Source organism: Trichomycterus rosablanca, chromosome 18 (assembly GCF_030014385.1).
Source record: "Trichomycterus rosablanca isolate fTriRos1 chromosome 18, fTriRos1.hap1, whole genome shotgun sequence".
NCBI classification, from domain to species: domain Eukaryota; kingdom Metazoa; phylum Chordata; class Actinopteri; order Siluriformes; family Trichomycteridae; genus Trichomycterus; species Trichomycterus rosablanca.
In genome coordinates, this window is record NC_086005.1 from 15,440,908 (window position 1) to 15,579,322 (window position 138,415).

General features: G+C 40.7%; 2 protein-coding genes across 2 annotated transcripts; one reads left to right on the forward strand and one right to left on the reverse strand.

The window, feature by feature from the left end:
* Positions 1-20,663: 20,663 nt before the first annotated feature.
* LOC134332806 (protein FAM222A) lies at positions 20,664-86,328 on the reverse strand. The gene is made up of 3 exons (XM_063014618.1): positions 86,289-86,328; positions 48,705-48,839; positions 20,664-21,931 (listed from the first exon to the last, which is right to left on the reverse strand). Exons 2-3 carry the CDS (start codon positions 48,793-48,795, stop codon positions 20,664-20,666), a joined length of 1,359 nt encoding a protein of 452 aa, XP_062870688.1. The 5' UTR covers positions 48,796-48,839; positions 86,289-86,328.
* A 22,553-nt stretch (positions 86,329-108,881) lies between these two features.
* Positions 108,882-130,980, forward strand: LOC134332363 (ankyrin repeat and LEM domain-containing protein 2). The gene is made up of 13 exons (XM_063013986.1): positions 108,882-108,994; positions 113,570-113,935; positions 115,520-115,699; positions 117,631-117,818; positions 117,912-118,100; positions 118,179-118,301; positions 119,519-119,582; positions 119,667-119,848; positions 119,930-120,036; positions 121,970-122,151; positions 125,306-125,786; positions 126,542-126,673; positions 129,679-130,980. Exons 2-13 carry the CDS (start codon positions 113,581-113,583, stop codon positions 129,803-129,805), a joined length of 2,310 nt encoding a protein of 769 aa, XP_062870056.1. The 5' UTR covers positions 108,882-108,994; positions 113,570-113,580; the 3' UTR covers positions 129,806-130,980.
* The last annotated feature ends 7,435 nt before the right edge of the window (positions 130,981-138,415 follow it).

Below are 138,415 nucleotides of genomic sequence, written 5' to 3' on the forward strand. Positions count from 1 at the left end.
GCACAGAATAAATAAATAATCGGAGATAGCTACATGAGCAATTAAATTTCCAAAACCTTTCGGGTGTTATTGTCCCCAATCACCACTAGGTGGGAGCAGAGCCTCGTAGCAGCGGAAAAAAAGCTTAAGATTCACACTGATTTTTTATTCTATTGTTATTCTATTTTAAGTCCCCCATCGCCGCCGGTCCATAAAATTATATCTTATATGAAATCAGTCCAGGGTGCAAAAAGGATTGGGGACCGCTGTTCTAGAACCTCTACCTGTACCAGGTTAAAAAATGAAAAAAGTTTATTTTGGATAAGAACGTTTGTTAAATGTAAATAACAAAGCACAACTGCGCTGGATGTTGACTTCTGAAGGGACATCACACTGATACACTACTCATCTAGATTTACAACCCCAAATCAGAAAAAGTTGGGACAGCATGAAAAATGCAAATAATAAAAAACATTACAGTTTCTTACATTTACAGCCCCATACCATGACAGACCCAAAAAGACCTTTCCAAAAAAAGACCTGGAATGCTGATTCATCTGACCACAATACACGTTTCCACTGTGTGATGGTCCATCCTAGATGTCTCCGAGCCCAGAGAAGTCGACACCACTTCTGGATATGGTTAATATAAGGCTTCTTTTTTGCACAGTAAGGTTTTAAGTGGCATTTGTGCATGTAACTCTGTATTGTAGTGCTTGACAAAGGTTTGCCAAAGTAATCCCTCACCCATGTGGTTACAGTATATCAGCTATTGTTGAGTGGAGGTTCTTGATTCTGTGCCGTCTGAGGGATCGAAGATCACGGGCATTCAGCTTAAGCTTGCACCCTTGGCCTTTATGTACTGAAATTCCTCCCGATTTTTTGAATGGTTTAATGATATTATTCACTGTATCCCTTTTAATCTTTTTTTGAGGTACATTGTTTTTAAACATTTCAATCATTTTCTTACACATTTGTTGACAAACTGGAGATCCTCTGATTATCTTTGCTCATCAAAGACTCAGCCTTTCCTGGATTTTGCTTTTGTTTGGAATCACATAATTATTTACAGTAGTTTTTTCACCTCATTACTAGCCCTAAATTGCCCCGTCCCAACTTTTTTTTGGAATGTGTTGCAGGCCTGAAATGCAGGAATGGAGGTATATTAACAAATGAAATGAAGTTGAGCAGATAAAACATGAAATATCTTGGGTTCAAACTGTCTGCAATCAAATAAAAGTCAAAGTAAATGTAAGGAACACTGCATTTTTATTTTATTTGCATTTTCCATACTGTCCCAACTTTTTTGATGTAATTATTCAGTAAAAATGTAGTAAGGCTTTGCAGTCAGTTAGATGGCTGATTAATTAGGTGTTTTTTCTATTATAGCAGTCAACTAGATTTCCTAAAAAAAAAAAAAAAAGTATACAAAAATGTACATGCAGGACCTTATTTGGTCCTCAGTTTAATTTCCAATTACATCCTGCAAAATCATTTTTGCCAAACATCTTCCAGTTGGCATGTCCATGCCCACTTTAACCCTTAAGAGATCCTTTAATATTCTGACGCATTTGTCCCTAAGGACAAAAAATGGCCACTTCTCAAAAACTGCTGTAAACATATCATACATTAATATTTTTTTCCACTTTAAACGAGTCAGACTTTTAAATCTACTTCTGCCTGAAACATACATTATATTATATTAATAATATTAATGATATTTTTGGAATTTTAACCCTTTACAGGCCAGTTTGTTTACATAGCACCACTGTTTTTTTTATATAAAAAAAAAAAAAAAAAAAACTAAAATAATTTCCATAAAATGCATTTCAAGGAGCATTTGATTCTTATTGTTATTAGGCCCTGATGTGGGTCAATGATTGGCAGCAACACTGATTTTGGTGCATTTTAATTTTTTTTTGCAGTGTCAGATTTAAAGAAAAACTCACACTCGAGGTCCTAAGGACAAAAAATGGCCACTTACCCAAAACTGCTGTAAAAATATCATACATTAAATTTTTTTTCCACTTTAAATGAGTCAAACTTTTACATCTACTTCTGCCTGAAACATACATATAAAATATTTATGATATGTTTGGATTTTTTAACCCTTTACAGGCCAGTTTGTTTACATAGCACCACTGTTTTTCATCAAAAAAAAAAAAAAAAAACTAAAATAATTTCCATAAAATACATTTCAAGGAGCATTTGATTCTTATTGTTATTAGGCCCTGAGGTGGGTCAATGATTGGCAGCAACATTGATTTTGTTGCCTTTTTTTTTTTTTTTTTTTTTTTTTTTTTGCTGTGTCAGATTAAAAGAAAAACTCACACTCGTGGCCCTAAGAACAAAAAATGGCCTCTTCCCAAAAAATATATTTTTTAATTTAAATAAGTAAACCAAAAAGGGGGAGAGGGCAAAAGAGAGAGAGAGAGCAAGTAAGAGAAAGAGGGAGACACAAAGAGGGTGAGAGAGAGAGACAGACAGACATACAGAGAGTATGTCTGAGTGTGAAAGTCCAGCTCAGGTGGCGCTGAGGCTGCAAACGGACAGAATGTAGTCCTTGCATGTGAATATTCCAAGTGTACAGCAGGTGCTCCCAACTCTTCTCTTTCTGTCTGTGCAAAAGTGGAACTGCTTCCTGCCCTTATATTTACGAATGAGAGAGGGGCCTGCAGCAGCACCCTTCATATCTGCACCTATTCCTGCAGCAGCTGATGAGTGGGGAAGATGCCCCCTCTTTTTGATGTGTGGGGCATTTCTCCCACCTCTTGCGGTGTTTCGTGCTTAGGAGCAGCACATTCTTGCCTCGTCAAGGGATGTAAGAGACCAGTGTGTGGGTCTTCGTAAAAGCAAAGGTGGAGGAGAAGACCGCTCTCGCTCTTGCCTGGAGCAATTGAGGGGAAGCTGAGGCTTGTTTCGGTGAATTGTGCCAACCAGGGCCAGTTTCCTTCTGAGCAGCTCCTCTGCCAGTGCGAAGGAGGTGAGAAAATTGTCACAGGTAATGATGTGTCCCTGAAGCCCCTCTGTCATCTCCAGGACCACCCTCATCCCCTGGTTGACTTCAGTTGGATTGCCAGAGGCTAAGGGTGGATTTATTTTTTGACCTGTGAACACCGGCCGAAATGAGCAGCCCTACATAAGCCTACAGTTCCTCTGTGTCCACATCTCACCAGTCTGTGATTAAACGTTTCCCATGACGGTGTGTCATGGCCACAATATGCTGCAGGATTTCACTTGTCAGCAGCAGTAAAAAGCTGGACGTCAAGTCACTGATCCGGACAGCGGCATAGTGTGTGGGTCCCAGGATCAAACCTGGCTTCTGGGATGTAATGGAGCGCCTCAGTGTTTGAGGGAGACCAAAATATTTTGCCATTTTTTGAAGTACATTCCACCACTGCTTCGTCCATGTCCTCTCTGCTGTCATCTTCAGATAGTTGGAGTTGGACTCCAGCTGGTCATTTTCTACCTCTGAGGCCTCCTCCCCATCCGACTCAGAGTCTTTGGAGGAGGTTGAGGAGCCATTCTCGCACTCCGAGTGCATGATCAATCCCAGCGCCTCCTGGGTGCTGTAATGACTTGCCATCTCCAAAATGACCACTCCTGCACTACTGCTTATACTTATACCCATGGCTGCAGTACACCTACATAAACAACCTGAGCGAGAGCCCAAACAAAGTCCTATTTTGTTTTGGTTCTCTCTACTCATCGGTTTTATTATTGAATTAGTTTATAATGCAGAGTGTGGTCTTCAAAGAGAAAAGATTTATGAAGTTGGACACACACACACACACACACACACACACACACCGTTATCCAACATCAATAGTGATACACACTTTTTAAGACACTTATTTTATTTATTTTACACACACACACACTATTATCGAACATCAGTAGCCACACACACCTATCAAGGCACCCTTTTAGAAAACAGTAAAAATTGTGAAATTTTGCTACATGCTTTAAAAGGGAAAAAGTAGTGCCAACTGTTAGAAAAATATATAAATTAAAAGTTGAAAGCTAGTAGTTCAAAATTAAATCTTAACCTAAATGAAAGCATTAGTTTATGTTCAGATAAAGGTGGGTTAAAAAATAGCATTTTCAATGGTTTTCAATGGGACATTTTTTGTCCTTAGGAACAAATGTGTCAGTTTTTGTGTAGCTTAGCCATTTTAGGCTAATTTAAGGAATTGACATAATAATTCTAAAATTTTTTTAAAATGAATATCCTCTGGCAAATATGAGGTGTATTTATTCAACACAGCCAAAATGGTTTGAAAATAAAAAAATAAATGGCACGAAATGTCCCTAGGATCTCTTAAGGGTTAAAATATATTTTCAAAGTTAACAATTTCTTTTACCTCAAGGTGGCGCTACTACGCTACTAGGAACTAGTACCTCCACACCACACTGCAACGCCACACTGATCAGATAACTATAACTACAACTGAGCAAAATCTCACCTTAGAGCTGCATTTAATTACGTCATGATATTTATAACATGGTATGTAAAAATAAATGTAGCTTACAGAAGGTTGGGATGTACAGTGTATCACAAAAGTGAGTACACCCCTCACATTTCTGCAAATATTTCATTATATCTTTTCATGGGACAACACTATAGACATGAAACTTGGATATAACTTAGAGTAGTCAGTGTACAACTTGTATAGCAGTGTAGATTTACTGTCTTCTGAAAATAACTCAACACACAGCCATTAATGTCTAAATAGCTGGCAACATAAGTGAGTACACCCCACAGTGAACATGTCCAAATTGTGCCCAAATGTGTCGTTGTCCCTCCCTGGTGTCATGTGTCAAGGTCCCAGGTGTAAATGGGGAGCAGGGCTGTTAAATTTGGTGTTTTGGGTACAATTCTCTCATACTGGCCACTGGATATTCAACATGGCACCTCATGGCAAAGAACTCTCTGAGGATGTGAGAAATAGAATTGTTGCTCTCCACAAAGATGGCCTGGGCTATAAGAAGATTGCTAACACCCTGAAACTGAGCTACAGCATGGTGGCCAAGGTCATACAGCGGTTTTCCAGGACAGGTTCCACTCGGAACAGGCTTCGCCAGGGTCGACCAAAGAAGTTGAGTCCACGTGTTCGGCGTCATATCCAGAGGTTGGCTTTAAAAAATAGACACATGAGTGCTGCCAGCATTGCTGCAGAGGTTGAAGACGTGGGAGGTCAGCCTGTCAGTGCTCAGACCAAACGCCGCACACTGCATCAACTCGGTCTGCATGGTCGTCATCCCAGAAGGAAGCTGACGCACAAGAAAGCCCGCAAACAGTTTGCTGAAGACAAGCAGTCCAAGAACATGGATTACTGGAATGCCCTGTGGTCTGACGAGACCAAGATAAACTTGTTTGGCTCAGATGGTGTCCAGCATGTGTGGCGGCGCCCTGGTGAGGAGTACCAAGACAACTGTATCTTGCCTACAGTCAAGCATGGTGGTGGTAGCATCATGGTCTTGGGCTGCATGAGTGTTGCTGGCACTGGGGAGCTGCAGTTCATTGAGGGAAACATGAATTCCAACATGTACTGTGACATTCTGAAACAGAGCATGATCCCCTCCCTTCGAAAACTGGGCCTCATGGCAGTTTTCCAACAGGATAACGACCCCAAACACAACCTCCAAGATGACAACTGCCTTGCTGAGGAAGCTGAAGGTAAAGGTGATGGACTAAACCCAATTGAGCACCTGTGGCGCATCCTCAAGTGGAAGGTGGAGGAGTTCAAGGTGTCTAACATCCACCAGCTCCGTGATGTCATCATGGAGGAGTGGAAGAGGATTCCAGTAGCAACCTGTGCAGCTCTGGTGAATTCCATGCCCAGGAGGGTTAAGGCAGTGCTGGATAATAATGGTGGTCACACAAAATATTGACACTTTGGGCACAATTTGGACATGTTCACTGTGGGGTGTACTCACTTATGTTGCCAGCCATTTAGACATTAATGGCTGTGTGTTGAGTTATTTTCAGAAGACAGTAAATCTACACTGCTATACAAGTTGTACACTGACTACTCTAAGTTATATCCAAGTTTTATTTCTATAGTGTTGTCCCATGAAAAGATATAATAAAATATTTGCAGAAATGTGAGGGGTGTACTCACTTTTGTGATACACTGTATTTTCAGTTTTATTCTTGGACTGTTTTGAAGAGAATGTTTTATATTTAAATGTTAACAGATAAAGATTTTTAACACCATTTTTATGTCTTTTGTGTCTGTTTATTGCTTTAAATGAAAAGTTTTGTCTATTTCTTTTTTAAAGAAATCCACTTTTACACATACCATTGCACAGGATTTTAAAAAAAGATGCTGTATATTTTACATACAGTTGCTGTTTTATACCAGAATATTTAACCATAAAAAGTTTTTAAACTGATTAAAAAATTTCTACATTTGGGGCACATCTAATATCTTCTGGCAGTCTCTTCCAGTTGTATGCAGCATAACAGCTAAATGCTGCTTCACCATGTTTAGTTTGGACTCTTGGCTCGACTAGCTGACCTGAGTCCATGGATCTAAGAGATCTACTGGGTTTATATTCTCTAAACATATCTGTGATATATTCTGGGCCGAATCCGTTCAGTGATTTATAGACTAATAGCAGCACTTTAAACTCTATTCTGTAACTAACCAGAAGCCAGTGTAGAGATTTTAGAACTGGAGTGATGTGCTCTGTTCTCTTCGTCTTGGTTAAAAATCTAGCAGCAGCGTTCTGAATGAGCTGTAACTGTTTTGTGGTCTTTTTGGGAAGTCCAGTTAAGAAACTATTACAATAGTCCACCCTACTGAAAATAAAGCATGGATGAGCTTATCTAGATCTTGTTGGAACACCAGACCCTTGATTCTGGATGTATTTTTAAGATGATAGAAGGCTGTTTTGGTTTTGGTATTTGAACACCTGACCATAACCTTGTTTGACATTCCATTCCAAAATCACAGCCAATAATATGCAGTTGCCAATCCAAAATTACATATCCGGGGCGCCCAGGTGGCGCAGCGGGATATTCCGCTTGCACACCAGCATCGAGTTTCGAACCGGGGAAAGGGACATTGAGTGTAGAAACAAGGAGGTGGTTTTAATAGAGGTGGAAACAATGAGGTTGTTTTAATGTTATGATTGATCAGTGTATGTATACAATACATACAGTAGTGTTCAAAAAAATAGCAGTGACTTTAAAAAAGTGAATAAAGCACAAAATCATTATAATAACTTTTATTTCCATAAATGCAAATGCACTGAAAATACTACACTTTCAATTCTAAATCAAAACATTAACTAAATGTAGCCAGTTTGTGTTAATCCTTTACAGAAAGTTAAGAAAAATGAATATTAGGCTGTTCAAAATAATAGCAGTGCCAGCATTTTTATTTAAAAACTAAAAAAATGTATCTATAACATGAAAAAATGTTTGAGGTTTTACTTTACTTTAAATTACTGAACTAATATTCAGTGGCAGAACAATTGTTTCCGAGATCTGTGTTGTATGGAGTCGACCAACTTCTGGCACCTCTGAACAGGTATTCCAGTCCAGGATGATTAGACTACATTCCACAGTTCTTCTGCATTTTTGGGTTTTGCCTCAAAAAAACGTGTTTGATCGTATGAGATAAATAGACATAACACCATGGTATGAGAAACATCCCCATATCATCATTTTGTACCACCATGCTTTACTGTCTTCACAGTGTACTGTGGCTTGAATTCAGTGCTCGAGGGTCCTCTGACATACTGTCTACGGCCACTAGACCCAAAAAGAACAATTTTGCTTTCATCAGTCCACAAATGTTGAGCCATTTCTCTTTGGACCAGTCAATGTGTTCCTTGGCAAATTTGAACCCATTCACGACACGTCTTTTTCTTAACAACGGGACTTTGCAGGAGTTCTTGCTGGTAAATTGGCTTCACTTAATCTTCTTCTGTACTCACTGATAACTTCAGATGTTCCTTGATCTTTCTGGTGGTGATCATTGGCTGAGCCTTTGCCATTCTGGCTATTCTTCGACGTCTTTCAGGTTTTGGTTGTCACTTTAAGGCATTTTAGCTGAGCAGCCAATAATTTGCTGCACTTCTCTGTATGTTTTTTCCCTCTACAATCAACTTTTTAATCAAAGTATGCTGTTCATCAGAACAATGTCTGGAACAACCCATTTTACCCAATATTTCAAAAGGAAATGAGCTATGACCAACCTGTGCAACATTTGCCACCCTCCTAAATTAAATAAGGGCCAAAATTGACACCCGTTCCTCTGCAGAATAAATGACTTCACCAATTGAACTCCTCACTGCTATTATTTTGAACAACCCCCTTTCAATCAATGCTTCAATTACTCAGAATGAGTGGGATGCATGTCCTAATTGTTGGGTTTGTTTTGTTTTCATTACTCTACTACACTTTCAAGTGAATTCTTTGCTATGTAGAAATATCACTTCTACTAAAAACAGTGATTTATCAAGTTAATGGTGTTGGACTGCTATTTTTTTGAACACTACTGTAAAACAGTGGTCTTACTGCCAAGGTCAGAAAAAGCAAACAAACTGTCCTTGTTTGGATGGTCAGATATAGGAACCACCAGTCAGGTCTGCAATTCTTTTCTGCAAGAACACAGATGTCACTGTCCTCATGACACCAAAGGCTGCTGTGCAAAAAAGGCCTTGGCTTGAAAATCACCACCTTAATGCTTGACAGAATTTTGTTGCTGACCACATGGTCCAAAATGTCTTTTAAAAGAGGTTTGTAGTCAGATCTCACAATGACCAGATATATGTTTGGAGAGAAAAAAAAGACATTTACACCCAGCAACAGTGTACTTACGGTCAAGCAAGGTGAAGGTGGTATTATGGTCTGGAGCTGTTTTGTTGCCATTTAAACTTTGTTCATTTTATCAGGTCAATGACCCAAGATACATATTTAAACTGGTTTTGTAGTGGCTTAATCAGGCTAATGTGAAGCTTTAGAATGCCCCCCCAAAGCTTCATTTTAGCCTGATTTTGCCATGACCTCAACCCTCTTAGAAATATGGACTGTACTTAAAAATCTAGTCTATGCATGAAAACCTACAAATTTGGTTAAACTCATTTTGCCAAATACGGTGGTCAAATACACAACAAAATTGTGCTAGAGCTAAGTGACAAAAACCCAAATATTAGTTTTATATTCAGAAGGTTGTTTTTATAGAAAACCCAAAATCTCATAAAGTAACGTACATTCTTGGTAACAAAATTTAAAAAAATGATTCCATTGAAATCCGTTGTTTGTGTTGTCTGATTTTAAACTTATGAAGAATTGGATTTTAGTGGTACAGTGATTCATGTACAACCCCAAATCAGAAAAAGTTGGGACAGTATGGAAAATGCAAATAAAATAAGAATGCAGTGTTCCTTACATTTACTTTGACTTCTATTTGACTGCAGACAGGATGAAGTTGGGTTCCCAGGATATTTCATGTTTTATCTGCTCAACTTCATTTCATTTGTTAATATACCTCTATTCCTGCATTTCAGGCCTGCAACACATTGGTTGGGACAGGCGCAATTTAGGGCTAGTAATGAGGTGAAAAAACTAAATAATGATGTTATTCCAAACAGGTGATGTAAACAGGTGATTGTAATCATGGTTTGGTACAAAAGCAGCATCCAGGAAAGGCAGAAGAGGACGGTACGGGTACTGGACTGGCCTGCCTGCATTCCTGACCTGTCCCCAATAGAGAATGTGTGGAAAATTCTAAAATGAAAAATGCGACAACGACGATCCAGTACTGTTGCACATCTTAAGACGTGTTTGCAGGAAGAATGGGACAAAATAAAAGCTGAAACACTAAATCACTTTGTATCCTTGGTGCCAAAACGTCTTTTAAGTGTGGTGAAAAGGAATGGCAACATTACAAAGTGGTAAATGCTTTACTGTCCCAACTTTTTTTGGAATGTGTTGCAGGCCTGAATTGCAGAAATGGGTGTTTATTAATAAATGAAATATCTCAGGTTCATCCTGTCTGCAATAAAAAAAAACAGTCAAAGTAAATGTAAGGAACGCTGTGTTTTTATTATTATTATTATTTGCATTTTCCATGCTGTCCCAACTTTTTCTGATTTGGGGTTGTATTAAAAGCTGTTTTTTAATAAAACGTGCAGTCTTGAGCAATTTATCTGCAGCTGCTGGTGATCAATAATGTCAATAATGTTTTACGTTTCTGCTAATGTTGCATTGCTTAGCATTGACAGTTTTACAAAGGTGTAGTTTCCTGATGAAACACTAGTGGGCGACAGGAAACTACTTATTCATTTTAGTGGCGTCCACGTATACATGTTATTTAAAGTACAGTATTCATTTGTCTTCAGTAATCGCTTCATCCTGATAAGGGTCGCGGTAACTCCGGAGACTTCTCACTCCAGACTCGGTGAAAAAGGCAGACATATCTATTGAACAGGGTGCCATTCAATCTGGGCATAAATGGCTCACCAATTGGCTAAGCTGTTTACAACTGAAGGCAGTTTAGAGCAGCAAGTCCAGTTGTTGGTATGTTTTTTAAGAGGTAAGATCATGCCAACTGACTAGTTTGTTTAGCTCCTTTCACACTAATGAAACTGCAGATTATTTTAAAAGTACATGCCTTTTTGCAAATATCTCTGGCTGCCCCTGATTGGATAGATGCAATGCAGCTGCCACACTAATTTACATTAACAGTTTTATGCAAATGTATGGGCACCCTTGATAGCTACTTGGATTATTCAGTTGGTGGTGTAGAAAGTCCTATAATGCCATTAAAACTGTGTGGCATTGCTGTCTAATTTCTTATTACGTATATTATTATGATAATAATACTTTCCTATAGCTGTTTAATTATCTGTGCCTACATACACAAGACTAGTTTGACTGCCTCACTTAAAAGTACATGAACAGTCGTCTTTCGCCAAGGTATGGCAAGCAAACTGTCACCTTATGCTTATGCTAAATTAGTCAGATGTGTCTGGCAGTGTCCTCTTCCAATCTTCCCTGAGAGTTTTCTAAGCTTTCTCATCAGTGGATTCCATTTTTAAATGTCGTTTTTAGTCTTTAGAGAAAATGGGTTTTCAGTTTCCAGTCAAATCGATGCAAATTTCAGGATAAAACAATCATATGCAGAAAAGATTGGGGGTTAGGAGTAGGGTAATACTGAACCTCTTTTGTGTAGTATGTACAAAGATCACCTAAATGCAAAACAATCGAACAGCTCCATGTTTACGTGTGTTCTGGTTAGATTCTGCGAGAACAGCGTCTGTAATTGCATTATATGTTTGCGAGCCAGAAATAAGGAGCGACCCTACAGCGATTTGCATATCCAGGATAAAATCTGAAGATAAGTGGCCTGTCACGTTGTGCTGGGCCGTCTAGTCCACCATAAGCGCACAATAGGCTTTATTAAAAGTAATATATTCTGAGACATTTAACCTGAGAGGACTGCACATTTTTCATACACAAATATAACACTACGGGCGAATAAAAAAGGAGAACCTTATGGAGTCCTATTTCCATATATATGACTTTCTAAGACGGTACTGGAAAAAAAAACTCTTGTGCTTCTCCAGCATTCAATAGAGAGGAGAAGATTAAAAAAACACACACACACGATACGATGCTCATATTCTCAATAATGAAATCTACACAACATGTGCGTACAGCGTTTATGCAGATGTGCTTCCCCTCTCACCCCTTACCATACAGGGGAAACTAAGGTGAACCAATCTGAAACCATTTTGCTGTTTTAACTTTTACAGGGTTTTTTCTTATCCAGACAATGCATCATCATAACACATTAAAACGACTGCGTGACAAGGTGTAGCAGCTGGGAGAGTTGGTGATGCTCAGAAATATGGAACCTAAGGACCTGGATTTGGTGTTTATGTGTTTGTATAGGCTTCCTGCATGGGTATATGTTTTTGCTCCATGATGGATTAAGTGATGGTCTAAGTGTTAAAACTAAGACTAAGTTCTGGGTGTATTTCTGCCTTTGTGCCTAGTGTTTCTGGGTAATGCTGGACCCACAACAACCTAGATCACGATGGAGTGGTTAGTAAAAATATATTCACTTACACATTTTTAAAAATGTTATGAATGTTTTATTATAATCGAACAGATATGTTTATATTATTTCATAAAAACAGCTATTTATAACAGCTGCAAAAATGCTAGTACACTCTTTGTAATTATTTGGGCTTTTAATTACAATTAAAATTGGACAATTGGAATTTTAATTACAAATCATTGGAATTATTTGCATTATATAATATATTCACCAAGATGTTAGCAGCAGATCCTATAACTCCTGTAAGTTGTGAGGTGGGGCCTCCATGGATCGGACTTGTTTGTTCAACACATCCCACAGATGCTCGATTGGATTGAGATCTGGGGAATTTAGAGGCCACCTCAACACCTCAAACTCATTATTGTGCTCCTCAAACCATTCCTAAATCATTTTCTTCCCATTTTCTTAGTGCATCCTGGTGCCATGTGTTCATAGGTAAGCGACACACATGCACACACCCGACCATCTACGTGATTTAAAAGAAAACATGATTCATCAGACCAGACCACTTTCTTCCATTGCTCCGTGGTCCAGTTCCGATGCTCACATGCCCATTGTTGGCACTTTCGACGGTGGACAGGGGTTATCATGAGCCCCCTGATTGGTCTGCGACTATGCAGCCCCATACACAACAAACTGGATGCTCTGTGTATTCTGACACCTTTCTATCAGAACCAGCATTAACTTCTTCAGCATTTTGAACTACAGTAGCTCGTCTGTTGGATCGAACCTCATGGGCCAGCCTTCGCTCCACATGTGACCCTGTTGCCAGTTTACCACTGTTCCTTCCTTGGACCACCTTTGATAGATACTGACCACTGCAGACCGGGAACACCCCACAAGAGCTGCAGTTTTGGAGATGCTCTGACACAGTCGTCTAGCCATCACAATTTGGCCCTTGTCAAACTCACTCAAATCCTTTGGGCAACACACTTGCCCATTTTTCCTGCTTCTAACACATCAACTTTGAGGATAAAATGTTCACTTGCTGCCTAATATATCCCACCCACTAACAGGTGCCGTGATGAAGAGATAATCAGTGTTATTCACTTCACCTGTCAGTGGTCATAATGTTATGCCTAGTCGGTGTATATAACCTTATATAAAATAATCCTGTTGTTTGTTATTGTCCAACAATAGCAGACAACAATAACAGGAATGTTTATCGCTGTTAAATCACCATTTTTTGTAAAAAATACTGTTTCAAATAGGCAATACAGGTCTTGCATATCCTTTTTTATTTCTTTAATAAACAAAATAATCAATTAAAGACAGTGTTTTGTGTCCTTTGTCTTATATTAGTATGTTTATTAGACTTTAAGACAAGCGTGTCATAAAAAAAGGGCTAATTAGAAGGAGCAGATTTGTTTTCACTGCATCGTACTTGCATCAGCAACACACTAAAAATGCAGTGTGGTTAAATTGTCAGACTTTTGGGCAAAACGTCTGCCTTGTGAGTCAGTAACCACATTGACTTACCCTTGTACGTATATACAGTTAAGGTAAACTAGTAATGTGATACAGCTGAAGTTTGCTGGGAGGATGAAAGCAGTGCTGCGTGAAATGGAACAGCCTGCACGTCACCCGAGCTTAATCCAATCAACCTGCTCAGGGTAAAATCTAAAGCTTTGAGTGTCCAACTGGCTCAACAAACCACAGAGAATTCCCTGCAGGAGACAAGGGAGAGAACATTTGAGGAATGCCTGGAAAGACCGAGTGCTCAGATGAAGAAAGTGTGCACAGCTGGGGTGTTTTTTTAATAAGCTTGTGTAATTGTTTCTATAGTTATTCTCACAAATCTGTAATTGTGTAATATTGTTTTTCTGATGATAAGCCGGGTTAGTGTTTATTGCAAGCAAACAAAGAAGGTGCAAATTTATTAAAAACACAGTGGATTTAAATAGTAGAATATATATTGCACAGTTAAAACCAAAAGTTTGCATTTCTCTTATGCCACTGCTTAGGGTTTCATTTTATGCAACTGTTCTTTTTTAGTGACTGAATGATAACACATACATTGTTTAAACCTTCAGAAATTTGAGTTTTCTCCATACATTTATTGTTGTTCTGCTAAAAACCAGAAATATAAAACCATTACCTTAGAACAGGGGTGTCAAACTCATTTTCACCGAGGGCCACATCTGCATTATGGTGGCCCTCAGGGTCGATTGTAACGTATCCTGCTATGATTGCAGTCTGCCTTTTAAATCTTGGACAATTTGTTGTTTTTCTTGGAGGCTAAATTCAGTTTGGTGTCAAAATGCCAAATTTATACTGTATATTTATAATGTATATCTACATTTATATTGTACTCCTTTACCACAGACAAGGCCTCATAACACAAGAGACGTACCGGGTTTTCTTCTTGAAGCACAAACTTGTATTCACTTTCCCATCTTCCTTCTGCTTAAATTTTCTCTTCTTGTACATTTTGGGATTATTTGTAAATATTTCTCATCACTTGTTGGAAAACTGCCTCAGTTAAATGCTGATGTGGAAACACTGCCATCTAGTGACGAGATGCGGTCACTTTGCGGGTCACCAAATCGGCATGCATTGTGGGAGATGCAGTTTATGTACGATTTTACAGTGTATTTTAAGACAATCATACGTCTTTTGTGAATGACGTGGCGGGCCGGATTTGGCCTACGGGCCTTGAGTTTGACACGTGCCTTAGAAGTTTCAACTCCACCAATAATCTGTGTAATTTAACTTGGTGGCATGGCTTTGTAATTCCTTGTTTGTGATTATAATTGACTTTCATTGGTAGCTTCTCATATGGTGCCCATATAAACAGGGTTAGTTTGACTGTACCTTGAATACAGAACCTGGAACAGTCAGTCTATAAACTGAAACTGTCACCTAATGCTGCTTCTGCTTTTCCTCATCATTCATTTATTCATTCGTTAATTGACTGTTTTACCACAGCTTTATCCTATTCAGAGTCGCGGTGGGTCCAAATCACCGGGCGAAAGGCAGGAAACAGAGAGGACAGGTTGCCAGTCTATCACAGGACAAACACACACACTCATACCTTAGGTGACTTTAATTATCTCCAATTCACATGACCGCATGTCTTTGAGCTGTGGGAGGAAACTGGAGCACCCAGAGGAAACCCATGCAGATGTGGGGAGAATATACAAACTTCATACAGAAAGTACCCAGACTGCTCCACCTAAGAATCAAACCCATGACCTTCTTGCTGTGAGACGACAGTGCCACCCACCGAGCCACTCTACCACTCATTTTCTTGTGTCATGTGATCAGCAATTAAATTTAGTTGAATTGAAGAGGTGGCAGTTTCAGAGCATTGCAGCCTACTGTATAAGCCCATGGTAATGTAAAAATCACTTGATTTTGGACAGTATTACCCAGCTTCTAATTGATGGCAGACCTGGTTCACATGGTTTTTGGATTTGGTCTAAACCATCCAGACAAATCATGCCATTTACCAGTGTATGCAAGAGTTTGTAAATATGCATATTAAGAAGCTAAGCTCTGGTTTCAGCATTAATTTGATCATACTCATGCAGAAAAGCAGCTCTAAGGCAGAAACACTAAAAGATCAGGACAGTGGCAGTAATTATACCTGGTAACAAGATCTGCATGCAGTGGCGTGCAATTTGAATGGTGTGCTGGCCCTGCCATTGTTCCATCTACCACTCAGTTGCTGGAACTAATGGCAGCCTCCCGGCCTGGTTTCCGTCAGCACCTCGCTTTCTCTCTGTTTGTTCTCGATGCCCTTGAAGAGCTGATAAAAGAGGCTGAGGATATGTGTGCTAGCTCAGGTCACACTGAAAGCTGATTAGCCCCTGTCCCGGGGGTGGATAAAGCCAGAGCAACGTCAATGCCCTGCCCTCAGAGGGTATCACTGCTCTGCTTCTTTTCTGCCCGAAGGCCCAAACTGCCACTCGGATGACAGACCTCGGAGCCAAACAGAATCAGAACCCCGGCTTAAATCGACAATTTTTCTCACAGTGTTTGAAAGCAATAGGCTAAATTGGTTTGCACATTATAAATGACTCTTGTAGTGCACTCATTATGCTCTATTTATGCTAAGATAAGCGCTATTCCTGCTTTGATTTCATAGCCAGTTCAGCGTGTAGGATTTATTTCTCCAAGGAAGAAGCATCCTTGCTGTCATTCATCATTGGAAAAAAGGCAAACGAGCAGGTTTAAAAAAAAAACATCCCTAAATTAGATTTATTTGACAATCTTAATCGTAGAGGAGGTTTCAGACAGTCATACATACAGTACAGTAGTAAATAGTCGAAGCATAATATATGGAAAGGGCTTATCTGCCAACATTATAATTGCACTTTTTAAAACATCTAGCCCATTATGTGCCATTAAATCCAAACACTTCTTTAAGCTAGTCCACTTTGAACAAGAACAGGAATAGAAACAAATCAAATAACAGAAAAAAAACAACTTCAGATACCCTGATAGTACCTTCTATAGAACTCAAACATCAATAAATAATAATGAATAAAATATGCAGAACACTGATGATAAATCCAGTTGAAACTCTTTTAAGACATAGTCACAGTAACTTCTTTTAGCATCACATCAGGTCCATGATGGAGCCAGATCAGTAGTGTACGCTTCCCAGTCTGCAGATCATTCTCAGACGCCGTTAAACATAGAACCGGCTACAGCAGACGATAATCAACTAGTAATCGCAGGTGAGAATTCAGATAAAATAACCTTTAACATGAAAACCATTGGTCACAATCAAATAAAACAACTAGAATAAAGAAGATCATAAATATGCCTGTTTACTAGTGGACACAAACAATACAGAAAAAAATTCAAGTTTTTGTTTTTTTTATTAATCAAATGTTTCTAGACGAAACCCATGCCAGAGTATTTTTCTAACAGTGCAATTGCAAAAATCATAACTATTATGATGACTTCGTACTAATAGGGCTATATCAATTAATGCCATCAAGATTACTAATCGTTTTATACAGTTACGGTTTGTAAACAGACCTGAAGTTTTCACAATGGCCTGCAGATCAGACACTACAGAAGGAGTCCGTACATGGCAATACACAACATGGTCAAAAGTATCTGGACACCTGATCATGAGCTGGTTGGACATCGTATTCCAAAACCATGAGCATATTTAACTTGAGTCAAACTGTTGCCACAAATTTGGAGGCATATAATGTATATTACATGATTGATTTTATATGCCAGTTAGCAAAGGTTGTGGCTAAACTACCTGAGCTCAGTAATTAAAAAGGGTGTCCATATAGTTTTGGCCATATAGTGTAAGAGTGGCTGTGAGTGGGCAAAAGACCCTATATGGGTAAGCATGTCTCTGAGAACATATGTGTTTAAACTACACTTCAAAACCATGGTTGTATGTGTCATATTTGGCCGAAGGGCATTTATTTTATTGGGATTCAAACAAATAAGCAATTTGGCAATGGCAACTTTTGGTATAAATGAATGTCACCGAAGAACCTGGGATAAATTGTGAACATAGTTTACATTTGAATTTGTATTAGTGGGCAACTATTGGTTTTCTGTTTTGACGTGATACACTTTTTATTAAAAACTTGATGGATTCAAATGTGTAAATGTGTTTTATGGTAGTATTTTTATTTGTTTGAGGGGGCAAAGTTGGCTTAACTTGCTAACAGTGAGCAGTGTATTCCTAAATTACAAATTAAAATGCTAAGTCAGACTGGGCAGTTCTAAATGAGAGCGATTATTTTCCTTTACGTTGCTCGTTGATGTGGATGAATTAATCTCTGATTTCTTTTGGTCAATGTTTCTGAATAGCTCAAATAAACGTCTTTATAATTGTAGCACAACAGCACGTATGATTTATCTGAACCCAAATCCATTAGATCTGTAAATACAGCATATAAAACGTGTGAAAATGTGCTAGCACTAGTCAGCTGGCTAACATAAGCTAGCCTGACAGGATTTTTAAAAGGAATTGTGAGGCATGTTTTAAAATGTGAATCATTTTTATTCTAACACTTGCTAGCTAGCATATATGAGCTTACAACTTCATTTTAAAGAGGATTTGTTAGCCATTTTTATTTTTTTAACTGTCCATGCTAATGGTAGATAATGTTTAAAATCCTGTATTTTTAACACTAGCCAGCTATCTTACACAAGCTTATCTGACATTACTTCTGAGGATATTTTAGCCATGTTATTAGTAGTTAAAAAACGTCATTGCTAACACTAGCCTGTGACTGGATTTTATTTTGATCCTTATTTCTACAAATTAGCAAACTAGCTAAACTGACAAAATTTCTGAGAGCAATAATTTATTTATTTATTTGAGTTTTAGCTCCATCTTTAACACATATGTGTCAATTAATGGCAAAAAATAGGTAACATGTTACTGTCTGTTTATTTTATCTTGTCTTTATATTTTTGTCCATTTTAGATTTTTATTTTTTATTTTTATGGCTGCAAGATAGATAAAAACAACTGTTCTAGTGTTGTCCTTGTGTACAAGTTTCTTTTATGGTTTCTCTGAGAGGAATAAAGCCATAAATTCAGGGTTAATAATCTTTGTTGCTTTAGGTAGCTAGCTCAGACAAGCTAACATAACTGGATTTCTGAGAATATATTAGCCTTGTTTATTTAGCCTTTGAGCCTGGATGAAGTAGTCTCGGATCTCTGATCCACCTAAAGTTGTGGTTTTAGGTTCACTTCAAGTAACAATATAATCCTGAGAGGTACATATTAGTAAACACGCTAAACTTGACAGGATTTTTGAGAGGATTTATTTTTAGATTTATTTTTTGAGAGGACATATTTTTAAGGTTCCTAAACATGAGGTAACCTTACAATTTTTGGCATTAAAAAAAAAATTATATTCATAACTGTTTGTACGCTTTAAAGCTAATGCTAGCAATAAAGAATAGTATATAAAACGTGTGAAAATGTGCTAGCACTAGCCAGCTAGCAAACATGACCTAGCCTGACAGGATTTTTTAAAGGAATTGTGAGGCATGTTTTAAAATGCGAATCATTTTTACTGCTAACACTAGTTAGCTAGCAAATATGAGCTGACAACTTAAGTTTAGAGAGGATTTGTTAGCTATGTTAGTATGTTTAAAATCCTGTATTTTTAACACTAGCCAAACATCCTACACAAGCTTATCTCACATTATTTCTGAGGCGATTTCAGCAATGTTATTAGTAGTTATAACACTAGTCAGTGACTGGATTTTATGTTGATCCTTACTGCTACAAATTAGCAATCTAGCTAAACTTGACAAGATTAAGCCATATATTTCAAGTTTATAATCTTTATATTTTAGTCAGCTAGCTTAGACAAGCTAACATAACTGGATTTCTAAGAATATTTTAGCCATGTTTTTAAATGTTTATTATATTTTCTGCTCATACAGTGGGAGCAGCTTTTGAGCCTGAGTGAAGTCTCAGATCTCTAAAACTGGTCCACCTTAAATTGTGGTTTTAGGTTCATTACAAGTAACAACATAATTCTGACTGGTAAAAACTTGACATGATTTCTGAGAGGATTTACGACATTTATTTATTTATTTATTTTTGCATTTTCTCCCCTTTTTCTCCACCTTTAGTGCGTCCAACTGTCCAATTTGCATCGTGCTTCCTCTCTGTTTATGCCGAACCCTGCCCTGACCAAGGAGATCGAAGCTAACCCACATCCCCTCCGACATATGAGCAGCAAGCCGGATGCATTTTTGCCACCCACATATTGATGAGTATTGTGCCACCTAGCACTGCATGCGGAGAGACACACCCTAAGGGCACTCTTTCCTCATCTCTGTGCAGGCGCCTCTAATCAGCCGGCAGAGGTCGTAATCGCATTCTGACTGAGAGAGACCCACATCCAGCTCACATCCCCCCCCCCCCAACAGAACAACCGGCCAATCGTTGCTCATACAGTCACTCATCCTCGAGCCGGCAAGGCAGAGCTGGATTCGATACGACGTACTCAAAATCCAGCTCTGGTTGCAGCATGTGTTTACCGCTGCGCCACCTGAGCGGCTTTACGACATATTTTTAAGGTTCCTGAACATGAGCTAACCTGACATTTTTAAAAATATATATATTCATAACTGTTTGTACGATATAAAGCTAATGCTAGCACTAAGATAATTTACACTTTTGATTGTCAAGGTTTTTTTATGTTAACGATCTTGTATGTTTTGAACTTTACATATGGTCTCAGAGTTAGGCTTATATGTACCACTCAAAGGCCTGCCCACCAGTTTGCAGTCCACAGACAGACCCTTCTTCAATGTCCTGCAGCTATGGGGCAGTTAATGACTTTTTCATGTATTTGGCAGCTAATCTGAGAAGTTTTGTTCAGATTATTCGAGTAAGAAGTAATCATGTGATACCACAAAATCCCTGTTTCTGCGAACAGTATTAGAGCATATCTCAGTATTTCCTAAAATCAGTCTAGTTCACATGGAACTGCAACTCCTTTTGCAAGGATTCAGGATCATTGTTACCCTTGACAAAGACCCACCAGACATTTTATCACTAACATACATCCACTAAATAGTATGTCTTATAGCAAATCTATACCTTGTCACTCAATCCCACTATCTAAATCAGATCACTGGTTGCTCCCTATCTGAACACAGGCAACTGGATGTGCGTGGGCTGAATGATTTCATATCCACGACCCAGCATACGCTCCTTGATGCAAGGTGGGTGAATCTCGCTGATCAGGCACTCCAGAGACTGTAGGCTGCTGCTAAGCAGTGATGCCTGGCACAGACAGCGGCCAGGCAGCCCACAGCACAGGCCCAGGTCCGGGTACTGCTGCGGCACACAGTGGGTTTGGCGCTGAGGGCGTGCATGGCTGTGACCAAGCCCCATCGAGCCAGGCGGCAGCTCCTGCGGATTGTAACAGTCACTGTTGGGGGTGGTAAGCGTGCTATTCCAGGGAGGCATGAAGAACTGGCCAGTTGAAAACTCTCCATGTGTGGGAGCGCAGTTCAAAGGTGACGAACCTACCCGGTCCAGCGTGCCACCTGCTATGCATGTGCTAAGTGCATGGGACCTGTAGGGGATCTGAGTGGTAGTCGGGGGCAAGCACACTTCTGGAGACCTGCTAATGGTGCCTCTGCTGCTTCCACTGGTACTGTACCTGTGTAGTGGAACCTGCTGATAGTGCTGCTTCTGTTGTTGTTGATGTCTTTGCTGCTTGGATTGCCAGATCGCATATTCCATAGTGTCAACGTAGCCCGCGGTCTTGGCCATGTCCATGCTGAAGCTAGAATCTAAGCAGGCTGTGGCTGCTTGGTGGGATGGGCTGGAATGTTCGTCCCCGGATGCCCGAATACCCTGAGCATTGGCTGTTCTGGCCATGTGTCTCACCATGCCTAGGGATGTGTGGTCAGCATGAGGAGCCAAAGCTAAGCTTTGCCCACTTGAGAGTGATGTAGCAGAAGCAGGCACCCCTATATTGGGTGGTACTGGTACATTGTGCACCTCTGGAGGCTTACAGAGCTCCATATTGTACGGTCTGTGCCTGTGCCTGTGGGCCAAGCCGCTGCTGCTGGGCGGTGCATAAGGTGCCACCGCCATTTGGATGGGCGACAGTTTAGTCCTCTTGCCTTCTGAGCTTTTTACTATGCCTTTGGTCACAGTGGGAGCTCTGACGATGGTCAACAAGCCCTGGTAACCTCCGGTATAGGGCTGAGAATAGTGACTGTAGCGTTGGCCTGTCGTGTCCAACCCGTTTACAGTCCGTCCAATCTGTTTGTGCTGAGGAACCCTGATGTTGGAGGGGAAGATCTTGATGGAAAGTGGACTGTCTGCCGTCTTTTGTGCATAGGCATCCAGATCAGCAGCTGAGGGGTACCGTGGGGACTCCATTGCGCTTAGATCACCTACAAGCAGATAGAAAATTTGTAAGATGAGAAATTGAATTGAGTAAGTACTGAAAGTAAATGTACCGAAATTCTACGCCTGTTTTTACATATGCTAGCATACTTAGTGGTCATTTGAAAAATGGGCAAAGAAAATTAGTTTACAATGCCCTCCTATTAGCTCCTATTGCCTAGTTGATGATCCATAAACTCGCACAAGCAATATGAACGAAAACAAATATGCCCAATTTGGGTTTTGCTGTCTGACAAAGCAGATTGTGCTGCGCTTCAGCAATAAACACAGAAAAGTGATGAATACCAGATGAGTAAAAATGATCAAGGAGCAGTCACAGGAAAGAAAAATTGTCCAATAAAAATGGAGATACTGGAGCGTCTGCTAGGACCCATTTTTACCCCCACACTCACTTCCTCTGCCTCATTTCCTCTTGTGGATGTTCATCCTTAGACATCTGCATCTTTCTAAAAACTCATTTGGAAGAGGGAGACACCCCGGGCAATGTTTGATCAGTGCATTATAAAATTAATTTGATCTTTCTTCAGGACTAAATTGGATTACCTTGGGAAATCAAGAAAGAGATGACGGGAAGGGGGGGGGGGAGCTAATTTTGTTTCACTGGCTTGAGTGGAATTCATTTCATGGCATTTGGCTACGCAGCCCACTTAAATACTAGCACAAGTAAGTGCTCGAGACCTAAAGAAGAAAAACTGCTAGACTCAATCAACTTGAGATATAAAGAAGTATAACAATTCATCGAGATATATGAGACCGAGATATGACTCTTGAGATGAAACAGAGGCAGATAAACACTCATAGCAGATTATGATCCAGGCTCCACCATGCAGCCACAGTTGTGCCCCTGACCAAGATCCTTAACCCCCTCGGCTCCAGGGCATTCTGATCCCAGATATGACAAATAAAGACATTCCATCTGCTCTACATTATAAAAGATTATAATCATAGGTTATATGCTTTTCTGACTTCCATAGGCAATTGTAAATATGAAAAGGCTCACATTAGGAATTTCATTGAGCAATAACGATCTGGAACCTCCACAGAGAAAGAAGAATACATTACAAGGCCATACAGCAATTTCTGCAATGGTCCTGGTCTAATAATTGAACGTCTCCCGGGAAGACATACATTCAATGGCATACGGTAAAGCTAAAAGGACAAAGTGGGATTGGATTTAAAACCCATTATTCAGGCAATTTCATAGCTATTTAGACTAGCTCATCTATAGAAAGGCAGAAAAAACTGCTTTATCCCGAGCTATGAATTCACCGGCACAAATAATAGCCCCATCTCAGCGTGACACCTTTATGGAATTTCTGACATGAAAAAGCAAAAAAGCTGAAATGAAACTAAATCACTTAGCAGTCAAAACCTCCCAAACAAAACAACTTTTTTTGCGCGATTATTCGTCAGTGAGTCTACTTGTACCTGTTCAGGATTGATTTAGGAGTTTCATTCATTTCTAAGCCCACAATGTGTTGTGAAAATGATTCAATCTACCAGATTTCTCATAAAAGAAATAAATTGGATGTTTAAAATAGAGAAGCTAACAGTTCTGGCTATCCATCTCACTGCGCTGCACATTGCCCGCAGTCACACAGTGCTCACCTTGGCCCTTCTTACCAATAAAACACCAGAATTAGACAACTAAGCAAGAATTTATAGCTTAGGAATCAGCACAAAAGCAGGAGTGGTAACGATTCATGAGCTGAACTTTAAATGAATGCTTAAGATATCAGCAAGAATGACTCTGCACTACTGCTTTGATCTGGCCTCAGGTTGGACAGCTGTCTGGGAAACATCTTCAACTGTACATATGTTGATGTCTTCAAAGGCTTTTGCACCTGGTAAATTAAAGGATCAGTAAAGAGTTCAGGCTCTTTCCCACCCCTGTGATATTCCTTTAACACTTCATTTAAAATATCTCCAGTTCTCCAGCAGAACAATCCCCTGGAAGCTGAAAAAGAAATTACAGACAGCGAGAAATGGGGATTTCAATCTTCCAGAGACTGTAAGTTAATTCTCTGATGATGCCATAAATAACCATGGCCAGATGTCCTATAGCAACACTTGTCAATCTCAGACATCTCAATTAAAGTCCTTGTAATGCACATTGACCTTGCTCATGCCATTCAGTAAGCTAGCTACAGTTTAAAGAGATGATGGCTGGCTTTAAATAGCTAAAAAAAAATGATACATTGGGTCTGTTCGAAAACCTAGTGAGCCTGCCTTGCTGTCTTACTGCCTACATAGGCTGCTGCCTAAGTAGAGAGGGTTCTAAATCATTGACTTATAGGGCATGTTATTCGAACGCGCTATTTAGACAGCGATTCCATCAGTTTTCGCTAACTAAGCTAACACAGTCAGCCTCATGCCATTCAAACCAATGGGATGAAGTGGCACAACGTGCTGGCATGTCAACTAACATCTCCCTTCGTGTACCAAAAATGGTTAAATTCGCTGACAAGGCCGAATTGGCAAATAAATGACACTTGTGCAAGTTTATACAAATTAAAAATCTATAATAATTTATTTACGTTTAAAAATAACTCTGCACCGTCCGCCATATTTTTTTTTCCTGTGAGAAAAGTTGTTCCGCACTGAATGCTGGGATTGCCTGCACCGCTAAGGCAGCATCGGATGCTCACTCGTTCTTGAGTCAAAATACAGTTGAAATTTTAAGATACCTTACTAGTGAGCATATTAAGGCATCTAGGATTTCGAACAGCCTACTTCTCGGGAGCGTGCGTAGGATGATGTAAAATGCTGTCTATGTAGAGAGCCCACTAGGTTTTTGAACACACCCATTGTTCCAGATTGGTAGCTGCTGACATACAATGATATAATAAGACTCAGCTAGTCAGTGCCAATTCGCAAAAACTGAACTGGAAAAAAATGGGTAAAACACTTGGACCCCAACACAGTGGCAACCTAGCAGTGGTGGGGTTTGAACCAGCAACCTTCTGATTACTACTCCATTACCTTAACCACTAGGCTACACCTGCCCTTCTTGGAGTTTTTGATTTTGAGTACTGTATTTGCTACGACTGCTTGTCGCATAAACACACACACAATCAGTGTGCATAAGCTAGTTCGCAATTTTAGATACACAGTGGAACCTTGGTTCTCAAACGTGTCCTATATTAACCAATTGTGTTCTCAACCATATTTTTTGTGAATAATAAAAGTCTCGGCTCTCGTCTGGTTTCGATTGGCCAGTTTGTCTGTGTCTGTCGATCAATGCACACTTCCACTAAAATTTGCTATGTAAATGTGCTCGTTAAGACATCATGGGACCAAAAAAAGGAATAGCAGCAAATCTAGAAGAAAAGTTGTAAGAATGAAAAATGAACAAAATACAAAAGTGGCGATGCGATTGTGATATTGCTGTGCAGTTCAGAATGGCAACATTTACAATCAGCACCGTACTAAAAAATAAAGGGATTATCAAAGAAGCTGATGTTGCAAAAGGTGTGAAAGTGCTCATAAAACAAAGATAACAGACAACTGAAGAAGTCGAGAGATTGTTAATGATTTGGATAAAGAAAAAACAGCTCGTAAATCACTTTCCTTATCACCTAACACACCTAACAGCCATTTAAAGGTAAAGGTAATTTTCATTTTGTAGCCTAGTGGGTAGAGCTTTGGGCTATCAATCAGAAGATTGTCAGTTCAAATATAGGCTCTGCTATGCAGCCACTGTTGGACCCTTGAGCAAGGCTTTTAACCCTGTCTGCTTCAGGGGTTCTGACCCCAGCTTCCAAACAAGCTGGGATATGTGGAAAAACAATTTTGTTGTACTGTACTTGTGTATGTGTATATATGGCAGATAAAGGCTTTCTTCTCTAAACTGATGAATAAAGCAATAAATGGAATTCATCCAATTTAAATTGATTCCTCTGGGAAAAATTTATTCAGTTCTCAAACCAAATTTGTTTTCAACCAACCTTCTGGAACGGATTAAGATGGAGAACCAAAGTTGTACTGGATTGAGTCTGTAAGACAGTACCAAAGCTATATACTTCAGTATCTTACTTTTGCTAATGGGGGGAATGGAAAATGTGTGGGTTTATTATTTTAATCTAGCTGACAGTTGTTTTATTATTATTATTATTAGGGATGTAACGATACACTCTACCCACTATTCACGATACTGGGTACACAATACTGGGTTCACAATACAAAAAAATAAAGGGATTATTAAAGAAGCTGATGTTGCAAAAGGTGTGAAAGTGCTTATGAAACAAAGATAACAGACAACTGAAGAAGTCGAGAGATTGTTAATGATTTGGATAAAGAAAAAACAGCTCGTAAATCCCTTTCCTTATCACCTAACACACCTGGTAGTCTAGTGGGTAGAGCTTTGGGCTATCAATCGGAAGATTGTCAGTTCAAATCCAGGCTCTGCTATGCAGCCACTGTTGGACCCTTGAGCAAGGCACTTAACCCTGTCTGCTCTAGGGGCTCCGACCCCAGCGTCCAAACAAGCTGGGATAAAAACAATGGAAAAACTATTTTGTTGTACTGCACTTGTTCATATGTATATATGACAAATAAAGGCTTTCCTCTCCAAACTGATAAATAAAATAATAAAATGCTTTATAATTTTGGGGGTCTGGATTGGATTAATTCTATTTACATTGATTTCTCTGGGAAAAATAGATTTTTTCCAGATTGGTTTTTAACCAATGTTCTGGAACAGATTAAGCTGGAGAACCGAGGTTCTACTGGATTGAATCTGTAAGACTGTGTACCAAAGCTATTTACTTTAGTACCTCACTTTTGCTAATAGGGGGAATGGAAAATGTGTGGGTTTATTTTTTAAATCTAGCTTACAGTTATTTTATTATTATTATTATTATTATTATTATTATTATTATTATTATTATTAGGGATGTAACGATACACTCTACCCACGATGCGATGCGAGTCACGATACTGGGTTTACGATACTGGGTTCATGATACAATTTTTTCCTGTTTTTTAAACAAAATAAAATTGAAGACAAATTATGACAAAGTTTCCTTTTATTATTTCTCTTTAAAAAAATAAAATTGCCGCTCAGGTGGCGCAGCGGTAAAAACACATGCTGTTCACCAGAGCTGAGATCTCAAATACATCGTATTGAATCTCGGCTCTGCCTGCCGGCTGAGGCTGAGCGGCCACATGAACAACGATTGTTTAGATAGGGGAGGGATTAAGCCGGATGGGGACTCTCTCTTAGACTATTGAGAGATGGAAAAGGAGTGCGGTAGAGGGTGTGGCTCTCCGTACACAGCGCTGTACTGCACTGCACTCGTCAAGTGTAGGTGATAAGATGTTTGATTGCTGTGCACGTGTCGGAGGGGGCGTGGAGCAGCCTCGTCCTCCCCAATCAGGAGCAGGGACCAGCATTAGTGAGAGGATGATTGACGGGCAGAAATTGGATGCGCTAAAGTGGGAGAAAAAGGGGAAAAAAATAAATAAAAAAATAAAATAAAGTACTGTATTTGTGCTTATCTTTTATTTATCTAAATAATGAATGTTCTTTTATTTATGAGGTAGGTACAAACTATGTAAAACAATGCTGCACATTTCTCTTTTTGTGTAAAAAAAAAAAAATACTGAAATTAAAATGTAAAACAAATCGCACATTAAATAAATAAATAATACAAATAAAGAAAGTATCCTCACATAAACAAATTTGGCTGGAAAATTTCGAACCTGGCAACCCTGTAGTGACATCAACCAGGCGAGGTGAATAGTGCCAGTGCCCTCTGCTGTTTAAAGTGAATATTGATTCATTATACATGTAAACCGATTTGAATCGTTACACATGTGAATCGATTTTTAACTGCCTTGTGGTGCATCGTTACATCACAATTAATTATTATTATTATTACTATTATTAGACTTGCTGTTAACTATGCAACTGCATATTTACAGATAAATATAAAATGATTCATATTCCATGGTTTGTATACGATTACTGGGTCTGCTCAGTGGCTCAACTAGTATAGTGGATGAACCACAACAACTAATCAATTAATCAAATAAATTGATAATTGACAGTCAATTTTTTAACCAATAGTTAGTTAAAGCCCTAAAATGAAGGTCCAGTTTTGGAAGTGGTTAGATCGTAGCCATAGAGCGTGACAGAGGGAGACAATTAGCATCCTGACCCTAAGCACTTAATCGCATAGAACAGACCAACTGCTAACCTCTTTGAGTGCAGTGCTGTCAAGGTCTACTCCAAGACTACGTCCGAATTTAGCATCCCATCTGCTCGAAACCACTCAAGCAGACACATTTCTAAATCCGAACTGTTATTTGCCATGCCTGCCTTACCCAGGGGCATCTCAGAGTGCTTACCAATTTACACTCTCTAAGTCTTTTAAGTGGCTTTCCTCCCTCTCTTACTTTAGGACTGCCTGAGGTGGGACACATGGGATTCAAACACGAGTGCTCGAACGCATGCAAGGCCATTACCTGCAGCTCCCAGCGCTGCTGCGGAAAAAACCCCAGAAATCAAACACATGCTGCTCAAACGCTCAGCCTGGGGAGGCAAGGTCAACCCTTCGATCAAACAAAGCTCTCAAAAGTGACTTTTATTACATTAGGTCGGCCCTGAAGGGATGAAGGGAGGGAAGAGCACCTCTGAAATCTCAATTAACGCTCAGCTAATTAACTCCATGCACCATGTGATACAGGACAAACTCTAAACTAGGACAATGACGAGAACAGATATGAGGAATGTTTAGAGGATTGGAAGCGCAAGAAAATGCAGGAATGTGAGCGTTCAGGCACCGAAACGCTAACAAACACGGTGGGAAAATGTGGTTAAGCGGTTTTGCTTCCATTTCCTCTGAACACACACAAAGCTTTCAGCTTCAGTAAGCTGCCTAATCTTTGTTCCAATGCTTACACTTAAAGTAGCTGGCCTGGATCAGAGGCAAAACCTTATTGTTTTCTGGCTGTTTGAGTTAATCAGTGAACAGCTGAGGCTAAAAAAGAGATTGCTGCCTTCCTACATTTCCACCCCGCTTTGTTTTTACAACACAGGCCTTACAATAAAAGACAGTTGCTTTGGTTTGTAATCAGGCTGGTGGTTTGTTGCAAATGTTCTGTTAAAGCTATCAGCCTGAACTACTGAGGTAAAAAAACAAAAACAAACGATTACTAAAGAGTTATGCAAATGGGGACACCATGTGCTTGTGGTAATCGTGAATATCCTGAATAATGCAATGGCTAGAAACCCTGGCTTTAGAGGCCATTTAAGCCTGAGAATCAATCTGCATTAGCTAGTTAGCCAGATTAAATGTAGTGAGTCTGTCAGACTGTACTGCAGATATTTACTTTGAGTACTTCCAAAAAGTAACATTTTAGGATGACATGACACTTTATATTGAGGCTGAGATAAACAACAAAATATAAAATGACTCAAATTCCGTGTGTACATAAGATTACTGGGACTGCTTGGTGATGTAGATGCTTCAAAGCAAGATGGGACCTGAGGATTTTTACCACCCTCCCAATCATTTATTTATTTATTTATTTATTAGGATTTTAAGGTCATGTTTTACACTTTGGTTACATTCATGACAGAAACAGTAGTTACTGCTTACACAAGATTAATCAGTTCACAAGTTTAATGTCAAACACAGTCGTGGACAATTTTGTATCTCCAATTCACCTCTCATTTGCATGTCTTTGGAGTGTGGGAGGAAACTGGAGTTCACATAGGAAACCCACGCAGACATGGGGAGAACATGCAAACTCCACACAGAAAGGACCCAGACCACCCCACCTAGGGATCCAACCCAGGACCTTCTTGCTGTGAGGCAACAGTGCTACCCACTGAGCCACCGTGCCGCCCCACTTTCCCAATAAACATGCAAAATGTGATGATGTGAGTATGAGTGTAGCTGAACAGTAGAAGGTTGTTGTTTCAAGGCCCACCGCTGCCAGGTAGCTGCTCCTGTTGGGCCCTTTAACAACCCTTAATTGGCAGTTGTAGCCTAGTAGTTAAGGTACTAGATTAGTAATTGAAAGGTTGTTGTTTCAAGCCCCATCACTGCCAGGTAGCTGCTGCTGTTGGGCCCTTGAGCAAGGACCTTAGCCCTCAATTGCTTCGACAATATACTATCACAGTACTGTAAGTAGCTTTGGATAAAAAGCATCTGCTATTGCCAAAAATGTCAGTTGCTTTTTCAAGCCCCACCACTGCCAGGTAGCTGCTCCTGTTGGGCCCTTAAACAACCCTTAATTGGCAGTGGTAGCCTAGTGGTTAAGGTACTGGACTAGTAATCAAAAGGTCGCTGGTTTATGCCCCACCACTGCCAGGTTGCCAGGTTAAGCAAGGCCCTTAGCCCTCAATTGCTTAGACAATATACTGTCACAGTACTGTAAGTTGCTTTGGATAAAAAGCATCTGCTAAATGCCAAAAATGTCACTGTGTTGGCAGTGGTAGCCTAGTGGTTAAGGTACTGGACTAGTAATCAAAAGGTCGCTGGTTTATGCCCCACCACTGCCAGGTTGCCACGGTTGGCCCCTTAAGCAAGGCCCTTTGCCCTCAATTGCTTATACGATATAGTGTCACAGTACTGTAAGTTGCTTTGGATAGTAGGCTTTTGCTAAATGCCAAAAATGTAAATGTTTGGACTGGATCCTTGGATAATGGTGTTAAATGCCAAATGTTCACTTATGTTAACTTCTGTTTTCCCACCGCTTTATACTATTAAGGGTTTCCATGGGTACAATTCTTAGGGTGAAAGGTAGGAAACACCCCAGCCAGGAAGCCTGTCCTACAGGGCAAACACACTCCCACACATTCACACACACAATTACATCTAGGACAATTTTAGCAGCTCCAATTGGGTTGTGGGAGGAAACCAGAGCACTGGGAGAACATGCAAAGTTCCACCTGGGAATCAAACCCAGGACCTTCTTGCGGTGAGGCGACAGTGCTACCCACCAAGCCAATGTGTCGCCTATGCCTAAGCCAATGCTAAATGTTGTAAATGTAAAATGAGGAAGGTGAATGTAACAAGATGATTCAATTCAATTCCTGTCAATAGTAATTTCTAAAACACATTTCTACGTATGTTCATAGAGCTGGAAAAAAAACACAGCAATGCTCATTTGGGGAAGGTTCAGCGGGTGTGTTTTTGCAGCTGAAAGGCAGTAAAGTACAAGAGGTCACAGCCAAACAGAAGTTCTGTTAAATTTTGCTCTCTCAGTGCATTTGTTGAGCGATTCAACCGGTCCATTAGCACCAGAAAAGCTCAGTTGAGTGGTTAAAAAGCTCCAGTTAAATCAGGTGAGTAGGAGGCAGTTATGCTCTTCAGCACAATTACATCACTTAAAACACAGCAGCCCAAAATGCTGCATGTCGATTTGAAGTGAGCCCTGGATAGAAAGGGTGTCTTTTAAAACGAACACCTCTATCAACACTATGCTTTTACTATGCCAAACAGTTACAGAGTCCGCAGGGCCGTGAACGACTCCCCCAGGAGAGTCATGCCCTTCTTAAATGCTCCCAAACTGGCATCAAATAAATGCTGCAAGCTCCATAGTTATTCATAAAAACAAACGTTAATATTAACACAAATGTAAAAGCAGGAATCCATGTGTGAAGGTGGAATAGGACAGTCACAGGGTGCTGGGATGTAAACACACACCCTTCATACACTTCATACAATTTTTACTTAATTTCTGGTGTACAGATTTAAAACATGGACAATATACAGTGTGTATATACTGTATATACACTCCTTGTTTCTACACTCACTGTCCATTTTATCAGCTCCACTTACCATTTGGAAGCACTTTGTGGTTCTACAATTACTGACTGTAGTCCATCTGTTTCTCTGCATGCTTTGTTAGCCCCCTTCCATGCTGTTCTTCAATGGTCTGGACTCTCCCAGGACCACCACAGAGTCGGTATTATTTGGGTGGTGGATCATTCCCAGCACTACAGTGAGTGTGTTAGAGTATGTTGTGCTGGTATGAGTGGATCAGACACAGCAGCGCTGCTGGAGTTTTTAAATACCGTGTCCACTCACTGTCCACTTTATTAGACACTCCTACCTAGTTGGTTCACCTTGTAGATGTAAAGTCAGAGACGATCGCTCAACTATTGCTGCTGTTTGCTGCTGTTTGAGTTGGTCATCTTCTAGACCTTCATCAGTGGTCACATGACGCTGCCCACAGGGCACTGTTGGCTGGATATATTTTTGGTTGGTGAACTATTCTTAGTCCAGCAGTGACAGTGAGGTGTTTAAAAACTCCAGCAGTGCTGCTGTGTCTTATCCACTCATACCAGCACAACACACACTAACACACCACCACCATGTCAGTGTCACTGCAGTGCTATCCACCACCCAAATAATACCTGCTCTGTGGGGGTCCTGACCATTGAAGAACAGCATGAAAGAGGGCTAACAAAGCATGCAGAGAAACAGATGGACTACAGTCAGTAATTGTAGAACTACAAAGTGCTTCTATATGGTAAGTGGAGCTGATAAAATGGACAGTGAGTGTAGAAACAAGGAGGTGGTTTTAATGTTATGGCTGTTGGAATTCTTAGATAGCTTAAAATGCTGCCTACTAAGGTGCCTTTTTGGATGCAATAAACTGACTGAATAATGAGGGAGCATCCAATGCTATCTTAGCGGTAAAGGCAATGCCAGCATTCAGTGCAGCACAACTTTTCTCGCCAAAGATTTCAAATATGGCGGACGAATGTGGAACAACAAATGAAGTTTTTTTAAATTTATTTAAATTCTCATGAATTTTTCATTTGTATAAAAGTGTACAAGTGTGATTTATTTACAATTTTGGGTTTGTCAATGACAACGTAACTGCTTTCGGTACACAGAGCGAGATGTTAGCTGGCATGTTAGCGAGTTGTGTCGCCTCAGCCCATTGGTTAGAATGGCCTGAGGCTAACTGTGTTAGCTTAGTAAGCAAAAACTGCGATGACGTAATCGTCATAATCGCTGTCTAAGTAGTGCGACTAAATAATCTGCCTTATTAGTTTGATGTCTTATTAAAATCCTCTCTACTTAGGCAGCTGTCTCGGTAGGCAGTAGGCAGCAAGGCAGCTCCCTAGGGTTTCGGACAGACCCATGGAGTTCCATAAGGACATACTTTGACAAATTTGGTGTAAAGGAACTCCAGTGGCCTGGACAGAGCCCTGACCTCAATACTAATAAACACATCTGGGATAAATTGGGAAGTAAAGTGCAAACTAGGCCTTCTCATGTAACATCTGATCTAGAATCTATGAATGCTCTTTAGACTGCCTGGGCACACATTTCTTCAGATATCTGAAAAGCTTATGGTCTGATGTCTTTGTCTTATGTTCTGCGGTCTTTGTTTTACCACCTCTTTATCCTATTTAGGGGTAATGGGTACATTTCACTGGGTGAAAGGTAGGAAACACTTCCGACAGGTCACCAGTCCACCACAAAGCGCACACACACACACACACACAACAACAACAAATTTGCATACAGCAGATTGGATGAATAATTCATTGGTGAAGAAAGCTCTACAGTGTCATTTAATTTCGCGATATGGCCAGTGGTCAATTGTTAGTGATTGATTGAGTGACTACAGCTGGCAAATGCTCTTTGTGGGTGGGTGTGATTATTTAACAGTGCTTCGAGTCAGGCGGATAGCACTTTACACATTTATCTCAGCACTCGTTTCACTCGTCTCTGGATTCTTTTAACGGCTGACTGTGTGAAGTGTTCTATATAAGTGTGATTTAACCACAATCTGGACTAACATGTCTGATTTAGGTCACAGACAGATTGCTTCAAGATTTTTTAAGATCTTTAGTAACATCTGGGGTCTTGCTGTTACTAAGCTGTTGTAAAACTTTTAGCAGGTCATTCCTTGATAGATTCACCACTGTTCCAAGTCATTTTAGTTTGGAGATAATGGCTCTCACTGTGGTTTTGAGGTGTCTTGAACTTTTACAAATAGCTTTCTAACTTTTTTCAGATTCAGCTTAATGTCTTTTTTTTTGCATTTTCCCCCAATTTTCTTCCCAATCTAGTCGTATCCAATTACCCGATTGCATTACACTTCATCTCTACTGATGCTGACCTCCACTCTGACCGAGGAGAGCCATGACTAACACAGCCCCCTCCGACTGCATCTGTTCACCTGTACAGGGAGAGTTCATGTGTGGATCAGCTTTGTGTATGGAGAGACACACCATGGACACCCTTGAACAACAAGCCAATCGTCGTTCGTGTAGGTGCCCAGCCTGCCGGTAGCAGAGCTGAGATTCAAACCAACAATTTCGAGATCGACTCAACTCTGGTGTGCTAGTGTGATTTACCGCTGCGCCACCTGAGCACCCCAGCGTATTGTCTTTAATCACTTCAAAGTTTTGGTTGGTTGTCACATATACACGGAGAAGTTAACACCAAGCCAAATCTTTGTGGACACCCCTGTAATGATTGAATTCAAGTGTTTCAGCTATGTTTATTTTAAACAGGAGTATCAAGGCAATTATATAAAACAAATGCTTCCTATCTGTTTAGTTTAGAAAAGGCTTTTCTCTTCCAGGATGATAAGCAGGGTCCAAGACATGACAAGTTTGGTAAGGAGGAAATCCAAAAGAGTGAAGGCTGCATATAGCAGAATCTGTGCATATAGCAGAACACTTGGAATAGGAGGGCCAGCTAGCACATAGGTAGCTGTCAGTATTAATTTAACTATATGACACACCATATAACCAAAACCACAATATAAGCACACTCGCTTGCTTCTCGCTACTCATGCATCAAGAAATAACATTGCAATAAACTACAAAACAGATACAAACTGTTTTTACAAATATTTATGACAGACTATAGGAATCCTACTTTTAATAATCCATTTTGTGTTTGTGCTCAACAGAATTGTATTCTTTTATCTAAAAAAACAAAATCCAAAGCAGAAGACATGCTAAGTCAAGCAATCAGCAGAGATTTGCCAAATCTTCAGTACAATTTTGTCACATTTCAAGCCAGTGTCATTTTGATTTGTCTCCAGGGACAGCCATGTTGGAAGCTCTGTTCCGTCTAGGGAAAGCTGCACTTTAAAAGAAGTGACAGGATGTACCGAGGGACAAAGCAATCATCGCATGATTGCCTAATCATCTGATTCTTTTGGATGACTGACCATCTTGTTCAATCTTCCAAAAAAGGTGAGCAGAAGCTGGTAAATTGTACCCAAACTGAAGCTTTTTACTGTCTTGCTTTTTCATAGGAGACAATAATGTCATGCATTTTAAAGTAAAATGACAAAGAGGTGCGCTATGGAAAGAGTCCAACGACTCTGATGAGGCATCCATGCAGACCCCAGAGATTGTGGAGTGTGGAGGAAATGGGTGACAGGAGAGTGGTGGTGGAGGGGGGAATGTCTGAACCTGACAGACACCCATCATTTTGACTTATCTACATACTGGGGAAATGACCGAAGAGATGATTTAGATATACGTGGGTGACAAATTAAAGGAAAAAGTGCTAAATCATCAGGCACCTGTTCTATGTTTCCAGAAGGGTGAACCTGTTCCCTCAAATGGAAGGGTCACAGCTGATCTGTACTGATTGATCACCTGATCTATATCATTTGTATCCAGTTAACAGTGGTTTCATTCCAAGTAGACAGTGCCACCCAACTACAGGGCACAAAGGGGTCAGTGAACGTCCTGATGTAGATGAAAATGCTGTACGTCTTTTGCTATGGCCTTCAGGGTTACCAGATATTAACCCAGTTAAACATCTATGGGAGATGAACTGGGGAAAATGGGGTTCTATCCTATCACTGCAGTTTCATAGACTGTTCTTCACTTAAACTGTCCTTTTAATTTGCCCACTTCTTTTTAACCAGCCAGCGGTGGATTCTTACAACAAGGCTTTGCGACCTGACACTAGGGGTGTTTTCGAAAACCTAGGGAGCTGCCTTGCTGTCTTACTGTCTACATAGGCAGCTGACTTAGTAGAAAGGATTCTAATAAGTCAGTGACTTATAAGTCAGGTTATTCGAACGCACTACTTAGACAGCGATTCCATCGGGTTTCGCATTTCGCGTTTAGCATCTTGCCATTAAAACCAATAAACTGAGGTAGCACAGCACGCTAACGTCAATATAACATCTTCCTTCATGTACCGATAACGGTTACATTTCCTGACAAGCCCGAACTTGCAAATAAAAACACTCGGTACAAGTTTATACAAGTTAAAAATCAGTAATATTTTATTTACGTTTGAAAAGAACTCCATTTGTTTCTCCGCCCCATCAGCCATGTTTATTTTTCTGTGAGAGAAGAATTCTGGGATTGCCTTGATCACTAAGGCAGCGTCGGATGCTCACTCGTTCTTGAGCCAAAATAACATTGAAATATTAAGATACCTCAGAAGTGAGGATTTTAAGGCATCTAGGATTTCGAACAGCCTCATTCTCGGGAGCACGCACAGGATGATGTAAAATGCTGTCTATGTAGAGAGCTCCCTAGCTTTTCGAACACACCCTAGGTGTTACTGTGACAAGGAAGCTATATCCCATCTTGCCTATATCCTATCTCCCATCCCTCAGACACACACAAGAGTGACTTGATTCTATTGAGCTACTGACCAGGTTGGTGGCATTATAAGACTTGAATTTGAGACTTTAGAGAGCTGGTGCAGTAGATTGCTACACCCTTTAAACGTCCCACACCAGCAAACGTCTGTAACATTTTTAATGTAAAACAGTATCACATGGAGGTCCAATGCTGGGAGTCACACTGAAAAACCTAAAACAATAATAGTTAATAATTAAAAATAATTTAGCTTGATCTGGTTAAATGATTTTATTATTTTAAATATTTTAATATAAGAAATTCTTTAGTGAAAGTTGCTGGCAATAACATTTCAATGGGTCAGATCCCCAAAGCCCCAAAATTTTATGTATGCCAGCTTTAAATAAAACACCAAATGTATTTAAACTAGGGCTGGCTCGATACCGCTTTTTTTTTTTGTCCAATACCGATACCAATACTGCAAATTGAGTATCTGCCGATCCCAATCCGATACCGTCATTTCTCCTCTCAAACAACTAAGCAGTAATAATACATGTCTCAATGCACCATGGTTAAACTAGCTATCTAAATAACAATGCTCAGACTGTGAAACAAATAATCTAAAGGAATAAATACAGAACCTACATCATCACACTTACACAAAACTGCTGTTTTTATTTTAACTTTTACACACAGAACATTTAGCAGTATTTTTGGTTTCACTTACGTTCGAGCTGTTGTTCACGTGACACATCTCGCTTTATGGCGTGTCGTCCAAAGTGTCTACAATTGAAAGATGTGAATGTCAATCAAACGCGATGGACCAATTAGAATTGACGCAGAGTTGAGATTTTCCTTTAAAGTTCTGTCATGTTTTTAGATTATTAAAAAACCCTGCTGGATTTTGAAGAGGACATCTGTGTCTAAACAGGAAATAGTGTGGTTTGTTTTCTTTCATAACACTAATGGATTAATCGTTGAGGATGTGAGAGATCTCCAAGCCGGGACAAGATAGATTTTCTTTATCTCGGGTGAGCGATTTATCATTTATAAGGCGTTTTTTATTGTGTTTAAACAGTGTATTTAGATGTGGCAGTAGTAGATGATTTTTTTTAATGCTAAAAGTTTGGGCCAATATCGGAACGATACCGATACAGAGTATCGGATCGGTGCCAGCCCTAATTTTAACATTATTTGCTTTATTAAATCTACTCAAAAAAGCAGCATTTTTTTTTCTTTTGCAATAACTGCCATTAAAATTAGGCATCAACACAACCTTAATAACTGTGGCAGATCTAAAGGCAAACCCTGAATTCAGTCTGGCAGATGTGATGCCAACAGTCACAACAAGTTGCCAGGAATGTGGCTGACTGATAAATCCTCCAGGGCTAAACACGGTCGGTGAGTTGCTGAGGCAGACATATGCAGTGTATATTCCTCACAGGCCAACCGTGGGCTCTGTTCCAGAATAACAAACATGGCACATGCCTCTGGGCATCTGCAGCTCCAACACTTCATCAGTATTTCATTCCATCCATTAACCCCCTTTTCTAATGGGAAACGGGGGAGGATAATAGTGCTTTGTACCTCAGTCATGGATTGACCGTTGGGTAAATATCATCTAAACCCCAATATGGCTAAGCCTAGACATGTTAGGCATGCTGAGGATTGAAGTGAGGGCTGAGTTGCATGGGCTCTGGCTGTCAGCGTACATCAGGCTCTGAGTGCTACTGAAGCCTGGACTCAATGAGAGGCTGAAAGAAGGAAGGCGAGTAAAAGAGAATACAGGGGAGTGAGAAAGAGAGATAAAAAGCTTTTTTTGGATAAGGTCCTTGCTTGGCACCTTTTACACAAGCAGGTTTCACACTGCACTTTACATACCATGTGACCAAAAAACCCTACACAACATAGATAGTTGGGCCATGTAAAACTCTATTGAATTCAAAATAGACAACAAAAAACACCTATCAGAGGATGAACTAGGCATTCATAAATCATGATCAGCCATAACATTAAAACCACCTCCTTGTTTCTACACTCACTGTCCAGCTCCACTTACCATATAGAAGCACTTTGTAGTTCTACAATTATTGACTGTTTCTCTGCATGTTTTTTTTAGCCTGCTTTCACCCTGTTCTTCAATGGACAGGACCCTCACAGAACCACCACAGAGCAGGTATTATTTGGGTGGTGGATGATTTTCAGCACTGCAGTAACACTGACATGGTGGTGGTGTGTTAGTGTGTGTTGTGCTGGTATGAGTGGATAAGACACAGCAGTGCTGCTGGAGTTTTTAAATACCGTGTCCACTCACTGTCCACTCTTTTAGACACTCCTACCTAGTTGGTCCACCTTGTAGATGTAAAGTCAGAGACGATCTCTCATCTATTGCTGCTGTTTGAGTTGATCATCTTCTAGACCTTCATCAGTGGTCACAGGGCACTGCCCACAGGGCGCTGTTGGATAGATATTTTTGGTTGGTGGACTATTCTCAGTCCAGCAGTGACAGTGAGGTGTTTAAAAACTCCATCAGCGTTGCAGTGTCTGATCCACTCATACCAGCACAACACACACTAACACACCACCACCATGTCAGTGTCACTGCAGTGCCGAGAATGATCCACCACCCAAGTAATACCTACTCTGTAGTTGTCCTGGGAGAGTCCTGACCACTGAAGAACAGCATGAAACGGGGCTAACAAAGCATGCAGAGAAACAGATGAACTACAGTCAGTAATTGTAGAACTACAAAGTGCTCCTATATGGTAAATGGAGCTGATAAAATGGACAGTGAGTGTAGAAACAAGGAGGTGGTTTTAATGGTATGGCTGATCAGTGTATGTAGCTATGTATTAATATATGCTTGACCAAGAGGATAATATTTTAGGTATCCATGTAGCCAAACAGTTCAATTTTGATTCATCACTTCACAGAACTGTGTCCCAGAGCTCTGCAGGTCTATCTAAACTCTTTCTGGCATTCTCCAGTCCAGCTTTCTTGTGCCTTCTGGACAAGAGTAGTGCAGGTCATGGAGTATGGAAACCCTTGGTTGTTAAGTGATCTTCTTATGGTTGCCACTGACACACTGGTCACAGCTGTTATCAGGTCATCCTGTAAATCTTTTGCAGTAACACTGGGGTTTTTCTTCACTGTCCTGATGAAATTAGAAAGCTTTCTCCCACAGCCAAAACAAGACTCGCAATGGTGTCTCTAGGAATGCTCAAGGAAATCTATTAAATCTTATTATTTTTTAGATACATTAAATACAATCCATTGCTCAGCTTGGTTGCAACACACCTGGAACACTTGAATCTCTGGGTTGTGTTTATGTAACACATCAAAACTGAAGCAAATAGATGTTTGATTGGTTATTATGTTCCCAATGGTTTAGTCATAATGTAACCCAACTTAAGGTCATACAGACTAGCAGCAGGTTCAGCAATATTATGTTACATTAAATACATTACATTTCTTTGCTCATTTGTTATAGTCTAGCAGTTAAGGTATTGGACTAGTAATCAAAAGATTGCTGGTTCAAGGCCCACCACTGCCAGGTTGCCACTGTTGGGCCCTTGAGCAAGGCTCTTAACCCTCAATTGCTTGGACTGTATACTGTCACAGTACTATAAGTCGCTTTGGATAAAAGCGTCTGCTAAATGCTAAGAATGTAAATGATAAAAATGTAATTTTAAGCAGAAATGTTTAGAATGATAAATTCTTATTTCCTTGGACGGTTGAATATTTTCGATAGCTACTATACATAGCACATAGGATGAAGCTTGGAATGCATCCAGAAAATTAATTGTGCCGGGTTAACAATGCCCTCCACACATAACCCAGGATGTAAGCTGGCTTGACTAAATATTACCAGATTTCATGTAGAGCATAAGCAGTTTGTAAAAATCTGAATGCGGTGTAGAATTGGAACTCTTGTACAGGGGTTAAAGAGAGTAGTGGTGCATTGGAGGTGCATTAAAGGTGTGCGGTCACTCATTAAAAAAGACGCAGTAAAGTGCACCAATGCAGTGGAACACATCCGAGAGAACTGAATCAAACAGTAAGCCTATTTCTGAAACAGGCAGATTATCTTTTTTGCATTTTACTCCTTTTTCTCAAAATTTTAGTGTAGCCAATCTGCTGATGGGGACCCCAATGGTGTCCAAGGAGGGTGTGTATTGACTGACACACACCCCCTTTGATATGTGTGCGAAGTCCTACCAATCCCATTTGGATTTGTGAGTGAGGTCGGCTTCATGTACAAAGAGCCACACCCCGATTTCTGCGCTCCTCCACTTCTGTACAGGCACCCTGGGCAGACAAGGTCCTTACACAGCGTTGATAAACCCACCCCTTAGTTCTGTCTTTTCCCACATAGCAGACTGGAGGCCAATTTTGTCTGCTGCAGGCATTAGCCAATAATGCCTGCTAGAGGGCGCCCAGCCGACCGATAGCAGAGCCAGGATTCGAACCCAGGAGCTCATAATCTCAGTGCTGGTGTATTAGTAGATTGTTATTATTATTATTATTATTATTATGAAAGTTTTGACTTTTGCACGTATTACTCCATCCTTGCAGGTTTCAGAAAAAGTATGTGGCGCTTCTTTAATGCTGTTCATAGCAAACTTTTGCAACATGATGCCCCAGATTTAAAAATGTGTTACACATCACAAATTTTCATACCCGTGAAACTGTGAGTAAATACCCAGATAACCATGCAGTACAGAGAGAGCTAGAAAATAAGCGAAAGAGAAAAGAGAGAGTCCAAGAGCAAGAGAGAAAAAGAGAGAGTGAGCAGAAGATGCCCGAGGCTCCGCCTGTAGCAAACCAGGGCCCTTCTGTTCCAGCATTTAGCAGACAAGCGCTCCACTGATTCCAAATTAATATTTAATAACATGGCAGACAATAAGGTTTTTTTTACCCCAGCTGGATTGAAGGACTCGAGGGGCATTAGGATCTGCTCACACAGCAAGAAAATCAAAGGTTTATGCAGAGTACACGTGATGCATTAGAGACAATACCGATACAGTATTTACTGATAAAAGGCTCGCTCCTAGCCTGCAGTCCTTTTTATATTCACTGCTTATCATCCAGTTCTGCTTAGCCCAAACCTTTCATTATAGAAGCTGCTTACGTTCGGGCCTGATCGAGCTGAACTGACTGGGTTTATCTAGTCCCCAATCAAACTAAATTAAGCTCATAATCCTCCAGAGAGATGCAGGAGATCAATTAAGCGAATGCGAGTAATAATCAATGTTCTCCGGTTCCACGACTTAACAGGACGCCAAAATGCACTCTTGTTAATTGTAAGCGTAATGTGTGCTGACACTAATGATAATAACTCTGAAAGCCATGTTTGGAACTGCACTTTGAATTGCATTTATAAACTAGGACAGTGTAGATTAGAGATGGCAGAGTTAACAATGTACTACAGTATAGTAATAACATAAATTTTGCATGCGCTTGCATGATGCACCAGTAAAATACGCTATACGCTATATCCTATAACCGCTGAGACTGAATCACTAGTGGTGCTATCGGCTGGTCGAGCGTCTACGTACGAGCATGGCTGGTTATGTCTGAATAGCCGAGACCCCGCGATAGATTGGTGCTATTCATTTATTTATTAGGATTTTAATGTCATGCTGTACACTCTTTGGTTACATTTATGACAGGACAGGTAGCTACTGGTAATACAAGATTTACCAGATTAAGTCTTTAATTGGATCACCACTGCTCTATCCTGGTCAGTGTTACAGTGAGTCCAGTTTCCCAAGTTTGACATTAAAGATCTATCCATCCATCCATCCATCCATCTATCTATAATGTCAAACACAGTCATGGACACTTTAGTATCTCCAATTAACCTGAATGCATTTCTTTGGACTGTGGGAGGAAACCAGAGCTCCCAGAGGAAACCCACACAGACACGGGGAGAACATGCAAACTCCACACAGAAAGGACCTGGACCGCTTCACCTTGCCACCGTGCCGCCTCCTGTGTGTGTTACTGCATTACACACAGTGATTTCTGAAAAAATGGACTCACTGGGACCCTGACCAGGATAGAGCGGTTGTAAAACATGAAAAATGATGATGATGATGATAAACTGTTTAAAAGAATGACCTTTTTTGTCATTTGCTGCATCCCAACTCACATAATATCCACTAATTCTTAAAGAGAGACCTTATGAGTCTATGAGTACTCAATTGCTCAAAAACGAATAATTCTTTCATCCTGGTCAGGGTCATTGTGAGTCCTGTGCCATCCAGAAACACATAAAGAAAGAAACACACCCTGGACTGGGTGCCAATTCTTTCATTTACTTAAACACTAAGTAATTAAGAGTAGCATATCTATCTTTTACACAGACTGTGTGTGGTGTTGGGGTGGGCTGTACTTGTCATGGCGCTCTCAGCCCCGGGTAAAATAAGAAGGGTTGCATCAAGAATGCAAACCAGAGTGATCCACTTAGGTCAGGTTTTAAAAACTAAATAAACTTGTACACAACTCACCCTTGAGAGGCTTTACATTACATCTTGTAAACCACAGTGAGACCAGATTGCAATGATTTTTATTAAATATATTTTGGTTTGTGTTTTGTTTTGATGCATTGTTTGTGTAGCCTGGGTCATGGCAAAAATCATAGACAAAATGTGAGTCGATTAGGTGAGCCCTAAAAATTATTGGGGAGGTGATAGGAGAAAAATCCTATCCCGTTTTGGGAGGGGGTTGTTTGGCAGGACATTTGGGATGAATTGGAAAATGGGTTGCAAGCCAGACCTTCCCATCCAAAAACAGTGCCTGAAATGGGTTTTAAATGGCCACAAATTGCCACAGACACACTCCAAAATCAAATTAGAGGTTGATATGCAAGATGGGGTCAAATCCCTATTATTGCTAATGGTTTTGTACATACATACAGCCATAACATTAAAACCACCTCCTTGTTTCTACACTCACTGTCCATTTTATCAACTCCACTTACCATATAGAAGCACTTTGTACTGTAGTTCTACAATTACTGACTGTAGTCCATCTGTTTTTCTGCATGCTTTGTTAGCCCCCTTTCATGCTGTTCTTCAATGGTCAGGACCCTCTCAGGACCACTGTAGAGCAGGTATTATTTGGGTGGTGGATCATTCTCAGCACTGCAGTGACACTGACATGGTGGTGGTGTGTTAGTGTGTGTTGTGCTGGTATGAGTGGAAAAGACACAGCAGCGCTGATGGAGTTTTTAAACACCTCACTGTTACTGCTGGACTGAGAATAGTCCACCAACCAAAAACATCCAGCCAACAGCGCCCCATGGGCAGCGTCCTGTGACCACTGATGAAGGTCTAGAGGATGACCAACTCAAACAGCAGCAATAGATGAGCGATTGTCTCTGACTTTACATCTACAAGGTGAACCAACTAGGTAGGAGTGTCTAAAAGAGTGGACAGTGAGTGGACATGGTATTTAAAAACTCCAGCAGCACTGCTGTGTCTTTCCACTCATACCAGCACAACACACACTAACACACCACCACCATGTCAGTGTCACTGCAGGGCTGAGAATGATCCACCACCTAAATAATACCTGCACTGTGGTGGTCCTGTGGTGGTCCTGACTATTGAAGAACAGGGTGAAAGCAGGTTAAAAAGTATGTAGAGAAACAGATGGACTACAGTCAGTAATTGTAGAACTTTAAAGTGCTTCTATATGGTAAGTGGAGCTGATAAAATGGACAGTGAGTGTAGAAACAAGGAGGTGATTTTAATGTTATGGCTGATATATACATTTAAATAAAGGAGTATAAGTGTTGTTTGTGTTGCACAATGTTACTGAGATTCTCCATGGTGGAGAAATTAGATAGTCGTGAAAGTCCACCCGAGTTGCCCTTAGTGACGGCGTGAAACTCTCAATTACAGAAAGGTCAGAAAGGATTCTATAACATTTGGAAACACGTCCGTCTCCGCCTCTACCTCCTTTAAAGCCCTTCCCTCCATACACAACCCAGCATGAAGCGAATCCCCACAGCCCCCCTGTTTATACAGTCTGATCAGCGCAAAGCCGATCTGCAATGCAGACCCGGCAGATCTAATCACGTTTCCCTCCTCAAGCACACTTTTAGACTTTGTCACTTCAAAGTGACCGGTGCTGCTCCTCCGACGGCTCTCCTCTTGGGAACGGACCCACCGTCTGTGATGACAGGCGCCCTTGTGGCTGGGAAGGCACGACAGCCTGTGTAGCACTGATCAATGCCCTCATGAATTAAATTAAAGACCGGCTGATCGCTGTCACCGATAAGAAATCCGAAGTGATCTGCACCGACGATAAACTAGGAACTCTGGGAATTGAGAGATGAAGGTGAACTCGGCTCTCTCTTATCTAACCTTCCACTTCAGCCTGCTATTCTTCACCGTAGCTGGAGAGGCCTAATTAAGGCAAATTAATTCTGGCAAATAGGCTAATTCATTAAGCCGCGTTTTGCATCAGAGAGTCCTCGTTTTTTTTTTAAAAGCCCGGCATACAAGCACGAAGCGTCGCTTAATTCAGTGAGCCGCAAATCCAGCTCGCGTATGAGCGTAGCTGGGTTATTTATATAGGTTACTCTAAGTGGTCTTTTCAGAGAGGGCTACTACAAAGTGGCAGAATGAAAACGTACCCACAGCTCTCAGTTCTAATGGACGATAATCCATTGTCTGGATAGACGAGCCATCTTCCACTCAAAAAGCTTAAACCATAAAAATCAAAGGTTAGGTTACCTTAGAAAATTGAATTTAGTGCTGGATTTTTTTTGGTATCTGTGTGCCTCGCTCCCGCAAGCCTTTTTTTTCCTCCCCCTCTATATTTCTTTCTCCACCTCGTTCATAAAAGCGTCCCCTGCTACAAAGACATTCACGTCCAGGCCAGGTCTGGAGAGGCTGTTCCATCGCCTCTGGAAAAACAGCTAAGCTCCATTTCAAATCAGGTGTTATTGCAGCCAGAAGGGCTTCTGGTCGTCTAGATGTAGGAGTGACAGACTGAGCTTTCACCTTCTAACATCAGACACCTTGGGCTAATTGCACGAACGTATAGAGAACAAAGTCTCACAGCGAGACACAATTTCCTGTCTGATGGGGGGGTATACCATAAAATTGTAAAATGTTACGCTAACTGTTATTTATGATGCTAACAGTCAGGGTCAAACACATACACTTGTCAAGGAGTATGTACAGTTTTTCGTGGTTTAATTCTGCAAATTTACTTTTTCTGTGACTTAGTGATTGAAACACACTTCATTTCTGGGACTGAAATAAGCACGTCTTAGCCAAAAGTATGTAAACAACCCTTCTTAATGATCGAGTTTAATTGCTGCAGCCACAGCTATCAGAGTTGGAGACTCAAGTCTGCGAGTCTGCATTTCTTAAAAAATTCGTGAAATCTGTTATTTTTGAAAAACAAGGTCTGTAAAATTAAGCTCAATTTACGGTGAATTTAGTAGGGCCGTGGTTAATGATAATCCACACCTTTTTATTCAAACTACTCCAAAATTCTACATAAAGCCTTTCAAAAGAAGTAGAGGCAGAGATGGGGACTCCAAGTCGCATGTAAGTTGCACACACAGCGACTTCAGACTCGTCTCGGACTCGTTTCAAATGACTTGCAAAAAATGACTTGTGGACAACAAAAGTCAGCAACATTAGTTACGTGTTACAATTATATGTATATATAATATGTATATATATATATAAATATATATATATATATATATATATATATATATACTGTCCGACATCATTCTGATCGTGTCATTTTCTGCTCTCTAATAACGCTCCAGCCGTCTTAACCTGCAACGCACGCAATGGCTAAATGTTCCAGCCAGCCTCCGGCGTAGTGATGAAGCGTCGCTCCCTACTCCCTACTCTGAATTCGAATCTCACTTAAAATGTTGAAATACGTAGTGCACTTTACAGTAACAGGTAATGTGAATGGAACGCTCCTACAGAATTGGCGCTAATGATTGAAAGAAACGCTTTCTGAACCAATCAGACCTTCTGATTTTAATTTTTAATAAGAAATGCTCTTATTTGCATGTATTTAGATTGCAGCGTCTAGGGGTGGGCGATATATTATCGTTCACGATAATACCGGTATAGTTGTAAACTCGAAATGATTTTTGCCATATCGCGATATTGTTAGCAAACATGCGTCACTCACTCTCAAGCGCATAACAGTGAAATAATGGCCAATGCAGAAAGTAGTACCGGAGTTAGCACTGAGGATGAACTAGTCCCTAAAAGGGGAGCTACATCACTAGTGTGGAAGGTTTTCGGATACAGAAGGTCAGACTCCAAACAAACGACTGTAACTTGCAAAACGTACAAAAATACGATGACGACAAACAGTGGCAACATCACATTTATTTCAGCACATAAAGCAAAAGCACCCGCATGAGTACGAGGAGTGTCGGTCACTGTGTGAGTCCGAGAATGATGTGAGAACAAAAACTGTCAGTGAACAAACAGAATACACAGGTTAACATCTGAGAACGTTTAAAACCCAAAAGCGCTAAGCTTTCCTTCACATATGAGCATGGAAACTGAATCACTGAGTCAATGAGTCAGAAACGACTCTCTTCAGACAACTCTGATTCAGATGTATGAACCAATCAGAACTGCGAATTTAGCTCTCTCTTCATTGTTTGTTGTATAATTGACAGACACGCTTTCATTATGCAATGATAGCAAATCATGATCAAATATTAAACGTTTTCGGGATTTTTTCATGCTCATTTATTTGAAGTAAAACGGACAGTATAAAGGTGATCGTGAGATTCTGCTGGTTTGTTTAATATAAATGTTGTCAATATTAATACAAACACAGCCTGTAATAATACAAAATATAAACACTGTAATGAGTCAGAATTGATCAGAACTACAATGTTTTGTGTTTTTAAGAGAACTTATAAACAATATACGGTAAAATACAGGCAGTGACCTGCCGTTGTACTTTAAGTTTACATTATATTGTATCGTATATCACCACTTCTCAAAAGCATATGGAGATATAAAGTTTTTTAGCCATAATGCACAGCCCTACTGGAAGTGATGCTTAATTTAATGTACATTTAGTAACTTTTTAAAAAAGTGTTCTTATATATCGCGAGTGAATATCGTTATCGCAAAAATATCCCAAAATATCGTGATATTATTTAAAGGCCATATCGCCCACCCCTAGCAGCGTCATACAGATGATTGTCAATGAAACGCTCGATAGACTTTTAACGAGTTCGTGTCTAACCTCACAACCAGGAAAAGTTTGGAGGTTTTTAATTATAAGCACATTTACAAAATAACGGATTATATTCCTAATGGGACACACGGTTATAAATTTAATAGCATCTGGAACAACATAAGCTAAGGTAAGCAGTGGTTATGGATTTTTTGCTGTGTTTTGGATTTTGGCCATAATTTGCAATGAAAACAAAACGTCAGTTTAAGCTTTTAACTGGTACCTAGGAAAGTAAAGGCACTAAGTAAAACGGCAAAATACAGTTGCTAATCTGTTGTTGTTTTTTATCTGAACTTACATATTATTTATAATATATGTTTTGTGTATATTATATTGACTCGTGACTTGACTCGGACTATTCTGTGACTTGTGAACATCTCTGAGTAGAGGCTGTTAGAGCTGCAAAGAAGTGGCAGGTCCATAATAATGCTCATGAATTTAAAATGGGATGTTCAACATGCTCATGGTACTTTTGACCTTATAGTGTACATTAAGGGAATTGAAATGGGTGGACTTCAGTTTCCTTGTGGGTGATTATGACTGGCTAATGCTGGTGACTTTTCTGCATGGACGAAATGACCATGGAGAAAAGTGTCAGGAGAGCAAAACCCAAATGGTCAAATTATTCTTGGAAGAAACCAAAAAAACCACATCTGCCATGAATTAAAATCTAATGGAAGATGTGTACATGTAGTAGCTGTTTTCATCCAAAGCAAATTAAAATCCAAATAATCAAGAACTAAAGGTTTTGCTCAAAGGTCTAACATTTACTGTCAGTGGGGAGTAAACCAGCGACCTTCCGATTACTAGTACATAAATTGTTTAGCTACCATGGGCTTACAGACTGCTGCAGTTATGAAGCTTTGTGCTGGTTGTCACTGGAACTAATCATACAACAATACCTCATGCCACATTTCGATAATTCCATCTCTAATGATCAAATGAAGCTTAAACTCTCTTACTTTTCTGGCTGACAGGAATGTCCAGGATTTTGGCAGCACATGCCGTGTGAGGGGTGGGTTGGTTCTGTCTTCTCGGCAGGCAGGCCAGCATGATGCAGCTTTTTGGCTCTACAGCTGGAAGAAGCCTTGAGGAATCTGCAGGATAAAAAAAACGGAGACTGAACGTCTGACTTGTGTCACATCGCATTAACGAGGCGTCCGTCTTATTAGAACGTATTGGAACTGTATCCAGACGATCTATACGCTTCTACGCATCAGATTAGTGTCAGTTCACTTACGCAGCACAGGGTGCATTTGCAATATTGATTCTGACGGGCTTTGTTATTATAGTGTGTATTCAATATAAGCATGATTATTTAAATATCTGGGGTCATCCTGGAATTCATCTAAGTATTAATCTGGAATTTAAATAATAAATTTTGTCCATTTCTTTTATCCAATAACAGGTCGTCATTAGTTAACATCCACCAACAAGCTTTTAGAGTCCCATTAAAATCTAAAACTGCTCAAGGTCATGAACTTAACACTAATGTGTTAACTATTGTGTAAATATAAACAGCAAGACTAGAACTAGTTCAGTGTTCATACTGTGTATTTCAGACAAATATATGTACCTGATTCTAAGTCCATTACAAGATGTAAACATGCTAACCAAAGAATATTGTTATAGTCGGTAACTTAAAGCTCTTATGACAACATTAGTGTTCTTAATATAAGATCAGCCCTCGGTATGCACATTTTGCCAATTCCTTTTAAAATCATAACAAAATGCCGCTCAGGTGGCGCAGCAGTAAAAACACACGCTGGAACCAGAGCTGAGATCTCGAATATATCGTATCGAATCTCAGCTCTGCCTGCCGGCTAGAACAACGATTGGCCTGTTGTTCAAATATGGGTGGGATTAAGCCGGATATGGTCTCTCTCTCATAACTAATGCAATTACGACCTCTGCTGGCTGATTGATGGCACCTGCACAGAGATGAGAAAAGAGTGCTCTCAGCTCTCCGTACACAGTGCTCGGCTGCACTGCACTTGTCAAAGTGTAGGTGATAAGATGCATACGGCATTCTGCCCACATGTTGGAGGGGGTGTGGGTTAGCTTCGTTCTCCTCAATAAAATTTAAATAACAAAAAATTTATTATTATAAATTAGAATAATAATCAATAATAATAAATTATATTTTATATATTATTATATGATATATTATTTTTATAATATTGTAGTAGGCCGTGACGGTTCCCTTCTACTTAACAATGTAATTTTATTTTCATATATTTAGATGTTACCAATGAAGCAAAAAAAAAAAAAAACCTAGACTGAACCATGCAATAAGACAGTAAAAACCCAGTGACCCCAATCTTTGCATATGTCAAACCTACAGTTTAAAACTTCTATCCATTAGGTACACACAAACAAAGGAGATGGTAATGACTCAGCAAGCGTTTGTCTTTCAGGGGGATTCAGAGGGCCTAAGGTGCATGCTGAGCTGATGACGGCTCCAATCAATCTCCCAGCAGGCCATAAATCTCACCTCCCTCTGTTCTTGGCTGCTAAGCTATATAAAGAGATACATCCATGGGCTACACTGACAGGGATAACAACACAATGCTACTATAGGATTAGCATCCCGACCAACTGGGACGGCCCGGCTTTATCTCTCTCTCTGAGGCTTTCCCATTGAAAGCATCTATCCTGATCTCACCTCCAATCCAATTGTCATCTTTTTCTTTTCCAGTAATCCTTTAATTTAGTTGTTTGACAGGTGGTCCAAATGACTGATTGAAATTTAACCCGAGGAGCCAAAACAAAGTAATTAAAAAGTACATCTAAAAGGATTTTGACCTTAAAAGAGAGGAGTTTGAACCTACTGCTGATTGATTAAATGCAAGGATAATTTGGGGGCACAGTAACATTTCAAAGTGCAGTAGTAGGATAAAAGCATTAACACTGGCCTGCTGGTACGGCATACGATCAAAGTTTTTTTTTTTAACCATTTCTGCTAAAACCATCTTTGAGAAATGAATTGGGTTGATTTTTGCGGTTACACTTTGTCCTTTTCGACCAAAATAACTCTGGATCTTGAACTGTTCAGGCTTCGGGTTTCTTAAAACATTGGCACTATTAATGTTTTGGGTACGCTGTGCGCTTGTGTTGCTGCCGCTCCATTTTCGGTTTCTCATAGCTGGATTTTCTTTTCTTTTCTTTTCTTTTTTTTTCTTTTTTTCACTCTTTTTCGGATATTTCTCAGTTTTTTTTGCTGTTTTTCATGTAGCTTGGTACTTAACGGCGATACCGCTGTGATACCGCTGCCGCTACTGTTTGTTTACGTGGGCATGCTGCTATTTCGTGCGGCTGAAGTAGCGGCTGAAGTAGCAGTTCTACCAGTTTTACCAGCTATAGCCCTTTTATTTTTCATCTCTGCTGCAACTGACATCATCTGATGACCACTGCTACCTGCTGAGTAGCCAGCTGCTGCGCTTCCTCTCAGTTAACCTCGCCGGTGACTGTGCTTGGCTGTCTGGCTGCGAGCCTTCTCCTAGGACGTCCTGCATAAGCCTCAACTGTGGTGAGTGGGTCATCTCTCGTTCACTCGTTTGTGTGCTGTCAGCTTTCCCTCAGTTATATCGCTAGCTGAGCGACTGTTTGATTGTATGTGGGTACTTGCCACTAGGTCGGCTAACGTAGTTTTTCCAGATTTTGCCATCAGCTACTTTCACCTGTGTAGTGTGACTGTGAGGTTGTGCTGCTGCTGCAGACTCTTTTTTGCTTGATTTCTGTTTTGAACTGTTATTTTGGCTACTGACCTTTCATATATGGTGCATTATGCCATCTGCTGGCTTTATGCTCTTCGCCATCTCCGTTTTTTCATTGTTTGGTCACTCCATTGCAATTCTTGGAATCCCAGACTGCATTACAGACTGCAATAACTACGCTGCTTCCTCCGATGGCTACTTCCATGTTTATTCTTCAACTGAACTTCTTCACCTACGATCCTGCTATCACCTTGATTCTGCAACTTATAGCTTCTGCCGTAGTATTGGAATTCTACGGCGCCCACGCTATATTCATCGCGGCCGTAGGAGGCATCACTCTCAACGTGCGACCCTGTTTCACAGCTATCAATCTTCTGTCTCGGCTATTCCAGTCATCTGGTCCACGGTTCGCCGGCCTAAGAAGAGCTCCAAGTGGTCATCGCAGCGTGCGGCTCCGAGGGTCCTTCGCGAGTTTCCTCGATCTGCCACATCCTCGTCACCGCATATACCCTCCCAGTCCACAACATCCCAAAATAGACTGTTTACCCTCGCACTTTTCAACTGTCGATCACTTTCGGACAAAGCTGCCTTAATCTGTGATCGCATTGCTCATTACCATGTTGATCTCCTGTTCCTCACCGAGACTTGGCAATTGCCAGACGAATACTTTCATCTGAACATTGCTACACCATCTGGTTTTAGACATTTCTCGTCACCAAGATTAACTGGTAGGGGGGGAGGTCTAGCTGTGTTTTTTCCTAACAGTGTCAATGTAAGGCTATGCGAGTCCCAGTTGGTCTCGTCTTTCGAGTACATGATCGTTAAGATCCTCGGTCGTATCACAACATATATAGTATTGGTATACCGTCCTCCCAAGAACTCTATCTCTGTATTTATGTCTGAGCTGGCTGAAGTTCTAAATTTCATCAGTGCAACCTCTACTTCCATAGTCCTGTTGGGTGACTTTAACATACATCTCGACGTTAACTCTTCCCCCGCTGCAGACTTTTTGTCACTGTTGAATTGTTTTGATCTCCAGCAGTATGTAACTTTTCCAACACATAAACAAGGCCACATTTTAGATCTCATATGTGCAACTGGCAATGTTGTCAGTAATGTGTCTGGACATATTACTGGTGTTTCTGACCATCTCTTCATTACTTTCTGTCTCTCTCTTCCTATTAACAAATCCTCTCCGAAGACATTAATTTCCTATCGAAATTATTCTGCTATCAGTCCTCAATCCCTCATGGCTACTCTGGAACACTCAAACTTTACCAGTATTACTTCTGTATGCTTACTGGTGGAGGCTGTCTCACTTTACCATCAATCGATCGCATCTGCCATTGAGGTCCTAGCTCCGGTGAAAACCAGGTATGTTCCACGGTCCCACTCCTCTCCCTGGTTCTCCCCGGAACTACGTGTATTAAAAACTACTGGTAGACGGTTAGAGCGTCTATACAGGAAAACCAGGTCATCCGTGCATTCCATTGCTTTTTCTGCTCACCTAGACAAATATAAAGCGGCACTTAATGCTGCTCGAACTACTTACCTTACTGATAAATTTAAGATAGCAGGACAAGACCCCTCTCACTTATTTTCTACTGTCAAGAGGCTACTGCATCCCCCATCTGACTCTTCTCCCGCTTCACGGGAGCTTTGTAATTCTTTTTTGACATTTTTTGAGGATAAGGTCTCTACTATTTATAAGACTTTATCAAATTCTACAAATCAAACTCCGTTTACTGTTCCTTCACTCTCTTCTCCTAGTTCTCTGTCATCTTTCACTGCTGTCGATTCTTCTGCTATTTTAAAGATCTTGGCCGCTTCAAAGCCCACTACCTCATTTCTTGACCCCGCTCCTACTTATCTTCTGAAATCCTGTGACTCGCTCTTAGCTGCTCCTATCTGTCATCTTGTCAATCTCTCACTCTCTTCTGGTTCTGTCCCTTCTGATCTTAAAACTGCCGCTGTCACTCCCATCCTAAAGAAACCGGGTCTGGACAGATCTGTGTTAAACAACTTCAGACCAATCTCGAATCCTCCATTCCTTTCTAAGGTTCTCGAAAAAGTCGTAGCTTCTCAGCTTCTTGACTTTATGAGCACAAATAATCTGTTTGAAACTTTCCAGTCAGGTTTTCGTTCCCAACACAGTTCTGAGACTGCTCTACTCTATGTGCTGAACGATCTAATACGTTCCTCGGACTCTGGTTTTGTCTCGTCTCTTCTTCTTCTAGATCTCTCTGCTGCCTTCGATACGGTTAACCACAACATCCTTCTGTCTCGTCTGTCTGATATTGGGATTTCTGGCATTGTACTCTCCTGGTTCAAATCCTATCTATCTGACAGGCATTTTTTCATTCGCTTGGGTAATCATGTTTCCGACACTGCTTTGGTGAAACAAGGGGTACCGCAAGGCTCTGTACTGGGGCCTCTTCTTTTCATTATTTATATCATTCCACTTGGTTCCATCATACGCAGACATGGTCTTAACTTTCACTGCTACGCAGACGATACCCAACTCTACCTTGCCTTCAAACCATCCATCTCTTTTCCTCCCGCCTCGCTCACCTTATGTATCCAGGAACTTCAATCCTGGCTGCATTCAAATTTCTTGCTGCTTAATCCCCTTAAGACTGAGCTTCTTTACGTGGGCACTAAAACTTCACTTTCCTCTTTCACAAACTCTCCCCTCCTCATTGGGAATGTTTCCATCACACCTTCCAGCTGTGTACGCAATCTTGGTGTTCTGTTTGACCCTCTGCTTTCATTCGGTCCTCATGTGAAATCACTATCCAAATCAGCCTTCCTTCAGCTTCGCAATATTACTCGTCTCCGTCCATATCTTTCATTTGAGGTGGCGGAAACACTGATACACGTTTTTGTCACCAGCCGTTTGGACTACTGCAATTCTTTATTGCACGGACTTCCCGCCAAAACCCTCCGTCCCCTGCAAACCATACAAAATGCAGCTGCTCGGGTCCTGACATTTACCCGAAAGTTTGACCACATCACCCCTGTTTTGGAAGAACTACATTGGCTGCCAATTTCCATGCGCATTAAATATAAAATTCTGGTCATGACTTTTAAAGCACTTCATGGTCTCGCTCCCGCCTATCTTACTAAACTCCTCACACGCCACACACCATCACGCAGACTAAGGTCATCAGACAAAAATCAGCTCTCTGTTCCTAGATTTAGGATGTCCACTATGGGTGGCAGGTCCTTCAGCGTTGCCGCCCCAACACTCTGGAACTCTCTGCCCTCGACTCTTCGCTCTATTTCTTCTCTTTCTGCTTTCAAGGTGTCTCTAAAAACTCATCTCTTCTCACAACATTTTCATTCTACTTCTTGAACTTATATCTCTAACCTATCCTTACACACTGTTGAATTGTTTTTGTTTTGTTTTTGTTTTGTCTTGTTTTGCGTGTTGTCGTTTGTTTTCACTTTTTATACTGTACAGCGACCTTGAGCTTGGTGAAAGGCGCTATATAAGTTGAACTTATTATTATTATTATTATTATTAAGAAAAACACTATTGGCACTATTAAAAAAAGCATTTGCAGCAGTTTTTCTTGGAACCAAGGATGTGCCAACAACAGAAGGCATTGCACAATGCACAAATTAAGTAAACAATAGTATAGAGTAGTAAGGTAGTAATCTGTAGTTACAGATGTTTGTTAATATCCAAAAAGCAAGCAAGGCTCAACTATTAGCAATAAGATTTTTTATCTCCTCTACAACTTGACACATTCATGGATATTGTTTAATCTGTGCTGAACAACCTATGATATATAGAAGAACACCCACCTGGAAAGAGTTAAGCATCATGATATGCAGGTGATTTTCATTCAAAGAAGATTGACAAATTAATCATGTGCTCCTCCATGCCCCTTCTGCCAGCCAAAAATGGCAACACAGGGCCGCTCAGGTGGCGCAAAGGTAAAAACACACGCTAGGGCACCAGAGCTGGGAATTCGAATACATCGTATCGAATCTCAGCTCTGCCATCAGCTGGGCTGATCGGTCACATGAACATCGATTGGCCTGTTGTTCATATAGGGGTGGGGTATCAAGCCGGATAGGGACTCCTCGTAACTGATGCACTACAACCTCTGCTGGCTGATTACTGGCGCCTGCACAGAGGCGGGGAAAGAGTGCGGATCAGGGTGTGTCTCTTTGTACACAAAAGGTGATTTGCATTTATGCACTTGCCTAGTGTAAGTGACAAAATGCATACGGCTGCCGCCCACGTGTCAAAGGTGGCGTGGGTTAGCTTCGTTCTCCTCAAGTGGAGAGAAAGTGTGACGCAATTGGGCAATTGGACGCGCTAAAAAGTCGGAAGAAAAAGGGGAGAAAATGCATAAAAGAAAAAACATACAGAGAAGTGCAGCAAATTATTGGCTGCTCAGCTAAAATGATCTCAAATGCCTTGAAGTGACAACCAAAACCTGAAAGACGCGGAAGGAAGCGTGGAACTACTGTTCGAAAGGATCAAAGAATAGCCAAAATGGCAAATACTCAGCCAATGATCACCTCCAGAAAGATCAAGGAACATCTGAAGTTCCCAGTGAGTACAGAAGATGATTAAGTGAAGCCAATTTACCAGCAAGAACTCCTGCAAAGTCCCGTTATTAAGAAAAAGACGTGTCCTGAATGGGTTCAAATTTGCCAAGGAACACATTGACTGGTCCAAAGTGAAATGGCTCAACATTTTGTGCACTGGTGAAAGCAAAATTGTTCTTTTTGGGTCTAGTGGCCGTATGTCAGACGACCCTCGAGCACTGAATTCAAGCCAAAGTACACTGTGAAGACAGTAAAGCATGGTGGTACAAAATGATGATATGGGGATGTTTTTCATACCATGGTGTTATGTCTATTTATCTCATACGAGGGATCATGGATCAGTTTAAATATATCAGAATACTTGAGGAGATCATGTTGCCCTATGTCGAAAAAGAAATGTCCTTAAAATGGGTGTTTCAACATGACAATGACCCAAAACATCTTGGTTAAAGACAAACAAGATTGAGGTAATAGAGTGGCCAGCCCAATCCCCTGACTTCAGTCCCAGAGAGAACTTGTGTTCTGATATCTGAAATGCGTTCTTTTGAGGCAAAACCCAAAATTGCAGAAGAAATGTGGAATGTCGTCTAATCATCCTGGACTGGAATACCTGTTCAGAGGAGCCAGAAGTTGGTCGACTCCATACAACACAGATCTCAGAAACAATTGTTATGCCACTAAATATTAGTTCAGTAATTTAATTTAAAGTGAAACCTCAAACATTTTTTTCAGTTTATACTTACATTTTTGGAATTTTTAAATAAAAATGCTGGCACTGCTATTTGTTTGAACAGCCTAATATTCATTTTTCGTAACTTTCTGTAAAGGATTGACACAAACTGGCTAAATTTTGTTAATGTTTTGATTTAGAATTAAAAGTGTAGTATTTTCAGTGCATTTGCATTTATGGAAATAAAAGTTATTATATTGATTTTGTGCTTTATTCGCTTTTTTAAAATCACTGCTATTTTTTTTAACACTATATATATACAGTATATACACAGTGTATCACAAAAGTGAGTACACCCCTCACATTTCTGCAGATATTTAAGTATATCTTTTCATGGGACAACACTGACAAAATGACACTTTGACACAATGAAAAGTAGTCTGTGTGCAGCTTATATAACAGTGTAAATTTATTCTTCCCTCAAAATAACTCAATATACAGCCATTAATGTCTAAACCACCGGCAACAAAAGTGAGTACACCCCTAAGAGACTACACCCCTAAATGTCCAAATTGAGCACTGCGTGTAATTTTCCCTCCAAAATGTCATGTGATTTGTTAGTGTTACTAGGTCTCAGGTGTGCATAGGGAGCAGGTGTGTTCAATTTAGTAGTACAGCTCTCACACTCTCTCATACTGGTCACTGAAAGTTCCAACATGGCACCTCATGGCAAAGAACTCTCTGAGGATCTTAAAAGACGAATTGTTGCGCTACAAGAAGATTGCCAACACCCTGAAACTGAGCTGCAGCACAGTGGCCAAGATCATCCAGCGTTTTAAAAGAGCAGGGTCCACTCAGAACAGACCTCGCGTTGGTCGTCCAAAGAAGCTGAGTGCACGTGCTCAGCATCACATCCAACTGCTGTCTTTGAAAGATAGGCGCAGGAGTGCTGTCAGCATTGCTGCAGAGATTGAAAAGGTGGGGGGTCAGCCTGTCAGTGCTCAGACCATACGCCGCACACTACATCAAATTGGTCTGCATGGCTGTCACCCCAGAAGGAAGCCTCTTCTGAAGTCTCTACACAAGAAAGCCCGCAAACAGTTTGCTGAAGACATGTCAACAAAGGACATGGATTTCTGGAACCATGTCCTATGGTCTGATGAGACCAAGATTAATTTGTTTGGTTCAGATGGTCTCAAGCATGTGTGGCGGCAATCAGGTGAGGAGTACAAAGATAAGTGTGTCATGCCTACAGTCAAGCATGGTGGTGGGAATGCCATGGTCTGGGGCTGCATGAGTGCAGCAGGTGTTGGGGAGTTACATTTCATTGAGGGACACATGAACTCCAATATGTACTGTGAAATACTGAAGCAGAGCATGATCCCCTCCCTCCGGAAACTGGGTCGCAGGGCAGTGTTCCAGCATGATAATGACCCCAAACACATCTCTAAGACGACCACTGCTTTATTGAAGAGGCTGAGGGTAAAGGTGATGGACTGGCCAAGCATGTCTCCAGACCTAAACCCAATAGAACATCTTTGGGGCATCCTCAAGCGGAAGGTGGAGGAGCGCAAAGTCTCGAATATCCGCCAGCTCCGTGATGTCGTCATGGAGGAGTGGAAAAGCATTCCAGTGGCAACCTGTGAAGCTCTGGTAAACTCCATGCCCAGGAGAGTTAAGGCAGTTCTGGGAAATAATGGTGGCCACACAAAATATTGACACTTCAGGAACTTTCACTAAGGGGTGTACTCACTTTTGTTGCCGGTGGTTTAGACATTAATGGCTGTATATTGAGTTATTTTGAGGGAAGAATACATTTACACTGTTATATAAGCTGCACACAGACTACTTTTCATTGTGTCAAAGTGTCATTTTGTCAGTGTTGTCCCATGAAAAGATATACTTAAATATCTGCAGAAATGTGAGCGGTGTACTCACTTTTGTGATACACTGTATATATATATATATACAGTGTATCACAAAAGTGAGTACACCCCTCACATTTCTGCAAATATTTCATTATATATTTTCATGGGACAACACTATAGACATGAAACTTGGATATAACTTAGAGTAGTCAGTGTACAGCTTGTATAGCAGTGTAGATTTACTGTCTTCTGAAAATAACTCAACACACAGCCATTAATGTCTAAATAGCTGGCAACATAAGTGAGTACACCCCACAGTGAACATGTCCAAATTGTGCCCAAATGTGTCGTTGTCCCTCCCTGGTGTCATGTGTCAAGGTCCCAGGTGTAAATGGGGAGCAGGGCTGTTAAATTTGGTGTTTTGGGTACAATTCTCTCATACTGGCCACTGGATATTCAACATGGCACCTCATGGCAAAGAACTCTCTGAGGATGTGAGAAATAGAATTGTTGCTCTCCACAAAGATGGCCTGGGCTATAAGAAGATTGCTAACACCCTGAAACTGAGCTACAGCATGGTGGCCAAGGTCATACAGCGGTTTTCCAGGACAGGTTCCACTCGGAACAGGCTTCGCCAGGATCGACCAAAGAAGTTGAGTCCACGTGTTCGGCGTCATATCCAGAGGTTGGCTTTAAAAAATAGACACATGAGTGCTGCCAGCATTGCTGCAGAGGTTGAAGACGCGGGAGGTCAGCCTGTCAGTGCTCAGACCATACGCCGCACACTGCATCAACTCGGTCTGCATGGTCGTCATCCCAGAAGGAAGCTGACGCACAAGAAAGCCCGCAAACAGTTTGCTGAAGACAAGCAGTCCAAGAACATGGATTACTGGAATGCCCTGTGGTCTGACGAGACCAAGATAAACTTGTTTGGCTCAGATGGTGTCCAGCATGTGTGGCGGCGCCCTGGTGAGAAGTACCGAGACAACTGTATCTTGCCTACAGTCAAGCATGGGGGTGGTAGCATCATGGTCTTGGGCTGCATGAGTGTTGCTGGCACTGGGGAGCTGCAGTTCATTGAGGGAAACATGAATTCCAACATGTACTGTGACATTCTGAAACAGAGCATGATCCCCTCCCTTTGAAAACTGGGCCTCATGGCAGTTTTCCAACAGGATAACGACCCCAAACACAACCTCCAAGATGACAACTGCCTTGCTGAGGAAGCTGAAGGTAAAGGTGATGGACTAAACCCAATTGAGCACCTGTGGCGCATCCTCAAGTGGAAGGTGGAGGAGTTCAAGGTGTCTAACATCCACCAGCTCCGTGATGTCATCATGGAGGAGTGGAAGAGGATTCCAGTAGCAACCTGTGCAGCTCTGGTGAATTCCATGCCCAGGAGGGTTAAGGCAGTGCTGGATAATAATGGTGGTCACACAAAATATTGACACTTTGGGCACAATTTGGACATGTTCACTGTGGGGTGTACTCACTTATGTTGCCAGCCATTTAGACATTAATGGCTGTGTGTTGAGTTATTTTCAGAAGACAGTAAATCTACACTGCTATACAAGTTGTACACTGACTACTCTAAGTTATATCCAAGTTTCATGTCTATAGTGTTGTCCCATGAAAAGATATAATAAAATATTTGCAGAAATGTGAGGGGTGTACTCACTTTTGTGATACACTGTATATATATATATATATATATATATAAATAAAGCAACACAGAAGGACATAACTATTAACGTGGGTCAGCTACCGAATTCATTCAGCAGCTGCTAGGTTACAGGCAATGGCAAATCATTTCTTTACCAAGAAACCAAATAAAAAAGAACAACAAAATGACTTGGCTAGGTCAAAGACTTCTGGACGTCTAGTTGCTGATAATAACAACAAAATAAGAGAATTTAAAGTGGTGAAAACCAAATCACAGTCAGAACCTGAAATGTATGAATCATAGCATGTCTAGCAACACATAATTAAAAGAGCAAATCTAATTGAAAAATCTAATGATACAGTGGAGGCTGCAGCAAGAAGAGAGGCCAAAATCAGACAGGATTAAGATATTTAAAAGAAGCTGAACCATGAATTATAAAAAGATCTAAGAAAGAACAAGGATCAGTACTACAACATCTGTAAAGACATAGATGTTTTCCAGAAGATGTGTGAGATCTAGGGATCTAACAATGCACCACAAGACAGTTAAAAATTGCCACGATTCGAATCGGTTATTCATTTAAGATGAATCGATATTCACTTTAAACAGCAGATGGCACTGGCGCTATTCACCTCGTCTGGTTGACGGCACTTCGCAAAGTTGCCAGGTAGGGGGATTTTCCAGCCAGATTTATGTATGTGAGTATACTTTCTTTATTTGTATTATTCATTTATTTAAATAATGTGGGATTTGTTTTAAAATTTCATTTCAGTTTTTTTTACACAATTAGCATTATTTGGGATAGTTTGTACCCACCTCAGAAATAAAAGGGCATTCATTATTTAGATAAATAAAAGATAAGCACAAATAGAGTTTTTTTTTTTTTTTAAAGAGAAATAATAAAAGGAAACTTTGTCATAATTTGTCTTTAATTTCATTTTGTTAAAAAAAAATCGGGAAAAAATCGTATCGTGAACCCAGTATCGTGAATCTTATCGCATCGTGGGTAGAGTGTATCGTTACATCCATAGTGAGATGATATCTAAGGAGTTGGTATGCTAAGGGATGTCCATGGACAGGTCAAAACTGACCAAGTAACAATCAAACAACAATGAAAGGAATACACAGAAGATCTCTACAAACTAGACATCAGTTACCAAGACACTTTTATTGATATCAACTACAATGGGAGAAACTTCAATGCTTGAAGTCAGACAGGCTGTGAGATCAATACCAAAAAAGCAGGAAACTGGAATCAATAGCATTGCAATGGAAATATTTTAAGATTCTATAGAAGATTTGATTCTTGATGGCTAAATTATCAAGCAGGAAGTCAACATATGCTTCATTATGTAAAGTGTGTTGACCACACGGAATTATGGAATGTGTAATATTGATATCTGAATCTCACATATTGGCCAATACAAAGAACCAAAACAATACTGAGTCTAGATTACATAACTTGACATTAACATTGGTTGATATGTACAATAATGGTATTACCATGAACAAATCTCATTTCTGAAAAAATTGGGAAACTATAAGACATAATAAACTGAAAAATCATTGATTTGTTAATTCTCTTAACTTTGTATTTAACTGACAAAAGTATAAAGATTTCCAATGTTTTCACTGATCAACTTTATTGTATTTTGTAAATATAAACACATTTAAAATATGATGTCTGCTCAGTAAGAGTAAAAAGTTTTAAGTTACAAGACACCAATAAGGAGGGAAATTGGTAACCGGAGAGGGAATCATGATTTGGTTAAAAAGGAGGATCCACCAAAGGATGACATTACAAGCCATGATGGGTGGTGGCTCACCACTTTGGCAATTCTCTCTTGCAGTTTGGCACAATGACATCAAAAGATACATTTCTCAATGTATGAGTGCAAAAAACGTGGTCTTTTACCATCTAATGTTCATAATATTGTGGAAAGATTCAGGGAATCTGGAGAGATCTCAGTCCATGTAAGACAAAGGCCAAATTACTGCTGAATGTGTGTGCTACTGTGATAACAAATGCCACATGGGCTCAGGAGTACTTCAGAAAACAACTGTCACTTAACACAGTCCGCCACTGCATCAAGAAATGCAACTTAAAACTCTATTACACAAAGAACATTCTACAAAGATTTGCATACAGTATTGGTGCAACAATAACACAACATAGCTATAAAAGACTTTTATCTGCCAAATAATAATGTTTTAATAATTGTGTTATAACCCTCTGACATTTACCTTTGCCCTTATCACTTTTTAATCAATTACTTTTTATATTAACAAATTAATATCCCATCCTCATGACTGATCCCATGGCAGTATCTGGCCTACTTCTCCGTCTTTAGGCTAATGACTGTTGACTTTTCATATCCCTCATTTTATTTTATTCCCTCCCCTCTTTATTCCACATGAAAATCCCGCTCTGATTTATTTCCCGGCCAACTTATTACTCTCATTTTCCCTGCTGGTTCTGCACAGCAGCCGCCCAAGCCAACTGAAGAGGGGAGAGCTTGAAAGCCATCTGTGTACACTTGATTGCCTACACCTTGGAAGGATAAAAGAACCAGACTGCCTTTCATTCTTGTCAGAAGCCTGGAGAAATCACATACCCCTCTATCATCACCCACCAACCACCACCACCACCAAATACACTTAACGCAGAGAGTCTCTTTTTAAACCACACAGCCAGCTGGTCTGTGATCAGAGAGCTAAACAGCTAAAAGCCTGTCTGCCATCTATTTTGTGAGAGAGACAATTTCACAACAAGACTTCCATTACTGCATATTTGTCAAAGGAAGGTACAGGGGAGGGGGCGAGTAAGAAAAGAAAGACAAATATGGGATCTCCTGGGAAATGCCTGCAAAGCTTTATCAACAGGAAATAAGAGACATTTCAGAAACTGTCATCCATTGCTCTCGCAAGTGGCCCAGGGATAAAAATGCATTAGCGCTTGTTTTGAGGATTTGTTGGAAGGCACTGCAAAATGCTTTGTTTATGGCAACATAAAATATCTATTCATACGGATTCAAAGTAAGAGATGCAAAAAACGAGGCTAAACAAAGACTGCCGACCCCTCCAGCGCATCCGGTAATATCAGTACAGCTATACAGGCGTATTCAGTGTTCCGATTGCTGCTGCTATTAAGCAAAGTTCTTATCTCAAAGCCTTGAGAAATCACAAAAGCCTGAAGGAAAAGTGCTCCCTATCGACAACCTAATGTCTCTTTGAATGACAGCCAGTCTGTCTCCTTGATTCCATTATGCCAAATGGCCTCGAAAGCTTCTTTCTCCAGAGGATGCCGTTCCGCTCATGTGCTTTATCTTGCACCCAATGCTAACATACTTAGCTAATAAATGTCTATTTAATTATCAGACATACTTTTCCGCTCTAGATTAAATGTCTGTAGTTTCACCATCTAGTCATATTTGCTATACTTGCTATTTTAGTCATTATGCTCAACTACTAGAATGTCAAAGAAATACAGAAACTAAGGTTGAAAAGAGAATCAGTTCTTGTTTTTGGGGGTATCAAGTAGAACAGAGGTAAAACAAAAGTACACAAATGAATAATACACAAAACAACTAGTTAATAAACATAAAAATTCTAGTTTTTTAAAATAAAATGATTAATTGCCCACTGTTATGCTAAAAAACACAGTAGATTATTTCTGTTTATGCTATACAGCGGTCCTAAATCTCTCCTAGTAGTGTATAAAAATCAACACCAATGAAGATCAACAAACTAAAAACAATGCTTATACTATAAAGCTACTGTTTTTTACCATTCCCAAAAAAAAACCCCACCGTATGTTCATGTTCTGGGACCCCATTGACACAGGTTATGATATTATGATATTATTCATTCTTTCAGCAATTAACATTTGAATTGGAATCTTTCATAGTCGCTGTCTGTTGACTTTGTACTTTTGTGGTGGGCAAATTAAATATGTGTCCATTCTTAAAGACCCAATACAGGCTATATGCAGTTTAACATAGATCTACAGTATATGACATCACAAGAGATGTCCCATATACCAATAGTATGTTGATTTTCACGTTTCTTTGTGTGTGATTCTTTTTTACTTTTACTGATTAAATGCAACAGGACCCCCCCATAGGCTAACGGGCTCAGCCCCCTGGTTGAGTACCACTGCCCTAAAACACTTCGAATGACTGCCAAAGTGCTGTTTATTTACCTGTGAACTTTTTAAATTGTACCTACCAGTATGGAGCTGCATCTGTCTTGCAGCTATAATTGTGTGTTTGTCGTTGGTATTCATTCATTCAAAAGAGCATTTGTAAGGTCAGGCACTGATGTAAGCCTCAAAATCATTGTTTCAATTTATCCCGAACAGATACAGTGGGGTTGAGGTCAGGGCCGTTGAAGTTTCTTTAGAGCTAACTAGTTAAACCAAGTTGAATGCATATAAATTATTTTATATAATTAATTTTGTACAGCTGTCAGCAATGGATGTAGTTAATTTACTTAAGGTCAATCCTTCAGAGGGGTGTCCATATACTTTTGGTCAAATAGTGTGGTGTACATATAAAGAATTGTGGCATTTGCTTTCACTGTGGTATCAGATTTGTACTGTTGACTTCCTAGATGTTGGCATCATGACAGCTCTACCCACCACTGAAGCACCAACGTCAGCCCTCACACAGCAACTAAGCATGACAAACTTTGACCAGAAAGGACGGTGGATCCAAAGCCTCTATTCCACATCAGCCGTTCTGATAACTGCACTTATCAAGCCCAGCACTGCCTACAAAGGTCCTGCCAGCCAGATAAGGGTCCTGCATGCTACTGCCGATCTTTTGTCTCCCACGGATTTGTGATAAGATCGCATCGGCAGACAAATTGTCCCCTCCGTTCTGGTATTTTAGCCTGCTCGTTTTATCTCTCCTTTAAGCCTGGAGGTGAACTAGACAGAAGCTTGTTTAATTCTTCGTGCTCCAGTGTGTAGTGTGGAGGAGTGCATACGCAGATAAGGTCAAGTTGCAAAAGGAAAATTTCAAGCTTGGTAAAGAGGGTGTAGGTTTATTTCCTTATACGGTTGGAGGACAGAATGTCGGGATCCTTTTAAATCAAATCTTATCTGTGTAGAATCAGTTTGAGAGCTAGAGGGTAAAACCAATGGATTAGACACGGTAAGCTAATTGCAAGGCTGGTGGATACAAAGTCGCAGAATATATTGGAGCAGTGAAGTGGGCTTTGTTGCAGAATCTAGTGTCAGTCTGAGCACATATAGTGTAGTGAGAGACATGCATGGGGTAGATTTGTGCCCCAATGAAGGTCTAAGACAATAAACCACAGAAACTGAGCATCATTCTACAATGTTTTCCACTGATTTTTAATTCTAGCTGCCTGAGCAGGACCTATTTGGACTCTGCTTGTCTGCTTTAAACCTGCACACCAGCCCTTCTGAAATTAACAAGTCCTAAAAAGTCAGAACTCTTGAAAGTAGTTATAAGTGCTGTTTAATCCTGTTTCTAATATTTAGACTGTTTTACCATGACCTTTTAATAGTAGTTAAAGTCCCCACCTCTGGAATCCTGGGGTGATTTTGACCTCACACTCTCTATTGACTACTGTAATGTCCTTCTATCTGGACTTCCTCTTAAAGCCTTCAGTAGTTTTTAATATGTACAAAATACAGCTACTCTAAGAAGACTGACCACATCACTCCTATACAGAGTCTTTACTGATAACCTATTACGTTTCATGTTCTCCTTATTACATATAAAGCTACACTGATCAGCCATAACATTAAAACCACCTCCTTGTTTCTACACTCATTGTCCATTTTATCAGCTCCACTTACCATATAGATGCACTTTGTAGTTCTACAATTACTGATAGTCTATCTGTTTGTCTGCATGCTTTGTTAGCCCCGAATGCTGTTTTTCGATGGTCAGGACTCTCCCAGGACCACTACAGAGCAGGTATTATTTGGGTGGTGGGTCATTCTCAGCACTGAAGTGACACTGACATGGTGGTGGTGTGTTAGTGTGTGTTGTGCTGGTATGAGTGGATAAGACACAGCAGCACTGATGGAGTTTTAAGCACCTCACTGTCACTGCTGGACTGAGAATAGTCCACCAACCAAAAACATCCAGCCAACAGCGCCCTGTGGGCAGCGTACTGTGACCACTGATGAAGGTCTAGAAGATGATCAACTCAAACAGCAGCAATAGATGAGCGATCGTCTCTGACTTTACATCTACAAGGTGAACCAACTAGGTAGGAGTGTCTAATAGAGTGAGTGGACACAGTATTTAAAAACTTCAGCAGTGCTGCTGTGTCTGATCCACTCATACCAGTACAACACACACTAACACACCACCACCATGTCAGTGTCACTGCAGTGCTGAGAATCATCCAGCACAGAAACAGATAGACTACAGTCAGTAATTGTAGAACTACAAAGTGCTTCTATATGGTAAGTGGAGCTGATAAAATGGACAGTGAGTGTAGAAGCATGGTGGTTTTAATGTTATGGCTGATCAGTGAAAGTGGTTGATCATTTAGTGCAGTGGTAGCTCTTAAATTGTCCATGATGCCCTCTCTCTTACTTCATTTAAACCTCTGTTGAAGACTTATTTGTTTTCGCCATGTTTCCATTGTTCAGTCTGTAATTGAATGCTATACTGTACCTGTTTCTTTTCTTGTGTACTTCTGTTCAGTGTGGTCATGTACTTTGATTGTAAAGTGTCCTTGAGCATGGGAAAGGCACTATATAAATAAAAGTGATCACGATAATAAAGTCGTATAGAATGTATTTGTATAATGAATCCTGTATAAACATCTTTTTTTAACTCTGTCTGCAAAAATCAGCACTCTATGAACATAAAAAAGCTCATTTTTGGTAGTGAAGTCTGTTAAATATCACGTTTAGTTTACTAGAAGCAAAACAAAAGCAACACAGACAGGGTGACGATACAAGATGACAATTAGCCAATACACCTCAAAAAGTGGAAAACAACAGACAAAAATGAACCTTTGTACAAAGCAGTCCATATGCTTTTGCTACTAATACTGGTGAATTAATAATGAGTTGCTAATGACAACTGGAGGGATAGTCCCCCTGTAGGTTTAGTCTTTTTCACTTTGCTAAATGAACCGTATACCTGCATATGTGAATCTTAATGAAGCATCTTCTATGACGAGTGGGTGGAAGGGTCACTGGTTGAAAACTGCTGATCTAGAAAACCCCAAAATAATCATGTTTTCAACTGCACTGTTGGTCGTAAGTCTTTGTCAGTTAAAGCAGATATCAGGGGCATCAACAGGGGCATATCAGGGGCATTCATCACTGCCAACCAAAGAAGTATTGATGTTTAACATAAAGTATTCTTTTAAACAATTTAAACATCTGTATGGCCACCTTTATTTCTTGTTGTTGGTTATGATCAAATAGATAGATTACTTTGTCCGGGGTCAAGCAAGCTTTTATTGCCATGTCATTAAGGCTGCAGTCCAATTATTTACATTTACATTTTCTACATTTAGCAGATGCTTTTATCCAAAGTGACTTACAGTACTGTGAAAGTATACTTAAGCAATTGTGCGTTAAGGGCCTTGCTCAAGGGCCAAACAGTGGCAGCCTGCCAATGATGAGACTTGAACCAGCGATCTTTCAATTACTAGTCCAGTACCTTAACTGCAAGGCTTCAACTGCCCTGATCTGCATAACTCCATAATCTGCACTGTACCTTAAGGCTTGTCTGTAGTTTGTCGCTGATCACAAAGACAACAAAAAGCAGAAATGGGGGCTTTAAGTAACTGTGGACAGGAACATTGGTGTTCCGGCATTTTGTTTTATATTACTTATTTATGACAAACCTTCTTGGATTATGTCTATAATAGTTACTTTCAGAATTTACTGACAATTTGGGTGTATGACTACATGTACTGTATATTCTTCAAAAAACCCACAATAACATATTAAAGAACTCAAATTGTTGACTGCGATACCAAAATATTACCGGACATTCCATTCCATAACCATGGGCATTAATTAGGACTTAACACTTCTGAAAATACCTATTAGAGATTGATGATTACCTGGTTAACTGCTAACTGACAAAGACATCATTTAAATGCATTTACAACAGCTGATGGTTGATTCCAACTGAGAGTGAGGCTAGTCTGTACAGAGTGAGTGCTGATTTGAAATACACCCATAACCCCCCTCAGTCTGCAGTGTAGAAGAAGATATAAGAAGATATACTTTATTTGTCATATATACAGTACATATTCAGGTGTACAGTACAATGAAATTCTTTTTTCGCATTTCCCAGCTTGTTTGGAAGCTGGGGTCAGAGCGCAAGGTAAGCCATTGTACGGCGCCACTGGAGCAGATAGGGTTAAGGGCCTTGCTCAAGGACCCAAAAGTGGCTGCTTAGCAGAGCCTAGATTTGAACCGCCAATCTTCCGGTTGATAGCCCAAAGCTCTACCCACTACAGATGCATTCAGAGATTCTATTCAGAACTGGGAACTTTTATGCATTAATATAATTTTAATTAGGAACAGCTAATGAGAAAACTGTCACTATTAAAATCACAAATGAAAGTATGATGTGGATAGTTTGCATCCTGATCCAGTATAAAGGGAGAACACTGCTTATTATCTTATAATAATAACACTAATGTTGTCACGAAGAACTTTGACACTATTTGGACAAAAATATTGAGACACCCCTTCTAATTACTGAATTCATGTGTTTAGCCACAACACTTGCTAACAAGTGTAATAAATCAGTTATATAACGGAATTTATGTAACCGTTTCAACATTATGCCACTGTGCACAAAGCAACATCTATAAAGGCATTAATAAGGACTTAACACCTCTGGGAAGACCTATTAGAGAGTGATGATTACCCGGTCGGTTAACTGCTAACTGACAAAAACTACATCATTTAAATTCATTTACAAAAGCTGATGATTGAGTGAGGCTAGTCTGTACAGAGTAAGAGAAATACACCCATAACCCCCCTCAGTCTGCAGTGTACAGACGCATTCGGAGATTCTATTCAGAACAGGAAACTTTTATGCATTAATATAATTTAAATCAGAAACGACTATTAAGACAAATGTAACTATTAAAATCACAAACGGAAGCTGTTTGGTGTCAGTACAAAGTATGATGTGGATAGTTGCATCCTGATCAAGTATAAAGGGAGAACACTGCTTATTATCTTATAATAACAAAACACTAATGCCATGAAGAACTTTAAGAAACACTATATGGACAAAAGTATTGAGACACCCCTTCTAATTACTGAATTCATGTTTTTCAGCCACAACAATTACTAACAAGTGTAATAAATCAATTATTTAATAGAACATATATAACCGTTTCAACATGACTATGCCACTGTGTACAAAGCAAATTCATAAAGACATGAAGAAATGCTTGGTTTCAAAAACCCCAGTGGCCTGCACAGAGCGCTGACCTCAGCCCCACTGAACAGTTTTGGAATGAACTGGAACATCAGTTGAGGCTTTCTTGACCAACATCAGTGCCCAGCTATGCAAATGCTCTTTTGAACATTAATTCCCACAGATATTCTTCAAAGACTTGCAAAAAGTCTCTCAGAGGAGTGGCTGTTGTTATAGCGTCCCTACTGTCTATGGGAATTTGTGCACAGGGACACAGTCATGCTGGAACAGGAAATAATCTTTCACAAACTGTTGACATTGAGAGTTGAATGCGAATAAGTAGTTTCATACTAAGTTAGTAATTGGTGAGGCTTAAAAACCTGCACTCGGAGGGGTCTCCATGTACTTTTGGCCATACAGATGTATGTAAATGTTTGACTGTTAATTTCATTTTTAGTATATATTTTTAAATGAATGTTAAACTATATTTGGATATTTGCATATTTAAAAAATTAACTCAAATCCTTGACTAGAGAGGTTTAGATAAAAGCGCCAGAATTAAAGAAAAAGCAGATTTGCATTAAAAAAAAGCATTTAAAGCGACTTAAAACCCTGTCCACAAAGCATTCGGTCCTCATATAGTATAGAAACCCCATTCCTTGTTTACATCCTTACTCAAGGTCTAAAACCCCAAGATGAATTTAATGAATAAAATCCGAATAATGCCACTTTAACAAGCTTCTGTTTCTACTTCAGCATGCATATGCACACACACTCTCAGCCACTTCCCACTTGAAGCTCAAAATCCTCGGTTAATAATTAGATAATAATGAAAAAAGGTTTAAGCCTGGCCCTCTTTCACTCACCGGTTAGATAGGATTAGCATGAGAGTGCTATGGTAATTTCTTCTCCTTCCTCTTGGTGCCATCCAGCCTATACTGTGGGGGATGAGCCAGATCCTGGCAGAATAGCTTATAAAGTACAGGCCTAAGTGATCATGAAAATGTATTAAGGATGTTAATGACAGACTGATGAATAAATAATATTTCCGTCTGTTAAAAAAGTGTATTTTTCATTAACTTTCACACTGCAGCTAGCAAGTAACAGTTAGGCAGTTGTAGCCTAGCGGTTAAGGTACTGGACTGGAAGTTAAAAGGTCACTGGTTCAAGCCCTACCACTGCCAGGTTTTCACTGTTGGGCCCTTGAGCAAGGCCCTTAACCCTGAATTGCTTAGACTGTATAATGTCAGAGTACTGTAAGTCGCTTTGGGTAAATCTAAGTAACAAACGAATAGGAGTAGAGCTGAGACTGTTAGTGTAGATTCTCCAGTAGAATCACACACCGATCAGCCATAACATTAAAACCACCACCTTGTTTCTACAAATGGTGTCAATTTTATCAGCTCCCCCTTTCATGCTGTTCTTCAATGGTCAGGACTCTCCCAGGACCACCACAGAGCAGGTATTATTTGAGTGGTGGATCATTCTCAGCACTGCAGTGACACTGACATGGTGGTGGTGTGTTAGTGTGTGTTGTGCTGGTATGAGTGGATAAGACAGAAATGCTGATGGATTTTTTAAAAACCTCACTGTCACTGCTGGACTGAGAATAGTCCACCAACCAAAATATATCCAGCCAACAGTGCCCCATGGGCAGCGTCCTGTGACCACTGATGAAGGTCTAGAAGATGACCAACTCAAACAGCAGCAATAGATGAGCGATCGTCTCTGACTTTACATCTACAAGGTGGACCAACCATGTCTAATATGTCTAATTATGTCTAATAGAGTGGACAGTGAGTGGACACGGCATTTAAAAACTCCAGCAGCGCTGCTGTGTCTGATCCACTCATACCAGCACAACACACACTAACACACCACCACCATGTCATTGTCACTGCAATGCTGAGAATAATCCACCACCTAAATAATACCTACTCTGTGGTGGTTCTGTGGGGGTCCTGACCATTGAAGAACAGAATAAAGCAGGTTACAAAAGTATGTAGAGAAACAGATGGACTACAGTGGACTTCTATTTGGTAAGTGGAGCTGATAAAATGGACAGTGAGTGTAGAAACAAGGAGGTGGTTTTAATGTTATGGCTGATCAGTGTGTCAGAATCAGAATACTTTATTGATCCCAGAGGGAAATTGTGTATTAGAATTGTATAGAGAGTAAGACCTAACTGATCAGGGAAATTAGTGATTAGACAACAAAGTACTGACCAATGATGAATTGTGTTGTTGTTAAAAATGTCAATTCCTTTTAATTCCCATTTACTTACTCGAGCAGAGCTGAGACTGCTAGTGCAGCCATAACATTGTTAATTGGCTGAATTCTGACTCATTTTATAAAAAAGCGCCCATTTCCACCTTCTATCTAAATGCATGTCAATGTAATTCCAAACTCAAACTTTACAATTCTAAGGATAAAGTACATGGAACAATGGTCTCTCACCAAGGTCAGGTAGAAAACCCAAACTGTCACCATATGCTGAGAGGAGATTAGCTCAGATAGTGAATAAGTAAGCTGCTTGAACACAGGTGACCCTGTCCACAGTGAAACAAGCTTTACATTCCACACGGGCTTGGAGGTTGCTGTGCAAGAACATACCCCCCCCCTTCCCGCCCAACCTCCCCATGGAAAACCTATATTTCAGTGGTTCTTGAATTACATCAGACCATCCGGACAAATTACCTCTCAGCATAAGGTGACAGATACATTTTCTTTCCTGGCCAAGGCAGGAGACCACAGGTTAGGGTACTATTTCTTTTACAATGTCACGTTTGAGACATTGCCATATTGTTATTACACAGAGTAAATAATAAAAATGTGTGTATCGTCACCCCCTACCTAAAATATATAAGATCTGTATTAGGGCTGCACGATCTATCGTTTCAGCATCGTCATCGTGATGTGTGCATGCGCAATAGTCACATCGCAAGACGTGCGATGTCACTTAATGCAAATTAAATCAAATACGTCATGCTACAACTTTTTTGCTGCTTGACACAAAACGAAAATTCACACGTTCCATTTTCCATGACATACAGTATCTACCAGTGTGTTCGAAAACCTAGTGAGCTGCCTTGCTGTCTTACTACCTACATAGGCAGCTGCCTCAGTAGAGAGGATTCTAATAAGTCATTAACTTTTATAAGGCAGGTTATTCGAACGCACTACTTAGCGATTCCATCGGGTTTCGCGTTTAGCATCTTGCCATTAAAACCAATGGAATGAGGTGGGACAGCGCTAACATGTCAATATAACATCTCGATTCGTGTACAGAAAACTGTTACATTTGCTGACAAGCCCAAACTTGCAAATAAAACACTGTTTAAAAATCAATAATTATTTATTTACGTTTGAAAATAACTTTGTCCGCACCGTCAGCCATGTTTATTTTTCTGTGAGAGAAGAGATGCCACAATGAATTCTGGGATTGCCTTCATCACTAAGGACGCTTCCGATTCTCACTCGTTCTTGAGTCAAAATAACATTGAAATGTTAAGATGCCTCAGTAGTGAGCTCAGTAAGGCATCTCGGATTTCGAACAGGTGTATAGCTGCTCTTTTGTTTGTATAGTTTTTTTATAAATAATGTGTACTACTTGAAGAGGTTTTGATTAGGAAATAAAATATTAAATGACCCATTTTGTCAATCCTGTTAATTCCCTCATGTGATATTGAAGCTTTCTTATTTTAATGCTCAGTTTCAACCGAGTACAAAGATGTAGCTTGTCATAATCTTTTGTATCCCTTGTAGGCACCAACCTTTTTTACAGATGAGCCCCTTATTTAGAGTAAGATACATCAATTATTAATATTATTAATAATGTGGTGAAAATTCCTGCATTTTTTTAATATCGCAATATATATCGCAGGAAAAAAAAATCGCAATGTCAGTTTTTTCCAATATCGTGCAGCCCTAATCTGTATATGTATTTTATATATTAGCACAACATGCTTCTATTAGATCCACCTACTATCAAGCCAGCTGTTCATAATCAAGTGACCTAGATGAAAGTACCCCTATGAGGAAGAACGTCTAATATTTATGTACCTTAATCAAATAATACAGTGCTACCCGAGGAAAATCAGGTTTCTATTGACTTTCCGTTCCTCTACCAGATTTGATCTATGAGAAGTGGAGTCAGAAACCACTCCACCCCCCTTCCCTTCACCCCCCGAAACCAATGGCCTGGCTTGTGGATCCTTCCAAATCACTAACTCTATTATGAATGACAGCAATGAAGAAGAGGGGTGGCCGCTCTGCCACTTCCTCCGGTGGGGGACCTCTGTGTGACGCTGGCAATCCGGCAGCGGGAGCAAAGCCCGAGCGCCACATCAAAAGGCCACATTTAGCCTCGCCGGAGGGAAAAAAAGCCGAAGAGGCCACGGCTGACTGGCGGCGCCGCGCCGATCCGCCTCCCCTCTCCGTGGAAATGGGATCGCCTGCAAACACTAAAAAGATAGAGGAGCCGTTTCCCGAAGGATGGAGCCCGTTTGACAGACAACGGCGGCGGCTTCATCCGTAAAGCTCCTCATGCATTTTTAATGGAATCTATTACTTCAGGATTAGGAGATGGCAGATCAGAGCCCTGATTAAATTTTTTGATAGTTAGCATAATTGGGAACAGAGGTGCTGAGGGGAGAAGATTTTTTTTACTCTCTTCCTTTTAAAAGTGTAACCACTTAACCAGCTGTGCAAAAAAAAAACGTGTAGTCTGAGGTAAACAGCAGCTTGGTCGTTAGCATGAGCATGCGCATAGGAACTGTAAGAAAAAGAGGGTTTAGACAGGATGCTTGGCATTTTTTCTCACCTGGGTATGAGGTGTAAATGTAAATATGCTCTGTGAAATGGAAATCAGCAAGACTAGCTCAGTTAGCTCCTGCTCTTAGGAACAGGCCACTGGTAACATTTTATGACAGCATATTTATCGATTTACAGGCTGTCCTGGATCATTAAATCAATGTGTGTTTAAACAGGGATGTGCTTGAGTTTTATATTTAAGTAAAACCTTCATGGTCTAAGTCATGCTTCGATATTTTAGGAATTTTAAAGCCACTGCAAGAGACAGTTTAACCCTGTTACTTCTATTTTTTTAATTTATAGTAAACTTTTTATTTTGTTTTATACAGTAGTTACAATAAATACATTTGGCTAATTAATAAAAATAATAAAAATGCTTATTTAAAATGGGCACTCAAGTGGTCCAAACAGTCTAGCCTTAAGGTACAGGACTAGTAATCAGAAGGTTGATGGTTCATGCCACACCACTGCCAGGTTGCCACTGTTGGGCCCTTCAGCAAGACCCTTAACCCTCAATTGCTTAAACTGTATACTGTAAGTCGTTTTGCATAAAAGCGTCTGCTAAATACCGAAAATGTGAAAAATACTAAAATGCTATTAACCGGCCAGGCATCTAGATAGATATGATTGGCTATGTCAAAGGATGGAAGGGCTGTAGCTCGATTGGTGCCCTGTCCAGGGTATTCTTGCCTTGCACCCAGTGTTTCCCTTGTGGAACTGGGCCTGCCATGACCCTGACCATAAAGCGGTAAATTAAAATGAATAATTAAAGGTTCCCAATATTACACTATAAATAGTTTCTATATTTTAAAATAATTGAATTTTATGCTTTACACCATGTTAATAATCTTTATAAATTGCTTAGTTTATATGGCAACGTTACATTTTAATAACATGACTAAAATAGTGTTACGGGGTTGACAAGATTAATATATTTCATGACAGTAATAATTGTTTGCTATTTTATTTAAGGCCTCTTCCTTTAAGGTTCTCCCTTTTGTGTGTGTATATATACAGAATTTTTTTTTATATGGAAATATTACATTTTAATAACATGACTAAAATAGTGTTACAGGGTTGACCAGATTAATATAATTGATGACAGTAATAACTGTTTGCTATTTTATTCAAAGCTACTTGTTTTGTATTTACCCTTAATATGTACTTTCTCCCTTTTGTGTATATACAAAATGGGACCAGCACTATACCTATAGTGCTATACCTATACCTACCTATAGCTAGGCTGTTTTGGCCCCCTCATCACCCTGGGACATTAGCCAAATATGTCTGTGCAGACGCCAGACTGTACGCCCCTATACGTTACATTATAGTTCATAATGTCCTAGAAGGAGTCTATATTAACTTTCATTCAATTATTACACCAACTGTCTCTTTTTATCTGTAATTAATGCAGTATATTTGAAGATTTCTGGTATATAACTACTAATAATAAAAACATACATAATCAACATTTCCTTTCTCCCATGTGATCTAATATTGGTATTGGTAGCTTTCATTTTTAGTAAATCAGGTATATTGTGTTTGTGTAAAATAGCTTTCATAGAGGTCTATTGGAATCAGTTTTTATTTCAGGTAGGTGAAGCATCAATTTGATAAGGTTAAACAGGTCAGTTGGGTCTAATAGGTAAGTTTAACAGGTATGACATAAGCAAAATGTCCTTATATATTTTAAGTACAAAGCAGCCTGAGAGGTTGTGCTATATCAACCCTGTTATCTGACGTAATAGGGTTGACGATAACCAGGTTGATATTTCTGTATAACCTAACTTCATATATTAGAAGAGCTCAAATGAATTGACCCAGGTGTTGTAAAGATTAATCTGTTTAATATAAACAGTGCTTAGTAATTATATTATTATAATATACGTATAGGTCAAGTCAACTTTATTTATATAGCGCTTTTTACAATAGACATTGTCTCAAAGCAACTTTACAGAATCCAGGACCAACATAAGTATAAGTAAGTATAAGTAACAAGGTTGACGGTATTATAATACTGAAATATAATAAAAAGCACTTAAAGGGACTTTTATTATCTTTATTTCCCTTAAAGTTTAAATAAATCTACTTCAAAAGCAGAATAATTTTCTGGTTAATTATTAAAATATTTCACATGCATATTTTAAAAAGCTGTAATTAAAAAAAGGAAGTATGTGGTTTGCTAATTAGATGTTTTAAACATAAAAATATATACTGGAGGGACAAAAAGGGCCCTAAATTGGGATAATGACCCTCATCTGCTGTGTCACAGTTTGTTACCAAAGTTTGTTCTTGTGACAGGCCTGTGTGCAGACTAGGAATTATGGGTAGACAGCAGAACCAGTTTTAGACCTGTCACCCACCCACCAGGCACGCAGGGCAATTCATTACACTGTTATGGGTCACTGCTTCCTTCAAGTCATTAAAAATGGTAATAAAACAAAGAACTCGGAACAAAGATTAGCCAATTTTTTTTCCTGCAGGCTATTCACATGGGAAGAACACTTCCCCCTCCCTCAGAGCTTAATGAACGACTTGGCACAGAAGGAGTTCCAGGAGAAAATGGACTTTACTCGGCACACGTTAATCCAAAGTGACCTCCACCTGCTGCCCGCTCAATCAGAACAAGTCAGACCACTCGAAAGCAAATAAATTATTTCCAAAGCCTTAGGTAATAGGAAATGGCTTTAAACGGGTCCTATTTTTATTTCTGTGACCAAAAAAAGCAGACCGCATGCCACAATTGTTTTGCAATCTTGAGTAAACACTTTGCACACCCTTTCCCCTCGACTAGCAGGGCCCCATTACCCGTTAGACCTTGTTCACCCTGGCTCCTCATCCCATAAAAATAAAGAGACCAATTAGGCAGATTTCAAAGGATGGCAGCCGGCCTATAATTACACTAGACGTCCTTAGGAGATAAAAGGTGATTACGGTGGATGCAGAGGGAAAATTGCTTGGCAACCAAGAGATTGACATCGTCCCTGCGTGTGGAGCTTAGCGACCGAGCGGCTGCTCTCTAAGGTCACTCAACCTTCCCCGAGCACCCTTATCTCATCCTTCGTTTAATAAACAGATGTATCGATGGAGCGGCTTTGTGCCAGCCGGGCCCGGTGATGAGGAATGCTTTGCATAAACCACTTCCACCGGCTCTGAGACACTTTGAATGCTTGCATGTGAGAACTGCCTACTGCCTGGAGACAAGATGGATGTGGGTAAACACAACAGGAGGGATATGCATCATTAAAAGGGTGAAGGGAACACCAGCATGTCCCTGTGGCATCTTGGCTTGGGTAATGAGAAAGTGCAGCAGTGTTTGGAGTGCAAACCCCAAGGCCATTAGCCAGCAAATATGGACAGGAAAACTGCTGCAACGGAAAGAAAGCACTCAGGCAAAGAGACGTGAAATCTCACATCTTTATCGAAATGAAGAAATGCTGATTTGACATAACATTACAGTCCTCATCTGCTCATCCACTTATGTACATCTCATAGTTTGCCGCCTTGAATAGAAATGCTACGGCACTGTTAATAGCGCGGGTTGCTTCTTACTTTGAACGCAGCGGGGCGAAACTCCCAATGCTGTTGAAATATGCTGAAATATGCAGCCCTGACCTTTGATGAAACTGTGCCAGGTACCCCAATGGCAGGGTAGCAAACAGTACAGTCTAAACGTACAATCTAAAAGTAATTACTTTGGCTTTTAAAGTCAGTATATCTGAGCGACATGTGAAATTAAGATTTCCCTACTTCAGCTTTCTAAACCATGGAGCTTGTCAAACATTCAAAGCTGCTCCAGCAGAACCGGGCGTCATATGGGTGACATATGAATAAAGCTGTTTCCCTGAGGCTTGGCAGACTGAGCTTTGGTCTTTCTCTCCTATTTAATTAAGTTAAATTAACTAAAAGACCATTATGTTTATTCCACAGCCCGGGTTGGCATAAATGGGCCAAAATGTTAAACGCAGGGCTGACGTAGAGAGTCATACATCCACTTCTGAGAAGAACCAGGACCCTTTTTTGATGTGAAAACAGGCCCAGCTTCAGGCCATGAACCTACAACATGCTGTATACTATGATAATACATAATACAGTTGACTTCCAAGGTGTGTACATTTATTTATGAGCAGTCTTGGAATTCTTACAACTGTTCTTTTTCTCAGACTGGTATACATACAACATCATAAAAATAATGAAGAACGCTCATGTACATATATATGTAAATATGTACATATTAAAAGCAAAATTTGCTAAGAGAAAGTCTGGATGGTCAGACACAATCCAAGAACTACTAAAACCTTGGCAGAAGACCATGTACTTTTTATTAGTCATTAATAATCCATACCAAGACACAGAAGGCCAGGCCACAGCAGACCAGAATTATAAAGAACGTTCTACACCGTAAAATTATAGTGTAGAATGCACAGTGATGTTGACTGACAGACATGAAATTAAAAGCATATCTTAACATTTGCATAGCTTGAATAGAGAGTCAGTTCGGTCAACCTACACCGATCAGGCATAACATTATGTATCTACACTCACTGTCAATTTTATCAGCTCCACTTACTATATAGAACACCCTGTTCTTCAATGGTCAGGACCACCACAGAGCAGGTATTATTTAGGTGGTGGATGATTCTCCACTGACCAACTCAAACAGCAGCAATAGATGAGCGATCGTCTCTGACTTTACATCCATAAGGTGGGAGTGTCTAATAGAGTGGACAATGAGTGGACACGGTATTTAAAAACTCCAGCAGCGCTGCTGTGTCTGATCCACTCATACCAGCACAACACACACTAACACACCACCACCATGTCAGTGTCACTGCAGTGCTGAGAATGATCGACCACCTAAATAATAACTGCTCTGTGGTGGTCCTGACCAATATAGAACTGGGTGAAAGCAGGCTAAAAAGGTATGTAGAGAAATAGATGGACTACAGTCAGTAATTGTAGAACTACAAAGTGCTTCTATATGGTAAGTGGAGCTGATAAAATTAACAGTGTGTGTAGAAACCAGGAGGTGGTTTTAATGTTATGGCTGATCTGTGTATTTCAGTATCGGCTCAGTAAAAGTTCAGCTCTGATTTAAGGACTAAGGTAACGTAACAGTGGAACCCTTATAATTGTTGAGTATCAGCATTGTGCTGTCATAAAGATGTCCACCCCTAAGTGGTAGTTTGTTGAATCATTTGTATGTAACTATGGAGCTGGTCACTGTGATAGTAGTACAAAATATAGTGTATGTCATATTTAACAATGTTGTTATTAACTCATATCACCCAGCCCCAACTGTGGTTTTGTTGGATTATTTCAGAACAGTGTTAGCGACCACACCTCACATGGGGCCGATTTGTCTACAAACCCGACGTTTTTTGCACCTTCCTCTAAACAGGTAGCTTTAAAATCCTTGTCTTTTACAGGCCTGCTTTTCACCTCTATGCAGCCTCGCCCGTGTTGGCAAAGGCTTTGAAAAGGCCAATAATGGTGCACTTCAAAGCCTTTTCCTGTAACCACGGGGACTCTGGCACACAAGGCCCCCTTTTATTACTGCCACATCCATCGGGGGCGGTCAGCTGACATGAAAGGGACACAAGATGCATTTCCGACAATATGGGCTCAGACAGACACCATTCAAAGCAATTCACCATAAAACACACATACACACTTCCAAATGCTTCCTTTCCTTTAGATCACAGGGATGCAGGCTATGCTTAATCCAGCTGTGTGAAATAAAGGTGCGATAAAAAGCTTACTAATGGCATTAACATTGGAAGTATCATCTGTAGATTAATCCTGATTAATAAATTGCAGCTCTGACATAAAAACAACATTTTAAATATTAAACTTGTGAATATTAAAGCCGAACATTTTTTCTAATGATGAATGGACGTAATCTTTCACAATTTGAGGTCAGCCAATACCCAGTTGGTAAGAGGTATATAAAATCATCCCACCCTTTTATCCTGGTCAGGGTCGGGGTGTGTCTGATTCATTGGTCGAAAGGCACGAAACACCCCGGACAGGTCACCAGTCCATCACAGGGCAATTTTTAGTAGCTTCAATTGGCCTGACTGCATGTCTTTGGACTTGTGGAAGGAAACCAGAGCACCTGCAGGAAACCCGAACAGACACAGGGAGGGAGGACATGCAAACTTTAAACAAAAAGGACCCTGGTCCAGCCGTGGAATCGAACCAAAACCCTTTCCTGTTCCACCATGACCGTTTCTCTGTAAAAGCAAGGTCCATAAAGACATGGTTTGACAAGGTTGATGTGTAAGAGCTTTATTGGCTTGCACAGAGTGCTGACCTCTACCCCATGAGACTCTAATTGATTTACTGTACAAACTGCTTATAATGCCACATATACTGATTTGTTACAGTTTTACATTTGAGAGCTAGTGAATAATGTGTATTAACTGTCAAACCAAATTTGAAAATTGAATCAAACTGATGTTTCTATATTGTAAAATGTGTAGTCAAATTTAGTCAACCGAACCCAATATTTGTGTTTGCCAAGCCTACATCTGCTATTTAACTGTGTTTCTCTTTATCGGTTTACAAATACAATTAGGTGAGGTTAGCTAACTGTTTATCTTTATTTTTTTATTTCTGATGACATATACAGTGTATCACAAAAGTGAGTACACCCCTTACATTTCTGCAGATATTTAAGTATATCTTTTCATGGGACAACACTGACAAAATGACACTTTGACACAATGAAAAGTAGTCTGTGTGCAGCTTATATAACAGTGTAAATTTATTCTTCCCTCAAAATAACTCAATATACAGCCATTAATGTCTAAACCACCGGCAACAAAAGTGAGTACACCCCTTAGTGAAAGTTCCTGAAGTGTCAATATTTTGTGTGGCCACCATTATTTCCCAGAACTGCCTTAACTCTCCTGGGCATGGAGTTTACCAGAGCTTCACAGGTTGCCACTGGAATGCTTTTCCACTCCTCCATGACGACATCACGGAGCTGGCGGATATTCGAGACTTTGCGCTCCTCCACCTTCCACTTGAGGATGCCCCAAAGATGTTCTATTGGGTTTAGGTCTGGAGACATGCTTGGCCAGTCCATCACCTTTACCCTCAGCCTCTTCAATAAAGCAGTGGTCGTCTTAGAGGTGTGTTTGGGGTCATTATCATGCTGGAACACTGCCCTGCGACCCAGTTTCCGGAGGGAGGGGATCATGCTCTGCTTCAGTATTTCACAGTACATATTGGAGTTCATGTGTCCCTCAATGAAATGTAACTCCCCAACACCTGCTGCACTCATGCAGCCCCAGACCATGGCATTCCCACCACCATGCTTGACTGTAGGCATGACACACTTATCTTTGTACTCCTCACCTGATTGCTGCCACACATGCTTGAGACCATCTGAACCAAACAAATTAATCTTGGTCTCATCAGACCATAGGACATGGTTCCAGTAATCCATGTCCTTTGTTGACGTCTTCAGCAAACTGTTTGCGGGCTTTCTTGTGTAGAGACTTCAGAAGAGGCTTCCTTCTGGGGTGACAGCCATGCAGACCAATTTGATGTAGTGTGCGGCGTATGGTCTGAGCACTGACAGGCTGACCCCCCACCTTTTCAATCTCTGCAGCAATGCTGACAGCACTCCTGCGCCTATCTTTCAAAGACAGCAGTTGGATGTGACGCTGAGCACGTGCACTCAGCTTCTTTGGACGACCAACACGAGGTCTGTTCTGAGTGGACCCTGCTCTTTTAAAACGCTGGATGATCTTGGCCACTGTGCTGCAGCTCAGTTTCAGGGTGTTGGCAATCTTCTTGTAGCCTTGGCCATCTTCATGTAGCGCAACAATTCGTCTTTTAAGATCCTCAGAGAGTTCTTTGCCATGAGGTGCCATGTTGGAACTTTCAGTGACCAGTATGAGAGAGTGTGAGAGCTGTACTACTAAATTGAACACACCTGCTCCCTATGCACACCTGAGACCTAGTAACACTAACAAATCACATGACATTTTGGAGGGAAAATGACAAGCAGTGCTCAATTTGGACATTTAGGGGTGTAGTCTCTTAGGGGTGTACTCACTTTTGTTGCCGGTGGTTTAGACATTAATGGCTGTATATTGAGTTATTTTGAGAAAAGAATAAATTTACACTCTTATATAAGCTGCACACAGACTACTTTTCATTGTGTCAAAGTGTCATTTTGTCAGTGTTGTCCCATGAAAAGATATACTTCAATATCTGCAGAAATGTGAGGGGTGTACTCACTTTTGTGATACACTGTATCATACCTAAAGGCTCGACTTAACTGTAATGCAGTATCATTTTCTTACCAATGGTTTAAAAAACATGCCAAAATCAATCAAACACAAACCTAGCATGCCAGGCTAAATCCACATCTTTAAAGCAATCATGTGTTGTTTTATTTCTAGCTTGATTTATATGACTGAAATACTGAGCTTAATTTATCACAAATAACGTCTCAGTGGAATCACTTGTGTCACTTAAAGTTAAATAATAGTCTTAATTTGAGGCCACAGTTTCTCCACAGAATATGCACTATGTTAGCAAATCCAAATTAGTTTGTTTTTGTCATTAGTGTTATGATTAGTAACATGTAATTTATGTAGCACCACCAAGAGCAGTCAACCAGTTTAAAAAACTTCTCAATTTTCATTTGCAATAATAGTTTAATGTATAAATTTAAAGATTCTGTCAATGCGTTTATAATACACACTGTGTTCAATATGTTTATACTCGTAGAGAAATCACACCTGCCATGTCACGTATTGTGATGCTGGTAGTTATATGATGGTGATGGTTTATGTATATCTTTAAAGCACAAAACAATCCTTATATAAAACCACCTCCTTGTTTCTACACTCACTGTCCATTTTATCAGCTCCACTTACCATATAGAAGCACTTTGTAGGTCTACAATTACTGACTGTAGTCCATCTGCTTCTCTACATACTTTTTTAGCCTGCTTACATGCTGTTCTTCAATGGTCAGAACCCCCACAGGACCACCAGAAAGCAGGTATTATTTGGGTGGTGGATCATTCTCAGCACTGCAGTGACACTGCGCTGCTGTGTCTGATCCACTCATACCAGCACAACACACACTAACACACCACCACCATGTCAGTGTCACTGCAGTGCTGAGAATAATCCACCACCTAAATAATATCTACTCTGTAGTGGTCCTGAGAGAGTCCTGACCATTGAAGAACAGCATGAAAGGGGGCTAACAAAGCATGCAGGGAAACAGATGGACTACAGTCAGTAATTGTAGAACTACAAAGTGCTCCTATATGGTAAGTGGAGCTGATAAAATGGACAGTGAGTATAGAAACAAGAAGGTGGTTTATATATATATATATATATATATATATATATATATATATATATATATATATATATATATATATATACAGTGTATCACAAAAGTGAGTACACCCCTTACATTTCTGCAAATATTTTATTATATCTTTTCATGGGACAACACTATAGAAATGAAACTTGGATATAACTTAGAGTAGTCAGTGTACAACTTGTATAGCAGTGTAGATTTACTGTCTTCTGAAAATAACTCAACACACAGCCATTAATGTCTAAATGGCTGGCAACATAAGTGAGTACACCCCACAGTGAACATGTCCAAATTGTGCCCAAAGTGTCAATATTTTGTGTGACCACCATTATTATCCAGCACTGCCTTAACCCTCCTGGGCATGGAATTCACCAGAGCTGCACAGGTTGCAACTGGAATCCTCTTCCACTCCTCCATGATGACATCACGGAGCTGGTGGATGTTAGACACCTTGAACTCCTCCACCTTCCACTTGAGGATGGTCAATTGCTCAATTGGGTTTAGTCCATCACCTTTACCTTCAGCTTCCTCAGCAAGGCAGTTGTCATCTTGGAGGTTGTGTTTGGGGTCGTTATCCTGTTGGAAAACTGCCATGAGGCCCACTTTTCGAAGGGAGGGGATCATGCTCTGTTTCAGAATGTCACAGTACATGTTGGAATTCATGTTTCCCTCAATGAACTGCAGCTCCCCAGTGCCAGCAACACTCATGCAGCCCAAGACCATGATGCTACCACCACCATGCTTGACTGTAGGCAAGATACAGTTGTCTTGGTACTTCTCACCAGGGCGCCGCCACACATGCTGGACACCATCTGAGCCAAACAAGTTTATCTTGGTCTCGTCAGACCACAGGGCATTCCAGTAATCCATGTTCTTGGACTGCTTGTCTTCAGCAAACTGTTTGCGGGCTTTCTTGTGCGTCAGCTTCCTTCTGGGATGACGACCATGCAGACCGAGTTGATGCAGTGTGCGGCGTATGGTCTGAGCACTGACAGGCTGACCTCCCATGTCTTCAACCTCTGCAGCAATGCTGGCAGCACTCATGTGTCTATTTTTTAAAGCCAACCTCTGGATATGACGCCGAACACGTGGACTCAACTTCTTTGGTCGACCCTGGCGAAGCCTGTTCCGAGTGGAACCTGTCCTGGAAAACCGCTGTATGACCTTGGCCACCATGTTGTAGCTCAGTTTCAGGGTGTTAGCAATCTTCTTATAGCCCAGGCCATCTTTGTGGAGAGCAACAATTCTATTTCTCACATCCTCAGAGAGTTCTTTGCCATGAGGTGCCATGTTGAATATCCAGTGGCCAGTATGAGAGAATTGTACCCAAAACACCAAATTTAACAGCCCTGCTCCCCATTTACACCTGGGACCTTGACACATGACACCAGGGAGGGACAACGACACATTTGGGCACCATTTGGACATGTTCACTGTGGGGTGTACTCACTTATGTTGCCAGCTATTTAGACATTAATGGCTGTGTGTTGAGTTATTTTCAGAAGACAGTAAATCTACACTGCTATACAAGCTGTACACTGACTACTCTAAGTTATATCCAAGTTTCATTTCTATAGTGTTGTCCCATGAAAAGATATAATGAAATATTTGCAGAAATGTGAGGGGTGTACTCACTTTTGTGATACACTGTATATATATGTGTGTGTGTGTGTGTGTGTATGTGTGTATGTGTGTGTGTGTGTGTGTGTGTGTGTGTGTGTGTGTGTGTGTGTGTGTGTGTGTTTTATCATTGTGACTATAAAGTATTGGCACAAAACATTAGTGTCATGTGTGAGGTCAATTGTAATAAAGCGAGGGCTTTTTTTTTTTAATGTCATAGTTTGTTCACACATGACTTCACATATGTTTACTGCACATGTATTTTTAAGGCCCTATGACAACTTTTGCTTTACATACTTCCTTTTTGTATTTGCTTAGCTTTCATAAGCAAGTTCAGAAACAAATGACTCGCTAACTCACTAAGCAAAATTTTGGCCCTAATGTTGTCAATGGTGTTACTGCCAGTGGTGTAACAGCTTCTTTGAGTTCAGCAAGTACATTTGTACATGAAATTGATGTTTGTAATTACAGTTACAGGATGATAATAATACAAGTGAATAATTCGTGTTAAGGTCACTGGTGTAATTGCCTGTATATAACACCACTGACATTAACAGTGACTCAGTGAGTAGCACTGTCGCCTCACAGCAAGAAGGTTCTGGGTTCGATCCCCTTTCTGTGTGTGGAGTTTGCATGTTCTCCCCGTGTCTGCGTGGGTTTCCTCCGACAGTCCAAAGACATGCAAGTGAGGTAAACTGGAGATAAAAAATTGTCCATGACTGTGTCTGACATTAAAAACTTGTGAACTGATGAATCTTGTGTAACCAAAGTGTGTAAAACATGACGCTAAAATCCTAATAAATAAATAATAATTACACTCGTACATAAAATATCAGTTAGTTTCAGTGATAGAATGAAAAGAATAGTGTTCATATTTACCATAAATGGAATCGTCTGTGCGTCTCCTGTATCCACATAGAGTTTAATAGGTTCTTAATCCCAGAGAATTCATACCCGCCGTGTCATCACTCTTAATATGACTGGTTATTCTGGTCCCCGATGGTTTTATTCGGTCCGTTGCGTGGGGTTGAGGATAGATCCAATTCCCAGACAGGTTATCCACACACTATGATTGTCCTAAAGCAGAAATATTCCCATGAACAGTCCAGTAAACGCTTTATGAGGTTTATACTCGTTTATACTCCGTCCGATTCCGATCAAGCGGCTCCAGTCTGTGCCGCATATCCGACTCCGTTAATTCAACAATCATAAAACATCTTTTATAACTTAGAACACTTAATACTACGCCTTTAGCTAAAATAGATCTAATATACACATAAAACTGCACAGACTGGATTTGTAACAGAAACGAGATCTAATCTAGGTTAATCTAACCAATAAAAAGCGACCGACAGTAAAATAATCCTGCTTCTTTAGCACCGTTTATCTCTACATAATCCACCTGTTCCTGTCCATCAAAACAGATCCGATCGAAACGGCCTGTTTGTATAAAAATAAAGTAAAAAGCCGTTGAAAGTGTAAAAAGGCCTGTGAACTGAGATGTGATTATCGGAAGCGACAGGACTGAGCTCTTGCATGCCTCACATCAATACTGTCTGTGTACACACAACAACGGCTCTCTAACGCTCCACTAACCCTAACCCTAAACCAATCAGCTTCGAATGCGTTTGAATAAATTAAACCACTCTGCCAATCAGAGATAGGAATAGGCGGGATCTATTGTTACGTAGTCAGCGTTTGGGAGACGGTTTTCCTGAGCACGCTGATAATTCAGGGAAATATTTAAAGAGCAAGCGGTCCTGCTGAGAGAAACCCTGAACACACAGGGCTGTGAAACAGTATTCATTCTTACCCTTTTCAAAGAAACACCCTGGACAGGTCACTAGTCCATCACAGGGCACCATTCATTCATTCATTCACTCATTCATAGATTTATTGTCTGTCTTACCACTTCTTTATCCTATGTAGGGTTGCAGTGGGTCTGATTTACTGGGCAAGGAAACACTCTGAACAGGTCGCCAATCCATCACAGGGCACCATTCATTCATTCGTTCATTCATTCATTCATTCATTCATTCATTCATTCATTCATTGTTTTACCATCTCTTTATCCTATGTTGGGTTGCAGTGGGTCTGATTCTGGGCAAGGAAACACCCTGGACAGGTCGCCAGTCCATCACAGGGCACCATTCATTCATTCATTGTTTTACCACCTCTTTATCCTATGTAGGGTTGCGGTGGGTCTGATTTACTGGGTGAGGAAACACCCTGGACAGGTCGCCAGTCCATCACAGGGCACCATTCATTCATTCATTTATACATTCCTTCATTTATATATTTATTGTCTGTCTTACCACCACTTTATCCTATGTAGGGTTGCAGTGGGTCTGATTCTGGGCAAGGAAACACCCTGGACAGGTTGCCAGTCCATCACAGGGCACCATTCATTCATTCATTTATTCATTCATTGTCTGTTTTACCAACACTTTATCCTATGTTGGGTTGTGGTGGGTCTGATTCACTGGTCGAGGAAACACTCTGGACAGGTTGCCAGTCCATCAAAGGGCATCATTCATTGATTCATTCATTCAATCATTTATTGTCTGATTTAACAACACTTTATCCTATGTTGGGTTGCGGTGGGTCTGATTTACTGGGCGAGGAAACACTCTGGACAGGTCGCCAGTCCATCACAGGGCACCATTCATTCATTCATTAATTCATTCATTGTCTGTTTTAACAACACTATCCTATGTAGGGTTGCAGTGGGTCTGATTCACTGGTTGAGGAAACACTCTGGACAGGTTGCCAGTCCATCACAGGGCACCATTCATTCATTCATTCATTCAATCATTTATTGTCTGATTTAACAACACTTTATCCTATGTTGGGTTGCGGTGGGTCTGATTTACTGGGCGAGGAAACACTCTGGACAGGTCGCCAGTCCATCACAGGGCACCATTCATTCATTCATTCATTCATTGTCTGTTTTAACAACACTTTATCCTATGTTGGGTTGCGGTGGGTCTGATTCACTGGTCGAGGAAACACTCTGGACAGGTTGCCAGTCCATCAAAGGGCATCATTCATTCATTCATTCATTTATTGTCTGATTTAACAACACTTTATCCTATGTTGGGTTGCGGTGGGTCTGATTCACTGGGCAAGGAAACACCCTGGACACGTCGCCAGTCCATCAAAGGGCATCATTCATTCATTCATTTATTCATTTATTGTCTGTTTTAACAACACTTTATCCTATGTTGGGTTGCGGTGGGTCTAATTTACTGCGTGAGGAAACACTCTGGACAGGTCGCCAGTCCATCAAAGGGCACCATTCATTCATTCATTGTTTTACTACTTCTTTATCCTATGTAGGGTTCCACCATTCATTAATTTATTCATTCATTTATTGTCTGTTTTAACAACACTTTATTCTATGTAAAGTTGCGGTGGGTCTGATTCACTGGGCAAGGAAACACCCTGGATCCTCGTGGATGGATGGTTATTTACAAGTGGATCACACACTTGTAAATAACATGTATTTTGTTGTAGTCTTGGGACTTCACCTGAACTTTTTCAGTAATGGACTAAATGAAACACAGTTTTTGTTCAAAATGAACCTTTCACAAATTTGAGTTCTTTCCTTGTGTTTTTTTTTAAACATCTTCTGGAAGTACATACAACATGTACATACAGCTATTTAAATGTATCTAGTGGTATAGAAAGTTGTGTAATATCATTTCACTTTGTGGAATGATTTCCAGATTTTGTGTTATTGATTGTGATTGATTATAGTTTGTGACCTCTCTGTGTCCATATAAATAACTGAAAAGAATATCCCCTGCCAATATTGAAAGGAAAACCAAAACTGTCACCTAATGCTGTATAGAAATTAGTTTGAATGATTAGATTATCTAGGAGCCAACAAAACCAATCAGTCCTGAATTAAATGCTCCTGAAACATAGGTATCACTGCTCACTATCAAGCAAGATGCTTCAATCACTTTAAAATGTGTGCATTTAAACTAGCACAACTTATATGGGCACAGAGAAGTGTATTGTCATGGGTTTTTTTTACAATATAAGAGAAATGCGCTTTAATATGCATTATTATTATGTTCTATTGAACTTTCCTCTTATATTACTATAACAAGTAGAGTATAGAGCAGAATAAATGACAAATTCTATTTTATATTTTATTAAAAAGATCCTAAAGATAATCCTGAAAGTCAGCTGGTTTATTTAATATATATCCACAATTATCAAAACATTCATACAGATATTTACATTTAAGTCATTTAATGGACACTTTTATCTAAAGTGCTTTACAACTGTAGAAAGCAATTCCTGGTTAAGGGACTTGCTCAGCGGCCCAACATTAGCAACTTTGATCTTCTAATTACTAGTCAAGTTCCTTAACCACAGACCTAGCATCGCCAATAGATTATTATTAAAAAGGATTATTAATAATACTTTTTTTGTACACCATGATATTTTGATACTTAAATATTTGTAACATAACACTCAATAATGCTAACCAACTTCCACAGGGATCTGGGTTAAAAATCCCAGCAATGCTATCAGCCAGTCATGCGTCTACATACGGAGATGATTGGCTATGTCTGAAAAGGGGGAGATGGATTGGCGTCCTGTCTGGGGTGTGTTACTGCATTATTCCAGGGAAACCAGGCCCACCGTGACTCTGACCAAGATAAATTGCAAAGTAAAACATGAAAGCAAAAGGAAAAGAAAAGTAATGTGAATAAATTAAAAGCTAAATGCGCTAATATGATTCTTTAAATCTTTGTCTATATGCAACCCACAGTTCTTTAGATTAGCTCTTATATGATAAATATAATTTATTTTGGACCCTCTTGTAGGTCTGTTCATTTACAGAGGTAAAATAAAACAAATTTGATTATCATTATTGTGCACCTTCAGAAGGCTAAAGCGGGTCTCATGGAGAAGTCTGATTTATACTGACCTAAAGTGATCTAGTTTCCATGACAATAAATACCACTTTATCCTTACTAAGACATTCAGTATAAATTGACATTAGATCTACAGGGCAGCCACAGGAGGCTCTCAAAGGTTGTGCACTATCCTGTAGTGCATCATTTAATTACAGCAGAGCAATCAATCACTGCAAAATTGCAAATCAATACTTTTTGAATTACTTACTGAGTATTCTTTTTTAGATCTGTTCCAGAAAAAAAGCACCTGACTCGTTTTTTAAACAAATATCATTAAAAAGGACCATTATTAATAAGAACTAAGTTCTGTTCAGCTCTCCATACATCATGTAGTTGACCTTTATAAATGTTTTGTATTAATTATATCCACATCAATAAAACAAACATCCTTTTCTTTCTGCACAAACAAAACTGCACTTTATTTTTCTCTAAGCTGCTTAGGTGGCACAGCGGTAATTCAGACTAACACTTTACAGCAGGGATCCAGGGATCAAATCCCCAGCAGAGCTATCGACCGGTTAGGCGTCTACGTACATGATTGGTTATGTCTGATGGGGGAAAACCGAGGCCCCACAATAAATTCGTGTCCTGTCCAAGTTGTGTTACTGCATTTTACCTAGTGAATCTGGGGAAACCGGGCCCACTACAACCCTGACCAGGATAAAGCGTAAAAATTTTAAGGAAAATGATTGTTTCTATGTCATTTAAGAGAGTAATGAGAAACCTATAGGCATTGGAATCAGCAGCAGGGGAGAGGTTTTAGATGTCATGTCAATGTTACCTTTGGTTTTATAATCTGTATAAACTACTGTAACACCATCCTCAGCGCTGTATGAATTACCACTATAAATACCAAGTCAGTCACTGGATTTTGGATTGTCCCAATTTCAGACTGTGTTTTATTAGACAATAAAGTGTATTAAATCTGTACTAACACAACATGATCATATCATGTATAACTCTTGTTATGTCTTAGGGCATTTATTGTAAATCTGCATTGGCTGTTTCTTAAAAATGTACCTGATTTTAAGGGAGTTCTATTATGTTTATTACCAATTCACAGCATGTATCTACTATAACAGTCCTCTGGTTGTTAGCACCTTGATATGTGATAGTTTAGAGCATCATTAAGCCAAAATAGTGGGTGCCAGAATAACAGGTGCATGGGGGGCAAAATTGACAGCGTAGGCCAAACATAGACAAATATCATTATTATAAAGAAACAATGGATTCTCGCTGATAAGGACACACTGATCAGCCATAACATTAAAACACCCTCCTTGTTTCTACACTCACTGTCCATTGTATTGCTCCACTTACCATATAGAAGCACTTTAAAGTTCTACAATTACTGACTGTAGTCCATCTGTTTCTCTACATACCTTTTTAGCCTGCTTTCACCCTGTTCTTCAATGGTCAGAATCCCCACAGGACCACTACAGAGTAGGTATTATTTAGGTGGTGGATCATTCTCAGCCCTGCAGTGACACTGACATGGTGGCGGTGCGTTAGTGTGTGTTGTGCTGGTATGAGTAGATTAGACACAGCAGCGCTGCTGGAGTTTTTAAATACTGTGTCCACTCACTGGTGGTTTAATGTTATGGCTGATCAGTGTATATTGTTACTAAATGCCACAAATAGTCATACTAATTGTAATAAAATTAATAAAAACACATCTATAATGCAGGGTGATAGAGTGGTGCAGCTGTCTATTATGCTAGCTCACCACTACTTAGATCCAGGACAGAATCTTAGTGGTGCTTTTAGTCAGACAGGCGTCTACACAGACATGATCGGCTATATCTGAAGCACAGCGACTGGTGGATCTGCCCCGACCCAGACCAGGATGAGGCAACTGATAAAAATTACATCTATAAGACAAAACAGTTACAAATATTTTGTAGGATCTTAATAAACACCCATTTAAAGCTCCAACCATGGCTTTCTAAAACATAGATTTAAACACCAACTGAGCTTTATAGAATCCTCTGGAATGCAGACTGTGAAGTAGACTTAAAAACTTCAGAGAACATTTAAAGCTTTTCTTAATAAGTTAATTTATATAAACATATTGTTCTAGGTTTCTGTTAATTTGTACATGCCATGTACACACCCTGTTGTGATGTAGGCTTAAACCATTTGACAGAATAAGACTACATGTACAGTAAAGTCCTAATGCTTTTATCTCAGTAGGGTATTCATCCCATAGCTGCAATGGTTAACCACTTAATCAATGGTTAATCTTAAATTTTTAAGGTATTGTGTGTAGGGGGGTATGTGGGATTATACACTATATGACCAAAGGTAATGTATAATAATTTGGAGACCCTTCCTACTTGTTAAGTTGAAGTATTTCAGCCACACACATTGCTACCTGGTGAATAAAATCAATTTCTTCCACTTTGTGCCAAAGGTTCATTCAATGTGAATTCAGATTAGACAAATCCTCATGCTTTTGCACCTCCATGTCCCCAACTGCTAGCCAACCTAGGTCGTGCAGAGGGACCCGACTTCTAACGTGGAGCAGCTCGCGAAAAATGCCTTTGATTTTGCAATTAATGTGAACCAGCAGGGAAAATGAATTACGCAAGACCCTAGGGCAGCTGGTCATCTGCATATCTTTGCCTATATTTTAATTTAGATGGAATTAGCATTTTTAAGTCTCACTCACCTGGCGCCCTGATGCAAATCATTTCAATGAACTGAAACAGCCACATCATCGACTCCGCTTCAGTTTTGCCTTCTGATTTTAAGTGCATGAGAAGGCTGTGCATTAAGGTCACGATCTTAAATAATAGGATGAATTTAAAGCTGGAATAAATTTGCATGCAGTTAATATGCTGGTTAAAGGCAAATACTTACGGGTGTGTTTGCTGCCAGTGCAAATAGTTTAGGCTGACTCTAAGAACCTAAAGCAACTACTGACACATGTTGGAGTGAACCAGGATGATTAACCTTGTAATCCTAGTTGAGCAGATGATAAGAGTTTATATAATCACATCTTCTTCATCATCATCATTTTTAAGAGCTATAAACATCATAAAGTTTGGCAAAATTGGATGATTTCAAAAGCTTGGAATGGTTATAGTTGGGATTTGTGTATTAACACATTAGATTACAAGAATGACTCTCCAAGGGTGACTTGCAGTTCCAAAATCCTTCATATATTCTTAATTGGATTAAAGTCTGAAGACTGGCTGGGTCATACAAGCACATTTAACTTCGTTTTCTAAAAGATAAAGGTCTTGAGTTATTTGAAATTTTGTTTGGGTTTGGTGGCACAGTGGCTCATGGGTAGCACTGTCACCTCACAGCACGTACGTCCTGGGTTCGATTCCCAGGTGAAGCGATTGGGGTCCTTTCTGTGTGGAGTTTGCATGTTCTCCCTGTGTCTCCTGTGAGATGAATTGGAGATACAAAATTGTCCATGACTGTGTTTGACATTAAAGACTGATTAACCTTGTGTAACTTTTTTTTTTTTTTAATTTTTTTTTTTTTATCTCTCTTGTTTGAATTTCATGTTGTCTTAATTGTAACTAAATGTTTGCAAGAAGTCTTTCTGAGGTTTTAGATCTCAGGAATGTTTTAATGCTTTTAATTAATTTTTTTTTTTTTCCTTATGTAAAGCACTTTGAATTGCCACTGTGTATGAAAGGTGCTATACAAATAAACTTGCCTTGCCTTGCCTTGCCTTGCCTTGCCTAACCAGTAATTATCAGTAAAACATGATGTTAACGTTCAAATAAATTGTTTTGGGTTGTCGTTTTGTTGAACTGTTCACATTTTGTTTTTACATACAGCACATGTCCTTAATAAGTACAGTGGGGAAAATAAGTATTTGATCCCCTGCTGATTTTGTAAGTTTACCCCCTTACAAAGACTTGAACAGTCTATAATTTTTATGGAAGGTTTATTTTAACAGAGAGAGACAGAATATCAACAAAAAATCCAGAAAAAAAAAAACATTAAATAAAAGTTATAAATTAATTTGTATTTAATTAAGGGAAATAAGTATTTGATCCCCTACCAACCAGCAAGAATTCTGACCCCCACAGACCGGTTATGTGCCCATGAAGCACACAAATTAGTCCTGTCCCTGTATAAAAGACTCCTGTCACAGAATCAGTTTCTTCCATTCAAATCTCTCAACCACCATGGGCAAGACCAAAGAGCTATCAAAGGACATCAGGGACAAGATTGTAGACCTGCACAAGGCTGGAATGGACTACAAGACCATCAGCAAGAAGCTTGGTGAGAAAGAGACCACTGTTGGTGCGATAATTCGAAAATGGAAGAAATACAGATCACAATCACCCTCACTCTGGAGCTCCATGCAAGATCTCACCTGGTGGGGTAAGAATGATTCTGAGAAAGGTGAGGTCAGCCCAGAATTACACGGGAGGAGCTTGTCAATGATCTCAAGGGAGCTGGGAGCAGAGAAATGCTGGATATGACCCCAAGAACACCATCCCCACTGGGCATTTCTCTGCCTCCAAACACGGCGAGTGGAGTTGATGCCAAAGAGCTCAATTTTGGTCTCATCTGACCATATCACATTCTCCCAAGCTTTCTCTGAATCATTCAGGTGTTCATTGGCAAACTTCAGACGGGCCTGTACATGAGCCTTCTTGAGCAGAGGGACTTTGCGGGCACTGCAGGATCTCAATCCATTACGGCGAAGTGTGTTACTAATGGTTTTCTTGGTGACTGTGCTCTCAGCTCCCTTGAGATCATTAACAAGCTCCTCCCGTGTAATTCTGGGCTGACCTCACCTTTCTCAGAATCATTCTTACCCCACCAGGTGAGATCTTGCATGGAGCTCCAGAGCGAGGGCGATTGACTGTGATCTTGTATTTCTTCCATTTTCGAATTATCGCACCAACAGTGGTCTTTTTCTCACCAAGCTTCTTGCTGATGGTCTTGTAGCCCATTCCAGCCTTGTGCAGGTCTACATTCTTGTCCCTGACGTCCTTTGATAGCTCTTTGGTCTTGCCCATGGTGGTTGAGTGATTTGAATGGAAGAAACTGATTCTGTGACAGGAGTCTTTTATACAGGGACAGGACTAATTTGTGTGCCTCATGGGCACATAACCGGTCTGTGGGGGTCAGAATTCTTGCTGGTTGGTAGGGGATCAAATACTTATTTCCCTTAATTAAATACAAATTAATTTATAACCTTTATTTAATGTTTTTTTTTCTGGATTTTTTGTTGATATTCTGTCTCTCTCTGTTAAAATAAACCTTCCATAAAAATTATAGACTGTTCAAGTCTATGTAAGGGGGTAAACTTACAAAATCAGCAGGGGATCAAATACTTATTTTCCCCACTGTATATGTAAACTTAACTTCCACTACATGTCCTAAGAAAATATTTCTGTTGAAATCGTAGCCTTGCCACTCAGGTGGAGCAGCAGTAAAAACACATGCTGTTCACCAGAGCTGAGATCTCAAATACATCGTGTAGGATCTTGGCTCTGCCTGCCGTCTGAGGCCGAGTGGCCACATAAACAACGATTGGCCTGTTGTTCAGATATGGGCGGGATTAAGCCGGATGGGAACTCTCTCTCAGACTAGTGCGATTACAACCTCTGCTGGCTGGTTGGTGGCACCTGCACGGAGATGGGAAAGGAGTACGGTAGAGGGTGTGGCTCTCTGTACACAGAGCTGTACTGCACTGCACTCGTCAAGTGTAGGTGATAAGATGTTTGATTGCTGTGCATGTGTCGGAGGGGGCGTGGAGCAGCCTCGTCCTCCCCAATCAGGAGCAGGGACCAGCATTAGTGAGAGGATGATTGACGGGCAGAAATTGGATGCACTAAAGTGGGAGAAAAAGGGGGAAAAAAATAATAATAAATAGTAGCCTTGAGGGAGGACCAACACTCATTTAGTGTGTAGTGTTGCCTCAAAGCAAGAAGGTCCTGGGTTTGAATCCCAGGTGGAACGGTCTCGGCCTTACTTTGTGGAATTTGCATGTTATCCTTGTGTCTGTGCGGGTTTCTCCAGGGGCTCTGGTTTTCTCCCACAGTCCAAAGACATGCACTCAGGTTAGTTGGAGTTACTAAAGTCACAATAGATATGAGTGTGTTTGTTTGTTTATTAGGATTTTAACGTCATGTTTTACACTTTGGTTACATTCATGACAGAAACGATAATTACTCATTGCACAACATTCATCAGTTTACAAGTGTTAATATCAAACACAGTCATGAACAATTTTGTATCTCCAATTCTTGCATGTTTTTGGATTGTGGGAGGTAACCAGAGTTTCCAGAGGAAACCCACGCAGACACAGGGAGAACATGCAAACTCCACACAGAAAGGACCCGGACCGCCCCACCTGGGGATCGAACCCAACATCTGAGCCACCATGCTGCCCCATATGAGTGTGTGTGTATACACCAATCAGCCATAATATTAAAACCACCTCCTTGTTTCTACACTCACTGTCCATTTTATCAGCTCCACTTACCATATAGAAGCACATTGTAGTTCTACATTTACTTACTGTAGTTCATCTGTTTCTCTAGATGCTTTGTTACCCCCTTTCACCCTGTTCTTCAATGGTCAGAAGCCCCACAGAGCAGGTATTATTTAGGTGGTGGATAATTCTCAGCACTGCCGTGACAATGACATGGTGGTGGTGTGTTAGTGTGTGTTGTGCTGGTATGAGTGGATCAGACACAGCAGCGCTGATGCCGTTTTTAAATACCGTGTCCACTCACTGTCCACTCTATTAGACAGTCCTACCTAGTTGGTCCACCTTGTAGATGTAAAGTCAGAGTTGGTCATCTTCTAGACCTTCATCAGTGGTCACAGGACGCTGCCCACAGGGCGCTGTTGGCTGGATATTTTTAATTGTTGGACGATTCTTAGTCCAGCAGTGACAGTAAGGTGTTTAAAAACTCCAGCAGCGCTGCTGTGTCTGATCCACTAATACCAGCACGACACACACTAACACACCACCACCATGTCAGTGTCACTGCAGTGCTGAGAATGATCCACCACCCAAATAATACCTGCTCTGTGGTGGTCCTGTGGGGGTCTTGACCATTGAAGAACAGCATGAAAGCAGGCTAACAAAGCATGTAGAGGAACAGATTACTACAGTCAGTAATTGTAGAACTACAAAGTGCTTCTATATGGTAAGTGGAGCTGAAAAAATGGACAGTGAGTGTAGAAACAAGGAGGTGGTTTTATTGTTATGGCTGATCAGTGTATGTGTATGTGTGTTTGCCCTGCAATGTATTGGCGACCTTTCTGAGGTCAACAACCACATTAATAAGACTCCAGATTATTGTGTTATTACTTGCACAAGGCGATGCCTTATCATTAACCTTAATATGCAGGATTTTGGTTACGATAGCGACAAGTCTAGGCCTGATGGTCCTGCTCCCATCGTTATAGTTTTGTCTGGATTCTATATGGTGTCTGTCAATGGCAAACTAACCAAGCAGTCTATTTTAAAAGGCAAAATTCTTCACATGGTGAGTGAAACACACTAAAGCATACAACACTTGAAGAGAGAGTCATGCCCATAGGATGAAACCACTGATCTAAGTCATTTTTGAAAAGGGAACATAAGGCATCTACAGATAGCATTATCTGCTTAACCCTGGGTGTTTAAAAGCTGTGGTTTCTGATTAATGAGCAAAGAAGACTAAACAATGTCAAAAACCTGAACAACCTGCTTCTATTATACGTAGGGTAAAAAAACCTCCCAGACCTCTCTATCCAACATGAGGGCAAAGAGGGAGTGGAGGTAAAATAGGAGACAGTTCATTCATTTTCTTTCATTGCATCAGTGGCAGATGGTACCTGCACCTTTGATATTGTGGAACTAATGTACCGTGACATATTGTTGCTGGCGTTCTTCATGGGTTGTGAAAACATTTGACAAGAGTAAGTAATTGTCCCATAAATACTGTCTGATCATATATCTACTGGTGTTTTGTGTTGAGTATTACTACTACACACCCTATTACACATACATCAATAGTCATGTGTAAGCGTGGGTGTGTGACCAGTTTAAATGAAGATAAGGGTGAGGACCTTCAAAGGCATTTGTACCCAGGGGTCTCACATGACCTTCATTTGTTCCTGCCTAGTGTTTAGATTTTTTTGTCATGGTAGTGTTACAATTAATGTCAGATGTTACAATGCACATACATGTACATTTAAAATCTCCTTTATAGAATAGAATAAAATTGAATGCTCTTATTTGTCATATATACATATACATATCCCAGCTTGTTTGGATGCTGGGGTTAGAGCGCAAGGTCGGTGCACCTGGAGCAGAGAGGGTTAAGGACCTTGCTCAAGGGCCCAACAGTGGCTGCATGGCAGAGTAGGGATTCAAACTCTCAACCTTTCAGTTGATAGCCCAAAGCTCTACCCACTAGGTTACCACTGTCCCAAGCAAATTCCTTCAAGCCAGATATGAACCAGCAACCTAAGGATGCCAGCAATATCCACTATAGTCCTACAACTGAGCTATTGAAGGGGGCGAAGACTGACCAAATACTGACCAAAAAAAATTTGTTTATTGTATTATATGTTTACTACGTGTTGTTCTAAAATGCTGCTGGGTTAATTATATCAGAAAAAGTTGCGACAGCATGCAAACTGCAAAAAAAAATCTCTTACATTTACTTTGACTTTTATTTCATTGTAGACAGTATGAACCGGAGATATTTCATGTTTTGTCTGGTCAACTTTATTTCATTTATTAATACACATCCAATCCTGCATTTCAGGCCTGCAACACATTTCAAAAATAAGTTGGGATGGTCCTTTTCGTCTTTGGTCCGGAGCACACGGCGTCCATTTTTTCTAAAAAAAGACCTGGAATGCTGATTCCTCTGACCACAATACACATTTCCACTGTGTGATGGTCCATCCTAGATGCCTCTAAGCCCAGAGAAGTTGACGCCACTTTTTGACATGGTTAACATAAGGCTTCTTTTTTGCACAGTAAAGTTTTAAGTGGCATTTGTGCATGTAACTCTGTATTTTAGTGCTTGACAAAGGTTTGCCAAAGTAATCCCTTGTCCATGTGGTTATATCAGCTATTGTTGAGTGGCGGTTCTTGATGCTGTGCCGTCTGAGGGATCAAAGATCACGGGTGTTCAGCTTAAGCTTGTGCCCTTGGCCTTTATGCACTGAAATTCCTGTATAGAAGGAAATATGCAAATCCCTTCCAATCTTTCTTTGAGGCACATTGTTTTTAAACATTTCAATAATTTTCTCATGCATTTGTTGACAAACTGGAGATCCTCTGGTCATCTTTGCTCATCAAAGACTCAGCCTTTCCTGGATGCTGCTTTAGTACCAAACCATGATTACAATCACCTGTTGACATCACCTGTTTGGAATCACATCATTATTTAGTTTTTTAACCTCATTAATAGCTCTAAATAGCCCCCGTCCCAACTTTTTTTGGAATGTGTTGCAGACTTGAAATGCAGGAATGGAGGTTTATTAACAAATGAAATGAAGTTGAGCAGACAAAACAGTTCAAACTGTCTGCAATCAAATAAAAGTCAAAGTAAATGTAAGGAACACACACACACACACACACACACACATATATATACTGTATATATATATACAGTATATATACCACAACTTAAATGATAAATTTGGTGGTGCAGAAGGTTAGGCATTGCCTCCTAATTAATCTAAAGAGATTATCATTATTATTTTTAAATTAAGGAGATCCAGGGTCAAATCTTAGCAGTTCTACCAGCCAGGCATCTGCACAGACATGATTGGCTACAGTGTATCACAAAAGTGAGTACACCCCTCACATTTCTGCAAATATTTCATTATATCTTTTCATGGGACAACACTATAGACATGAAACTTGGATATAACTTAGAGTAGTCAGTGTACAGCTTGTATAGCAGTGTAGATTTACTGTCTTCTGAAAATAACTCAACACACAGCCATTAATGTCTAAATAGCTGGCAACATAAGTGAGTACACCCCACAGTGAACATGTCCAAATTGTGCCCAAATGTGTCGTTGTCCCTCCCTGGTGTCATGTGTCAAGGTCCCAGGTGTAAATGGGGAGCAGGGCTGTTAAATTTGGTGTTTTGGGTACAATTCTCTCATACTGACCACTGGATAATCAACATGGCACCTCATGGCAAAGAACTCTCTGAGGATGTGAGAAATAGAATTGTTGCTCTCCACAAAGATGGCCTGGGCTATAAGAAGATTGCTAACACCCTAACTGAGCTACAGCATGGTGGCCAAGGTCATACAGCGGTTTTCCAGGACAGGTTCCACTCGGAACAGGCTTCGCCAGGGTCGACCAAAGAAGTTGAGTCCACGTGTTCGGCGTCATATCCAGAGGTTGGCTTTAAAAAATAGACACATGAGTGCTGCCAGCATTGCTGCAGAGGTTGAAGACGTGGGAGGTCAGCCTGTCAGTGCTCAGACCATACGCCGCACACTGCATCAACTCGGTCTGCATGGTCGTCATCCCAGAAGGAAGCTGACGCACAAGAAAGCCCGCAAACAGTTTGCTGAAGACAAGCAGTCCAAGAACATGGATTACTGGAATGCCCTGTGGTCTGACGAGACCAAGATAAACTTGTTTGGCTCAGATGGTGTCCAGCATGTGTGGCGGCGCCCTGGTGAGAAGTACCAAGACAACAGTATCTTGCCTACAGTCAAGCATGGTGGTGGTAGCATCATGGTCTTGGGCTGCATGAGTGTTGCTGGCACTGGGGAGCTGAAGTTCATTGAGGGAAGCATGAATTCCAACATGTACTGTGACATTCTGAAACAGAGCATGATCCCCTCCCTTCGAAAAGTGGGCCTCATGGCAGTTTTCCAACAGGATAACGACCCCAAACACAACCTCCAAGATGACAACTGCCTTGCTAAGGATTTTTTTTTTTTTTTTCATTTCCGCCTGTGGTCCCGTCTGGGACATAGGCCGCCGACAAGCTCTCTCCAGGCATCACGATTCCGGGCGAGTCTCTCCAGCTGTCCCCACGTCTTGCCCATCTGCTTGGCGTCTGCATCCAGGTCTCGGCGCCAGGTATTTCTAGGCCGTCCTCTCTTCCTCTTCCCTTGGGGGTTCCAGGTGAGGGATTGTTTGGTGATGTTGGATGTAGGTTTGCGGAGGGTGTGGCCAATCCATCGCCAGCGTCTCTGAAGGATGTCTTGGTCAACAGGCTGCTGCTTTGTTCGTTGCCACAGTTCTACATTGCTGATCTTATCGGGCCAGCGGATCTTTATGATCTTCCTGAGGCAGGTGTTAATAAAGACCTGGATTTTCTTCATGGTGGTGACGGTGGTTCTCCAGGTCTCTGCTCCGTAGAGTAATACTGGCTTTACTATGGTGTTGAAGAGCCTGATCTTGGTGGTGGTGCTGATCTCGCTGGATCCCCAGATGTTCTTCAGCTGATGGAAGGCTGTTCGTGCTTTACCGATGCGGGTTCTGACATCTGCATCTGTTCCTCCATGGCTGTCCAGGATGCTGCCGAGATAGGTGAAACTATCCACCTCTTCCAGCGCCTCACCCTGGACTGCGATGGGTGTCTCGTTAGATGCATTTGTCTTGAACACCTTGCTCTTCCCTCTGTTGATACTAAGGCCCAGTCTAGCTGAGTTGTCCACAACGATGCTGGTCTTTTCCTGCATCTGTTGTTGGGTATGGGAGAGGAGAGCCAGGTCATCGGCAAAGTCGAGATCGTCCAACTGCTTCCAAAGTGTCCACTGAATGCCGTTACGCTTCTGGTCTGTAGATGTCTTCATGATCCAGTCTATGGCCAGCAGAAACAGGAAGGGCGAGAGTAAGCAGCCTTGCCTCACTCCGGTTCTTACTTCGAAGGCGTTGGTGAGCTGTCTGCCATGCACTATTCTGCAGGTCATTCCTTCATATGACTTCCTGATGATGTTGGTAATCTTCTCTGGCACTCCGTAGTGTCTCAGTAGTCTCCAGAGGGTCTGCCTATCAACGCTGTCAAACGCCTTCTCGTAGTCGATGAAGTTGACGTAGAGAGGCGAGTTCCATTCCAGGGACTGCTCCAGAATGATGCGCAGGGTTGCGATCTGGTCCGTGCACGATCTTCCCTTACGGAAACCAGCTTGTTGGTCACAAAGCTGCGAGTCAACAGCGTCTTCCATTCTGTTAAGCAGGATGCGGTTAAACACCTTCCCTGGGATGGACAACAGCGTTATCCCTCGGTAATTGGAGCAAGAACTGAGGTCACCTTTCTTGGGGAGTTTAATGAGGTAGCCTTCTTTCCACTCAGTTGGTTCTTCTTCATCTTCCCAGATTTTGCAGAAGAGTGGGTGGAGGAGCTCCACACTGGTCTCGACATCCGCCTTTAGCGCTTCTGCCGGGATGCTGTCAGGTCCTGCAGACTTGCCGTTCTTCAATTGCTTGATGGCGCTTCGGATCTCTTCCTTCGTGGGTGCACAGCACCTGATTGGTAGGTCGCTTTCGGCTGGCGGTATCTCCGGTGGGTTTGCAGGAGCTGGCCTGTTGAGTAACTCCTGAAAGTGCTCGATCCACCTCTTCTTCTGTCCTTCTTCGTCTGCTATTGCCTCTCCATTCTTGTTCTTTACTGGCCTCTCTGGCTTGGCAAACTTTCCAGATAGTTTCCTGATGATGGAATACAGGTCCTTGGTGCTATTCTGCTGCACTGCTTCTTCTGCTTCTATTGCCAGTGACTCTATGTAGCTCCGCTTGTCTACTCTGATGCTTTGCTTGACAATTCTATTAGCTTCTGTATATTCTTCTTGTGCTTTTACTTTTGTTGCTCTTGTTCTGCTGTTGTTCACCATTGCTTTCTTTTCTCTTCTTTCTTCTATCTTCTGTAGCGTCTCTGCTGAGATCCATTCCTTGTGTGTGTAAGATTTGAAGCCCAGAACTTCTTGGCATGTTGAAGTCACCGCTTCTTTCACTTTCTGCCACTTCTGTTCTATCGTCTCATCTTCGAGCAGCTCTTCTAGGACCTGGAACTTGTTGGAGAGGGTGACCTTGAACTCGTCTTTCTTCTTGCTGTTTTTCAGCGTAGCGATGTTATAGCGCTGTCGTTGGCTGGACCCCCCTGTCCAGTTCTTCTTCAGTTTCAGCTTCAATCTAGCCACAAGGAGATGATGGTCGGAAGCAACGTCTGCTCCTCGTTTGACGCGTACGTCTTGAAGAGAGCGGCGAAACTTCTTTCCGATGCACACGTGGTCGATCTGGTTTTCCGTCGACAGGTCTGGTGACACCCAAGTCGCCTTGTGTATCCTCCTGTGATGAAAAACACTTCCTCCGATGACCAGGTTACTTGCGGCGCATAGATTGGCAAATCTCTCCCCGTTATCGTTCATCTCGCCCAGCCCTTGCTGCCCCATGATCTCCTCGTACCCTCGGTTGTCGTTGCCGATCTTGGCGTTGAAGTCACCCATTATGATGACGATGTTCCTCTTTGGTCTGTCTTGTATGGTGGTTGACAGTCTGTTGTAAAAGTTCTCCTTCTCCTCTTCTTCACTGTCGTTCGTCGGGGCGTAGCACTGTATTATGTCCATATTGATTCTCTTCCTCTTTGTATGGAAGGAGGCTGTCATGATTCGTGGTCCGTGCGCCTCCCACCCAATGAGCGCTCTCTGTGCCGACTTGGAAAGCATCAGGGCCACTCCATGGGTGTGTGCGGCTTCTTCCTGTTCGTGTCCCGAGTACAACAGTAACTCGCCGGAAGTCAGTCGCTTCTGCCCGGAGCCAGTCCATCTTGACTCGCTGATTCCTAGGACGGTGAGGTTAAACTTCCTCATCTCTGCGGCCACTTGCGCTGTCTTTCCAGTCTCATACATGGTCCGGACGTTCCATGTAGCGATGGTAGTGGTGGTCCTGGTGGAGACGATGGTCATCGGCCCGACGGCTTCCAGATGACTCTGGCTTTCACCGTCCGACGTCATATGCCTTCCAGCTGGAGGTCCATCTTCTCCCAGGTCCGTGGTGTCTGTTAGTATTCTTGTTGGCGTTTCTGTAGCTAGGGGTTTTTTTACAGGGTGGGGTAGCTAGCCCCACGCCCAACCCTCCTCCTTTTGCAGCCGGGCTTGGGACCGTCCTTGGCGGAGTTCCCCTTGCTGAGGAAGCTGAAGGTAAAGGTGATGGACTAAACCCAATTGAGCACCTGTGGCGCATCCTCAAGTGGAAGGTGGAGGAGTTCAAGGTGTCTAACATCCACCAGCTCTGTGATGTCATCATGGAGGAGTGGAAGAGGATTCCAGTAGCAACCTGTGCAGCTCTGGTGAATTCCATGCCCAGGAGGGTTAAGGCAGTGCTGGATAATAATGGTGGTCACACAAAATATTGACACTTTGGCCACAATTTGGACATGTTCACTGTGGGGTGTACTCACTTATGTTCCCAGCCATTTAGACATTAATGGCTGTGTGTTGAGTTATTTTCAGAGGACAGTAAATCTACACTGCTATACAAGTTGTACACTGACTACTCTAAGTTATATCCAAGTTTTATTTCTATAGTGTTGTCCCATGAAAAGATATAATAAAATATTTGCAGAAATGTGAGGGGTGTACTCACTTTTGTGATACACTGTATGTCTGAGGGGCCTGGGGGGAGTTGATGGTTGAAACCCTGAAATGAATTGGTGTCCTGTCCAGGGTGTTTCAGCCTTGCATCCAATGTTTCCTGGTGGGATTGGGCCCATATGACCCTGACCAGAATGAAGAGGTAAATGGGATTGACATGAAATTATTTTTTAGAATAAAAAAAAAATACAGGCTTATTATTTAGTAATTGATTTACATTTCATTAGCATATCAGCCTTCTGTACTGACCAGTCAGCGCTGCTGTGTCTGATCCACTCATACCAGCACAACACACACTAACACACCACCACCATGTCAGTGTCACTTCAGTGCTGAGATTGATCCACCACCCAAATAATACCTGCTCTGTGGTGGTCCTGTAGGGGTCCTGACCATTGAAGAACAGCATGAAAGGGGGCTAACAAAGCATGCAGAGAAACAGATGGACTACAGTCAGTAAATGTAGAACTACAAAGTGCTCCTATGTGGTAAGTGGAGCTGATAAAATGGACAGTGAGTGTAGAAACAAGGAGGTGGTTTTAATGTTATGGCTGATCGGTGCATTTAAATATAGCTTGTTCCTTAGGTCCTGGGTTCAGTTCCTGCTCCTGGTCCATTCTGTCTGTGTTGCTTTTCCAGGTACTTTGTTTTATTTTTGTTTTACCTTTAGGTTTAATTAAGACTGAGTGCCTTGCCCAGCAATGGATTGGCTTGCATTGCAACCATTGTTTCCAGGTGTTGCCTGACCCGCCGTGACCCTAATCAGAATGAGGCTGTTAGTTAAAATGAAAAGTAAATGAATGAATACTGCTGCAAAAACAAATGTGAAATTCTTCAGCTAATTTAATTTACATCAACAGTGACAGAGGACCAGTGATGGATGTGAGTTTTTACTAAAAACATGCTAAAGCACATGCTGTCCCCTTCACACATTCGTATGTTAGTAGGTTTGGATTTGGAGGTTTTCCAGGACAGTTAATGTATAAACAGGCGTTTGTGAAGGCTGATAAATCTTCATCATGTGGACAGCCGGTGAAATATGTGACTGTCCCACATGCGTAAATTAACCTGCTCTAGCAGCCCGTGCAATAAAGAGAAGCATGTGGCGGTCGGGTGGGCGGTCATCGACGTGCTCGCGGGTCCTCATAAATCACGTGATGGAGCGAATGTAAAGCGCGAGTGGCCAGCTGGCGCCCTCAATCACTGGTGGACAGGTCAACTGGCAAAACCAGTCACAGCCAGGTTTTCACATCCATAAATTCGACATCAGTTTTATCTTGTTGGATTAGATTTTTCTCAATGTTAGTAGTAACCATTTGACATCTTAGAGTTCAGTCTTACCTGTAAAAGCTACTGTGGGAGAGAAATGTTCATTTACACTAGACGTATTATTGATACTTGGAACGTGTAGATATATTTAGGGCATGATTGCCAGTAGTCATATTCCAATATTCCGAGAATACAGCTACAGTGTAATGTTACTAGATGTTTACGTGGTGTACGTGACAAGAAGTGCGTCAATTGCATTGTATGACCTCCAAAACTCAGTTCTATCTGGTTTAGACCAGTCTTATGTTCTAGCTAAGAAATCTCTGTTAACAGTGGATTCTTCCACTATCCTACAAGGTGATTATTTTCTTCTTGTCTTATTACATTCACCGAGTCTCCATGTGAGACTTTGTCAGTGCGGTCCTTCTCTGCAGACAAGAATAACACTCTTTTCTACTCATAATCCAGTCTCTGAAGTATTTCATTAAGGGTTTTCCCACCACACTACCAATTAGAGAGGGTAGGGACTAGCACTTGTTTCCTCCAAACAGCGCTTTTTATCCGGGTAGCTGAAATGCCAGGTAAACTGAAACAACAAGAATTGCCAAGTACATACCATGTTGGTTCATTTAGTGCCATAATATATGATTAATATATTAATGTATGATGTACATATGATTGGACGAGTGTTTTATATCTGCATGTGTGCTGTACTTGTACATTAATTTCACAGGCAGACATTTGGGGTCAAGACAAGTTTTGTTTTTACAATATGTTGCCACAAATTTGGAAGCATATAATGCATTTTATATAACAAATTTTATATAGTTGTGTAGGTAGGTGTGGATTATCAAAAGTGTAAGTTTGATGATACCTGTACATAATGCAGAATACAAAACTTTTAAAAACGTAAGTATGTAGAAACACAGTATCTACTTTTTTGTGTTTTCACTGCACATATTATAAAAGCAAAAAAAGGACAGAGCAACATCCAGAGTCCATAAACTTATAGACTTCTAGAAAAGGTTACACTTGTAATATTTTATTACCTACCATATCATGTAAAACCAACCCTCAAAACAAAAAGAAGTTTGTCAATTCAAATTGTCAGGAATATAAGCGCTGTTGGTAGCCCAGTAATAAATTATAACTAGAAATCATTCATAAATAAGATTGCAGTGAGTCATGGGGATAATGGGCCAGTAAGAAAGGAAATACACGCATCATAAACAATCCTAAATTTTACTCAATCCTTTGTAAGGGTCTTAAAATATTTATATCAACATGACATATATGTACAATTGAAGAGAGTATTAACTGCAAAGTATCTGAATAATGTTTTCACTTTTTTGTAATGGATAATTAATTTGAGACTGAGGGGTATTTATTTTATTAGGATTTTAACGTCATGTTTACACACTTTGGTTACATTCATGACAGAAACGGTAGTTACTGGTTACACAAGATTAATCAGTTCACAAGTTTAATGTCAAATACAGTCATGGTACAGAAAACTCCACACAGAAAGGACCCGGACCGCCCACCTGGGGATCGAAGCCAGGACCTTCTTGCTGTGAGGCGATAGTGCTACACACCGAGGCACATTCTTTTAAAATTATACCCAAAATACAATAAAGTGTGCAAAATAATGTATATAATTACTGTATGTACAAAACCATTTCATTATAATCCCAGTACAGACAGTTGAAGTGCTTAAACTTTTAAGAGAAATGTATGTCATTGCAGTATTGGGATTTAATGATTTCTGCAAATGTATGTGGGTCATTTGCTGTCACAAAAATTAGCTTTTTTTTGAGGAGGTATTTATTTTATCTACTGGATCGAAAATACACAGATACCTACTAAAACTCTATATTAACTCTTACCAACTTGGTAGTGTTTGTTTGTTTGTTTATTAGGATTTTAACGTCATGTTTTACACTTTTTGGTTACATTCATGACAGGAACGGTAGTCACTCATTACTCAAGGTTCATCTGTTCACGATGTTATATCGAACACACAGTGATGGACAATTTAGTATCTCTAATTCACCTCACTTGCATGTCTTTGGACTGTGGGAGGAAAACCCACGCAGACATGGGGAGAACATGCAAACTCCACACAGAAAGGACCCGGACCGCCCCACCTGGGGATCGAAGCCAGGACCTTCTGGCTGTGAGGCGAAAGTGCTACCCACTGAGCCACCGTGCCGCCCACTTGGTAGTGTAAAACGTTCTACAGCTTGTCCTTCAGCTTTCATTTAATCATTTTTACTTTTACTTCATTTAATCATTTTATGGTACATATATGAACAACTGAAGCTGTTTCATAACATAAGATAACAGACCATGAGCTCCACCTGGTGGCGATCACACACTGGACGACTCTGGCTTTTGTTGCTCATATCTGTTGCACTCAGCACTTTTCTTTACAAAATGTAGTTCCTTATTAATGCTGGTAAATTCGTAAAAAATGTCTCATGTGCTTTATATTTATATTTAAGAAGAAGCAACTGGCTGAATATTATTAAGCAGAACACTGCAACATATATGAGTATTTTCTCAGTAAAAACTGACTGTCTCGATTTATTAATAGCTCATGAATGAATGAAGGGACAATTTAGGGGACTCTTGTTAAGTCTGCGCATGGTTGGGGCGGAACAGTACGCATGCGCAGTAGGGTGTCAACACAGGCGCTGGCTGGGTGGGTTAAAGACAGCAACTACATGAAAATGAAAGTACTGTAGTGTTAGCACAAGTGTCAAGAGATTTTATAACAAATAAAGATTGCTCGGGCTTCTCAACGTTTTATGTGAGGTATGTAGTCTCTGTTTATTTGTTATATCTTGGTTGTAGGAAGTGTAACTTTATGCCAACTATAACTACACAGATAGGCTGTTTTGTGGTTATAGAGACATTTTCTTCTGTTTAGTAAAATAAAACACATTAGGAACTGTTTTAACAAAATACGTCACTTGAGCAAAAAGCTGTGACAAAAAACTTGGCTTTGGAGAGTTCGAATCAAATGAACCGGTTGATTCGGAAAAAGATTCAATCTTTTGATTCATTTGAAGTAGTGCACTTCAGTGACACCTGGTGGCGGGTTGTGGTCATTGTGCTCATGATTTATAGACAGATTCATCTTGATAGTAATGATGAACTACAAACATTATACACTTTGTTAGTGCTTCAAAACATTCCTATACCAGACATTCAGCAGCATTATAGGTTTAAAAACATTTTAATAAATTGTAATCCAAAATTTACTATAAACTAAAATGTATATACTTTTATACAACAGTTAGTTCCGACCTTACAATCTGATTGGTTGAGAAGCGTTCTAACCGTGCTGATATTCGTGATAACAGCACAGTCTTTTTACACCACAACTGTATTACTCCGATGACGCGTTGCCAGTAACGACAAACTTCATGCACACAAACGCGCACGCAGGCGACACAGACTTTTTTCCCGGTCGCGTTTTAAATCCGTTATTTGATATACAATCCAGTGCACCGTGTAGGGAACATAAATCAATTGTCTAATTCACTATCTAGTGCACTATGTAGGGAACATATATCCGTGATCTGATACACAATCTAGTGCACTATGTAGGGAACATTAATGTGTTTGTAACGCAAACAGTTAGCTTAATAGCCCAGTTAGCAGCTCCTAGAAGTTCTGTTTTCACCCATATCCTTTGGTGTGTGCGAGAGGTTTTTTGTTTCTTTTTTTCCCTTCGGAGGTTCTTGCCTTTTTCTTCTTGTTCTTCTTACCTCCCTGAAATGAGTTTTTGCAACTTGGGATGTCTGCTTTGTAGTGTTAAACTTTATATTCATTGTGGAACTACTTTTTGGCAGAAGGTATTGTCTATAATAAAGCATATTTATTATGAAATTCATGGCTTCTTTGATTTATTTTCTTTCTTTATTTTGTAAAAACTGTTGTATAAAAGCAATAGAACACTCGAGGTCGTGTGTTATCGCGAATAACTCACCTTCGGCTTGTGCCTGCGACCAAATCACAGCCGTGATGTTATTCGTGATAACACACAACCTCAAACACGACCTTCTATTGCTTAAAAAGCCTGGGCGCTTGGGTGGCACAGCGGTAAATTACACTAGACCTCTACTACTGGGATCCAGGGTTTAAATCCCAAGTGGTGCTATCAGCAAGTTGGGCTTCTACATACATAGGGCAGTTGTAGCCTAGTGGTTATGGTGCTAGACTAGTAATCAAAAGGTCGCTGGTTCAAGCCCCACTACTGTCAGGTTGTCACTGTTGGGCCCTTGAGCAAGGCCCTTAACCCTCAATTGCTTAGATATATAGATAGATAGTATACTGTCACGGTACTGTAAATCGCTTTGGATAAAAGCGTCTGCCAAATGCTGAAAATGTAAATGTACATACTGATGTCTCATAATGGATTGCGTCCTGTCCATGAGGTGTTGTGCCCAGTGACTCCAGGGAAGCCGGATCATGACCCTGACAGTAGTAAAGCAGTGTTAAAACATAAAAAGGGGCGGCACGGTGGCTCGGTGGGTAGCACTGTTGCCTCACAGCAAAAGGTCCCGAGTTCGATCCCCGGTGGGGCGGTCCGGGTCTTTTCTGTGTAGAGTTTGCATGTTCTCCCCATGTCTGCGTGGGTTTCCTGTGACAGTCCAAAGACATGCAAGTGAGGTAAACTGGAGATACAAAATTGTCCATGACTGTGTTTGACAATAAAACTTGTGAACTGATGAATCTTGTGTAAGCAGTAACTACCTGTTCTGTCATGAATGTAATGGAATGGAAGTGTAAAACATGATGTTAAAATCCTAATAAATGAATGAATAAAACATGAACATTTAATAAAAATTAAAATGAATATCTCAAGAAATAATGCATCACTGGGCATTGAATAGGATTTGATTGTTATTTATTAAAAAATCTAAATGATTAGCTACAAAAATATGATTTATCTTTTCTCAGAAAGTGTTATGATGCCGGAGCAAAGTGTTTGAGGCTGGTTAAAGTCATGTAACATACACTGATCAGCCATAACATTAAAACCACCTCCTTGTTTCTACACTCACTGTCCATTTTATCAGCTCCACTTACCATATAGAAGCACTTTGTAGTTCTACAATTACTGACTGTAGTCCATCTATTTCTCTGCATACTTTTTTAGCCTGCTTTCACCCTGTTCTTCAATGGTCAGGACCACTACAGAGTAGGTATTATTTAGGTGGTGGATCATTCTCAGCACTGCCGTGACAATGACATGGTGTTGATGTGTTAGTGTGTGTTGTGCTGGTATGAGTGGATCAGACACAGCAGCGCTGCTGGAGTTTTTAAATACAGTGTCCAATCACTGTCCACTCTATTAGACACTCCTACCTAGTTGGTTCACCTTGTAGATGTAAAGACAGAGATGATCGCTCATTTATTGCTGCTGTTGGAGTTGGTCATCTTCTAGACCTTCATCAGTGGTCACAGGGTGCTGTTGGCTGGATATTTTTGGTTGGTGGTGTTTAAAAACTCCAGCAGCGCTGCTGTGTCGTATCCAGTCATACCAGCACAACACACACTAACACACCACCACCATGTCAGTGTCACTGCAGTGCTGGAAATTATCCAACACCCAAATAATACCTGCTCTGTAGAGGTCCTGGGAGAGTCCTGGCCATTGAAGAACAACATGAAAGGGGGCTAACAAAGCATGCAGAGAAACAGATGCACTACAGTCAGTAATTGTAGAACTACAAAGTGCTCCTATATGGTAAGTGGAGCTGATAAAATGGACAGTGAGTGTAGAAACAAGGAGGTGGTTTTAATGTTATGGTTGATCTGTGTATATACAACATGCAAAGTACCCAAATACAGACCAAAAACGACCATTATTCACCATTAATTTACAATCCCCATTTAACATAAAAAAGTTGTTACTGATCAGACAATGGCGACCAAGGACTGTTGAGCAGTGAAGTCTTGTGAATAGGCAAAAAATTCCACTTGCAAAACTAACATTTAATATCTTCATTTGCAAGGCAATTAAAAATGATCATTAATAGGAGAGGGGATGTAACAGAGTAGTAAACTTTTTGGGTGTGCTGCAGGTATGAAATTCTAAATTCTTTTAAATTTACAAAATACAATGAAGTTGGTCAGTAAAAACAGTGGAGATCTTTTCTTCATACATCATCAGATACAATTTCAAGAGAATAAACAAATTACAGACTCTTCTATTTATTGCACTTCCAGTAAATGGGGTTTGTAGACGACATACTGTACTTTAATTATATTAATTTGATTACCAGATTATAAGTCATATTAAGTTAGTTGATTTGAGGCCAGTAATTGGTTTATTCAAGTTCTTGCATATGAGTAATCAGCTTGCTATCAAATTAATCAGCTTTTAATTAGCTCGCTGGAGAGGCGATTTCCCAGAAATACTAAACACTGCACGTAATGAACTCATGTGGCTTAATGACAAGAGCCATGCTTTGGTAACAGCAGTGCCTGAGGTCCAGGGGTTTGAATCCCGGGCTGGCGGGGGGGAAGCATATCAGTGCACCCTTACTCACTGCCGGTCCCAAACAAGGATAAATAGGAAAGCTGTGACGGGAAGGGCATCTTAAATGAAAGCTGTGTCAAATTAAAATATGCGGATGAGGGACTCACTGTGGCGACCCCTTATGGAGGCAGTTGAAAGGAATCATTCGTTCACATATGGCAATAATAATTAAGCACGTAAAAGTAAGAGGTTGACAGCTGCTAGTTCTATCTTTTTGGACTGATCCCAAAACTGAACTTGTACTTAAGGACATGGATAAACACAAACACTCTTATTATTGGATGGTCCCAAATACAGAACGAGGACAATTATACTGCTGCATGTTGATTAGCCTGTATTTGCATTATAATTAGGTCTGAAAACACAATCAGTACATCCATACAACATCCATACCTGGATCATCAAGGCATACACGCTCTGCATGTGAATGGGTCCGTATTTGCATTATAATGTGTACATGTGCTGTTTAAAATCTTGGCTCAAGCGGGTACATTGTGAACTACAGCGTCCAATCCAATTCCCTTACGACCTGCACAGCATCCAAAACACCTGAGCTGGCTGGACAGGGCTCATGCTGGCTCCTTCTTTAGAAAAAAGGTGTTACTATTGTACATTCCAGGTGGTAGGTTAGTGCATTTGACCGTTGCACTCCCTGAACTCCTCATGCACATGTTTAAAGATCCAAAATTCTGCTTTAAACTGGCTTTAAGATTTCCTCTGGGTTTCCATTCCTCCATTAGCTGCATGAATACATCTATATTAAACAATCACATCATGCTAAATAATATTATTCCTGTAGCATGTTCGATTATGCTATTATTTTTATCTCTGACCAGTACACCACATTATGGAGGCAGTCTTGAGCAGGCTGCAGACCCTCACCCCCGATGAGCTACGGGAGGAGATCTTACGGGCCGGATTGAACTGTGGGCCCATAACAGCAAGCACTAGGAGCGTCTTTGAAAAGAAACTAGCCCGGACCCTTGTGGGGGACCAGACAGGAGGCTGCAGTAGATCGGAGGTGGACAGTGGCAGTACAGATGGAGCTCCAGCAGACAACTCTGAGGTGATCAAGTCGGACAAAGAGAACGCAAGTCCCTCAGTACAGAATTCGGAGGATACAAGCCAACTTGCTTTACCCGATTCTCCATCCGTATTTTACGGAGTTTTTTCACCTTTAGATCATCCATCGTGTAATGATGGTATGTAATTAACAGTATTTTTATTTCACCATATTTGCATTCATAACACATATTGCAAAGTGCGAATATGAGACAAATCTGCATTTGTGTGGAATAACCGTCAAATCCACTCTGAAAGCGTCCACATTCATCTGTGTTTAGCTGTATTTTCCTCACGGTTTCACTTTTAAACTTGTGTTATAGCTCGGGTTGCTGAGCAATTGTGAGAATCAGTCTAAAACGCTCATCATTAAAAAAGCTTAACATGGTTTAATGTACTGAATTAACGCGTGCAACACAACACCACCACATCCCATAGAAAACAATGGAACAGTCGGCGCAAAAGCCGTTTTGCCACTTCTAATGTGAATGCGCCCTAAAAGTACAACATTAAGGTCTGTGTTGTTGCTGCAGTTGCAGGCTTTGGTTGGTCAAAAGCAAGGGGGGGATGGCTCTCAGATAGTGGCATGTGACTCTCCACTTGTGATGTGGCCTTGTAGGTAAAAAGAAGCAGCTGGCAAGCATTCATGTCCAGCTGAGGTTTGCATAATGGTCTATGGGCTGGAGGATGTTCCAGTAGGGCATTGGACTTAGGTGTGGCGGTAATTTACTATAGCTGTGCTATTGACCAGCCAGGCACCTACACAGTCACAACTGGCTGTGTGTCTGTAGTGGGTAGGAAAATGGACGAGCTGGGGGTTCTCATCGCTGCTACAATTACAGTCTCTGCTAGCTGATAGAGGTGCCTGCACAAGGGGCGGTTGGTTTTGGATGCGAGTCTGTGCTCTGTGACACCTCACCTCAGGCAGATGAAAAGAAGCAGTTGGTGGCTAGGCGTGTGACAGTTTGTGGCCCTCCTCAGTCACCCCGGGCTGCTATAGCGGGGCAAAGGTTGCAGTCAGAATAATAAAGGATATAACTAGATTGGGGAGGAAAAAGAGACAAAATGAATAAATTAATAATTGGAAAAAATATTTTATTCACCTGTTAGTTATTGAAATAGCTGAAACACTTGGGCTCAATAACTAGCATGGGTGTCTACGTACTTTTGACCATAAAGTGAGTAGTAAATGCTGCTCTAATCATCCTACAGTGTTCTGAGACGGGCATTAAAGTCACGAATGTTAATTTTTTTCATAGAACAACACAAACAGATATCACAGCTATTTATCTTATTCTATTCTAGTTTAATTCACATGCTAAGGGGGCGGCACGGTGGCTCAGTGGGTAGCACTGTCGCTTCACAGCAAGAAGGTCCTGGGTTCAATTCCCAGGTGAAGCGGTCTGGGCACTTCCAGTGTGGAGTTTGCATGTTCCCCTCATGTCTGCATGGGTTTCCTCCCACAATCCAAAGACATGCAAGTGAAGTGAATTGGAGATACAAAATTGTCCATGACTGTGTTTGACATTAAAGACATGAACTGATGAACCTTGTGTAACCAGTAACTACCTGTCCTGTCATTAATGTAACCAAAGTGTAAAACATGATGTTAAAACCCTAATAAAATAAATAAATACATTCACATGCTAAGATGAGCTGAAGGTTTAAGTCAGCTGATTATTTGGAAAATGCACTAATGTTTACATTGTTGTTTGTTCATCTAGGGTCCCTGCATGTTTATGCTGATCAGCAGAAAGCAGTGAAGGCAGCGATGAAGATGAAAGGAGCGAGATTCAAGGCTTTCCTCAGTCGAGATGAAGCTGAGAACTTTGCTAAGAGGTTACATGATGGCAGCGTGTCACCTAACAAACCATCAGCAGATGAACTTCACACGTCGTCTCCAGGTAGGAGTATTAATCACCAAAACAAGACTCTTATAGTAGGCTGCTCAGGTGGTGCAGTGGTAAAGTACGCTAGCTCACCAGAGTTGGGGTTTCGAATACATCGTATCGAATCTCAGCTCTGCCTTTCCGACTGGTCTGGGCGGCAGTATGAACAACGATTGGCTGTTGTTCATGGTTGTTAGGGGTAAGAAAGTCGGATGATAGGTCCTCATAACTGGTGCGACTGTGGCCCCTGCTGGCTGGCTGATGGCGGCAGCACAGGGCTGAGGAATAATGCTGATGGGGGTGTGGCCCTCCATGCACAGTGCCCATCAAGTGCATGAACTCAACTCGTGCAGGTTAAAAATGCAGTCTGTACTGACTGCGTACCGGAGGGGGCGCATGTCAGTTGAGAGGCGTCCTCAGTCAGCGGTGAAGGGTCGAATCAGTATAGAGGAAGCATTCAGGGTGATTGGACAAGACTAGACTGGGGGATAAAAATTTTGGAAAAAAGAGGGGGAAAAAAGACTCTTATAATAAATATATGAAAACATGAATTAGCAACAGACAGAAGTATACACCACATGGCCAAAAGTATGTGGACAAATTTGTGCCAGTTCGGTCAAAAATGCATTTGTGAGGTCACTGGAAGGGGTGGCCTGGCTCACAATCAATGCTCCAATTTACATTTACATTTGCTGCATTTATCCAATGCGACTTACAATTATGACTGAATACAGTTTGAGCAACTGAGAGTTTAAGGGCCTTGCTCAGGGGCCCAACAGTGGCAACTTGGCGATGGTGGGGCTTGAACCAGCAACCTTCTGATTACTAGTCCAGTACCCAAACCGCTGAGCTACCACTGCCCAAATAATCCCTAAAGTTTTAACAGTGCCTGTTACCTTCCTCCCTTAGAGGTGTACACAGAAAATAAACTGAGTGAGGTTCCCTGCACTACTCATCCTGTGTTAAGCTTGTTAAATAAACACACCTTCCCAGAAAATACTCATTGAACACAAACTGTATTGAAAAAAGATATATATACACAATAAACACCATATTTACAAACACCCTCTTCCCAGTGTTATTCAAAATAAGTCCAGAAGGTTGACCACAGTAGGCTTGGTAAAGTTCAAAGCTATTTAAGCCTTACCAGGAGTCCACATCAATATAATCCTCAGCTACCAGTATGATACGGTCCTTGTCCAAACCTTCATTTAGTCCTTGTTGAAAATAGAAGTCCGTTTCCTAAATCCACCCAGCAGTTAAATATGGTTAATGGATATCCATAAACTCCTTGTCTACACAAGAAGAAATATACATACATTAACAATGTGTATTTACAATGGAGGTTAGCATATAGCATTAGCATTACGACTTTCCATAATACTTCCAAAATATAAATTATACCAAATATAATGATAACCATTTCCTTAATAAAAGTAGTTAACAGTACTTACATCTAGATGTCAAACATTTAAGTTCCATAGGAAAGGAGCATTAAAATACTCAAAATGATCAGCAAACAAACAGAATAGGAAACAGCTTCCCTCAGGAAATGCTGTGGCTACTTCCTATACAGAAGAAAAATATCAGTCAATCCCTCTCTGTTGCCCCCTAAGGGAGATCAAGAGAACTGACCAAAAGTAACTCCATGGTGGTGGCAACCATGTCTGTTACAGCCTTTCTATTACTGTCGCCACAAAGTTGGAAGCGTCGTCTTAATTTTTTTATCATTAATTTTATGCAACTATAGCAACTGGTGAGGCTAAAACACTTAAACTCATTAATTAGACAGGGTGTCCACATAATTTTAGCCAAATAGTGTGTTTTACTTTTGGCCTTTAATGAATCTGAGTAGCTCTGGTTTCAGAAGATCTCATCTGCTGCTTCCTTTTAAGCTGATTAAAATACTAAAATGCTTTTTTGAAAATAAGTAATTTAACTCACAGATAAATCAGCAAATCTGGAAACGGCAAATATGGAGAAACCTAATGAGTTCAACAGTATTCGCACACAAGATCTGACTGCCAAACTGAGGAAGGCTGTGGAGAACGGAGACGAAGAGGCCTTTAAAGAGCTTGTGTGGAGTAATCCAAGATACCTCATCGGATCTGGAGACAACCCAACCATTGTTCAGGTCCAGTTCAGGAATACCAAGCTTTGATTTACAAGCTTTCCTCTGTTTGCCTGACTAACATATTTATTTATTTATTTATTTATTTTTATTTAGGAAGGATGCAGGTACAATGTCCTTCATATAGCAGCGAAAGAAAACCAAGCAGGGATGGCCGCCCTCATATTGGAAACCTTACAGAGTTTGGAGTTTATGCGTCTCATGTATCCAGATGATCAGGAAGACATACTGTTGTCACGAATGAGCTACATTGTTGATCTGTACCTAAACACACCTGATAAACTGGTTTGTACTGATGATATTCAAGACTTGATTCTGATTCAGAATATGCATTATGAGTGTGTGATTGTGGTATTTCCACAGAACAATGAGACGCCACTTCACTTTGCCTGCAAGTTTGGTTGTCCAGAGGTTGTGGACGTGCTTTGCTCACATCCAGCCATCGATAAGAACCGCACCAACAAATATGGACAGATTCCATCTACTGTAAGTACTAAACCACACTCTTGCCTGCGCTTATGTGGTCATGTTACGGACTAAAATAAAAAAATCTGAATGGTCACATGATTCTTTAAATAAGACAAAAATAGCTTTTGTATGACGTATAAATTAAATTATACACACATCAGCCTTGACTCTGGGACCACCCATAAAAATGTGCACGGCCGTGTGTAACACCTGAGCACGTCACCATTAAGGAATATATGAAATTTTATATATCAAGTATAAAGACTAGAGTGAATGATAAGGGTCAGACTGTCCTGACCAGATGACCAGAAGTCTAAACAATAAGGAATGCTTACACGCAGATCCCTTAGTGAGTACCCATCGACAGTGGTCCAAGGAGGGATGAGTCATGAACTGCTGACAGGTTGTTGGGCAGCCAAGACTCGTTGGTACAGGGGGTGACAAAGTTTGCTTTCAGTAGTTGTATACCCACATAGTTCATCTGTTTGGTATACATAGCTTATAAATAAGACCTTATAAATACGTAACTTATAAATAAAACCAATTCAAAACTTAAGGTTTGTGTTTAGCCATTTAACATTTTTAATTCATGTAGCGTTCAAGTGCCTCGTGATTACTGGTTAATTTGCACTAGGACCGCCTCATAGTGCAAATTAACCAGTAATCATGAGGCACTTGAACGCTACATGAATTAAAAATGTTTTCTCTCGCTGGCAGAGCTGAGATTTGATACGATGTATTTTAAAATCTCAGCTCTGGTGTGCTAGCGTATTTTAGCGCTGCGCCACCTGAGCGGCAGTCCTAGCAATCCTACGGCAATTTGTTTAGCGATCGGTTAGTCGAAATGTTCAAGATGTTGACGTCTACAGCAGCTAAAAACTGTACTGGGGTAACTGAGTTTGGAAAACTCCCAACCGATTCTGAGGACGCAGAGTATTTTTGTATTTAAGACAGAGCCTTACACCGTCGCTGGATGTTCTAGGTTTACATTCAACTATTAAGGCAGGCTGTGCTGTGTATTGTAGCTTCCATTTATTCTATCATTCAATTTATGAGTGTAATTTAATGACTGCTGTGAAATGTGGCATTTTTCTTAGAAAATCCATGAAATCTATGATTTTTTAAAAATAGGTCCATGAAATTAAGCACATTTCCTGGTGAATTTACTAGTAATATACAGTCCATACCAGCCTAATAAAGTGCTTGGTGTGTGTACATTCTTCTCCATTTCACAGATGATATGTGACAGAAAAAACAAAAATAAGAACACTAAGGATAAGATTCAGGAATATTTAGAGGGTAAGTTAAATCAAAGTATACTGAAATTCACATGCAAATTGATACTGTCAAATAAAATACATTGATTATAATCTTTTGTCACAGATCGTTTTTTCGTGCCCTTACTGAGAGCCACAGATAACACACTGAACCCAGTTATTGGTCTGCCCTGGGCACCTGGCTCCTCTAAATGTGCCAACCTGTTACTAAGTCCTGGTTCAGCAGAGGATCCCAAAAACCCACTGATGACCATAAGGGCGTTTGTAGGGCCTCTGAATTCATTAAAGGTAACGGCAGAGTTGTATAAATCTATATTGTTTTAGTATGATGTCTGCTCCATATTGCTTAACTGAGCATTTTTTGTGTAGGCTAAGGAATTTTACAAGCTGTGGAAAACACCACCTCGTAGTCGAGCCAAATACTTTCATCACATTCTGAAGTCAGATCCTGATCGAGGAGCAGAGAGAGTTGGAAGGTGAGTACAGAATGTTCTCATTTATAATAGAATACATTTACATGGATAAATTCTTTCGGCTGCTCCTGTATTTTTTGGGGTCGCCACAGACGACCATTCTGGTCCACATACCTGATTTGAATCTTGTTTCTGATGCAACCCTCCTTATTTTATCCGGGCTTGGGACCAGCACTGGGAGCGCACTGACAAGTTTACCTCCCAATAGCTAGGCTGTTCGGATTTTACTATATTTAGGGCCCCACTAAATTCACAGGAAAACCTTTTTCCCCCAATTTTTATCCCCCAGTCTAGTCGTGTCCAATCACCCTGAATGCTTCCTCTATACTAATTCGACCCTTCACCGCTGACTGAGGAAGCCTCTCAACTGACATGCGCCCCCTCCGGTACGCACAGTCAGTACAGACTGCATTTTTCACCCGCACGAGTCGAGTTCATATACCTGACGAGCACTGTGCACGGAGGGCCACACCCCCATCAGCATTATTCCTCAGCCCTGTGCAGGCGCCAATGGTTGTTCATACTGCCACCCAGCCTAGTCAGAAAGGCAGAGCTGAGATTCGATACGATGTATTCGAAACCCCAACTCGTACTTTACCGCTGCACCACCTGAGCGGCCTCAAATTCACAGGAAAACTTGCTTAATTTCACGACCTTGTATTTTAAAAATCACAGATTTCACGTCAGTCATTAAAAAACACATTGAATGATAAATTGAAAAATAAATTGAATGATAGAATTAATGGAAGCTACAATACACAGCACAGCCTGCCTTAGACCTAAAACATCCAGCGACAAGGTGCAAGGCACTGTCTCAAACACAAAAATTCTCATCTGTGTTTTGACTCAGCCCCCTCTGCTTTCACAGAATTGGTTGTGAGTTTTCCAAACTAAGTTACCCGAGTAGTGTTTTTAGCTGCTTTAGACTTCGACGATTGCTAACTGAATTGCCGTAGGATTGCTAAGACCTCCTCATAGTGCAAATTAACCAGTAATCATGAGGCACTAGAACGCTACGTGAATGAAAAATTTTAATCGCCAAACACAAACCACAACAACACAACACCACAAAAATTGCATATTACATGGAAAAAATGCTCATTTCACGGTCCACGATGATGCTTAGCTGCTTTAGACTTTGACATCTTGGACATTTTGTCTAATCGGTTGCTAGCGTAACTGAGCATCTTTAGAGTTTGCTGAGTTTATAAAGAAAGAAATATCTGTACATGAACAAACTATCTGGAGCATAATACCTTACTGGCTTGTTCTTTTAAGGCGTAGCACAGACTACAGAGAGATGATCACGTGTGTAGAGAAGCACACTTCTCCATTGATTATGGAATCCCCAAAGGGACAAAATACACTCAATACGTAAACACATACATCAAACATTGTCAGCACACTACACCACAGAAAAATTGCCGTATAATGCTAGGACTACCTCATATTGCATATTGCACTTCATGTTTCATACGCTATGCGAATGAAAAACGTTAAATTGCTAAACACAAACCTTACATTTTAAATTTCACTTTAAATGGCATATTACATGTGAAACAGCTTATTTCACAGTAAATTAGGTAGGGCCTTAGCTATATGTAATGTGTGCTATCAATCTAGCCCTATTTATATTGGCACAAAGAACCCCCCAGCTGTCAACAGTCATAATTACTAACAAGGCATCATGAGACCATGCAACAAAGTTCATTTGCTGTGTTTAGAGTTGCTGTGTGTATATTTTCAACCTAGCCAAATTTGAAATTTGGGCTAATGAAAGAGCTCATAATTTGTAATCATTCAGGCACAGAAACAGAGCCACAGAATCACCACATGGTGCCATGTGTACGTTTCTCTGTAAATGTGCCTAAATGTTCGACAGTCTGTATATTTGTATTTGCCAGATGAATCGATATGAACGTGTTCTTGTTGACAGGGAATTAACACATGAGATGGGCTACCACTGGGCAGAATACTGGGACTTTTTAAACTGCTTTACTGATCTCTCACTGGAGGACGGCTTGAACATGTTGGAGGAGTATCTGAACGAGGTTATCCAGCAGAAGAATGCTGCAGGGAAAAGCTGGCCACATTTAGAAAGTGCTGCTTCAATCGCGGGTAAGCTAAAAATTCTAGGATTTAAATCACACACAACATTCTGACACTGCATGTGATTTGAAAATTCCACGTTTCATTCCAGTCTCTTTCTAACTGTGCTCTGTCCTTCGTCACAACCTCACTGAACCATAACTGAACATTTTCCCTCTTTGTAAAGGAGTGCTTGAGTTTGAGAAATATGCTAACAGAATGTGAGGAATGAAATGTACAAGTGCAGCATGATCTTGTCTAGAAGGATTTTAATTAATTCGATTGATTTTAAATGAATGAAAATCCAGATTAGTTGTCATAATGTTTCACCATTTTAGCCAAAACCATTTTATCACATGTTTGTATTTTTAATAACAAAGTAGAATTTCGAAGGCATTTGGGTGGTGCAGCAGTAAACTACCTTAGCCCACTATCGCTGGGATCCATGGTTTGAATCCCTAGCAATGCTACTCGGTGGTTGGGCGTCTAAATAGAGACATGATTGGCTATGCGTTATGGGGGATGGTTGAGGTCACACAATAGATTGGCAATCAAATTAAGAAAAAATGAACTTACTGGGTTGCTTTTTCACATCGTGTGTCTTTTAAGCACTTAACACAGACACAGCTGCACAGATGTAGTCCGTTGATTTCCAGCTAACAGCATGTAGAAGCTATAACAGAACTCAATTAGCAATTAGTTCTTTTTTTATGTGTGATTTGAAAGCAACATGAGACAAGTAATTGAGTTCCAAAAAGCACAGCAGGTTAAACGTAGACAGACAGCAGCAGAAACAGTGGTTGCTAGTTAAACCTCCATGACAGAAATAGTCAGAGGTTGTTAAATGCCACAAAGAGCTTCACTATGACCCATTTGAGGCTGAAGTTATATCTAATGCACTCTCTAAGGCGCAATCTTCTTTTTCTACAGCTGGACAGATTTCATTTCATCTTTGTTTTTACCACCATATTTTTCTGGTCAGGTTTGCCATGTGTCTGATTATTTATTATTTATTTACTTATTAGGATTTTAACGTCATGTTTTACACTCTGGTTACATTCATGACAGAAACGGGAAATACTGGTTACACAAGATTCATCAGTTCTCAAGTTTAATGTCAAACACAGTCATGGACAATTTTGTATCTCCAATTTACCTCACTGCATGTCTTTGGACTGTGGGAGGAAACCAGAGCTCCTGGAGGAAACCCACGCAGACACGGGGAGAACATGCAAACTCTACACAGAAAGGACCTGGACCGCCCTACCTGGGGATCGAACCCAGGTTCGATTGCTGTGAGGTGACGGCGCTACCCACTGAGCCACCGTGTCGCCCCCGTGTGTCTGATTCCTCTGGAAACATAAAGGTACAAGGCAGAAACCTACCCCAGACAGGGATCCGATCTATCGCAGGGCTTTGGCCAACCCCTGTCGGACATAGCCAATCATGTCTGTGTATAGATGCCCAAACCCGACTCTCAGCAGTAATAGGCTAGCATATTTTACTGCCACCTGAGCGTCCGCTTGATAGAATTATATTTAAATAACCAAAGATGTATTTAAAGCCACATTGGAACTGGAAATGACTAGCTTTGAAGAAAAAGGAGAGCTTGAAAAAGAATTGCATCCCTAGCTTGTTTGCATTAATATATTGAGAAGCACACTTTTTCATTGATTATGGAATCCCCAAAGAGGCAAAATATGTGCACTTATAACATAAACATATACATCAAACATTGTCAGCACACTACACCACCAAAAAGTCTGCTACACTAACTTAATTGCCGTATGATTTCTAGGACCGTCTCATATTGCATATTGCGCCTTATATTTACTGATGCGTGGACATGCACAAATCTTCTTTTTCTACAGCTGGACAGATTTAATTTCATATTTAATTTTTACCATTAAAACCGTTTTTCTGGTCAGGTTCACAATATGTCTGGTTCCTCTGTAAACACTAGGCATAAGGCAGGAACTTACCCAAGACAGGGCTCCAATCTATCGCAGGGCTTTGGCCAACCCCTGTCGGACATAGCCAATCATGTCTGTGTGTAGGCACCCTAACCAGGATCTCAGTGGGATTCGGCTAGCATATTTTACTGCCACCTGAGTGTCCGATTGATTAAATTATGTTTAAATGATTAAAAAATGTATTTAAAGCCACAGGTAGCACGATGGCTCACAGCAAGAAGGTCCTGGGTTCGATCCCAAGTGTGGGGCGGTCCGGGTCCTTTCTGTGTGGACTTTGCATGTTCTCCCCATGTCTCCGTGGGTTTCCTCCCACAGTCCAAAGACATGCAAGTGAGGTGAATTGCAGATACTAAATTGTCCATGACTGTGTTCGACATCAAACTTGGGAACTAATGAATCTTGTGTAACCAGCAGTAACTAACTGTCCTGCCATGAATGTAACCAAGGTGTGTAAAACATGACATTAAAGTCCTAATAAATAAATAAATTTAAAGCCACAATGTCTCACAAGAAAGGGGATGTGATAGTCTGTGGCTTTTTTCGGTCAAGGTGAGGGTGGTGCATGCGGCGGAACAATTGCAGTCTGGAATTGGAATTGATACTTGTTTGTATCAATATTTTGTTGCAGGTTTCTGCTATTTTGTCTACGCCTGATCACATACTACTGGAGTATACAACATTAACTATTCTCACTAGTGGCTAGTAATGTGTAATTAATGTGGGAAGCCAAAAACTAGGTTCATGATTTTAAAAAAAGTGCCACTTAAGCCACTTAATACAACTAATATGAGGGATATTCTCATATTTCTGCACTTTTATATTTTGGTTGGAAACAGTGAGGGTGGGAGGAGTAGTAATTGGTCGTGTCTGAAAGACTGAGGGAGAGCTTATAGTCCGGATTCAGCGCCATCTGATTTCCACCTTTTTGGACCAAAGAAGCTTTAGGTTTAGTGAAGATGATGTGAAAGCAGTGGTGCATCAGTGGCTACATGCTCAACCAAAAAATTGTTTTGCTTGATGGCATTAAAAAGTTGGTACCACGAAAAATGTATCGGAAGGTGACTATGTAGAAAAGTTATGCAATTTGTGTTTGAAATTCTTAATAAATAGAGTTCAAAAAAAGTGCGGAAACTGTTTTGAAGAACCCTCGTATAATATAATAATACTTATTAAAGTTGTAACTGTGTTGTCTTTTAACATAATCTCTACAGCACATAAAAACAGAACTAGATCTGGAACATTCCTAGATGACTGCCTACACAGTCCATCTGAAGTCCAAAGCGAAGTAAGGAGTAAAGAAAACGGCTCACAATTCATCGTCAGTCAGTCTCCTGTATGTGACCTCATGAACGAATTTGAGAGGGTTAGTTTCACACCGGCAGAAAACATGGCAGACTCTGGGCTAGGTGGCATGGCTTTATCTGGTTCTGAAGGAGGCGCTGGATTTGATGGAAGAGCCTGGGAATGCACACAGAACGAGAAGGATGAGTCCAGCTCAGACGAGTTCTACACAGCAGACGAGGACAGTAATGACCCCTGGCAGGTAGATGGACGCAGAGAGCGATGTAATACACCACGGGGTTGTGGGTTGAGAGGTCGGACCAGCTCAGTGTCTTCCTGTTCCTCCTACAAGTCCACACACAGCGCACCTGAGGATACGGAGGAGATCTGCACAGATGTTTTTCTAGCAGGGTGAGATTGCTTTGCTTATTTACTCCACACAGTGAATAATGTTCTGGAAATTAGATAAACTGTTGAGAAATAAAAACAAACCCCTGCTCCTGTATTTTTTGGGGTTGCCAGAGTGGATCATTATGATTTTTTACACGACCCAGGCAACACAATGCATCTTACTCTCTATACAAGATGTAACTGTAGTGGCAGTTGTAGCCCTAGTGGGTAAGGTACTGGACTAGTAATCAGAAGGTTGCTGGTTCAAGCCCCACCTCTACCAGGTTGCTGCTGTTGGGGCCTTGAGCAAGGCACTTAACCCTCAATTGCTCAGACTGTATACTGTCAAAGTTCTATAGGTCGCTTTGGATACAGGCGTCTGCTAAATGCAGAAAATGTAAATGTGACATAAAGCCTCCATAAGGGGGCGTTCGCAAACAAGTTTTCATTATTATTTTTCTCTGCAGCCTATTTTTTTTTCGGCTTGCAACGCACCCAAGGGTCACGACCCCGGGTTTGAAAAACCCTGCTCTAGACTGTTCGGCCACCCTCTCCCCTTCCCCAGACATAGAATGTATAGACATCCGACTGGCAGATTGCCACCCAAGCGCCTGTATGAACAAATTCAGGATTCAAACACCCAACAAATAGCTAATACATGTTTTGAACATTTAAAAAATTATTGTTGCTGAAGCGGCACCAGATTTAAATGCAACTAAAAACTCACGATTGCCTTAAATAGAGATTTTATTGTTTTTTTTTCTGTTTCTGTGTAGTGATTCCCCCAGTAAGCTGGACAGTGAGGTTTTGTTAGCAGTGAGTGGAATTGACATTGACCAGCAGCGCTACCCCAGCATAACCAAATGGAGGGACACTGTTTTATCTTATCCTGAATCCCAAAGGAACAGGTAAGCAATTACAAATCGTTTTATTGTGTCGATAGTGCTTTGGATTATGATTATAAAGTGGAACAATCACATTTGCTTATTTTTTATTATTTTATTTTTGCATGTTTCCTGTCCCCTTCCAATTTGGTCATTTCCCAAATGTAACTTCCTCCAGCACTGCAGACTCCCAGAGAGCATATCAGACTATCATGACTATCATGTGCCCCCTCCAACACGTATATTTTTGATTCCTGATCGCTTCTTTTCACCTACCAAAAACGGAGTCTGACAGAAAACAGTATTGCATATTAAAAAGCTTTACACCATAGATTTTTTACATTTTGGTGAGTTTTGGCGGGAGAAGGTCCGAAGGCTCCATCCTAATAATGGCAGTGCATTATGCACAAGGCCCTACCTAATTCACGGCTGTGAAAACTTGTGAAAAAACGACTTTGAAATTAGCCATTTCCCATGAAATGTGCTGTGAAATTCAAAATGTAAGGTTTGTGTTTAGCGATTTAACATTTTTCATTTGCGTAGCGTATGAAATATGAGACACAATATGCAAAATAAGGCGGTCCTAGCAATCATACAGCAATTAAGTTAGTGTAACAGACTTTTCTGTGGTGTAGTGTGCTGACAGTGTTTGATGTAATTGTTTATGTATTGAGTGCATTTTGTCCGTTTGGGGATTCCATAATCAATAGAAAAATGTGCTTCTCTACACACGTGATCATCTCTCTATAGTCTGTGCTGCGCATGAAAATAACAAACCAGTAAAGTACTGTATAATGCTTCCGATAATTTGTCAAAGCAAACTCTAAAGACGCTCGGTTACATTAGCAATTAGTAGACAATATGTCGAAGTCTAAAGCAGCTAAAACACTAACTGAGTTACTGTTTTAAAACTAGGTAACTGATTTTGGAAAACTCCCAAGCAATTCTGTATACGTGGTGTAAAAACACGGGCGAGAATTTTCGTCTTTCAACTATTAAGGCAGACTGTGCTGTGTATTGTAGCTTCCGTTTATTCTATCATTTCAATTTATGAGTGTTATTTAATGACTGCCGTGAAATGTGGCACTTTTCTTTAAAAATCTGTGACATCTGTGATTTTTGAAAAAACGAGGTACGTAAAATTAAGCACATTTCCCTGTGAATTTAGTTGGGCCCTAATTATGCATATACAGTGTATCACAAAAGTGAGTACACCCCTCACATTTCTGCAAATATTTTATTATATCTTTTCATGGGACAACACTATAGAAATAAAACTTGGATATAACTTAGAGTAGTCAGTGTACAACTTGTATAGCAGTGTAGATTTACTGTCTTCTGAAAATAACTCAACACACAGCCATTAATGTCTAAATAGCTGGCAACATAAGTGAGTACACCCCACAGTGAACATGTCCAAATTGTGCCCAAAGTGTCAATATTTTGTGTGACCACCATTATTATCCAGCACTGCCTTAACCCTCCTGGGCATGGAATTCACCAGAGCTGCACAGGTTGCTACTGGAATCCTCTTCCACTCCTCCATGATGACATCACGGAGCTGGTGGATGTTAGACACCTTGAACTCCTCCACCTTCCACTTGAGGATGCGCCACAGGTGCTCAATTGGGTTTAGTCCATCACCTTTACCTTCAGCTTCCTCAGCAAGGCAGTTGTCATCTTGGAGGTTGTGTTTGGGGTCGTTATCCTGTTGGAAAACTGCCATGAGGCCCAGTTTTCGAAGGGAGGGGATCATGCTCTGTTTCAGAATGTCACAGTACATGTTGGAATTCATGTTTCCCTCAATGAACTGCAGCTCCCCAGTGCCAGCAACACTCATGCAGCCCAAGACCATGATGCTACCACCACCATGCTTGACTGTAGGCAAGATACAGTTGTCTTGGTACTTCTCACCAGGGCGCCGCCACACATGCTGGACACCATCTGAGCCAAACAAGTTTATCTTGGTCTCGTCAGACCACAAGGAATTCCAGTAATCCATGTTCTTGGACTGCTTGTCTTCAGCAAACTGTTTGCGGGCTTTCTTGTGCGTCAGCTTCCTTCTGGGATGACGACCATGCAGTGTGCGACGTATGGTCTGAGCACTGACAGGCTGACCTCCCACGTCTTCAACCTCTGCAGCAATGCTGGCAGCACTCATGTGTCTATTTTTTAAAGCCAACCTCTGGATATGACGCCGAACACGTGGACTCAACTTCTTTGGTCGACCCTGGCGAAGCCTGTTCCGAGTGGAACCTGTCCTGGAAAACCGCTGTATGACCTTGGCCACCATGCTGTAGCTCAGTTTCAGTGTGTTAGCAATCTTCTTATAGCCCAGGCCATCTTTGTGGAGAGCAACAATTCTATTTCTCACATCCTCAGAGAGTTCTTTGCCATGAGGTGCCATGTTGAATATCCAGTGGCCAGTATGAGAGAATTGTACCCAAAACACCAAATTTAACAGCCCTGCTCCCCATTTACACCTGGGACCTTGACACATGACACCAGGGAGGGACAACGACACATTTGGGCACAATTTGGACATGTTCACTGTGGGGTGTACTCACTTATGTTGCCAGCTATTTAGACATTAATGGCTGTGTGTTGAGTTATTTTCAGAAGACAGTAAATCTACACTGCTATTCAAGCTGTACACTGACTACTCTAAGTTATATCCAAGTTTCATTTCTATAGTGTTGTCCCATGAAAAGATATAATGAAATATTTGCAGAAATGTGAGGGGTGTACTCACTTTTGTGATACACTGTATATTTAAAATGCATATATGCATTACAAGTATATTTGTCTTCCACCACTATATGTTTACTTACCTGTTATGCCACATAAAGCTGTTCTTTATTACATACAGCTTAAAACATGGTTATCATAATACTGCGGAACCATGTTGGTAATCAGTTAGGCACAGAGTTACGATGTTTACTTATCAATGAAGAGATTTAGCTTCCCTACTATTCTTTCTAATTAAAGTGCACTATGAAATAATTGTACGATTGTGGTTTGTTGTTTAGATGGCCGAACATTACAGTGAGGAACAGACATGCTGAGAATCAGACGTCCACACCCCGGAGACTCACACACAGCTGGTTAACGGGTTCGCCCAGTTTCCTCAACCTGAAGAGGTTCTTTCCTGCATAGTACAACAGCTTACTCTCAAACCCTGCACACACCTAAACATTCAGCCTGTTTTGCACGTTCTTATTAAAGGTTAAGAAAGTAGAATTTTAAAAGGGAGCATCTTTGAGATGTTTGATGAAACTCAGGCCCCTTCCTTCAGTGTTTCTTCAAAAATCACCCCCCCAAACATGCATTGATGCAGTTTAACATGACTGACAGGCAAGTGAAATGCCTCCTTGTGCTGAATGGTTACAATTTGTCTGGTATCTCTTTTTGTTTACAGAACCTGTATATTGTACAGGGTTTAAAAGGTCACCAAAGATATACAGTGGATTCACAAAGTTCTCAGAACCCTTGACCTTTTGCATACTGTGTGTTGTGGATTTCATTCTGAATAAATATAATTGCCATTTTTACCTATCATAGCATGATACTACCACCACCATGTTTCACAGCATGGGTGGTATTAGAGTGTTGATCTACAGTGCCTGTTTTTTTCACTGACATAGTGCTTGCTCTTCTGCCCAATGATAATTTTTGTCCTGTCTGACCAAAGAATCCTTCTCCTCATGTTATCAGATATGCAGTTTAGCCACTCTACCATAAAGGCCTGGTTTATGAAGTAGCACAAAGATATTTGTCCATCCAAAAAGTTCTCCCATTTTTGCACAGGACTTTCTGAGCTCTATTCGAGTGACCACTGGGTTATTTTCCAGCTCTAGGAATGCTCATAGTTGTGCCAATCTTCTTTCCACTTTGAAATTGTTGCAGCCACTCAAAGCCTTAGATATTGTATGTGACAAACCCTGATTCATGCCTCGTCACAGTTTGATCTCAGAGTTCCACAGATGCTTTCTTGGACTTCATGGCTTGGTTTTAACCTGACAATGCAGTGTAAATTGTGGGCCCTTCTAGACCCCAGTGTGTGCCTTTCCAGATGCTGTTCTTCCCTCTATACACATCTCAAGAATAATGAAATTAAACAAGATGCACCCAACCAGCAAACGAAGTCTGAATACTTTTAAATAGGAGAATTTATATATTTTGAATTAACTTTTGGAAAACTTTAAAATCTTGCTCTCACTTTATCATTCTAGGTAATTAAGTTAGGGGTAAAATGGCAGTGGCAACCACAGAATCCACTGTATAATGTTTTTTGAAATTTATTTTAAATAAAACTTCATTAATGACGTTTACACATTTCACTTTTACTTTTCTGAAGTTGGTTTTCATAATTTATTGTCAATTCTCACCATAAATAATAGTCCTTCAATTTTAGTAAAGATGACTATTTTTATTGGTCAAAAAAGTATAATTATTTTCTACACCAGTATCGATACGAATATGTTCAATTGTGATTATTTAAAGAAAGTGTTAAACTAAATGTGTGGTTAAAAAATGTCAGGTAGCCGCTCAGGTGGCGCAGTGGTAAAATACGCTAGCACAGCAGAGCTGACATTTCGAACACGTCGGTTCGAAACTCAGCTCTGCCATCCGGCTGGATGATTGGCTGTTGTTCATACATGGTGGAAGGCCGGATAGGGACCTCATAACTGATGCAATTACTACCTCTGCTGGCTGATTGATGGCGCCTGCACAGAGTTGAGGAATAATGTGATCAGGGTGTGGCTCTCTGTACACAAAGCTGATCCACATATAAACTCTCTTCGGGCAGGTGAAAAGATGCAGTCGGGTACTGCACACGTGTCGGAGGGGGCATGTGACAGTCTCGCTCTCCTCAATCAGCAGTGGGGATCAGCATCAGTAGAGAAGAAGTGTAATGCAATCGGGTAATTGGATACGACTAGATTGGGAGGAAAATTACTATTACTATGTCAGGTAATGATGGTGGCTGTCAGGTCACAATGGAAACAAATGACTGGTGTTGCATTTAAAAGGATCCAGCTTAGAGTCTATCATGGGGCAACTGGATGAGACACTGGATCTTTTAAAGGAACACCGCTGGACGTTTCTGGATGAGTTATTTTGTTTACTAGACAGCAACAATACTTTAAAGAAACACTTTTATGGTCCAAAGAGTGATTGTTTTGACTGACCATATCTTTATTTAGCTGTTCATTCAATATACACTAATTGTTCCTTACTTGTGTGTTTATATACGTACAGTTATTATATGATTATAGTATTTCCATGAACACATGACAATGATTTCTTTGGTTAATCCTGTTTGGGGGTTGCCACAGTGGATCTTTCGTTCGTGTATTTGACTTGGCACTGTTTTGCGCCGGCTGCCCTTCCTGGCACAACCCTCCTATTTATCCATAAAGTATCTCTATGTGGGGGCCTTTACGACTCTCTACACATTCATTAAGATTTTTTAGCACTTGCTTTGCTCCAGGTGAGCAATATTCAAGCTTTTTATAAGCGGATACATTTCCATACATCACTCAAGAAATACGTTATGCTATATAAGCACTTAAAACACAATACTGTACCTATATAAAAAGCTGAAACTGTCTATCCTTACTCTAGACATACAGTTAAAATCAAATGTTCCCATCAACTTCTAGAAAGCGTCTATGTAATGGCAATCTTGAATTTCAGTTATTTCTGCAAATGTTCCATTACTGTGACCAAAAGATCTGAACATATTTACATCAGATGAAATTCAAGAACCATAAAAACCAGGTCTGCCATAAATTAGACAATCGACTGGCTGACAGTCGACTAATGGACCTTTCTTTATTAATAAAAGGAATCAGTGAAGATCTTGCATTGAGCTTTAAGAAGCCTGTCTTGGAGCAGACCATAGCACTGTAAAACGTGTTTGACTGTGGACGGTGTCATTTATCTTTTAGCAGTTTCTAATTTCTAGCTTCTGTTTTTGTGGTTTTTGATTTACCGATAAGCCAAAACATTAGGACCACATCTGGACTTCCGAAATTTTTGCATGTTTTAAAAAGTTGGCATAAAATGCATTTGAAATAAATGGGTAATATATGTTTAAAGTTGGTCTTGGTACTTTTATATTGTAATACATAATGCACACTAAGTACAGGTTAAATATATTTTTTTGCACTTTACTGTCAAAAAAATTGTTTTTAATGGCACTTTTTGCAAAGGACAGTATATTTAATGCCTGTTGATGAATAAAATGAGTTAAATTGTTTGTCATTTCCTTTATTTATCCCTGGCGGTATCACTGGTTGCAATGCAGTAAAACTCCCCGGACAGGACGTCAGTCCATAGCCAAGCCTAGGCTGTTTCTTTATCTTCTCAGACATAGCCAGTCATGTCCGTGTTTAGATTCTAGACCAGTAATGGCAAGTCAAATCTTTAAGTTGGTTATTTTATGTAACATTGGAGGCCAGCTCACAATCACATTGAGAAAGCAGAAGCAGCCTAGAAGCCAAGATTTGTCTTTTCTTTATGATCTTGGCAAAGATCACTAGGTGTTTTCATTAAACTAGCCCTATTTATATGAGCGAAGAATAGTCTCTTGTTACTTTTTACAAAACCAAATTAAGCAAAGAAATTCCAAGTCTTTTATAAAATACACGTCTTTTTACCTTAGGGAAACAACTCACTCATTCTCAGGAAAACTCTAGAACCCTGTGGCAGGGACTACGGACCATCACGGACTACAGAAGCCCACCCTCCAGACTGGTGAGTGCGAACGCATCTCTGGCAACCGAGCTAAACACTTTCTACGCTCGTTTCGAGGTTGCAGCAGGCAACGCTAACAGCGCTAACGATGCTAACAGCGCTACCGGTGTGACCAGCATGCAGACGGAGCTCGTCGGAACGCAGAGACCCCTCATCATCAGGGAGAGTGATGTACGCAGAGCTTTCAGGAGAGTGAACACCAGGAAAGCAGCAGGACCGGACGGGATCGACGGCCGAGTCATTAAAGCCTGCGCGGACCAGCTAGCACCGGTGTTCACAGATATTTTCAACCTGTCCCTGACCCAGTGCATCGTACCAACGTGCTTCAAACAGTCCGTCATCGTTCCAGTCCCGAAGAAGAACCAGCCAGCCTGCCTCAATGACTTTCGTCCAGTGGCCCTGACATCAGTCGTGATGAAGTGCTTCGAGAGGATCATCAGAGACTTCATCACCTCATCACTTCCGGACTCTATGGACCCTTTACAGTTTGCATACCGCCACAACCGTTCCACAGATGATGCCATCACCTACCTCCTTCACACTACATTATCACACCTGGATGCTGGGAGGGGTAATTATGTTAAAATGCTGTTTGTTGACTACAGCTCAACATTTAACACGATTATCCCCTCTAAACTAACCATCAAGTTGGAGAACCTGGAACTTCATCCATCCTTGTGTCACTGGATCTCTAATTTCTTGACGGACTGACCACAAGCTGTGCGGGTAGGAAAACACATCTCACCCACACTCACCCTTAGCACTGGCGCCCCCCAGGGCTGTGTCCTGAGCCCCCTGCTGTACTCACTGTACACATATGACTGTGTGGCCACTTCCAGCTCTACCACCATTGTCAAGTTTGCTGACGACACTGTTGTGGTGGGCCTGATCTCTAACAACGATGAGAGGGCCTACCTAGAGGAGATTAAACACCTGGAGGACTGGTGCCAGGACAACAATCTCCTCCTTAACGTCAGCAAGACAAAGGAGCTGATAGTGGACTGCAGCATAAAGCAGGAGAGGAACTATCACCCCGCTATGATCAGTGGCACCGCAGTGGAAAGAGTAGACAGTTTCAAGTACCTTGGAGTTCACATCTCTGAGGACCTGTCATGGTCTTGCCACACCACTGCGCTGGCAAAGAAGGCCCGTCAGCGTCTTTATCACCTCAGACGCTTAAGGGACTTCAAAGTACCATCCAAGGTGCTTTGTAACTTCTACACCAGCACCATTGAATCCATCATAACGGGAAACATCACAACCTGGTTCGGAAACAGCACCAAGCAGGATAGGCAGGCTCTACAGAGGGTGGTGCGTTCAGCTGAATGCATAATCCGGACTGAGCTTCCTGACCTGTAGTCCATATACAGGAAACGGTGCTGGACAAGGGCCAGGAGGATAGTAAAGGACCCCAGTCATCCCAGTAATGGACTGTTTTCTTTGTTACGGTCTGGGAAGCGTTTTCGTGCTCTAAAAGCCAAAACGGAGAGGATGAGAAGAAGCTTTTTCCCACAAGCTATTCGAGTCCTCAACGAAAATAGCATTTAGGACTAATTTACACAACTTGCACAATCTAATTTATATGTATATACAGTGTATCACAAAAGTGAGTACACACCTCACATTTCTGCAAATATTTCATTATATCTTTTCATGGGACAACACTATAGACATGAAACTTGGATATAACTTAGAGTAGTCAGTGTACAGCTTGTATAGCAGTGTAGATTTACTGTCTTCTGAAAATAACTCAACACACAGCCATTAATGTCTAAATAGCTGGCAACATAAGTGAGTACACCCCACAGTGAACATGTCCAAATTGTGCCCAAATGTGTCGTTGTCCCTCCCTGGTGTCATGTGTCAAGGTCCCAGGTGTAAATGGGGAGCAGGGCTGTTAAATTTGGTGTTTTGGGTACAATTCTCTCATACTGGCCACTGGATATTCAACATGGCACCTCATGGCAAAGAACTCTCTGAGGATGTGAGAAATAGAATTGTTGCTCTCCACAAAGATGGCCTGGGCTATAAGAAGATTGCTAACACCCTGAAACTGAGCTACAGCATGGTGGCCAAGGTCATACAGCGGTTTTCAAGGACAGGTTCCACTCTGAACAGGCTTCGCCAGGGTCGACCCAAGAAGTTGAGTCCACGTGTTCGGCGTCATATCCAGAGGTTGGCTTTAAAAAATAGACACATGAGTGCTGCCAGCATTGCTGCAGAGGTTGAAGACGTGGGAGGTCAGCCTGTCAGTGCTCAGACCATACACTGCACACTGCATCAACTCGGTCTGCATGGTCGTCATCCCAGAAGGAAGCTGACGCACAAGAAAGCCAGCAAACAGTTTGCTGAAAACAAGCAGTTCAAGAACATGGATTACGGGAATGCCCTGTGGTCTGACGAGACCAAGATAAACTTGTTTGGCTCAGATGGTGTCCAGCATGTGTGGCGGCGCCCTGGTGAGAAGTACCAAGACAACTGTATCTTGCCTACAGTCAAGCATGGTGGTGGTAGCATCATGGTCTTGGGCTGCATGAGTGTTGCTGGCACTGGGGAGCTGCAGTTCATTGAGGGAAACATGAATTCCAACATGTACTGTGACATTCTGAAACAGAGCATGATCCCCTCCCTTCGAAAACTGGGTCTCATGGCAGTTTTCCAACAGGATAACGACCCCAAACACAACCTCCAAGATGACAACTGCCTTGCTGAGGAAGCTGAAGGTAATGGACTAAACCCAATTGAGCACCTGTGGCGCATCCTCAAGTGGAAGGTGGAGGAGTTCAAGGTGTCTAACATCCACCAGCTCTGTGATGTCATCATGGAGGAGTGGAAGAGGATTCCAGTAGCAACCTGTGCAGCTCTGGTGAATTCCATGCCCAGGAGGGTTAAGGCAGTGCTGGATAATAATGGTGGTCACACAAAATATTGACACTTTGGGCACAATTTGGACATGTTCACTGTGGGGTGTACTCACTTATGTTGCCAGCCATTTAGACATTAATGGCTGTGTGTTGAGTTATTTTCAGAAGACAGTAAATCTACACTGCTATACAAGTTGTACACTGACTACTCTAAATTATATCCAAGTTTTATTTCTATAGTGTTGTCCCATGAAAAGATATAATAAAATATTTGCAGAAATGTGAGGGGTGTACTCACTTTTGTGATACACTGTATGTGTGTATATATGTGGACATATGTATGTGTATATAAGTATATGCGTGTATACAGTTTTATATATATATATATACAGTATATATACAGTATATGTATGTACAGTGTATCACAAAAGTGAGTACACCCCTCACATTTCTGCAGATATTTAAGTATATCTTTTCATGGGACAACACTGACAAAATGACACTTTGACACAATGAAAAGTAGTCTGTGTGCAGCTTATATAACAGTGTAAATTTATTCTTCCCTCAAAATAACTCAATATACAGCCATTAATGTCTAAACCACCGGCAACAAAAGTGAGTACACCCCTTAGTGAAAGTTCCTGAAGTGTCAATATTTTGTGTGGCCACCATTATTTCCCAGAACTGCCTTAACTCTCCTGGGCATGGAGTTTACCAGAGCTTCACAGGTTGCCACTGGAATGCTTTTCCACTCCTCCATGACGACATCACGGAGCTGGCGGATATTCGAGACTTTGCGCTCCTCCACCTTCCGCTTGAGGATGCCCCAAAGATGTTCTATTGGGTTTAGGTCTGGAGACATGCTTGGCCAGTCCATCACCTTTACCCTCAGCCTCTTCAATAAAGCAGTGGTCGTCTTAGAGGTGTGTTTGGGGTCATTATCATGCTGGAACACTGCCCTGCGACCCAGTTTCCGGAGGGAGGGGATCATGCTCTGCTTCAGTATTTCACAGTACATATTGGAGTTCATGTGTCCCTCAATGAAATGTAACTCCCCAACACCTGCTGCACTCATGCAGCCCCAGACCATGGCATTCCCACCACCATGCTTGACTGTAGGCATGACACACTTATCTTTGTACTCCTCACCTGATTGCCGCCACACATGCTTGAGACCATCTGAACCAAACAAATTAATCTTGGTCTCATCAGACCATAGGACATGGTTCCAGTAATCCATGTCCTTTGTTGACATGTCTTCAGCAAACTGTTTGCGGGCTTTCTTGTGTAGAGACTTCAGAAGAGGCTTCATTCTGGGGTGACAGCCATGCAGACCAATTTGATGTAGTGTGCGGCGTATGGTCTGAGCACTGACAGGCTGACCCCCCACCTTTTCAATCTCTGCAGCAATGCTGACAGCACTCCTGCGCCTATCTTTCAAAGACAGCAGTTGGATGTGACGCTGAGCACGTGCACTCAGCTTCTTTGGACGACCAATGCGAGGTCTGTTCTGAGTGGACCCTGCTCTTTTAAAACGCTGGATGATCTTGGCCACTGTGCTGCAGCTCAGTTTCAGGGTGTTGGCAATCTTCTTGTAGCCTTGGCCATCTTCATGTAGCGCAACAATTCGTCTTTTAAGATCCTCAGAGAGTTCTTTGCCATGAGGTGCCATGTTGGAACTTTCAGTGACCAGTATGAGAGAGTGTGAGAGCTGTACTACTAAATTGAACACACCTGCTCCCTATGCACACCTGAGACCTAGTAACACTAACAAATCACATGACATTTTGGAGGGAAAATGACAAGCAGTGCTCAATTTGGACATTTAGGGGTGTAGTCTCTTAGGGGTGTACTCACTTTTGTTGCCGGTGGTTTAGACATTAATGGCTGTATATTGAGTTATTTTGAGGGAAGAATAAATTTACACTGTTATATAAGCTGCACACAGACTACTTTTCATTGTGTCAAAGTGTCATTTTGTCAGTGTTGTCCCATGAAAAGATATACTTAAATATCTGCAGAAATGTGAGGGGTGTACTCACTTTTGTGATACACTGTATATGTATAGATTAGTATTTGTGTATTCATCACATCTGTATAGCATTATGTTGCACAGTTTCTGCACTACTTGTCACTTTAC

Excerpts from the sequence above, each read along its gene's own strand:
- LOC134332363 (XM_063013986.1), top strand. The coding sequence starts at position 113,581 with ATGGAGGCAGTCTTGAGCAGGCTGCAGACCCTCACCCCCGATGAGCTA. Across the intron at positions 113,936-115,519 it reads TCATCCATCGTGTAATGATG|GGTCCCTGCATGTTTATGCT; the intron begins GTATGTAATTAA and ends TTGTTCATCTAG. Across the intron at positions 122,152-125,305 it reads AAGTGCTGCTTCAATCGCGG|CACATAAAAACAGAACTAGA; the intron begins GTAAGCTAAAAA and ends TAATCTCTACAG.
- LOC134332806 (XM_063014618.1), bottom strand. The coding sequence starts at position 48,795 with ATGCTGGCCTGCCTGCCGAGAAGACAGAACCAACCCACCCCTCACACG. Across the intron at positions 21,932-48,704 it reads CATTCCTGTCAGCCAGAAAA|GTGATCTAAGCGCAATGGAG; the intron begins GTAAGAGAGTTT and ends ATCTGCTTGTAG.